Source organism: Tursiops truncatus, chromosome 1 (assembly GCF_011762595.2).
Source record: "Tursiops truncatus isolate mTurTru1 chromosome 1, mTurTru1.mat.Y, whole genome shotgun sequence".
In the NCBI taxonomy this organism is placed as follows: domain Eukaryota; kingdom Metazoa; phylum Chordata; class Mammalia; order Artiodactyla; family Delphinidae; genus Tursiops; species Tursiops truncatus.
In genome coordinates, this window is record NC_047034.1 from 70,932,398 (window position 1) to 71,038,106 (window position 105,709).

The 105,709-nt window shown below is 52.0% G+C and overlaps 7 protein-coding genes and 1 long non-coding RNA gene across 18 annotated transcripts in view; 6 read left to right on the forward strand and 2 right to left on the reverse strand.

The window, feature by feature from the left end:
- PRCC (proline rich mitotic checkpoint control factor) overlaps positions 1–21,462 on the reverse strand; it is a 23,675-nt gene extending 2,213 nt beyond the window's left edge. The window contains exons 1-6 of one of the 3 annotated variants that reach the window (XM_004311887.4): positions 20,730–21,456; positions 10,182–10,229; positions 6,985–7,551; positions 4,641–4,736; positions 2,591–2,734; positions 507–572 (exon numbers count right to left, since the gene is read on the reverse strand). In XM_004311887.4, the coding sequence (XP_004311935.1) occupies positions 507–572; positions 2,591–2,734; positions 4,641–4,736; positions 6,985–7,551; positions 10,182–10,229; positions 20,730–21,200 (1,392 nt within the window). In that variant the 5' untranslated portion in view covers positions 21,201–21,456. The other 2 variants (XR_002175974.3, XM_019933141.3) reach the window with 2 other exon arrangements.
- On the forward strand, positions 7,543–19,000 carry LOC141278965 (uncharacterized). The gene is made up of 3 exons (XR_012332486.1): positions 7,543–10,431; positions 16,895–17,202; positions 18,946–19,000. It is a non-coding gene; the product is annotated as an uncharacterized lncRNA (long non-coding RNA).
- A 10,744-nt stretch (positions 21,463–32,206) lies between the features above and the next one.
- Positions 32,207–42,106, forward strand: HDGF (heparin binding growth factor). 3 transcript variants are annotated; one of them, XM_073806062.1, is made up of 6 exons: positions 32,207–32,583; positions 38,840–38,916; positions 39,060–39,198; positions 39,876–40,055; positions 40,331–40,554; positions 41,582–42,106. In XM_073806062.1, the coding sequence occupies exons 1-6, from the start codon at positions 32,497–32,499 to the stop codon at positions 41,622–41,624; spliced, it is 750 nt and encodes a 249-aa protein (XP_073662163.1). In that variant the 5' UTR covers positions 32,207–32,496; the 3' UTR covers positions 41,625–42,106. The 3 variants fall into 3 exon arrangements, with proteins under 3 accessions (XP_073662163.1, XP_033712969.1, XP_073662168.1); XM_033857078.2 differs by having other exon boundaries at positions 32,211–32,583; positions 40,750–42,106; XM_073806067.1 differs by lacking the exon at positions 32,207–32,583 and adding an exon at positions 35,756–36,001.
- A 1,113-nt stretch (positions 42,107–43,219) lies between these two features.
- Positions 43,220–46,870, forward strand: MRPL24 (mitochondrial ribosomal protein L24). The gene is made up of 6 exons (XM_004311884.4): positions 43,220–43,344; positions 45,416–45,659; positions 45,740–45,835; positions 46,043–46,146; positions 46,408–46,538; positions 46,640–46,870. Exons 2-6 carry the CDS (start codon positions 45,477–45,479, stop codon positions 46,774–46,776), a joined length of 651 nt encoding a protein of 216 aa, XP_004311932.1. The 5' UTR covers positions 43,220–43,344; positions 45,416–45,476; the 3' UTR covers positions 46,777–46,870.
- A 333-nt stretch (positions 46,871–47,203) lies between these two features.
- Positions 47,204–53,446, reverse strand: METTL25B (methyltransferase like 25B). 4 transcript variants are annotated; one of them, XM_033857070.2, is made up of 8 exons: positions 53,308–53,445; positions 50,761–50,885; positions 50,415–50,522; positions 49,889–49,951; positions 49,511–49,654; positions 48,578–49,059; positions 47,975–48,159; positions 47,204–47,546 (listed from the first exon to the last, which is right to left on the reverse strand). In XM_033857070.2, exons 2-8 carry the CDS (start codon positions 50,863–50,865, stop codon positions 47,425–47,427), a joined length of 1,209 nt encoding a protein of 402 aa, XP_033712961.1. In that variant the 5' UTR covers positions 50,866–50,885; positions 53,308–53,445; the 3' UTR covers positions 47,204–47,424. The 4 variants fall into 4 exon arrangements, with proteins under 4 accessions (XP_033712961.1, XP_033712957.1, XP_073662138.1 ...); XM_033857066.2 differs by having other exon boundaries at positions 50,415–50,607; positions 53,308–53,439; XM_073806037.1 differs by having other exon boundaries at positions 50,415–52,804; positions 53,308–53,446.
- Positions 53,447–53,979: 533 nt separating this feature from the next.
- ISG20L2 (interferon stimulated exonuclease gene 20 like 2) lies at positions 53,980–61,059 on the forward strand. Of its 2 annotated transcripts, XM_004311882.4 has the most exons (4): positions 53,980–54,152; positions 54,774–55,619; positions 57,715–57,915; positions 58,627–61,059. In XM_004311882.4, exons 2-4 carry the CDS (start codon positions 54,888–54,890, stop codon positions 58,738–58,740), a joined length of 1,047 nt encoding a protein of 348 aa, XP_004311930.1. In that variant the 5' UTR covers positions 53,980–54,152; positions 54,774–54,887; the 3' UTR covers positions 58,741–61,059. The 2 variants fall into 2 exon arrangements, with proteins under 2 accessions (XP_004311930.1, XP_073662155.1); XM_073806054.1 differs by having other exon boundaries at positions 53,980–55,619.
- Positions 61,060–73,181: 12,122 nt separating this feature from the next.
- On the forward strand, positions 73,182–78,974 carry CRABP2 (cellular retinoic acid binding protein 2). 3 transcript variants are annotated; one of them, XM_033857108.2, is made up of 5 exons: positions 73,182–73,422; positions 73,869–74,026; positions 77,497–77,675; positions 77,919–78,035; positions 78,493–78,974. In XM_033857108.2, exons 2-5 carry the CDS (start codon positions 73,957–73,959, stop codon positions 78,541–78,543), a joined length of 417 nt encoding a protein of 138 aa, XP_033712999.1. In that variant the 5' UTR covers positions 73,182–73,422; positions 73,869–73,956; the 3' UTR covers positions 78,544–78,974. The 3 variants fall into 3 exon arrangements, with proteins under 3 accessions (XP_033712999.1, XP_073662175.1, XP_073662169.1); XM_073806074.1 differs by lacking the exon at positions 73,182–73,422 and having other exon boundaries at positions 73,769–74,026; XM_073806068.1 differs by lacking the exons at positions 73,182–73,422; positions 73,869–74,026 and adding an exon at positions 74,324–77,250.
- Positions 78,975–96,526: 17,552 nt separating this feature from the next.
- On the forward strand, positions 96,527–105,058 carry NES (nestin). The gene is made up of 4 exons (XM_033857119.2): positions 96,527–97,443; positions 98,535–98,659; positions 100,459–100,532; positions 100,781–105,058. Exons 1-4 carry the CDS (start codon positions 96,661–96,663, stop codon positions 104,518–104,520), a joined length of 4,722 nt encoding a protein of 1,573 aa, XP_033713010.1. The 5' UTR covers positions 96,527–96,660; the 3' UTR covers positions 104,521–105,058.
- Positions 105,059–105,709: the final 651 nt, after the last annotated feature.

The window sequence follows — 105,709 nt, forward strand, 5'->3', positions numbered from 1 at the left end:
GGCTTCGGTAGTTGTGGCATGTGGGCTCAGAAGTTGTGGCTCGCGGGCTCTAGAGTGCAGGCTCAGTAGTTGTGGCGCACGGGCTTAGTTGCTCCGCAGCATGTGGGATCTTCCCATACCAGGGCTCGAACCCGTGTCCCCTGCATTGGCAGGTGGATTCTTAACCACTGCACAACCAGGTAAGTCCCTAAAGTTTTTAAAATTATCAGATAAACTTGCTATTTGAAAGAACCCTGTGATAAACCATTTCACTCCCCTCTTACCTTTATGCTTTGAATATCTGAATTTTCACTTACAGAGTTTATTCCAAGCACCTGTACTTGAGTCTTATCTAAAGTGAGACTGATGCAGAGTAGGAGAATTCTGAAGGACACATCCCCACCTAGTGGCCATATGGAGAACTGGGGAGGGTGCCTGCTGGAAGCTTCTTAGCCTAGATCTCAGCCTTCAAATCCCCAGGTTTACAGGGATCCTGCCTAGCAGGCCAGGGCCCTCAGCCCTCTCACCTGATGAATCAGATACGTGATCTGGTGTTTCCGCCGCTGCTGGCCTGTTGGCTGCTCACCTTTCTTCTGCAAGGGAAGAAAACAATCATTAACCCACTGAAAGAAAAGTGGAACTTTCTCACGTGCCCCAATGAGGCAAGGTTGGGCATTAAGAAACCAACTATACACAGCCCAAATCCTAGGGGGAAAAAGTCAGCTTGGAGCTGTTTTTATGTCTGTATACTTACAGTTATTTTTATTAAAGCCATTATGCAAAACTCCCAAGCTCAGACTACTTGCCTAAAATAGCCAGCTAACATCCCCATTAGACTGGAAATCCTATGGGGTCAGGACTGTCTACTACACGTCTTTGGTAAGTAACCCCACCCCGCCCCCAGCACCAAGCATGGTGTTCTGCCCACAGTGGGCACTTGATACCAGCTTTACTGCCTGCAGTCAGTCTAAAACAGCTGAAGTGCCAGGGTCCAGGAGACCTTCCTCCCTCCTTTCCTCCTGCCCTCCAGACTCTCTCACCACCCACTCTGCCCATCTCCCCTTTAGGCCCTCTTCATCTCTGTTCACCTCTCCCCAGTCAGGCCAGATGTCTAGCCTATCTCCTACCTACTGCTTACCAAGCTCTCTCCCATCAATCACCTCTGGCTGAAACCCCAGTCCCTCATTCTAGTAACTGCCAACAAACAACTTCCCTGGAATTAGATTTTCGCCATCACCCCACCTCTCTCCAGTCTTCCAGCCTCCACCCGTAACTGCACTGAACCCCTAACCAAACTTTGATGCAAATGATTTACTGTCAAAGTCTATATTGGTCTGGGCTTTCATTCTGCGGTTTTTCTGTCCTCTGCCAGTCTTGTCTCAGACTAGAAGCTTCCTAATCAGCCCCACCCAACTCCCAAAACTCCTCTCTGGAGTCTCCTCAGCACTTATGTAATCAATTTGCACCATAATCATTTACACTCAAGTGTCCTTAAATCTCTTTTTCTCAACTACACTGTAAACCCCTCAAGGACAGGAACTGTATCTTTCCTTTTTTTTCAATCTGGCTCAATACAATGAGATGATGGAAAAAAACCTTAGACCTGGGAAAACAGCAAACTCCAATTCCTTGATGCTATTTAATATCATTTAATATGACAGTTAAAGATGACAAACATAAAACATCCAGCTCCATTCCTGGCCCACAGTGAGCACTGACAACAGTAGCTATTACTATGTGATGATGCTTCTCGACCCACAGTTAGTAGAGCATGCTCTCCTAAGTGGTTTTTCCAGTAAACAATGATGGATCTATGCTGATCTAACCACAATCCTTTGCTCTGTCCTGTATGGCCGCCAACATTCAGTTAAAACAAATGGCTGGGGCTCAGATGGCCATCTGTGGCCACAGAACAAAGCAAAGAAAATGGATAGAGAAGGGAGTAAAATGCCCGACCTTGGCCTTACTGGTGCTCGGCTAGAATCCAGGGTTCCCCACATTTTCCCCCCTGTGGCAGGCTCATAAATGTCCACATTTGCTGTACTCAGCTACTAGGTGAAGAGATGTTCATCATACTGACGGAAGAAAACTAGCAGAGAGAAGGTAGGAGTGTGGTGTGGGAAATGTGAGGAGTAAAGCATCTGAAAAGACTACAGCTGGCTACAATAAATAATGGAAAGAAAGGAGAGAGAAGGACATGTACACTCAGCACCTAGGACCCCAGGGCTTCTGAGGCTCTGCTGTGCCCACACCTCACAGATGTCTGTGCCGGGTCCCAACTTAACAGAATGGAGAGAGGGATATGACTGCAGAGAGAAGGAAGAGCAGCTATGGATCCCATCCAGCCAGGGAAGCAGCCACACATATCAGAGATCTTCCCAACTGCAGGTTAGGAAACTGTTTCAACCATCCAATCTCAGTAACCAGACTCCACCACCCAGATGGAGAGCAAAGTGCTGCAAATTCTGAAAGGCGGGAGCTCTATCTGGGAGGCTTGGTGTACACTCCAGTACCAAGGGGAACAGGTGTTTGCTAAAGGTGCTGGGACAGTAACAATGGGGTTTGGGGGTCAGATTTTGCTTTGGCCACCCACTAGACCTTTCCCACTTACTTTGCTGAATGACTTCATGGTTTTCTCTTCTGTCAATGACTTGGTCATCCACTGCTGGGCCCCACTGAGCTGGTCATCACCTTTGATCTCCACAAAGTTGATCTCCTCCCTCCCTCGGTTCCTTTTGCCCTGCAGCCGCTTAAACTGGAAAAGGGGGAAAAAATTCAGGAGTGGGGGGTCTGGGTAGGGGGTCAGGAGATGTCACCAAGGATCCAGAGTTTATGGAATGGTTTGGGGCCTCCCCAATTCCATTGCACCCTTAATTCTCTCTATGCAGTATGTCCTTTCACTGTGCCACCTACCAAGTGGCCTTGAAGCCAGGTGAAAGGCTACTTCTCAGAGGTTCTCCTGGCCTCAGGGAAAGGAAGGCCAAAATGTATTCCCAAACATAAGTGAGTGCAGAGAATCACTGATATGAATTTGTATTCAAATTATTTATAAATTGTATCTGCCTAAAAGGACTGCATACTATTTTCAAATTAAGGGTACAAAAAAAAAAATTTTAGGATTTCTCTTCTAAAAATTGGTTCTTTTAACATGTCTGTTCCTTCGCATTGGTTCAGTATCACCAAATCAGCAGACCGCACAACAGACCAGACATGAGAGAAGGAGAACGTAGAGATGGGGAGAGAGGAAGCCTCAAAAAAAGACCTGGCAAATTTTCTAGGAGACAGCTACTCTTTCCTCCTCAAAAAAAAAAAACAAAAAAACATCACACCACAAGTCACCAGGAGATATGCCTAGAAGGAGTGTGAGCAAAGGGGAATTAAATTCAATAACACTCGGAAACCTGCAATGAAACCCAGGTTGTGGTCTGAGCATTAGCAAGGCCTCCTGGGGTCACTCTACCCATAAGAAGCTGACTTTTGCCACTGGATGAGCTCTCTGCTGCCTCCTAGGCTTAAAACAAAAAGGGCCTAACTACTGAACTTGTCAAGGAGGATATACACAGGGAGGTGGATGAACACAGTATTAACCACAGGCAGAAGTTTGCAAAGGGATGCACATCTTTCTGTGAAAAGGTGAGAAGAAAATTATTTTTATAAGAACTTGCATGCAAAGAGGTAGAATCCCCAATTTCTCCAACCCACTCCTAATAGGCTGTGACCTCCCTACAGATGGAATACTTTATCTCCTGAACATGACCAGATGGCCGCAGGACATGGGGTTTTCATCTTCCCTTGTGCTGAGTTGGGGAAAAGCTCAGCAGCAGGGAACACAGTGATGTGAAACACAGGGTTATTTACTGTGGCTGCCGTTCCCTCCCCAAATCCACTCGCCTTGTCTCCGTTAGTATGAATGAACCCAACGCTTCGGCTAGGCACATTACCACCCAGCGAAAAGACTCCATTTCCTTGCAACTAGATATGGCCATGTGACCAGGTTCTAGGCAGTAAGACAGAAGGGGAAGTGTTCTTAGGAACTTTCAGGAAGTCTCCTAAAAGGGGAGGTGACTTTCTTTCTCCACTCTGCTGCCTGGTATGCAGTAATGATGGCAGTGGACTTAGCTACATTCTTAATTTTTTTTTTTGCGGTACGCGGGCCTCTCACTGCTGTGGCCTCTCCCGTTGTGGAGCACAGGCTCCGGACACACAGGCTCAGCGGCCATGGCTCACGGGCCTAGCCTCTCCGCGGCATGTGGGATCCTCCCGGACCGGGGCACGAACCCGTGTCCCCTGCATCGGCAGGCGGACTCCCAATCACGGCGCCACCCGGGAAGCCCCATTCTTATTCTTATCACTAACCCTAAGAATAAAGGCCACAACCTAGGGATGGGCAAAGTAATGATCAGAAGGGGACTGGACCCCTGACAGCTTTGTGGAGCTGCCATACCAGCCTTCGCCTGCCTACCTCTAGCCTTCTTTTATGAAGAAAAAAGTTAACTTCCCTTACATAAGCCAGTATTACTTGAAGTTTCTCAATTATATGTTGCCAAACCTAATCCTAAGTGAATGTAGTTTAAAAAAAAAAGAAAGAATTTCCTTTAGCTTCAGATTTGAAACCTGGTGACCAGGGGTTAAAGATGGTCACTTGTGCTTTGTTAACTTACTGCTTCGTCATCGATGAAGGAGGCATCTGGGGCAATTTCCTGTGGGGGGACCAGAGTTGGGTCCTGTGCGGGATAGTAGCCACCACTGTAATAATCCTGCAGTCAAGGAGGGAAAAAAACACACCAACTGAGGGCACAGTGGAGAGGGGACAAAGAAAACCCTCATCAAAGAGGCAGTGGTGACACCCACACCCACACTACAGACCCTCAAATGGACCAGTAAAAGCACAGATCCTAAGGACCTACCCTATAACTCAAGAACCAGACTTTCTTCTCATCGGCACCATCCAGACGGATATTTTTTAGGGAAGAGAGGTAAGAAATAAAGACGTTCTCTCTGGCTTCAATTTACCCCCTGCTCCCCTGGCCACTTCCCAAGAGTGGTTCCCACTCCTGACCTCTACTGCGCCTCAGCCCTGCTCCTGCTCGTGAGACCCCAGCAGAATCCAGTGTGAGCAGAGGTGAGAGGTGTGAGGCATGCCATTCATGCTCCTCGTCCTATCTAGCACCCTGGACACAGGAGATCACCTGTAACAGGCAGGGAGGTTGCAGATCTCGGATAAAAATCAACCCCTACAAGGGTGGTATGGAATTTACAAAGCTGGGAACAAACCAGGTTTGCATTACCAGATTTTTAGTTCAGGAATTGATGATTTCCCTTTAGAGGTGAGCTGTCCAGATGTTGTTATGGACCCTAGAGGAAGAGGGGTGAAGGCAAGGGCAAGGCCCCTACTGTGGCCGAGTCAGGCAGCCACAGGGCTGAGAAACTGTTTCCTCCCTGCCTGCACATTTTCCTAATTCTTCCACCTTTGCCCAGAACTCCAAGAAATGCTCCTCTAAAAACATTCACTTTATAGTGAGCTATAACGGTTTAATTCTGAATAAAAATAATACATAAAAACCCAGAGTAATTAATTTTCATTAAAAGTATTGATAATAACATACATTTAAATTGCAGGGCCCCCTAGTGTATTTAAAGTGCTTTAATTTGCACAGATTACCTCAATACTGTTCGTAACTGCATACAGAATTCCAACTGATACTCATTTGCTGGATGTAAACTAGTGGTTTCTTAAGATTTTTTTTTTCTTTTCTCCTGCTAAAGAGATCAAAACACTCATGTTCCTCCTTCCTTCTAACAACCTTGAGGGGAGATGCATTATCCCTGATCAGCCTACAGGATACAACAAGGTTTAACGGCAAATAGTTCTCAAGGTCTTTGATCAGAACAGAGTGCCTTCAAAGCCCACTGCCTAGACTGTAGATAAGATTAACACTGACCATTCAGAGAATCACAGTGGCTGAAGAAGACTGAAGTCTTGAAACCATCGCATGCTGGCAGGAAAACTTCCTACAGCTGCCCAGCCACAGGACCGGCCAGAGGCCTCTGTTCCACCTCCACCACTGCCGTGAGTCCCCGAACTCCTGGGAGCTCTCTCCATCTCAGGAAGCTCTGACCACTGGAAAAGTCTTTCTTAAACCTATTTACAACCTGGCCTCATATATTCTCACTCTCTGAGGCCACATAGAACAATTTAAACAGCTCTTCCAAATAACATTTGAATAAAAAGTTATCATAACCATTTACTGAGCATTTGCTATGTTCCAGGCAGCACGCTAAACCAATGTAATTCTACCTAACAACCCTGAAGTTGCTAGTATTCTTCCCATTTTAGAGCTGAGAAATCTGAGACTCAGAGAGGCAGTTAAGTAATAGACTCACATAGTTTGAGATTCAAACTCCAAACCACCCTCAAACCCCATTCTCTATCTCTGCCCAAACTATGGTCCTCCAGCATCTTCTTTCCAGGGACTTGCCTCAGTCCCTTCAACTTCCTGTGACTCAGTCGAGGCCTCTCACCATTCTCCTTATTCCCTTTTGCATTCGACTCTCCAGATTCCCTCCTGTCCTCCACAGTCCCTCCTCTCCCTTGCAGTCCTCAGCACTCCCCGCCTCCAGAACTCTTCTTGGACTCACTGCTGTCTAGGAGTCTATGCCACAGTTCACTTATCCTCCTCACCCACATCTGCAGAAGCTACCTGGGATCTCTAAGACTAGAGATTGCTCCTCTTCCACTTTCTCCCTATACCTTTCATCAGCTCCTACAATGACATTTTGTTTTCAGAATAAACGGGTCAATTATGTGTTTCGACCTATCAGACTACAAGACTTAGCATAAAGGTAGTATGTTTTGAGGCCTGACAGGTACAGGAAAACCAAGGCACCAGAAGATTCATTAATTCAGCCAAAGTGATGCCACAGAGGCCGTATCACTGGCTCAAAGCTCTCCCTGACGGCCGTACTCCAACATTCCCTGGCCTGCCCTCCATGCCTCTTACCCACCTGATAGTAAGCACCAGCGGCATTGGCATCGCCATACGTGGAAAACTGATTGTAGCTGTAGTCATCCCCAGGCTTAGGCATCCAAGGGGCCCCACTTGAGCCTGCTGCCATCTTGAACTCTAAGGGGGCATTGGCTGCATCGTCCTGGAAGGCCGGCTCTGGTTCCGTGCCTGGAGGCAACTCTTCAGGGACAGTGGGAATGGGGTAAGGGTATGGCTCAACTCCAGGCGGCTCGGCCTTCTCAGGGAGGGAGAAAAAGTTCTCAGGGGCTACTTCCTCATCACTATCGTCCTCTTCCTGCGTGATCTGCTTCGTCACCTGCAGGGCAGCACTCTTGGCAGCAGCCTTGATAGCAGAGGGCGATGGAGTGGTGGTTGTGGTGCCCACAAGAGGGGCGAGAGAAGAGGGCTTGGTCTTAGAAGCTTGTCTGGAGGGCTTAGTGTCAGAGGAGCCATCCGAGGGTTTCCGGGAGAAGGCATGGGGCAGGAGCAACCTGTTAGTCTCTTTCACAGTCAGGTTTTTAGGTTGGGGAAGCAAGGCGGACAAACCAGTCCCCTCACTGGATCCCTGGTAAGCCCAGGTTTGGGTAAGGAGGGAAGAAAGATGACAAGTGAGATGTTATGATACATACTACTGACATTAAGAACAAGCATTACAGATATGTGCTCTAGCCTAAAATCTTACCAGCCCTGTTTCTGTCTAACCTCGGACCACTAACGTCATCCAAACTGGACTTGACTCCTCCTACCTCAGGCCATTCTGCTGTCCGCTTCTCCCAAGGTAAGATGTCATCCCTGTTTTCCTCATCCATCTCAACCCAGCTTCACTTCCCTCTGCCACAAAGCCTTCCCTGACTCTGATTTTTTTGCAAATATGATAAATACATTTGGCAAATACATCATCCCTCTTCGCAAAAAGCCCAGGGCTCTCTCCAGCTGATCACTGAACCTCTATGTCCTAACGGTTCCTCTTAACATGGGACTACTCCCTGCTTCCTTTGGATTGCCACTCAAAGTCAAGAGCGAGCCTATGTCCAAAAAAGATATTCATACATACCGCCAGAAGTTCCCTCCCCGACCCAAGAAAAGCCCTACAGACGGGGTATATTCAGCTTGCTTACGCCAGAGTCATGCATTTAACTTATCAATTTGTAAGCTAATTGGCTCAGCCTATCCAGTGTTCCTCAGCCCAACCAGAGTTGCTATTATTCATAAGAATCTCTGGGATTCTGCTTTCCATGTGCTACAGGTCCAGCTTGGCCTAACTGCAGGGCTGAGGGAGGTGTCAGTCTGAAAAAGGAGAATGGAACAAGGTCATTGTGTCACCGTCCTGGAGTACCCATCTACCTCAGCTCTCTCAGCCAAGAAATGCCCAGAATGAGTAAAATAAGACTTCTGAGTCAAGCAGGCCAGGCAGAACTGTTCATCCAGAAAATGGGCTCTTCTCCCTGCTGTCTGTGTTCACAGATTTGGGTCATTTCAGCCTGGTAGACCCCAGAGGCTCAGGTTCATAAAAGGCAGACTGAGGTGGCAGGTGGAGCACATCCTCAGGCTACCTTCAAAGTATCTGACTTCTCAGATACATCTGGGATCATGGCTACATCCCTGGGCAGTGCTGGGTCCATACTCTGCCTTAATAGCTCAGAGTTTCTCTATGCACTCATCTCTTCCTACCATCTGGAAGACTGCTTTTTACTCCTGGGGTGCCTTCTGAGCCAGTGTCCTCTCATCTCTTCAGTTGCCAGTCCACGTCCTCCAGGAAGCCATTCTGATAACAGAGAACAACTGGCTTCATTCAGTCTCAGCAAGTCAGTATCTTCCATGATTCCTCCTCCATCACCCACTACAAATATGGACACAACATCACTCTCACTAGTTATCTTTCTAACTTTCACATGACTTTGTCCTTCTAACACCTCCCAGCCACGGAAGTGACACCTTAACAGAGTCAGGGGAAGGAGCAACTTCAGCATCATATACCTAAATCATGAGACAGCAACCTTATAAAGGCAGAACTGTTTTTGTTTTTTTAGCTGTTTTGGGTCTTCGTTGCTGCACGCCGGCTTTCTCTAGTTGCGACAAACAGGGGCTACTCTTCGTTGTGGTGCACAGGTTTCTCATTGCGGTGGCTTCTCTTGTTGCGGAGCACGGGCTCTAGGCGCGCAGGCCTCAGTAGTTGTGGCTCACAGGCCCCAGGAGTTGTGGCTCTCAGGCCCCAGGAGTTGTGGCTCACAGGCCCTAGAGTGCAGGCTCAGTAGTTGCGGTGCACGGGCTTAGCTGCTCCGCGGCATGTGGGATCTTCCGGGACCAGGGATCGAACCCGTGTCCCCTGCACTGGCAGGCAGATTCTTAACCACTACACCGCCCCCAGGGAAGTCTCAAGGCAGAACTGCTTTTGCTCTTCCTGAGGCATATAATCAACATGAGGTCAGAGAGTGTATAAATCACCGAGTGTGGAGCTGAACAGGAAGAAACTTCTGGGAGCCAGAATAAAGGCACCGGGACAAGGGGAAACAGGAAACAGCAGCAAGATCATCTCCCGACACTGTCTGGTTAAGGACTTCTGGTCTTGATGACAGAGCAGCAGCCAAATGCACTAGGTAAGAGCTTGGACTCTACAGTCAGACTGCCTCAGTCTGAACCCCAGCTCTGTCCCCACTAGTTGTCTGACCTCGGGCAAGTTCCTTAAGCTCTCGTTTTCCTTGTATGTAACACGGGGATGATAATAACGCTATGACTTAGGCACTATTAGGAGGATTAAATCAGTTAAACACTGGTACAGCACTTAGTGCCTGGTAAGTGCTATTTAAGTGTTTCTTTTCCAGGTTAAAAATGAGACAGGGAGAAGATGGATAATTTTAAAGTTCAGATGTTCCATAACAACATTTTGACCAATCCATTTACTCTACCGTTCCTAAATAATCCTTTTACCTGAAATGTAATGGATCAAATTGAGTTCCAATTCATCTCCCTACCACGCCTGTCCTCTAGGAGAGACGCCAGTGCGCTGAAGCCAGGGAACAGCCAGGAGAGGGTAGAGAAGCACGAGGTCTGATGTTATCAGGAAAACAAAACTACACCCAAACAGGCAGTCGTCCAATACTTGCATTTGCTCTACGCCTGACCTGGAAATTTCCCATCTTTCAGGAAGCAATATGGGAAGAGAAGAAATGGCTTCTATTACATCACAAAGCTTACCTGAAGGACAGTTTTCTTCTTTGTGGGTTCATCTTCCTCGGAATCTGACTAAGAGAAAAAGAAATGGAATAAGGCCTCACTGTTTAAGGACAGTGGAGAAGCACCCACATTAAATGAAGCACAAATAAAGGACTGGACAACAGGGGTCATCATCCCGTCTGAGCCCCTCCTCTGTAAGCGAGATGCACCCCCCAGAACCAGCCAAAAAGCAGAGCTTCCTTCCTGCTCTCAAACGGCTTCAGAAAACAAGGTATGCGTTGACCACCCCTGGTTACTCATTCCCATACCTCCAGACCTGTTGCACAGCCTTCTTAGCATCCATTTCTAGTCCTTTAAATTAAGACTACTTCCTCCCATTCAGTCTTTGGTGGAAAGAAAAAGCTACACCCATTCTTCTTCCTATAAATCTGTCCACTAGAAGATGAATGGGATTTGGCCCACAATCTCACCCAATCTCAGTTTCACTTCTAAAACCACTTATATAGACTACATAACCACAGGGCTGGGGAACTCCAGTGGGATTAAGTGGTATGTTAACTACTCTTCTATGAGGTATTAAAGGTCAAAGCCATTGGAGAAATCCATTCCCTCTCGAAGTATGATCTATTGTCTGCCAGACAGAGTTGTTTGTGTCCAGGAAGAAGGCGAGCAAATGATGACTGTGAGAATTTGGAGCAAGAAGGGAGCTCATCTGTGTTACTCCTCTGACTCATCAGGATTGTTTCTAATACAAGCTCTCACACTAAAAATGTCTAAACTTTTAGCTCAATACCAGTTCCTCAGCATCTCCAACTATCAGAAAGATGCAAGGCATATGAAGAGCAAGCTTTCACATTTTATTTTAAAAAATTAATATCCAAACTGAGAACCTTAAAAGTTTTCCATTTGTTCTTAGCACCTTGGTTTGGGGCATCTGTAAACAAAGGTGATTAGGCAAGAATCTAAGATCCTATTCATCTCCAAGATTCTAAAGAACTCAAATCCTCTGCCTGTCTTTCTCAACTGACCCTCATATCTCACAAGTTCCTTTTGGGGTTTTTTTGGGGGGGTTTTTTTGTTTTTTTATATTTTATTTTTATTTATTTATTTTTTTGGCCACACCGCATGGCATGCGGGATCTTAGTTTCCCCACCAGGGATCGAACCTACGCCCTCTGCAGTGGAAGCACAGAGTCTTAACCACTGGACCGCAGGGAAGTCCACAGGTTCCTTTTTGGATTTGTGTGCTACAAGGACTTTTTGATCATCATTACTCAGAACCTACTGTATGCAAGACACTGTGCCAGGCACCGTAGACAGAGTTTCCCAGTTGGTGTCCTATGGCTGGGTTATAGGTACTATGATGATACTGACCCACTCAGCCCACAGGGCATCAGGCAGGGCTTGGAGCAGGTAGAGTCCTGGCCCACTGGTTTCCAGAGGCACAGCCTGTACCACTTCCCCCACTGTGCTTCAAAGATTTTCTTGTGTGCCATGACATGAAAAAAGTCCCTGCCCTCAAGAAACTTACAGTCCAGTTAAGAAGAATGACAAGTACCCAAATAACTGTAATAAAGGCAGTAAAAAGATAAGGGCATCAAGTGTGGTTCCAACATCCCCTCAAAGAATTGGCTGATCCTCCATTTGTGCTTTCTTTCACGTAAGTCCCCCACCTTATTACTCCCTCTCCCCTACCTGAGTCACTGACACCTCTCACTCTCCTGTCAGTCTGCACTCTGTACTTCCTGACTCAAAACTCCTGAAGTCTTTCTGAAGAAGCTCACCTTGCTCTTTTTCACTCTGTGTCCCTAAGTTATTCATTTGTCTGGGGTGGCATCATGCTAACAATGATTCATTTGTGCTTGCTGTGTAAATGTTACATTTTTCACGTGCGTATTCTTCCCTTTACTCTGACAGCCAAGGCCCTATCTTACAGTTCGATATTACCTCACAGTAGTCAGTACACAATGATTTTAATTACTAACTGCTGCCAATTGTAGTATTAAAAAAACCTGTTAAGAGAAATCTGTCTTAGACTTCCCTGGTGGCACAATTGTTAAGAGTCTGCCTGCCAACGCAAGGGACATGGGTTCGAGCCCTGGTCCAGGAAGATCCCACATGCCGCAGAGCAACTAAACGCGTGCACCACAACTACTGAGCCTGCGCTCTACAGCCCGCAAGCCACAACTACTGAGCCCGTGTGCCACAACTACTGAAGCTCACGCACCTAGAGACCATGCTCCTCAACAAAGAGAAGCCACCGCAATGAGAAGCCCACGCACCGCAACGAAGAGTAGCTCCCACTCGCCGCAACTAGAGAAAGCCCGTGTGCAGCAATGAAGACCCAACACAGCCAAAGACAGATAAACAAAACAGGGCTTCCCTGGTGGCGCAGCGGTTGAGAGTCCGCCTGCCGATGCAGGGGACACAGGTTTGTGCCCTGGCCTGGGAAGATCCCACATGCCGCGGAGCGGCTGGGCCCGTGAGCCATGGCCACTGAGCCTGCACGTCCAGAGCCTGTGCTCCGCAACGGGAAAGGCCACAGCAGTGAGAGGCCCGCGTACCACACACACACACAAAAAAATTAATTAAATAATAATAATAAACAAAATAAATAAATATATATTTTTAAAAAAAGAGAAATCTGTCTTAGTACTTAAATATGGGGGTAAGAGAAAGGGCAGTAAAGGACAGGACAGTCATTTGCTGAGTAGCTACTATGTGGCAGGCAATTTATTCACAAGTTTTTATTCAATCCTGAATAAAATTTCAAGGTAGGCATTATTATCTCAACTTTACAGGTAAAGAAAATAAGGCTCAGAGAGGTTAAATAATTGCTAGTACACGGCAGAACCGGGATCTGAATCAGTTTAGGCTCCCATGCTTTTGCAGCAACATCTGTCACGTTTTTGCAGCTGAGCTGTGCGTGTCCAGACCTGAGATCCACACTGATCAGATCCCACATGAAACAGCCGAGAGCACAAGGCACAACATCAGAAATACAGGTTTATAGCTAGTGGGAAGCAGCCACATGGCACAGGGATATCGGCTCGGTGCTTTGTGACCGCCTGGAGGGGTGGGATAGGGAGGGTGGGAGGGAGGGAGACCAAGAGGCAAGAGATATGGGAACATATGTATATGTATAACTGATTCACTTTGTTATAAAGCACAAAGTAACACACCATTGTAAAGCAATTATAGCCCAATAAAGATGTTAAAAAAAAAAAAAGAAATACAGGTTTGAATCTCAGCTTTGCCACTCATTGGCTGGGAGGATCCCCAAAGAGCCATTTAACCCCCCAAGCCTCAGTTAGCAATAATACTTATCCATGTCACAACATTGTTCTAAAGACTGCATGAGCTACTATCCATGAAAATGTATATAAACTAAAATTCTTAACAGAGTTCAAGGATTACTATTCTCTCTGGTCTGCCAAGATGTCAAACACAACCGAAGAATAAGGCTTAAGCCCCAAACACCCAAGCATTTCTGACCTTTTCTCTCTGTTCCAAACTCCCACTGCCTCAGGGGCTACTGACCATTTCCCTTGTCTTCTGACCGTGAAGACTTTTCTCCTTTCCAGCAGACCACACAGAGCCACCTCACTATGGGGTATACAAGGTTTTCATGAAGTCCCCAGGCACATTTAAACTTTAACATCTAAGGCAATACGTCCAATGGAAACAATCTGAAAATAAAATTTTATCAAGTTTAAGATGATTACGTTTATAAAATTGTACAAGCATACTTTTATTTTTCAGATCCTGTGACAAACAGAAAGTGGCTACTTTGAAAGTGTAGGCAAACTGTCCCACGGCTAATAGAACTGAAGGCCAGATCAGCTGTGGGAAGAAAATTCAATTTTTCCTTAAATGTCAGATTGTTTCCATTACACTGTCAACCTAAGTTGTTTTATTTTTTCCAACCTAAGTTTAAAAGCACGTGTGCGCACACACGCACACGCACACACACACACACAAACTGTACAAAGACTTTAGGAACACCTTATTAATTCTGGATTTAGAGAACTGCTATGGCTACTCACAATCATCCTTCTTTGAACGTTTTGTACTAACCTAATAAACTCCATTATAAACCATCTCAAGACGGGCACAAAATATGACAGACTCCCTAAAACAGAACACTAAGACCCTCAAAAACATGTGCTGAGCCCCTAAACACTTCTTAAGTCATGACTATTCATCTTTGAGCGAGGGGTAGAAATAAATCTTTACCTCTTAAAGCTGGCAAACAGGACTCCGAGACATTCAGTAATCTACCCAGGGCCACAGAGGAAGTCCAGGGCCATTGGGAGGGTGAGGAAATAGAATGAGAACCACCTCTTGCCCCCTGAACTAACTTTAGCCAACTAAAGAGGTTGGAAACACAGGACTCACTGGTTCACTATGAAAAGAGGCCTAGATGCCACTCAAAATACTTCTGGGCATGTGGGGGCCTGAATGAAAACTAACAGGAAGCGAAAGGAAAGCTCAGCAAGGAATTATCCAAATACCTCAAACAAAAAAATAAACTTCAGTTCAGAGTACCGAAAAGGAGGAGATAAATAAGCCAAAAGCTAAGAGATGTGCCACATATCCTCCAGTCACAGGGTAGGGGTTGGAGTCGGGGGGATACAGCTGTCTTGGAGCAGTTAAAAGAAAAATTAATTCAGCTTCTATCAGGAACCAGCTAGAAGCAATGGGCTTAGCCTAAATACAGTATTTAACTAAGACACAAGAACTTCCTTGATGGTGAGAGGCACATGAGTATACTGGGTTTTTCCCCCTTATCATGGTAAAACATATATAACATAAAATTTATCATTTTAACCATTTGTAAATGTACAATTCAGTGGCAGTAAGTACATTCACAATATTGTATAACCATCACCACTATTTCCAGAGCTTTTTCATCACCCCAAATAGAAACTCTGTACCTACTGAACAATAATTCCCTATTGCCCAGCCCCCAGTAACCTCTACTCTACTTTCTATCTCTGGATTTGCCTACTCTAGGTACCTCATATAAATGGAATCATACAATAGGTGTCCTTCTGTGTCCAGCTTATTTTACTTAGCATGATGTCTGCAAAGTCCATCCATGTTGTAGCATGTACCAGATTGCATTCCTTTTTAAGGCTGAATAATATTCCATTGCATGTATATACCACACTTTTGTTTATCCACTCATCTGTTGATAAGTTGGGCTGTTGCGCTGTTGCCACCTTTTGGCTACTGGCTACTGTGAGTAGTGCTGCTGTGAACACTGGCATACAAGTATCTGTGTGAGTCCGTTTTCAATTCTTTTCACCTAGGAGTGAAAATGCTGGATCACATGCTAATTCTAATAAACTTTTTGAGGACCTGCCAAACTGTTTTCCACAGGAGTATATTAAATGGAGGCTGTGGAGTCAATTCCTAGAGAATGCTAAAGACCAGCAAATGGTGATCTGAGTGGGTCTGTTTCATTAGACCCAGAAAGAAGGGTGATGCTAGAGATACGGGAGCACCCAGGGCTGGAAGAAGTACGCTGGGCCAGAACAGGCATTCCCGGGTTTTAGAGACACAAACCGGTTGTGTCTCTTAAGAAGAAAGTATTGTATTTCTTCTTGGCCTCATTAGAGCCTGAGCCTCAATGGCCACCACTGTCCTCTCTGTTCCAGCTGCCAAGAGTGACAAGACACACACACCCAGAGACTGCTGAGCAAGAACGGAAACAGACATTTTCCATTAAGCCAGGCCCAGTGGGATCTGCTAATCTATCAGAGCCTCATTCCCCGTGGCAGCCTCCCTCTTATCTTTCCAGGCTCTGGTTCTGACAGACTCCCTCTCCAAAAAAGCAATCACTAGTTGCCAGGGCCAGGAGCCAAGAAGAAAATCAGGGCCCAAGCACAGCCTCTCCTACCCCCAGGCTCCAAACTCTAATCACTTCTACACTCCTCTCTGCTATTATCCCAATTAGCTAGATTCATCAACTTCTCTACCCTTTGGTCTCAAATATGTTCTTACATCTGCCCTTCAGTTAGGACGTCATTTTCTCTCCCACTTTTGCACTGCTCATCGTATCACTTTCATAGTTCCGGTTGCTCAAGGTGGTTCTATCTTTTTGGTAGGCACTATGATAGAAAGGAACAGAACACACCCTGGGTACGACTTCTGCTACTCCCCAACTGTGTGATTTTAGCTCTGCTCTCTAAATTCCTATCTCCTCACCTGTAAACTAGGGGTAACACTTAGCTCACAGAGTCGCTGAAGTGCCCAGCACCATGTCGGACACTATGCAAGTGCCCCACAGGTGTTAGGGCGCTCCTCCTTCCCTTTCTATCTAGGGCTAAATCTTAGCTAAATCCACCGCAGTCTACTCTTATATTACTTGGCTAACAGAAATGAGCAAAATTAGTGAACTTGCAATCTCACAGCTTCAAATCTTCCACTACCTGGGTAAACAATCTAAAAGGACGGGTAATACTGATCCAGATAACCCTAAAATTTCTATTTGTGTTGTAATGCACACTATATGACAGAAAACTCTTACAGCAAACTTATTCTTCTAATTTTGTTTTTTTTGGTATCCTAATTTTAGAAGTCTGCATCCCCTAAGCCCGCAAAATCAACAATAAACCACTGTTCAGAAAAAGAACAGTAAGAAGGGAAAAGGAAAGGATGGTTCTCCATTTTATGGGTCATTCCTAATTCCTCACAGAAGTCAAAAGCTGACTGATTTTGATTTTGCAGTGCACCTGGAGAGAGAAATTTGGTACCACCCTGTCCCCGGACTGCAGCTGACTGATGAGCTCACCCAAACCAATCATATCCTCTCCCCTGGAAAACCAGAACTGGGACTGAGATTGTAGGTCAATCTGAGCCAATCACTAAAAGGAAGAAACTAAAAACCAAGGAGGTATGGGTGGCCATCTTTCACCTGCAACAAAAGTTGAGAAGTGGAAACTGGTCTGCAGACAAGGAAGAATGAAGCAGATGTGCAGAGAAGCTGTGTGGGTCTCCGACAGATCTCCAATTCCTGATTCCAGGCCCTTTCCAAGGTACCTCAGTATACTTATGACGCATTTCCATTTAAGCCAGCTAGGAGCGGTTTCTGATACTTGTAACCAATTAAATCTAATCCCCAATCTGCTCAGCCTCTGTATTCCCTAAATGCACCACTACCCTCCCAGCTGCCTGAGCCAAAAGGCAAGGGATCAGCCGGGAATCCTCTCCTTCACCCATGACACCCAATCAATTCCCTAGTCTTAAAACGTCTACCTCAGAAAAAGACCTGGAGCCTCCAGCTCTCTCCAGCCCCCGCTACTCCCTTATCCAGGCCGCCATCATCTTTCACACTCTCTGCCAGTCTTGCTCCCTCCAGATCTTTCAGCACCCTGCGATCAGAGAATTCCTGCTCAGACTTCAAGGGCTCTTCACTACCCTAGAATTATGTACAAAGGCCTTGGCATGGTTTCCAAGACCCATTATCATCTAGCCTCAGCCTCTTTCTCTCTAGCTTCACCCCTCATCACTGCCCCGCCCACCCATGCGCTCCAGCCATGGTGCCTTACAAAAGGTTCCCCCAAAGCATTTTCATTCTCTCACCTCTGGGCTTTTGTACATTCTGTTCCCCTGCCTGATGTTCTCCTCTCCATCGCCCCTTTCTCTGGCTACCTTCTGCTCATCTGTCTTATCTCTGAAGTTTAGACATCGACTCCTCCTGGAAGCCTCCCCAACCTGTGAACTGGGTTAGTGCCCCAGAGGAGTGCTCCCATGGCACCAGCTCTATCATGGTTCTTCTCTGACTTGACCTAAAATCTATTTCCTTGTCTGTCTCCCCCACATTGACCATAAACTCCTTTTGTGACAGGATCTATCATGTTCACTACTGTACTCTTAGCTCCTGGCACAGAGAAGCAGCTCAATACTGAACGAACAAATGAATGAAAATTCAGAGTAATTATTTCTACTTCAGCACCAAACCCTAAAGGGAAATTATTTAAGGAAACCTAATTCATTCACTCAAATGTTTACTGAGAGCCCAATAAGCACAAGACACAGAGCTTGGAACCACAGGGCCTTAGAACCACAACTATTTCAAAGGCGAAAGTCACCCTCACCTAATCACCTTGGAACTCTCTTAGGCTACACTTCCCAGGAACTATATGTTCAGAAAACAAAAATACTAACTTGAACAGAACAAAAATGGGAAACTGAACCAGCTAAGGGCTAGGATTTGGCTTTATTTTAATTATCCACATCAGGATTCACCTCAGGAATTTAGTAAATTATACTCACAAAGGAGGGACAGTTAGAAGTCCTCAGAGTTTTCTGCCACTTCAGCCAGCCTAAATGGAAGATTCTACAGCCTCTACCAGCACCTTTTTTGTTGTTTTTTTTTTGTGGTACGCAAGCCTCTCACCGTTGTGGCCTGTGGTTGCGGAGCACAGGCTCCGGACGCGCAGGCTCAGCGGCCATGGCTCACGGGCCCGACCGCCCCACAGCATCTTCCCTGAATGGGGCACGAACCTGTGTCCCCTGCATCGGCAGGCGGACTCTCAACCACTGCGCCACCAGGGAAGCCCCCAGCAACTTTTCTTAATGCTACCTTTGCAGACCTAAAAATGAGCCTTTCCACCGTCACTGTGGAGGGTGGAGGGAGGCAGGTTTAAAGTGCCATCTTCCACCAGATGTAACAATTAGGCTGCGAGAAAAGTTGGTGGGAAAATTGTGAAAAGAAAACACCCCAAACAACAAACCTATTTTCCTCTGTTCTACTCAGGGACTTTCCTTTGTTCCAGGTTAAATCAAGACCAAACTAAGTTTCAGTGGAGCAATACAAGCCTTTCTGGGAACCTAAACTTAGAAATGACAAACTCAGGTGAGAAAGAAGGGGGAAACGATATGGAAAAAAGTTTGGAACAGGGCCTCTCTGGTGGCGCAGTGGTTGAGAGTCCACCTGCCGATGCAGGGGACATGGGTTCGTGCCCCGGTCCGGGAAGATCCCACATGCCGCGGAGCGGCTGGGCCCGTGAGCCATGGCCGCTGAGCCTGTGCGTCCGGAGCCGGTGCTCTGCAACGGGAGAGGCCACAACAGTGAGAGGCCCGCGTACAGAAAGAGAAAAAAAAAAAAAAAAAGTTTGTAACAAGGTAGTAAAGGAGATTCTGGAAACTCCTTCTATAAAGAATCCATATTCATTTGAGTTCATTCACTCAAAATATTTAGGTAGCATTTAGCTTGTGCCAGGCACTGTTTTAACCACCAGGGATATGGCAGCGAATAAAATAAACAATAAGCCTATCTTCATGGAGCTTGTATACAAGCAAAAGGAGAATGGCAAATAAAATATACAGTATGCTAGACGGTGGTATAGTATTTTAGATGTCAGTGCTACAGAGAAAAATAAAAGAAGTGGGGTGGGGAGGAGCATGTGACAGGAAGTTGCAATTTAAATAGGTCGGCTAGGAAGTCCTCACCGAGAACGTGTCTTTTAAGCCAAGATTTGAAAGAGGTGAGGAAAAGAACATTAATACATGGAGGGGGGGGGGGCGGTGGGGGGGGGGAGAAATAGCCTCCAGGCAGAGTCTGAAGAAAAGAAAGGGCAAGAATCAGCTTCTCTCAGAGGGTTACCAAAGGTGAGCCAGGGATTGACCTAATTAACCTTTTAGAAGAGAGAGAATGGAAAGAACTCCAAATAACTGTAAAGTATTACCTGCCCCTAGGCTGTCTCCTTTATCCCCCAAAGTGCTCACCCCAGAAAAAGCCTTCAATTTTTCTGATACAACATTCAGAAAACGACAAGAGCTTGGTTGCCTCTCTAGGACCCAAATGTCCTAATTCACCTAGGCTTGAGAAATACCTAAACCGTGAAACTGAGGCACAGGCCTGGAGTTCAGATAAACCCTTAATCTTCACTCTGCCCTTTGCCAGGTAAGATCATGCATACTGGACACCTGTTTCTCATCTGTAAAAATTAGAATGTTATCTCCCAGAGTTCTGTGACAATTGAAGGAAAGGGCCAGTGCCTGGTAAACGATCTATACTAACCAAATACTCAATTTCTTCCCTAACTCCCCTCAAACACAGAATCCAGGATTCCTATCCTTTTCGTTCCGAAGCCTGATGCTTTTAAGTTCAGAGGCAAAGGAAAAGGTTAGTCCTGAATGTTCAGCAAGGGCTCAGGAATCCTGTCTCCTGTTACCTAAGGTGCCAGATTTTATGCTGTTCTCAGTATAAGACAGAAAGAGGAAAAAAAACAAAAACAAAACTGGGCTGCGGTGAAGATGCAACAAGGCGGAGTGGAACCACGTGTCCCTAGGCCTGGGCCTGTCAGTGCCAGGTGATGGTATATGGCCCTTCTGCAGGCGAATCCAGCTTGAAGAAACCCGCATGGACAAATACCCTAACTCCCCGAAGCCGACAAACTTCAGCTCAATTCATCGCACTGTACCAGGAATCCAGCGGTCCGGAATCAACGGATGCATTTACAGGAGAGAGTCTCGCAATCTCCACAAGTCCCTCCTACAGCTGAGCCCATGCCCAAACCCAATGGGCAGTTTGGGGGTGCCCTCCTCAGATACTCACATCCCCCTTATGCAGCTCTGGCGCCGCAATCTTCACCGGCTCTGTCCTCTTCTTTGGCTTGGGAAGCCCCAGGGGGGGCCCGGCCCCGCCGATATTGGGGGGCAGACTGAGGCCAGGGCCTCTGGGCGAGGGCAGCCCCAATCCCAGCCCCTCCCCAATTCCCGCCGCTTCAGCCGGGCTCACGCCTGGAGGTGGAGGGAAGCCTCCCAAACCGAAGGGCAAGGAGGGAGGAGGCTGGAGCCGGGGGTCTCCGGTGGGTGTGGGCAGCAACAACGGCGGGGGAAAGGCTGGGGCCAGCATCTGGGGGGAAGGAGGCAGCAAGCCCGGACCCTTGGGCGCGGGAAGAGAAGCGAACAAGCCCCCTAAAGTGGGCCCAGGTGTAGGGGCTGCCGTCTCCTCCTCCTCCTCCGGCTCCGGCTCAGCCTCATCCGGCTCACTCTCATCGCTGCTGGCGTAAGCAACCAGCGACATGGCGCCTCCCGCCTTTGGGGCGCCCTTGCCGGCAGACGAGGCCTACTTGACACCGGGGATGTCCGGAGGCCTAGTGGGCCCCGCTAGTTAGCGGGGCGGTGAACCAAAAAGCCCGCCTTCTCCGTACTCTAGGGGTAGCCCCGGTAGAGGCCCATGCCCACAGTTGATTTCCACCGAATAAGCCTTCCCTCTCCACTTAGGCTCCTAGTCCCGGGCAACTACACACAGCTAATGGCCGCCGAGTCACTCCACCTCCTCCTCGTCTCACCAATATACGAACTACAACTCCCAGAAAACACTTTGGCCACAGCACCATTCTCCGCCGCAGGGAGCTCAGCGCAAGGCACGGCGGGAGTTGGAGTCCGAGGAAGGATTAAGGGGTGCGGAGAAAGACAGGAGGTAAACCCGCCTCTGACACGAGGACTCCTGGGATGAGTAGTTTTTTTGGTCTCCTGACAATTCCTAGGTAACTACAAGCCCCATCGGTCACCGCGGTAGTCACGGAGACGGATAGGAGAGCATTTCGGTACTTGAAGTTCCCTAAAACAGCTGCCTGGGCGCTAAGATTTATGGGAGACGTAGTGCTCTTAGAAACTGCAAGTGAGGCTGGGAATGAGAGGGAGTCTGGGAAGGTGACGGATTGAGGGAAAATAGCTTAAAGGGAAAGAGGTCTGTAAATGAACTGATGAAGCTTCCGAAGCCACTGAAACCCCTAGTTGGAATAAAACATCCCAAGAAGAGCCAGGGCCCGAGACACCTGTACGGAATTGGGCTGCGAGCCAGAAAGAAGCAAGACTTCAGGCCTAATTAAAAACATCTCAGAGCTGAAATAAATGTGACGTAAGAGGGAGTAAGTGATCTCCCTCGCCTTGACCAAGGTGCATATCCAGGAGCACACCTAGCCCTTCCAGCCTGGGTCCTAACCTCTCTCTGCCGTGAGACTGAAAGATGGGCAGGGCCCTGGAAGGCAGAACCTGGTACTTGAGGTTAATCCCTTCCCCTCAGCACAGTGGGTTAAGGGGGCCAGCTACATCTGATACCCCTTCACAGATCTGAGGCATCATCTGAGTCCATCTCTATCTGCATATGTCCTTTGTATGTGTGTCCGTGCTTGGTATTCGTGTGACTTTGTGTGTGACCTTGTTAATCGGTCTCTGTGAGTGCCTCTTATATCCATCCATGTTTGTGTGTCCTTTTCCAGCGCACACATGTCTGCCCGTGATTCTGCAGCTGTCCTTCCCTGTCCGCCTGTAATTTTGTGTCCTTTTCTTTATATTCATCTTTGCCCCTTCCTGTCTGCCTGTGAGTGGGTGCCCTCTACTTGTCAACTCTGTACATGTCCTATATATGCCAAACCACCTCTGTGTGGGCTCTATCTCCCTATTCCCAGAGCAGAAGGCTCTACTGAGCTCAGCCCATAAAGACTGTTGAGGTTTGGGGAGGAGGCTAAAAAGGAAGATGGAAAGGATGACAAGGGGGGCGATGATGATGGCAACAACAGAGAGGGACAGTGAAAGCCCAAGCATGAATTCTCTGTCAGACAGGCCTGCTATGGCCCCCTCCTCCCCACCTTCTCCATGTGTCTAAATCTCACCCTACCTTCACCAACAAACTCATATGCTGCCTTCTCCGTCTGTTTGCTTAAATCTGTTTGCTCCCTGCTCTGGATGCCCAGAGCATTTTTTCTGCCCACCAATTCTTAAACTTTATTGTGCCTAAGATCACTGGGAAAACTTCTTAAAAATGCAAACTTCTGAATTCCAGCCTAAGAGATTCCTCTTCAGTAAGTGTGGGGTGGGGCCCAGAAGTCTAAATTTTTATTTTTATTTATTTATTTTTTTCCAGTACGCGGGCCTCTCACTGTTGTGGCCTCTCCTGTTGCGGAGCACAGGCTCCGGACACACAGGCTCAGCCGCCATGGCTCACGGGCCCAGCCACTCCGCAGCATGTGGGATCTTCGCGGACCGGGGCACGAACCCGTGTCCTCTGCATCGGCAGGCGGACTCTCAACCACTGCGCCACCAGGGAAGTCCAGAAGTCTGACTTTTTAAGAAACTCCTCAGTTGATTGCAAAGCAGGTGCACTGAGGACCGCGTTGAGAAACTAGACCTTCCAGTCCTACCTCGCAGCTGGTATGCTTTGCACAGTACTGACTTCTAATACCACCTTTTCGAATCTAGGTTCCCCAACCTACTTTCTGGTGACTTTGGACAGTCACTTCTCTTCTCTGAGTCTCACTTTCCTCCTTTGAAAAATGGGTAGAGTATGAAGGAACCCTACCCTACTTCTGTGAGAGACATCTGATATTAACACACAGTGAAATGATTCAGAACCGTAAGAGAATGGGAAACTTTCAAAGGGAAATGACTATCCTTGTTCCTGGTCAACATATCTTGCTGCCCTGCAGTGAAGAGACACCCCAAAAGGGCAGAGATCTTTTTGACAAACATTTTCTAAGCAGGGTCCTCTTACTGTAAAGATTAATGATTTACCTTAATAGGTAGATACCCTGCCCTTGAAAGGTTGTTTTCGTGCAAGAAATTGATAATAGAAACTTGAGGACAGGGATGGGAAGGGGATTTATTTCTTACTGCTTACTCCTTTATACCTTTAGAAATTTGTAACTTGTGCATGTATTACCTATTCCAAAGTAGTAATAACAGTTATAAAGTCTTCCATTAAAGATAGTGAATAGCATAGACATATCTAATTTGGTTCCTTCCTGAAATTCTACTAAAACTTCAATTAAAGGAATTTTTTTTAAGGCATTAAAGATCATTTTGAAAAGATTTAAACCCACAAAGATGGGGACATGAGAAAAGGAGATCACAGTAAGAACATTTGGAAGGTGGAGAGCAAGATGCATCAATGGTACTGACTTGGCATACCCAAGCAAGCCGAGAAGCAAGCTGGCCTTGGGGAATGGTGAGAATGAATCTGAAGTATCTGTGGAAACCTCAAAGGGCTCAGGAGTGGTGGCATCAAGTACCTCCGGAAGTGAATGAGAAGGGAAGGGAGCAAAAGTGAGGGCTGGTTACAAGATGGTTAACAAACAGTTAGATCCCTGAATCCCCTCCCCCACTTCATGCTAGTGGAAGACTGCCTCTCCCCAATCCCAGAAAAAATAAAGGGTTTTTGTTTTTTTCCAGAGGGAACAAAACAAGAGGGTTTCTGCTATGGGGAAAACCAGGCACAGTCAAGGGCAGAGGTATTTTACAGAAATCAAATGAATTAAAGCAATACGCACATGGAATACTGAGACCCCAGACCTAATTCTCCAGAAGACTGGCCACGGCCTTTACCCTAAAGGCTAGATGCTGGGGAAAATCTCCACAGGAAAATGTGTTCAGCCCAAGAAGAAAGATCTATGGAATCCCACATCAGAGATTCCCCCTACAAATTTCCCAGCCAGATAACCCTCACATCAAGTTCTCAGTTGAGAAGCCCCAACCACATGCCCATAGGTACAAGATGTCTTTTTAGTCCTTCACTCTTTTTTTTAAGTCCCTCACTCTTAAACATGAGCAGGCACTCTGACATGAATGATAGAGACAAAACAAACAAGTAAAAAGAGAGAAAGTGCAGGGAGAAGAAAACTTCCAAAACCTAACAATTTTCTCAAATAAGTAAGAGAAAATACTATATACATGAAACAAGAACAGAATGCCATAAAAAAGTAACAAGCAGAAAATAAAATAGAGCTCTTGAGAAATCAAAATATAAGCACAGAAATAAAATTCTCACTAGAAGAGTTGGAAGAGAAAAGTTCAGAAAATCAGAGAACCAGCCCAGAAAGTCTAATATCTGAATAATAAGAGTCCCAAAAAAAAAGAGAGACAACAGAAAAAACACAGAGGGAAGGAAATCGTCAAAGGAATAATTACAGAAAACTTCCCAGAACTGAAGGACGAGCGTTTGTTTTCAGATTGAAAGGGCCTACCCACTGCTCAGCATAATGGGTAAAAATGGATCCACACCAATATGAAGTTTCAGAACACTGAAGACAAAGAGAAGATCCTGAAAGTTCCCAAAGAAAAGAAACAGATCTCTTAAAATGGATCAGGACAGGGACTTCCCTGGTGGTGCAGTGGTTAAGAATCTGCCTGCCAATGCAGGGCACACGGGTTCGAGCCCTGGTCCAGGAAGATCCCACATGCCACGGAGCAACTAAGCCTGTGCACTGCAACTACTGAGCCTGTGCTCTAGAGCCCATGAGCCACAACTACTGAGCCCACATGCCACAACTACTGAAGCCTGCGCACCTAGAGCCTGTGCTCCGCAACAAGAGAAGCCACTGCAATGAGAGGCCCGCGCACCACAACGGAGAGTAGTCCCTGTTCACCACAACTAGAGAAAGCCCGCGCACAGCAGTGAGGACCCAACACAGCCAAAAATAATAAATAAATAAATATGCTGCCAAAAAAAACTAAAACAACAACAACAAAAAAAAAAAATGGGTCAGGACAGAATGTGCAAGGCCTTCAAAAATGCAGAGGAAAAATATTTCCAACCTAGAATTCAACTCCAAGCCAAGCCATCAATCAAGTGGGAGGGTAGAATAAAGACATTTTCAGACATAGAAGTTCTCCAAACTGTTCCATTCTAAGCACCTTTACTCAGGGAGCTACCAGAGGATGTGCTCTATCCAAAAAAAGGGGGGGAGGGGAGATTAACCATGAAAAAGAAACACCTAGGATTAGAAAATACAGGAGAGGGATGAAGGGAATCCCCAGGAGGCTTGGGAAGGGAGATTCCAGGAGGAAAGCTGTAGACCAGACTACTCACTGCCAGCCACCTATTCACCTTCAGACCTACGCCTTGCCCCCAACACTCCCTCAGGGCCTGGCACAGCACCTACCAATGTGCTGTGAATATATGTGGGGGTGAATGAATGAAGCTTCAAGCCCGTGGCAATGTGGTGGCAGAAATGGTGGCCTTTCAGTACCTCCATTGCCATCTGTGCCCACAGAAGCCATAATCAGCTTCCTCCAGCAGAGCCAAAACTGCTGCTCTCTCTCCCTCGGTGGTGGGGAGGTGGGGAGAGGGGCAGAGAACCCACTAGGGCTCAATCTTATCATTCCAGAAAAGGGCCCTCGGCCCCTCCTCACCCAGGCACCTCCCAGGCTCCTCTCCTCCCTAGGCCTCTGTCCCTGGTGTCTCAGAGCAGTGCCCTTGGTGGGAGAGGGCTGAAAAGTGTGGTCAGACACGATCAGAGCCACAGCAATTCTGTCAGCCTGACTCTGGTCCCAGACCTCATTCCTTTAAGTCTCAGGGACCAAGGGGAAAGCAGACAGACCTGGGGTTTGTGGCTGTACACAATGGAGGCTTCTCATTCAACCTTAGATGCCCCTGTCTATAATTAGCAAGGTTACTTCCAGCACTACTTGTCAGCAAACTCCTGCAAATAATGTTGCTGTGAATGACCTTTTTCATCTTGCAAATGGGAGAGAAAAATGGTGAGGATCCTCACCCGTGAAAGAGATGAAATGGCACAGTTTTATTCACTACAGCATTATTGGTATTATCAAAAGAAAGGACAAAACCTGAACATCCATCTACAGGGGGCTGATTATATCATTTATGACACAGAAATGTTGTGAACTATTATGCAATCATTAAAATGAATGGGGCCAATCCTTGTGTACTGAAATGGAAGGAGTCCCAAGATATATTGTTAAGTAAAAGGTAGTAAAGTACAGAACGGTGAAAATGAGATGCTACAATTTGTGTAAAGGAAATAGATAGCTCTGCATTTGCTTGAAAATTATATAGAGAGAATATTACTAGAAAAATACATACAAATTGGTAAATTTTTGCCTCTAAGAAGAAAATTGGGGTGGCAAGGGATAGGGAGGGGTAACATGAGATGACTTTTCGCTAAATTATCTTCTTGACTTTCTCAATTTTGCATCATATACACATATTCATTACATAGACAAAAATTAAGCTGAATTTTTTTTTTTTTTTTTTTTGCGGTACGCAGTCCCCTCAGTGTTGTGGCCTCTCCCGTTGCGGAGCACAGGCTCCAGACGCGCAGGCTCAGCGGCCATGGCTCACGGGCCCAGCCGCTCCGCAGCATGTGGGATCTTCCCGGATCGGGGCACGAACCCATGTGCCCTGCATCGGCAGGCGGACTCTCAACCACTGCGCCACCAGGGAAGCCCTAAGCTGAAGTTTTTTAAATGGCATCTACAACTCATGGGGATCTTGAGATGCTCCTGACTCTTTCCTGGTCTACAAAGGCTGAAGTTCTCTCCCCTGAGGGCTGAGGAGCCAAGGAGCCGTTGCCACCATAATTCTTGGAAGAGCGGAGAAGAGAACCCAGGAATACAGCTCCCCGGGAGCGTTCATAGCCCCTTCCACATGTGAGGTCACACGTCCCTCAGCAGAGACCACCGCTGTACCCTCTCCATGACCTGGCAACTCCAAGCCACTCCACACCCGTGCTGCCTCCAAATGAATCTTCTAGAAGTTCACGTCTCCTCTTGCCTAAACACTTTAACAGCTTCCACTGTCAACCAATTAAATCTAAACTCTGGGGAGTCTGGCCCAGGCAGTAGTATTTTATAATTCTTCAAGTGACTCTAATGTACAGCTCAAATGGAAAGCCATGGCCTTGGAACACTGCTGTCCAATAGAACTTTCTGAGCTAATGGAAATGTTCTGTATCTGCTCTGTCCAATACAGTAGCCAATAGCCACATGAGACCACTGAATACTTAAAGAGTGGCTCATGTGACTGAAGAAGGGAATATTTAGTTTTAATTAACTTACATTTAAATAGATATGTTAAAAGAATAGCTTTAGAGAATGAATCCAATGATTCTCACTTTTTAAAAAACAGAATCCAGGAGTTCCCTGGTGGCCTAGTGGTTAGGATTCCGGGCTTTCACTGCTGTGGCCCAGGTTCAGTCCCTGGTTGGGGAACTGAGATCCTGCAAGCTGCATGGTGGCCAAAAAAATTAAATAATAAATAAAAACAGAATCCTCTTTAAAAAAATATATTTTTCTTATACAGGATATTATACATACAGAAGAGTTATAAAACATAAGCGTTTTTAAGAAAACTAGCTAAGGGAATTCCCTGGTGGTCCACTGGTTAGGACACCTCATTCTCACCGCCAAGGGCCTGGGTTCAATCCCTGGTCCAGGAACTAAGATCCCACAAGTCTGTTCTAAGCCTGTTCTCAACATCCCCCTTTACAGATGGAAAACTGAGGCACAGAAAGGTTGAGTAACTTGTGGCTGGTCACACAGTTGGTAAGTGGTGGAGTGGGACTCAAACGCAGGTAAATGGGTTCCCAAGCCCATGTGAACACCCACATTCATTGTAGTAGTGCCAGATTTACCAGCGCATAAGGCTAGTACCTAGAAGCTCACTGCAAAGTAACCCATTTTCTTGAACTATTACTCAATCAAATCTGATAAATACAGTGATCACTGATTTTATCAAGCATTTACCATGTTCCTGGCTCTATTCAAAGCACTTTAAAATACATTAAATTCATTCAATCCTCATCACAACCCTTTTTCCAGACATGGAAACTGAAACTCACCCATTTCACAGACATGCAAACTGAGACTGGGAGCAGTGAAGTAGGTTTCCTAAAGCAATACAGTGTGTCACAGTGGTGGAGCAGGTACTTAGACCCTGTTATCTCTGACTCCTTGTAAAATGCATAAAACCATGAATGCTTTTTTTTTTTTTTTTTTTTTGCGGTACACGGGCCTCCCACTGTTGTGGCCTCTCCCGTTGCGGAGCACAGGCTCTGGACGCACAGGCTCAGAGGCCATGGCTCATGGGCCCAGCCGCTCCGCGGTATGTGGGATCTTCCCAGACCGGGGCACGAACCCGTGTCCCCTGCATCAGCAGGCGGACTCTCAACCACTGGGCCACCAGGGAAGCCCATGAATGCTTTTTTATTTGGGGAGGCACCAGTGGGAGGGGCCAATGGAGGCGGTTTTGAAAACCACTGTTCTAAACTTCCCATCCTTCTCTCCTCCATTTTCCAGAAGGGGTAACCGGGCCCAAGAAGTAGTAATGGGAGCAGGTCACACAGCGTTGAGGGCTGGGACCGGAGCCAAACCCCTCGACTCTCTCTTAGGAGTTAAAGGGAAGGAACCTCCTTTGAAACTAATGAGCAGGTAAGTTTTTCACTCAGATGATCTCCTTTTCACTTTACAACCACACCATAAGGGTGGCTATTTGTATTAGTACTTTTGCAGTGGAAGAAAATTTTGTTTAGAAATTCTAGTTAAGTCATTTGCTAAAAGCAAGTTTCAAACAAACACAGATTGTTTCCACTAGACTACATTGCCCCTTCCTCTAGTACTCTAAATTCCACAACCCTACTGCTGTGCCAGTTCCTCCTTCCTGACATGGAAAGAAGAAGTCCGCCACCATCTTCCCTGACCTAGCTCCTCCAGACTCGCTTCAGAACCCTAGAGCCAGATCTGCACCCTCAAGCCTTCTCTGCTCTAGGGCCCCAAGTCCACTGTCTGTCTTGACCTCCCCCCCACACAAATGTAGACTCAGGCACCAGCATCAAAGGAATCATCTCACTGAGACATCTGTGAATTGGTTCCAAGCTGGACTAGCAGCCGGGGGCCTGTGGCCGAGTGTTTTAGACGTTACTAATCAACAGAGGTCCAAAGCAGCAGCACCTTGGGTGATGAAATAGAAATGTGGGCACCCCACACCTACTGAGTTAGAATCTGCTTTTTAAGAGGATCCCCAGGTGATTCATTTGCACATTAAAGTCTGCAAAGCGCTCAATTAGACCTGAATCCCAGGGGAAGCAGGTTTATGCCCGCCCCTGTAACTGACCCTCTGTGGCTCTTGGCTTGGTTGGTAGGGGCAGCTGTGAATTGGTTGATGATGTTATTGTAAGGAGAACTTGGATATTAAATTGCAACCAAGGCCTGGGAGATTATTGCAACAAAGGGAACCCTGGTTGTTTTATTGCAACCAGCATCTGCATGGCAGACTGAATGACAGGCCCAAGAGATTTGTTGCAAAAAGAATTGAAGAAGCCTTATTGCCATCTCCATACAACAAAGTGGAGAAATGGATAGGAGTCTTTGGTTTAAACTAAATTGGGGTGTGCTAAATTGGAAAATAGTTTAAAAAACATGTTTGTTGCACTGAAATGGCATATTTATAATACTGGCCTGAACACTAAATAAAAGGAAACCAATTGTGACACTGGATTTACTGAAACATTTCTAAGAACTTGTGACAAGATTCTCTCCTAACAACAATAAGAACAACAAAGAAGGGTATTAGCCTGACAGAATCTGGACTATCACACTGACTGCATTTCAAACTGGAATGCATGGTAGAGTAAACACCAACTGGATCTAGCTGCTCTGTTGCAACAAGTTTGGATTTGCTATTGAAACAAATCGACAGGTCTGTGGCTGAGGGCATGCATGAGGACCTTGCAGAGTGCCCCGCTGTGCCAGCAGCCTGGGGCCTGGAGTGCCTGTGGACAGGGCCAGCCACCTCCTATCACAAGGTGGGATTATGCTGAGAGGCCACATTTTACAAAGGCAACAATTGTGAAATGCATTGCCATGGACATAAGGACAACCAACTGATATGAAGGCCTGCAGGGAGCAAGGTCAGGCCTCAGCTAATGATAAGCAGCCCTTCCATGTCTGTGATGTTGGCAGGAAAGTAATGTGATCCCATCTCACAGTTGAAGAAACTGAGGCTCAGGGAGAAGTTCAGGGGGTAGCCCAAGTTCTCATGACTAGTGAACAGCAGGGTAGGATGTGGATCTGGGCCTTTTGGCTTCATCCTGCGCTTCTTTTTCAGGGAGACTTTGCACATGCTTTGAAGTAGGATCAGGAAACTTGTGGGAAGAAAAACACACATATTTTCTCTCTTCAAACCTAGAATATTTTGTTGCAAAATTTTAAGGATCTGGACATACTATAACATAAGATCCAAATAGCTTATTTCTAAGTTACCATAGGTGTCTGGAATTTCGGCAAATCCAAGATCAACAGAGTGACAGCAAATCAAAGATGTAATTACGGCAAAGTCTTGTTTGGCTTAATGGTAAGCGACGTGAATTCAAGTTTTGGCTCTATCAGTTCTTAACATATAACCTAGTCTAAAATGTTGTCTCTGGAATCCGGCAAGCTCACATTCGTCCTTTAAGGCCCAACTCAAAAGTCACCACTTTGTGAAGCCTTCCCAGATTTTTCCCCACTCTCACCGCCCCGAGAAAGCTAGTGACTTCACGTTTTATCGATGGTTTGGGATTTACTGGCATTCTACTGTCTCTTCCCACTAGAACAGAGCTCATCTTTGAGGGCTTAACTGGTGGTAAAGCCCAGATCTCTTTTGCCAGGAAGTAGCAGAGAACCGAGACCTGTCTAATGCACATGGAACGTGGCCACTTTGTGCCACAACCCCTCCGAAGCTTCCTCGATACCGAATTCCACAAAGGCCGTCGTAGGGCGCAATCCCCGACGTTTCAGGAGCCGCCCCACAGACTGTAAGCACGTCGAGGTCCAGGCCAAACCTCTGTGCGCTCAGGGGCGCGGTGCCCAGCTCTCGCCCCGGCGCCCGGCACGCTGCCATGCACTGGGTGCCCAGCAAACATTCGTGGATGGGGATGGAGCCGAGGGCAGGTAGACACTGCGCCTAGACGTCGACAGTTGGCAGCGCCGAAGCCGCAGTTGGGAGCGACCCGAGGGGCCGGGGGAGGGGCGCCAGGCCGCTCCGTCCTGCCGGGCGCCAGCTCCTCCCGGGCGGGCGGGCACCCACCGACAGCGGGCACACAAAGCCTACTCGGCTTGCTCGGCAATCGGCTCCTCACGCCTGTGTCGCCGCGCACCGCCAGGCGGCTCCAGGTTGGGCGTCGGGCAGTGGCAGGCACAGGGCGTCAAGAAGCCGCACTCATCAAACCGCCGCGGGAGGGAGCGCGGAGGAGGGAGGAGGAGGAGGAGTGAGAAAGGGAGGAGGGAGGAGGAGGAGTGGGGACCGGGAGGGGGGTGGAGGAAGAGGCCTCGCGCAGCGGAGGGAGCAATTGAATTTCAAACACAAACAACTGCACGAGCGCGCACCCATCGCGCCGGAGCGTTGCCCCCGATCCGCGCCCGCCCCGTCCGTGCGGCGCGCGGGCGGAGACGCCGTGGCCGCGCAGGAGCCTGGGCCGGGGGCCACCATCGAGGCGGGGGCCGCGCGAGGGCCGGAGCGGAGCGGCGCCGCCACCGCCGCACGCGCAAACTTGGGCTCGCGCTTTCCGGCCCGGCGCGGAGCCCGGGGCGCCCGGAGCCCCGCCATGTCGCGATCCAACCGGCAGAAGGAGTACAAATGCGGGGACCTGGTGTTCGCCAAGATGAAGGGCTACCCACACTGGCCGGCCCGGGTGAGCAGGGCGGCCCGCCGCCCCCTATCCACCTCCAGACTTGGGTTGCATAACACCCGAGAGGGCAAGAGCGCTCCGCGCGGAGGGGGTGGGGGTGGGGGGCGTCTGAGTCCCCGAATCTTTCCCGAGCGACTCAAGCCCACCCGCCGGTTATATAATGGTGGAGGCGGGGTGGTGGGGGTGGTGGTGGCGGCAGCGGCGAACACCTGGCCACACGGCGTCCGCGCGTGGTGGCGTGTGCGCGGCGTGGGGATCTGAGGGCGCCGGTCACTTCCCGGCCCCCGGCTCCGCGTGCTCAGTTCCGCCCCCAGCCCCCATACTCCCAGCGGTTTCGGGCGCGCTGCCTGGGTTTGGGCCAGCAGTGTAACTCCTCCCACCACCACCCCCAGGCGCCACCGCTACCCCCTTCAGGGACCCCCTTAGAGACCCCCAGTTTCTTCACTGATTGTTACCCCCGGTTCAAACTCTCTTCTTCCTACATTAGATGGTTAAGAAGGATCTCAGCCCTGAAAGGCTAGATGGAGGCGGAGTTCGCTTCTAGAAAACTTTGGTTTGGGGCATCCGTAAGAGGTCTGAAGTTGGGAGGGTCGAGGAATCGTTGGGGGGGCGGCAGAAGAGGGGATCCGTCTAGCTTGGAAATCACCGGCTAGTACCCTTCACTCCTCAGCTCCACAAAAATATTTCTCCGTATGCTGCCGACTCAGATTGGGGGCTGAAGGTGGCAGAGCCCTTGTTGGGATTGGGAAGTCCAGTCCAGACTGCCCTGCCTCTTAGTGGAGGTGGGGGGAACCCGAGTTGCTTCTCCTCCCCATTTCTGAGCCTCTCCCGCCAGAACGGCCCAGTCTGCCATGTGGTTGATTAAGCCCGCCAATGTGAGGCGCCCACCCTCCCCCCACCCCAGCACCTGGCCAGGTGGGAGGGTGGGGCCCAAATGCCCAGCCTGGCGCATTCATCATGTTTCCCCTAAAAACTGAGACAGGTGAAGTAAGGAGTAAGGGAGGTTGCCAGAGGGTGCTGGAGGAGGTTGGGGGTGTCACAGGGCACAGTGTCTCTGGCACCTTATTTCAACGTTGGTGTAGAGAGAGGCCTTTGGTATCGGCCCTAGAGTATAGGACTCCTGTAGAGTGTAATCCAAGGGCAGAGAGGAGTAGAGGGAGGGAGTCTTCTGGGCAAGGGGACCAAGTGCAGAACTGCCTTATGGCTGTGGGTTGCTCTTTTCCACATGAGTCTGTGTCTTCATCTGGGCCAGACCCTGCTCTGAGCTTGGGAAGTTGCCCCAGGCTCCCTTGGGTCCTGTTCAGTGTCCAGACCAACTTTGGGGCCACTCCGAGAAAATCCAGGAGACCCTTCCTCACTCACTACCCTCTCCTGAGGAATATACCTAATCCCATATGCCTTGAGCTCCTTGTTCCCTGCAACTTCTAGATGTCTGGCCTCCGGAATGGGAGTGAAGTACAGAGTGAAGCAGGGCTCTCCAAGCCTCCAGGGCCTTCTAGGGGACTTGGGTTTGGGGGGTGGGGGGCAGTGTGAGGAAGCAGCCACAGACAGCCTTGTGTGTGCATGTATGTGTGTGGTGTGTGAACACTCATGTACTTTACCCTGCACCTTTGATCCATCTGGCTTCTTGGTCCAGATGCCAAGGTCCTGGTGGGCAGGGCAAGAACTGAACACAGGTCTCTACTGCTTCTACCTCCTGGGGGTGGGACAAAGTCCAGAGACTGAGGAGGGGGCTCAGCTGGAATGGGGGTTGTAGGGAACCCCTTCAGGCTGCAGGGAAGAGAGAAAGGGGGGCCCATGCAGACCCACATTGGCCCCTGTGAAGAAAGCCTTCAGGTTTCTGGTAGCCTTTGGAGTGAGGGCAGCGCCTGGGACTGGGGATGCTGTCCATTTCCTCTGTTCACCCTAGGCCTCCAGGACAGAAGGGCAGGACAGGGAGGCAGTCTCTTGCTCTGTTGAGGCCTGGGCCCTTTAGATAAAGTTCGGGTTGGGGGAGGGAGATCAGACTGGATCCCAAAGAGATAGGACCCCACCCTTTGCCTGTGCTCCGGGTCTTGATTCTGAAAATTGGAGAGAGTGGTACACCCAAGGTTGTTATCTTCCGAATACCTCACCATCCTTGGGTGCTGTCTTAGTCTTGTGAGTGGCAGAGCCTGAAGGGGGGCCTGGCTCCTCCTGAGATGGAGGAGGAGTAGGGGGCCTCGCTGACTGCTCCATCTAATAGGCAACCAGAGTCCTCAGCCATGGTGAAGGCCACTGTGTGGGCTTTCCTTCCTCAGCCCCTGCTTCTGGGGAGGATGGCTGACTCTGGGTGAGACTGGAACAGCCCAGTGCTTGGAGAGTTCAGCCAGAGGGACCACGTGGTAGGCAAGACCTGCCTGGAAGGATGGTGTGACTCCATCTTAACCTTCTCCTTTCCTCTTCCTCCTGCCAGACTTCCTGGGGGATCTCCAAGCACTTAACAGTTAACCTCCAAGACTCAGGGATTTTCCCCCTGAGGTTCCTTCCTCCTTTCTCCACTTCCTGTTTCACAGTCCCAGGAAACCTGAGCAGCCAGAGGGCCTCGCCCATCTGTCTGCCCTCTGCCCTTCCCCCACATCCAGGCACCACCTTCTCTTTTCTGCCTCTTGGGCTTGCCACACTTTCCTGACCCCAACTGTCTCCTGCCCCACATTTTACGGTTCATGGGTCAGGTTGGGCCTGGGCCTTGGGTGTGGTGGTCAGAACCCTGGCTGGCAGTCAGGGTGGGCTTAGCCTTCTCTGCTGCCTTTCTATGTGCTGAGCTGGCGCCCCTGGGCCTGGATTTGGTATGAGGCTGGGGGAGAGGTGTTCAGTCCTCTCTCCCCACTCCTCACCTGGGTACTTCAGGCCTTAGAAGGTGCCCTGGGCTCTGGGAGGATGGGACTTGTGCTCAGGCCTGTGTGATGGAATGAGGCACGTGCAGAGGGCAGAGGGTGGGGGGTGGGGTGGGGGTGGGAGTGGATGAGCCCCAGCCGGGGTGGGGGTGGGGGAAAGTAACTTGCCAGGATTCCTGGAATGGCTGAGAAGTAGCAGAGCCCCCTCCCCTGTTGGCCAGTGGAGGAGGTGCAGTGGGGTACCCAGCACTCATCTGGCCCCACCCTGACCCACTTAGCTTTGACTCACTTGTTCTGAGTCACAACCTGGATATAAAGGCACCGCCTGGGAGACACATGTCTGTATTGGGAGTACAGGCCTCCCCTGAGACTTCATATCCTCTGTCTTCGACGGAGAACCTCCCTTCACTTCCAAATGCAGAAGGACATTTCCTTTGTGGCTTGAAGGATGAAGGGTCCACTAGAGAAGGAATGTCTCCCCTTTTTGGGGTGAGGGGTTGGGAATTCCATTAAGTTAAAGGAGCACGCCTCTCCTGGCCCTTCCCCCACGGTTGCCTACACTCGAGGTGAGGTGGGATTGGGGTGGTTTTATGCTTTGGGGGTAGATGCCCATCTGCCCAGGCCCCTGGCCTCCCTCTTTCCTCTTTCCTCTCGACCTACCCTTTATCTGGCTAGAAGTCAGCAGGGCGGGTATATCTGGTGTGTCCCGTTCTGTCTATTTTTAATTCCCATCCATTCTTTGGTTTCTCCCCCGCCCCTGAGGCTGGGCAGCTGGTGGCCTCCTGGATCCCCTGTCACAGCGTTCAGCTACCTCTCTTTGAGTTCGCTTCCCACGGGAAAGAGACTGACGGGCAGAGCGCTGCTTTGCCTGGTCTGAGCTCCTTGAGAGGACCTCATGTCTCCTGTTTCTGACCCCTTCACTCACCATCCCCCCTTTCCTGAGCCTCAGTTTCTCCCTTTTCATCACATGTTTCCTACAAGCCTGTTAACGTCCTGGCTCAAGTGTGGCACTGAAAATGCAGAGCCCAAAGTAGTTCCCAGCTGGGACCCTTAGATATTCCACACCCCCCCCCCCCCCCCCCCCCCCCCCGTCCTCTTTCCTGGTGCTCGATGATCCACCAACAAGAGGCCTAGGAAAGAGCTTTTGCTATTATTGTCCTCTGCCTGTCTCCTGGGATCTCTAAGCCCTGGAGGCCCTCATTTTATTTTTTGCTTCCCCCTCTGAGAGGAGGGTGGGGAGCTAGCAACAGGACCCAGGTATCCTAGCAGAGGACTGGCTCCTCCTTTGCCCACACCCCAGCTCTGCCTTCCTGAGAAGGGCCCGCAGCCCTCAGCCCTAGCTGTGGTTTCAGGCACAGCCAGGGACCCAGGTGCCAGACTCCAGGCTTGGGGGTGGGGTGTGTGTTAGTGTCCCCTCCTCCCCAATCTGGAGAGAGGGCCTGGGGGGGGAGGGGCAGTCACATTCCTGGTTGCTGAGTGGCCCCGGGGGCGGGGTTGGGTTGTCATGGCGATGGGGATTGAGCTGGGGTGGGGGACAGCGTGCCTTTCCACCCCCAGCTCTCACACCCCAGTGTCTTCCCGATTGTGGGGAGGGCCCAGTTTGTGCTGAGCCTTCCTGGGGGGGAGGGGCTGGACCTCTGTCCCCAGAGGCCACAGGGCAAGGGGGGAGGTGCTCAGGAGCTTGAAGACTCCATGTCTGGAGCAAGATGCCCCTCAGATTCTTGCTCAGGTTCCACCCCATCTCCTGGGTGTGTCTCAGCTTATTTCCATCCACCTAGCCTCCCTGTCTCCCCAGGCCCCCAGTCAGGCACTCTGTCCTAGTCTCTGTGTGTTTAATCACTGCCTTGGCCTGTCTCTTTCCTATCTGCACCCCGGGCCCCAGCCAACATGGCCACCTGGCCTCTGTCCGGTGGGAAGCCCGGCCGCTAGGGCTGCTGCAAGTGTTGCTGGGAGTTGTAGTCCTCTTCCCCCGTCCCCCACACCCCCTCCCCCCCCAGCTCAGCTTGGCCTGGGCTTCTAGGGCCTGATCTGGGAGAGGCTATCTGGGCAACTGTCTCTCACCATTTCCCTGACCTCAGACCTCTGCACCTTCTCCACCACAGCATCCCTTATGCCCCCAGGACATTTGAGTTAGAGGATCAAGTCAGGAGCTCTAGTTCTGAAATCTGGCCCTCACTAACTTGTCCTGTCATCTTGGGCAAATCACTTGTCTTTTCTGGGCCTCAGTTTCCTTGTCTGTAAAATAAGAGAGTCTGACTACATGACATGACTTTCGGAGAGTTTCCCAGAAGTCTTTTGGAGCTGCTACTGATGGGGGATATTGAATAGGCAGCCCTTGGCCTCACCTCTCCACTTCAGTCAGAGCAGGCTGCTTCTGTCTGTTTCATAGAGTCATTCAGCATATCTTCACTGTGCACTCACTGGGTGCTAGGCACTGTGTTGGACTTACAAACAGACCTCTCTGTTCTCGGGGCAGGTATAGTCCACGTAGACATTAAGCAAACGGTAACATGAAGAACTGTAAAACTAGAATTGTGAAAAGCACTGTGAAGGAGAGGTGCTGAGAGTTTTATCTGGGAAGCCAACCAGGTTGGGAGAGGTGGGGAAGCTTTCTGGAGGAAGTGATGATGGGGCTGAGGTTGGAAGGCTGATCAGGAGTGACTATAGGAGACTGAAAGGTCAGTGTGGCTGGAGCAGAGAGCAGAGGGGCAGCGTACTGGGGAGAGGATGATGGTAGCGAGCACATATGCGGGACGTACTACATTATGGTCTTTTAATCCTTACAACGCTATGGCTTAAGTACTGTGACCATCTCCATTTTACAGTTGAGAAAATTGAGGTTCTGTCAGTTGCCCAAGCTCATACAAATACTGTTGGCAGCATTGGAATTCAGACCTTGACATTAGGGACAATGGTGAACAGGTGGGCCCTAGAGTCCTGAAAAGCCACCGGAAGGTTTCTAGCAGGGGGACTGAATTGCTCAGACCCGCACTTGGAAAGGCCCCCTCTGGCTGCAGTGTGGAGAATGAGTTGTAGTGGGGCAAGAATGGAGACTGAGAGAAGAGAGGGAGGCTGTGGTTTCAGTCCAGTCAAGAGGGGACAGTGGTTGGACCAGGGTGATGGCAAAGGCGTGGAGCTTATGGGCAGGATCTGTTTATGGACGCTGTTTGGTTTGTGAAAAAGAGAGGCGGGGATTCTGCTGGGCTTTTATGCCTGACTTCTTTTGAACAAAGTCACACTGCTAAAAATGGTTCAGAAACCCCTTTGGTGAACTCCTGGGTCCCTCTCAGTCTGATTTTTCACAGATGTGCCTTAGAGATCAGCCCCTTAACCCCTACCCTCCGGCCCCAAATTCGTGACCTCAAGACTCCAGCTCACGCTCACTTTACTCATCTTGCTCTCAGATTGACGAGATGCCTGAGGCTGCCGTGAAATCCACAGCCAACAAATACCAAGTCTTTTTTTTCGGGACCCACGAGACGTGAGTGAGGGGGCAGAGGTGGGGAGGGCCCCGGGGGGACCACTTTGGGGAACGAGCAGTGGTGACGGCACGCCTTCCCTATGGGGCTGCGCAGCTCAGATGCGGTGAGGGACTCGAGAGCACAGTCTCCCATCTCTCACCAGGGCATTCCTGGGCCCCAAAGACCTCTTCCCTTACGAGGAGTCCAAGGAGAAGTTTGGCAAGCCCAACAAACGGAAAGGGTTCAGCGAGGGGCTGTGGGAGATCGAGAACAACCCTACCGTCAAGGCTTCTGGCTACCAGGTGAGCTGCCATCCGCCCCAGAGACCTCCTGGAAAGCGGGTGTGGCCATAGGTGCCGGGAGCCCCTGGGCCCACGTGTGCTGCTTCAGGAGCAGGGGGCTCAGACACCAACACCAGGGCTTTCAGAGTAGGAGCTCGTGGGGTGGGGGGTTGGGGGAGGCTTCTTGCAGAGGGGAAGGGGTTCCGGGTGTGTGATGTAGCTGTGGTCAGGGGCCACCTGTTAGACAGCGCCTGGGGGGGCAGGAACAGGATGGAGGCGGTAAGTGGGGACAGGCCTTTGGCAGGCCCAGTGTGAGTATAGGATGTGGCCTTAACTCTTTCCACAAAGGCTTCCAGGAGGAGGTGCTCGTGAGCCGGGCAGGATGAGGCGGGAGGGTGGGGGGCGGGGGTTGGCGGGGAAAGGGTCCCAGCTCCCTCTGGGAGAAGTTGACCCGAGGTTTTGCCTCCTGCTCCAGCCCTCCCCCCTCCTGCACAGAGCCCTGCCTGCCCGGCCAGTGGGTTTACCCCGGGGCTAATCCGACAGAGGTGGGTCTCAAATCACTTGTGAGACTGGGCACCTGGGTGGGGGCGGGGGAGAGGTGGGAGAAGGAAGGAGTGAGTGGCCGAGGGAGGGGTCTGGGGAGGGGGCCCAGCGTGGCAGTCGCTGGTGCCACTCAGCCTTTGCTGTCTCCGCCGCAGTCCTCCCAGAAAAAGAGCTGTGTGGAAGAGCCCGAGCCCGAAGCCACCGAGGGTGATGGCGATAAGAAGGGGAATGCCGAAGGCAGCAGTGATGAGGAAGGGAAGCTGGTCATTGATGAGCCGACCAAGGAGAAGAATGAGAAGGGGGCGCTGAAGAGGAGAGCGGGAGACCTGCTGGAGGTAACTGCCCCCTACCTGGGGCCCCGGAGCAAGGCTCCTAGTCTGAGGAGGGACGTTACGACTTTTTCAGGGAGTGCCCGTCTGAGAGACAGACTCAGCCCCTAGTTTTGGGGAGTCCCTTGCTGAGAAGATGGGACACAGGAGACCTCTCAGCTAGCAGAGGGTTGGAGGACTGTGGGTCTGCCTAGGAAGGAGAGCCTCTGGGGAAAGGAGGGGGAGGCTGGTGTCCTCCCTCTCTAGCCTCAACCCACCTCATCTCTGCTAACCCTGCCCAGGACTCCCCCAAACGTCCCAAGGAGACAGAAGACCCCGAAGGGGAGGAGAAGGAAGGGGCCACCTTGGAGGGTGAGAGGCCCGTTCCAGTGGAGGTGGAGAAGAACAGCACCCCCTCGGAGCCGGGCTCTGGCCGGGGGCCTCCTCAGGAGGAAGAAGAGGAGGAAGAAGAGGAAGAGGCTGCCAAGGAAGATGCTGAGGCCCTGGGCATCAGAGACCATGAGAGGTGAGTGAGCCCCCTGCCCCTAGGCAGCTGGGCTGGGAGGGCCCAGCCCCCTGCTGAGAGGAGGAGGAGGAGGGCCTGTAGCAGTCAGCCTCCAGGGAGGCAGGGTGGGCTCTCCCAGGAGGCCGGCACTGGCTGGGGCCCGGCCAGGCCAAGGCCACACCATTAACCCTTCTCCCCTCCAACCCTCCCCCGCAGCCTGTAGCCACCAATGTTTCAAGAGGAGCCCCCGCCCCGTTCCTGCTGCTGTCTGGGTGCTACTGGGGAAACTGGCCATGGCCTGCAAACTGGGAACCCCTTCCCCACCCCAACCCACTCTCCTCTTCCACTCACTCTCCCCCTTCTGAGCTCAGACCCTGGAGATTGACCCGGATGGGGCAGGCCACCTGGCCCTCACCTCCATGTCCCCACACCCCTGTGACCTGAGTCAGGTCCATGTCTTCTGCTCCGTGGGATGAGATGAGGCCACTGTGTCCCTCCCTGCCTGGAGCTGTTTCCCAGTGTATTTGTTAGGGCCTGGACTGGCTATTTACATCTTCTGACACCCCTCTCGCCCTTCCCCGGGCATTCTAGACCTCTGGGTTGGTTGGGATCAGGGCTATGAGTGGAAGGGATGGAGTGTAAGTAGCACGGTGGGCTTCTGGGGCCTGGGAGGGGCAATCTTCAAGTTGGGGTGGGGGAGTGGGCAAGAGGATGGCATCTTGTCCCTTCCTCCCGCACCTGTTCTCCCAGCTACCTGGATTCAGGGAAAGTGGGACAGCTTGTGGGAGAGGGGCTCCCTTCAATAAATCCTTGATGGTTGACAATGCCCATTCTCTTACGCCAACCCTAGGTGTTATGGGAGTTACAGTTTATCATCAAAAGATTTGGGGTCTTCCAAGTTCTTTGGGTCAAGGACCTGAGATCTGAAGGGTTAACTTCACCCAGCTCCTATGGGAGTGTTGAGGAGTATCCATCCACCTTTAGACCTCAGGCCAGAGATGGGATGCCCTGGGGAGACCCTTAGCTGCCCTTTTCCCTCTCCCCACAGTGCTCAAGGCCAGCCTACAGTCACATACGTCACCCAGACATAAAGGAAAAGACACATTTTTTAGGAAATGTTTTTAATAAAAGAAAATTACAAAAAAAAAAATTTTAAAGACCCCCCCATCCCTTTGTGTGCCCCCCCACTCTGCTCCTTTCTTCCCCACTGTTGCCCCCGTTTCTGAGGTGCACTTGGAGGCTCCCCTTCTGTTTGGGGCTTGATGACTTTTCTTGTTGTAGTTGGGGCTTTGGTGTTCCTTCTGGTGTCATTTCCCATCCACATACCCTCACCTGGTCCCCTCAGTGTTGTCACCAGATCCAATTTGTAACCCACTGAGAGGCCAGAGGGAAATAAGCACCCTCTCCCAGCCTCTTTCTAGTGGTCTATTTGGCTCTTCCGTCTCTCGTCTCTTTCACCCTTGCCCCCCTCCCTTGGGCTCTGATGAAAAATTGCTGACTGTAGCTTTGGAAGTTTAGCTCTGAGAACCGTAGATGATTTCAGTTCTAGGAAAATAAAACCCATTGATTACTACATTGGATTTTGACTGATTCTTTGGGGGTGTATTAGTTAACTGATGGTGCAGGGGAATGGGAAAGGGAATGCAAATGATTTCCAAATCCACTTTTCAGATTGAGGTAAGGTGTGCCAGCCTTCTCCATTCTCAGTCTGTTAGAGATATCAAATTCTACATGAGGGCAAAGTCACAGAATATGGTGCCCAGTATTCTACTTCTGCCCAGCCACTGTTTAACACAGTTTCCCTCATAAGCACCTGGGAAAGTTTTTCTAAAAGTTTGCACAAGAAGTAGGGTGTGGGACTTCCCTGGTGGTCCAATGGGAAAGACTCCCCGCTTCCAGTGCAGGGGACCTGGGTTCGATACCTGGTCAGGGAACTGGATCCCGCATGCATGCCACAACTAAGAACTCCACATGCCGCAACGAAGATCCCACGTGCTGCAACTGAGACACGGTGCAGCCAAAATAAATAAATATTTAAAAAAAGAAGAGGTAGGTTGTGAGAGGTGACAGTATCAGTCACAGCTCACGATGGCCAGGGAAGTTAGGGTGTTGGGGCTGGTTGTAGAAACAACTTTGACCCTCAAGGGCAAAGCCAGGGATGGCCGCTACTGATAACGTGATGAGGGTCGGGGAGGTTGATAGCATGGAATCCTCCCAATACTCCTGAATTAAGTGGAATGGCTGGATTAGATCCTCTCAGGTTTCTTTCAGTCTGACATTTTGTGACTGGATCATCGACTGGCATTGGAAGGGCCCACGTTTCATCCCTTAGTTTAGAAAGCCTACGACACTTTCTTCACTGCCTTGGCTCCTTCCAGCAGAGGGCGGGCGGGGAGAGTATTGACTGTAGCCTCACTAGAAAGCGAGGCCCTCTGCTTTGAAGAAGCCGCAATCACCTAGAAAATGGAGCCGTCGTCTCTAGTAACTACAATTCCCAGCGGCCTCCACGCAGAGCACGTGCAGGAATGTGCCAGGCGCGATAGCATATTCCGCTTTGCCTTCAATTCCCGACGTGCTTCACGGTGCTCTTAGGCTTCCTAGATTTCCTACAAGGCCAAATTTCCTGTTTCTCGCTTGCTTTGCAGCAGCGGACTACAACTCCCAGCATGCAGAGAGGCTAGATTATCGTTGCGCGTCCATTGTACCATTAGACTACTTTTCCCAGAAAGCCGGGGGACGCTGTGGGGCGGGGCTTAGGTCCCACGTGCAGAAGGGACTGGCGGAGGCTCCGGGGCTCAGCGGGAAGCGGAGGTGAGAACCGCGTGGCCCGGACGTTTTGGCAGCTTTGGGCTGGTCCGAGAGCGGGAGCGGGAAGAGCCTTCTTTTACCCTGGCATGGCTTAGTGGCTTCGTCCGAGGTCTCCCTGCTTCGGAAGCTCGGAGCGGGTGGTTGCTGAAGACTGCTGGGGGATGGACATCACCCGTACCTAAGATGGGGCCGGCGGGGCCTTTGGAGCCGGGGTCTGAGGGAGCAGACGCTCTACCTCACTACCTAGCACGGCGCCCCAGAGCGCGCCATGAAAGCCCCACTGCGGAAGGGCACCAGCCTCTCCAGGGTTTGGTGAAAAAAAAGGAAAACATCTAGGGGGCTGGCTTCTGGGATCTCCTCCCAGAACTTCAGATCTTGAATAGCTGAGGTTAAGGGACGTCTTGCAGCAATCACGCAGGAGTCTCGGGTCTTAAGATTGTCTTTTTTGGGGGCCGCACTGCGCGGCCTGCGGAATCTTAGTTCCCCCACCAGGGTTGGAACCCGTGCCCCCTACAGTCCTTCAGTGGAAGCGCAAAGTCTTAAGCACTGGACCGCCAGAGAATTCTGCTTCTATCAAGTCATGAACTAGGGCAAGTCTCCAGCTCTCAGGGCCTTGGTTTCCTCGTCCCCTGTCAACCTCCCGCGGAGAGCAGTGTGAAGATCAAATGCTGGGAATAGTGAAGTTCCTAGCATTAGACCTGTCACATAGTAGTGCTCCCTAAGCATTTTTTGATTCTGAATGGGAACACCAAGGCCCTAACATTCATCCAGCATTAATTAAAAATAATATTAGGTCTTTTCCGTATAGAGAAGAGAAATGACCTGATATCTCACTGTTCAGATAAACCAGCTGATGTATTATTTTAAAGGTACGTGGTTAGAAAATGCAAACGTTATGGAAAGGAACAAGATGGAAAGAAATAGCCCTCCCAAACTTCCTCATCTCCAAAACAAGTACTTTATTTGTTCCCTGTTGCCTTCTTGTAAATATTTATGTCTGTGATAGAATATATATTTTTTAATTTACCCAAAAAAGGATACTATCCACATGATTCTGTACATTGCTTTGTTAAAATGTTAAAAATAACTCGAATGACAGAAACAACCCTGTAAAGTTTTATGGATGATGAAACTGAAGCTCGGAAGTCAAGTTGCCTAGGGTCACAGAATAAGTTGGTGGTGGAGCGGGGACTAGAACCCAGGTCGTCTGATTCCCAATCCAGAGCTTTTAATGTCATTAGAGTGCACTTTAATTGTACTTTTAAGTTAGGCTTTATTCTTAGCTATGAAACAAGGTTAATGGTACCTCCTTCATCAGTTGTCCTTGGGCTTAAATGAGATGATACAGGAAAGCACTTCGCATGGCAACTGGAAGGTAGCAAGTGCTCAGCAAACTGAAGCACTTACTATTTTTGCCCTCAGTTGTCTCACCGCCCCATTGGTTTAGTCCATTATCCAAAATTGGGAGGCTTAGAGTACATACTTAGTTTGGAAATGTAGGACTCTATAATCCTAGAGTCTGGTTCTGGGTCCTTTTCCTTTAGAAAAGAAACTATCTTAGGGAGAAGTGGTTATTTCCTGATTGAGATTAGGAATTGGACATTTGGTAGGGACATTTTAATCCCAGTTTTTATCTCTGCCACCTGTTTGATTGTTTTACCTTATAACTGCCTGTTTTCTGGCTTTACGCCAGTGTTTTGTCCATTACTTGTTTTCTTTCCATCTTGCTGTTGGTGCATTTATTAAATAACTTTTTATTGAGTACCTACTACATGCCAGGCCCTGCTGGGATCTGCTGGATTCAAGGGTGATCTAGATAACATGGTCCCTGGCCTCAATGAAGTTTTGGACTTTGAAGTCAGATATATGTGGCTTTGAATGCTGATTCTCCCACATAGTAGCCTTATGACCATTGACAAGTCACTTAACTTCTCTGAGTCTCTATCGTCATCTGTAAAGCGAAGATAATATCTTGTGAGGATTCAGTAAGATCAAGTCCATTGAGCCATGAAGTAAGTGCTTAAGAAAATGTTGCTTCCCTTGTTTCTTTGCCCCTTTCTTTGTCCTACCCCAGAGCCAACTAGGAAGATTTCTGGGTCTTTCACCGGCCAGGGGATTTCTCACAGTCTCCAGCCATGCGGCTCTCTGCTCTGCTGGCCTTGGCATCCAAGGTCACTCTGCCTCCCAATTACCGCTATGGGATGAGCCGCCCAGGCTCCTTGTCAGACAAGAAGAAGAACCCTCCAGGAACTAGGCGGCGCCGGGTGGCTGTGGAACCTATCTCTGATGAAGACTGGCATCTGTTCTGTGGGGACAGGGTGAGAATCTCAGATGGGGTAGGGTGGCGGGGTGCTCCTGGGCAAGGATCTCCTTCCCTGACGGTCATCTCTTCCCACAGGTCGAGATCCTAGAAGGCAAGGACGCTGGGAAGCAAGGCAAAGTGGTTCAAGTTATCCGGCAGCGAAACTGGGTGGTCGTGGAGGGGCTGAATACAGTAAGTGAAGAGTGAGGATGGCGATGCTCAGGAAGCCTGTGCCATCCGTCCCTGTCCACTAAGAGCAGCACAGGGAGGCCAGAGACTGGCTGAGGGGATGGTGAGACAACTGAACCTTCTGCTTTTCAACTTGAATGCTCTGAGTTGTGGTAGACAAGCCCCCTTCTCACCTCCTGGGTTCTGATAGCCCCCTCCTCTTTTGGACAGCATTATCGCTATGTTGGCAAGACCGTGGATTACCGGGGAACCATGATCCCCAGCGAAGCACCCTTGCTCCACAACCAGGTCAAACTTGTGGATCCTGTGGACAGGCAAGCACATGGGGCTCTGGTCAGAGGGTTTCTTGCCCTCTGAGTCCACACAGCTGTTGACCATGTTTATCCAAAGGGAATGGTGGGTTGGATGTGCTGAAAATTGAGAGGGGCCATCCATGACCCCCCGTAGGAAACCCCAGTGCAGGGGTAGCAGAGAAACGAGATGGTGACCTTAGTGTTCTTAGTCATTGACTTTCGGGTTGGAACATAGGAGGGAGACCTAACTCCTTGGCTGGCCTCACTTCTTCTATCCCCTAGGAAACCCACTGAGGTGGAGTGGAGATTCACTGAGGCAGGAGAGCGGGTACGAGTCTCCAGAAGATCAGGAAGAATTATCCCTAAACCTGAATTTCCCAGAGCTGATGGCATCGTCCCTGAAACATGGATTGGTGAGGCTGGGTGAGGCGGCAAGAAGTGGGGGGGTGGGAGGAGTGGGAGTAAGGGATGTTAAGAAGCCCTCCCACCCATCTTCTTTTCTCTGGCTCAATAGGTGGCCCCAAAGACACATCAGTGGAAGATGCTCTAGAAAAAACCTATGTGCCCAGTCTAAAGACACTGGAGGAGGAGGTGATGGAGGCGATGGGGATCCAGGAGACTCGGAGACATAAGAAAGTCTATTGGTATTGAGTCTGGGGAGAGCTGCTTCTCCCCTCCTTGCCTTAACCTTGAAGATTGGGGCCACCTCTTCTTCAGACTCTAATAAAGAGCCTTGGGTCCTGTGTGTGCAGCTGCTGTCTTTTGGTAGACTGGCACCCCTAACGCCTGTTTCAAGGACTGAGGGAGGGAGCATCTGTCTTGATGTTATGACAAAACCTGGATAGAAGTTAGCCAGCCTTAAGGTGGTCCTCCCAAAGGGCAGGGCCTGCAGATTCTGGGATGGAGATCTAAGGGAGAGACAGCTTCCCTCCATGGAGACCTCTGAGTAACAAGGTGCTACCTGTTAGGGAAGACAGTGGGGACTGGGGATGTGAGACCTAATTTAGCACCTCTGCAGGATTCGGTAGGGAGGGTGCATGTCTGTCCTTTCCTATACTTAATACAAAAGACAGAGAAGTAAAGATTTCAATTTTTTAATAAATTAAAAATAACTTTTTGCATAATGTTACATAACACACAGAGGGAGAGAAAGGGTATGAAGCTGAAGGTTTGTAGGGAACCAGGATTCCACGGAGGATGCTGGTTCTCTGGCTGAGGAGGTGGGTGAAGACTCCGCCACCCAGTGTGGTACCTGGCAGTTTCAGATGGGGTCTGAGATATGCCCTTCCTCAGGCTGTGTCAGCTGTCTTCAGTCTCCAGAACAGAGAAGGTCTCACCCAGAGGCCTTTTGGTGGCCACCAGAACCAGGTTTCTCGGAGAGAGTTCAGGGCTGAAGATGGGCAGGAGCTCAGCATGGAAGCCTATGAGAAAGGCAGGGCTACTCAGAAGGGGAGAAATGGAACAGACTCTTAGCCACTTCCTGCTTAGCCTGTAGGCATAGCCCCTTTTCCCCATGAGGGAGGCTCCAGGGGGTCTAAGGAGACCCAGCTCTCCAGGAACATGAGTGCCCGAGACACTGACTCGGGAGGAGGCAGTCTGCAGCACATCGTAGGTTCTCAGTGCCTGGGATGCTGGCTTAAAATGCACCTCAGGGAGGTACCACCACAGGCAGATTCAGTAGGAATTTGCATTAACAAGTTCCCCTTCCCCCATCTGACTCTGAAGCAGCTGGTCTGAGAATCACCACAGCAAGGAACCTAGTCCTGGCAGGTGCAGGGGCCAGGACCTGAAGGAGAGCCCTAGAACTCCAGCCCCTCTGGCCCTGGGTCCCTGCTTTGGCCACCCTCACCCTGCTCCTGAAGGTAGAGCAGCCGGTCCAGTAGAATCAGTGTCTCCACCAGCGGGGCCAGCAGCAGGGCCAGGCTGAAGAAGGCCACCACACGGTTCTCCTGGGCCTGGTGGGCCCGAAGGGCAGCCAGATTCAGCGGCAGGTGGGGGTCAAGCCCCACCCGCTGGAGCCCCCGCTGCACGTATCTGTGGGGTCAGCCACAGACAGCACTCAGTTTGGTTTTAGAACCCTCCTCCCCCATTCAAACTGTCCATTCCTAATTCAATTCCAGCTGTAATAGATTTGCCACCCTAAGGCATTTTTAAATGTTTTTCTGGCTGTGAGCTGTCTGTCCAATAGCAAATCAATCCAAAAATTTATTTTCATCCTAATCTGTCCAATTATTTAGCCATATTTTTAGCATTTCAAAAACTTGATAAAAGAGTGACAACTGCCTTTTAAAGAAAGTTTGAAGCTGCTTCAGAACTCAAAATCACTCCCCTCCTCCCAGCACGTTTAGATTTTCTTCAGGACATGCTAAACAGTTGAGGGTGGGAGGGGAGTCATACCTCCAGTAGGTGATACCCCCCTCCTCACGCCCCCCCCCCAACTCCCCAGCCTCACTCTTCAATCTTGAGCTCGTGGACCCTGGGGATCCCCTGAACGCCTGGCCGACGGAGCTCGGGCCGGGCACGCCGGATGACTGTCTCCAGTGCTGCCCGGTAGCAGTGGGTTCGGAGGCCAGGGCCTGCTTTCTGCAGCCGCTCAGCGTATTCCTCCAGGGCGTGGCAGGCCCCCTCCCGTAGCCTGTAGGGCAGTTCACGGCCGGGCAGCCCAGCCACCCACTGACTCAGTGGGTAGCCACCGGGGTCACTCAGCTTCATGTAACAGCAGCCCACTGAGGCCAGGGCCGCCACCTCAGGGCGGCAGAAGTGCCTCAGCAAGGCAACACTCAGATCCCCACAGGCGTGGAGGCCTGTCAGCAGCAAGCGGGCCTCACTCTGAGGTGAGTTCTCCAGTGGAAGCAGGAGCTCCTCACACAGGGCCGTGGGGTCTACCCACCTAACCACATGGTGGGGGCGGTGGCGAGGGCCAGTGTGGACCACCTGTGGAGGCAGTACAGAACAGAGGCAGATGGGAAGCCGGCTTCCCGTCCCCGTGCCACCTCAAGCCACGGGAATGGATCTGTCCTCCGAGTTCCTTCCCAAGGAGGAAGGTGGGGGAGAAACTGGGGCAGAGGAGAAAGTGGAACTTTAAATCAGGAGATGGGATAGATTCTGGGTCTGTTATTAGTAACTGCAGGTCTTTTCGTCTGAGCTTCCTCATTTGATTGGCCACTTTTTACAGGTGGCTGTGAGAAGGACATATCGGTGTGGAAAGCACTTTTTAACTAGAAGGTGCCTTTAAGATATGAGGAGGCTTTGGGAAAGGGGTAGCAGAAATAGAGACACGCCATGTCAAGCTGAGAAACTTAAAAGAGGGAATTAGCCTTGGTGCCCAATTCCAGCCAAGCAGACCCTGCTCTCACGGTCCTGGCTGCAGGAAGGGCTGGTCTACCTGTGGGTTCCTCTTCTCCTCTTTCTGCAGAGCCTGCAGGAGCTCCTGGTCTAGGCGCTGGGCTCTCTCCACCAGTCTCTGATCCCCTTCAATGCTCTTCACCATCAGCCCCAGCCCCAGGGACATGAAGCGGGAGAGATGGCCCTGGAGTCCCGAGAGGGAGGGTGGAGACAGCCCCGTTCAGTGTCCTCTCCACTGTCCCCCTCCCTGTCTGTGGTTTGGACGCCTGGGTCCTAGGCCCCCAGAAGGCTTAAATTCTGCCCAGCTTGCTTCTACCACTCCTTAGCACCTGCCTCCCTGGGCCTGTGGCCCGATAACCTGTCTTCCAGCTGTTCTATCCCCACAACAAAAAACCAGAACATTAGGGGTCTGGCTCACCTGGCCTGAGCCTACATCCACAACTTGGGTGCAGCCTGTGAGGTCACTCAGCTTCTTCACCAACTGAAAGAGGAGGGAACAAAGGTCTCCTGCCATTGGTGTTGGCTCCCAGGGCAAACACCCATAATGAGGGTGGAGGAGCTGAAGATGGCAGAGGAAGATGGGTAGAGGGAAGAGACAAGAGACATGGAAACCAAAATGGGGTGTGCTGACCCCAGGCTCAGGCTACTGTCTTTGCTCCTCTCAGGCTAGTGATTCAGTCTCCTCCACAGAACAAGAGCCCTGCTGTGAAGCCGTGAGCAGATTGTGAAGGTTATCAGAACAAGATTAAGCCAGTGATTCAAATACAGCCACCAAACAACCCAGCAAAAGGATGAAGATATGATTATAGTGTATCTGACAAGGAAGGGACCTTCTGGGGCCTCTGGTCCTGCAGGTAATATAAGGTGCCCACACCTTTGTAACCCATAGGCTTAAGGAGTCCCCAGGCTCCCAGATACCACCTATACCCCAGCCATCTCCTCACCTCTCCCAGCCTCCGAATCTCATGCTGCTTCTTGGGCCTGACATGTTTCCGGAATGGAGCTGTCAGTCGGGAACTCTGGCTGGGGTTCTCCAGGAACTCTGAGGGGGTCTGAAACCCAGGCGTCCGGGTAAAAGCCAGGGCATAGGCTGTGGACTTCAGGGCCAGCAGGGTGAGTGGCCACACCGACCTGTACCTGAGATAGCCCACCCAGGCCCCCAGTGAATAGTCCCATTGCATCCTGAGTGTGCAAGTTTACAACCCAGGAAGCCCTTGTGAGACTCTGAGCAATGGCTCCCTGCAGGGCTCAGCACCAAGCCCCCCAACACAGGTGCCCTCTTGCCCATACCTGGCCACTTCCCCTTCCCCAGGCTTCCCCAGCAGCAGTGTGGCCAGCTGTGGCGGGTTCAGTCCATCCAGGGCTTCCTGCCATGAGCAAGGGAGTGTGCCCCATAGGTTGTCTGTGAAAAATTCCTGTAGGGGAAAGGGAGAAGCAATCAACAGGCTACTACTCTTCCCATCCTTCCCTGCCCCACTCAACACATGGCCACTGGCTGCAACTAACAGGCACCTCTACTCATTGGCTGTCATCTCTTCTCTGAAGCCTGCTCTAGCCTCCCCCTCCTTCCTCTGAGCCCAAACTGCATTTTGGACACATCTCTCCTTTTAGCAGTGTCCCCACTTATTTATGTGTCTGTTTCCTCCACTCAACTAAAGGGCAGGGATGGTGGCTTCACATCTGCATCCTCAACACCACAGTGACTGACGCCCAGTATTAGTGTTACCATCTAGTAACCTACCATTAGATGTGCCAGACATTATATATGTCAGAATGTTGGGTGTTTTTTTTTTTTTTTTTTGCCCGAACTGCGTGGTTTGTGGGATCTTAGTTCCCCAACCAGGGATTGAACCCAGGCCCTCCGCAGTGAAAGCGCCGAGTCCTAACCACTGGACCACCAGGGAATTCCCTGCCAGAATGTATTTTTATTCATTCATTTATTCAACACAAATTCTGGAGCTTTGGTTAGGCACCAAGTTCTATCCTAGGCTCAGGGGATACAAACAATGAAGCAGACAGACAAGATCCTTGCTCTTACAGAGCTTACATTTTAAAAAATTATTTCAGATAACATCAAATGCCACATAGACAATAAAACACTAATGAAACAGTAACAATGGAGAGTTTGAGACAGTACTATTTTAGAGCAATGAGGGAAGACTTGTCTGAGAAGGTGACACTTGAGCTGAGACTTGAATGATGAACAGGAAACAACACATGTAAAAAAATTCAGGCAGTGGTTGCCAGAGTCAGGGGGTGGGGGTGGGTAAAATGGGTGAGGAGGGTCAAAAGGTACAAACTTCCAGTTACAAAATAAATGTCATGGAGATGTAATGTACACCATAGTGACTATAGTAAATAATACTGTATTGTATACTTGAAAGTACTGTGCACTTGAAAGTTGCTGAGAGAAGATCTTAAAAGTTCTCATCACAAGAAAAAAATGTAGCTATGTACGGTGATGGATATTAACTAGACTTACTGTAATCATTTCATAATATATACAAATCACTATATTATACACCTGAAACTAAAATGTCAATTCTATCTCAATTTTTAAAAATTCAGGTAATAGCAAACACAGAATACTATAATATGCCAGGCACTGTCTGAAACATTTTACGTATATTAATGCATTTAATCCTCACAATTACCCTATGAGATAGTACTATTTTTATCCCCCATTTTACCGATAAGGAAACCAAAGTACAGCAATTAAGTATTCTGTCTAAGTCAAAAAGCTAGTAAGTGGCACAGCTGGGATTTGAAACCAATTTGACTCTAGAGTTCTTGCTCTTAACCACCCTACTCAATTGCCTTTCTGTGGAGGAAAAACATTCCAGGCAGATCAGTAGTGTACAGATCAGTGTAGTACAGTGAATGTGGGAGAGACTGAAATGTGATGGGGTTTAAAAGAGAGCAGGGGACAGATCATGTAGGGTTTTATAGGTAATGGTAAAGAATTACAATTTCATCAAAATACCTAAGAAGCAAGAAGTGTCCTGGTGAGATTTACATTTTTAAAAGATTAATCTGGCTGTTTTGTGAAGAACTGGGTATGGAGGAGAGGAAGCAAACAGAGAGATCAGTTAGGAAGTAGTCCAGGAGAGAGATGATGTTGGCTTGTCCTAGGGTGGTAGCAATGGCAATGGAGACAAATGGGTGAATTTGGATCTATTCTGGAAGTTGAGCCAATAGGACTTGTTGAAGGGCTGGATCGTAGATCAATGAAGAAAAGAGCTGAATCGAGCATAGCTTCTGGGTTTGGGAGCTGAACAATTCGGTGGATGTTGGTGCCATTTATACATCATCTCATTTATTCTTCACAATGATCCTTCAAAAAGAGATCCATTTTACCGCTCAGGAACTGAGGCTAGGAGGAATGTTTTTTTTTATGCCTAAGGTTAACACAGTAGGGGAGGCAGGATTCTAGTCCAAGTCTGTCAACTCCAAAGTTGGAATTGTCCATTACACTGCAAAGCCAGGAATTTATTCAAAGCTTGAATGAATGAACATGTGTGTTCTCGAAACACCTCACATGTTTCTGGGAGAGTTTAACGTAGCTGCAGCAGCATGGCTCAAATGTCCATGCGTTTTATTACTTTGGACTTGAGAGGGTTAGAAAAACAACCTAGATGCTAAAACTATTAATATTTAGGTCATCTGAAAGAAAAAGAAGGGGGGGGCTGCCCCAGCTTTAACCCTTTCTTGTACAGACAGAAGACTGAATAAACATTAGAAAAGAGATCAGAAGCTAACTCTACATTCTTCCCCTGCCGTGGCTAGGGAGCCACCCACATAACCAGGAGCACCCCACCCACAACCCTGTGGCCTCACAATGATGTAGGCGTCCAGGATGGAACGGTAGAGCGTCACGACCCGGGTGAGGTTCACAGCTAGCTGCCTCCTCGCTTCGTGAGAGAGGCCCCGGGCGGAGACCCCCGGCATTCCGGGTCCCAGCCGGTGGCGCGGGGAGGGAGAATGCAGTGAGGCGGTAACCTGGGTCAGGACTACGCGGGTCCGGGACCCGGGCTTGGCTCAGCTCTGCAGAACCGGAAGAAAGCGCTCAGAACCCGGTCCCAGACGCCGCCTTTCCGGGATTCGAGCTTGGGGTTGAAGACTTGAGGCGCCCTCCTGACGTCACAGGCCGCGACGTCCCATAGACCGAAGCTGTCAGCATTGGACGCAAACCGGGAGGCGGTGCCAGCGCAGTGACGCCACAGAGGCGTGCCGCGGCGCCCACCTCAAGGAGTGGGGCGGGTCAAGTTCCAGGTCCCGCCTCCAGATCCCGCCCCTTCCCATACACTTCCCTCTTCTAACGGAAGTGAGGCCCGGGGCCTCCGGCACGCTGCAGTGCCAGTTTGTAGCGGTCTCCTCACACCTTCGAATTGTACCTCCACTGGGCTAGAGGGGCCGGGGAGAGCATCCCGCCTCCGCCCCCACCCACGCCGCCCCGCCGCCGCCGCCGCCGCCGCCGCCGCCGCCGCCGCCGCTGCCGCTGCCGCATCTCACACACTAGGAATCCCTGGCCTCGCTCCCGGAGGCAGGTGCGCTGTGGGTACGCGGGCCCGGCCTCCGGCGCGTTCCAATCCGCTAGCCTGCCGGCTCGGGCCTCGCCTACGCGCGCCAATTTCCGCATCCGGCTCCTGGCGCTTCCGGTGTTAGCTGGGCCCATCTGGGAGGTAGGTGTGTGAGGGTGGGAAGCTGGCTCCGTGGCTTGGACGACCAGAGTGTGCTGTCCCCAGCCTCGGTTTTCCCCTCCGCTAATATGTGTTGTCAAAGGTCCTTTCTTGGGAGAAGGACTTGAGTGAGCTGCATGTGGAGATTTCCTTCACGTGGAGATGAGGGAAATGGGTGCCTGAATTTCTATCTCTGTCCTTGGGACCCGCGCTGGGGATGCCTGGGTAATTCAGAGGTCAACTATGTCAAACCTGTGACTGCCTTCGAGCATACTTAGACGTTCCTTCCCTGGGCAAATGATAGAGCTCACCTATTCTGGCGTTCCAGATCACAAGAGTTTCAGATGGTTGGCCCTGCAACCCCCTCAGTTTACAAATGAGACTGAGATCTAGAGAGGGGAAATGGCCTTCCTAATACCATACTGCTGGAGAATTGTGGGGCTTCCCCGGAACCCAGGCTTCCTGGTTCAGAAGGAAGTCCTCCTTCCATCATTTCACATTTCACGTTATCTGAGAGGTTACTCTGATGTCTTTCCTCTCTCCTTTAAGTCCTACGGAGATGGGTCTTATCTTACTGGTTCCCAGGCCTATGGACTCCGTTATCAGGATCATTTTCTTCCCCAGGGTATACTACAAACCTCCAGATGTTGGCCTATGGGATTCAGCAGAGGATGAGTTGTCCATCCTCTCATTGGTAAGCTGTTTTTCCCAACTGTTCTCCCACCATCCACCGTCATCATGTCTACCTTACTCCTCAATCTGGATTTTGGCGAACCTCCCCCCAGAAGGGCATTAGAAGGCAATGCCAAGCACCAAAAATTTGTCAAGAAGCGGCGGCTCTTGGAAAGGAAAGGCTTTCTGAATAAGAAGCAGCAGCCCCCTAGCAAGGTCCCTAAGTTGCGCTCAGAACCTTCAAAGAAAGGGGACACTCCCAAGGTGGATGGCACTTGGAAGGCCCCTCCCCTTCCAAAAAAGAAGACTGCTGCTTCCAGCAGTGGGTCAGAGCAGTCCCTGGACAAGAAAGCTGCAGTGCCTTGGCTGACCCCTGCTCCTTCACAGAAAGCTGGTTCTGTTGTGGCTAAAGTAGATTTGCTGGGGGAGTTCCAGAGTGCCCTACCAAAGATCAAGAGCCTCCCAATTCGCCCCCAGAAGAAGGGCTCCCAGAAGAACCCTCCTCAGAAGACTGCCCCACAGATCTCCACCCAAGCTCACTCAGAGAATAAATACCCTGGAGCATCCCAGAAGATGCCAACGAAGATGGTGGCAATTGACTGTGAGATGGTGGGCACAGGACCCAAGGGGCATGTCAGTTCCTTGGCTCGATGTAGCATTGTCAGCTACAGCGGAGATGTGCTTTATGATGAGTACATCCTTCCCCCCTGCCACATTGTGGACTACCGGACCAGATGGAGCGGTATCCGGAAGCAGCACATGGTGAATGCTACACCCTTCAAGATTGCTCGGAGCCAGGTGAGAGGCATGGGAGATGGTGGTAGCAGTGGGGTGGGTGGGGAGAGGTCCAAATCATTTTTCTGCAAAGAATATCACCCTGGGGAGGCGCCGAAGGATTGTGGAGGGAGGGATGGAGTGGGTGGAGTAGCAGATGAAGAAGGCTTTCTGTTGGGATAAGGAGTGGTGAGAGTCTGGAAAGTTACAATTAGCGGGTGTAACGAACTTTATTAAGATCTTTTAGGTCCCAAGTGGAATCCTCATCTGGAGAACCGGGAATCTGCTAGAGAAATATCAGCCAGTGATGGACAGAGCAACAGGCATGAGTGCCAGGGGGAAAGGGCTCAATTTGAGAATGCCTTGTAGAGGTGGGGTCTAGGGTTGAGAATAGAGAGGTGGAGAGGGCTTCCCAAGCAAGAAGTAGCCTGTGGCAATGTGGAAAGTTGGTGGTAGGAGAAGGCAGAATATTGACAGAAGGAGCTGGGGCATATTTGTATAACTGGAACAGGTAGCCTGCAGTGGAGGGGATAAGAGACACCGGGCTGGTATGTTGGGGTTCTCATCTCACTCACTGAGCAAACCTAGCCACTGTAAGTCCTATGCTGAATACTGGAGGCCCAACAAATGAACAGGAGAGGAGGGTGAGCCGGTAAATGTGAAGGGGAAGGGAGCCTGCTGGTCTTGGAAGGCCTCCAGAGGGCGCCTTTGGTCCACTTCTTTGTAATTTCAGCTCCACATTCTTTGCCTTCTCTAGACACACACTGTTCCAATAATTCCTCATATGCCAGAGCAGTCAGTTGGAGGAATTTCATCAGAGGTGGAACAGCTGGATTTTAGAAGGAACTTGAAGAGTTGAAGAACATCCTGTGCACCAGGGGCATAGCTGAGCAAAGGCTTGGGAGAGGCAGAAGATGGGGTGGGCCTGAAAGAGCAAATCCACTTAGCTTTAAGGCAGGCTATATGTTGAAATTAATGCGAAGTAAAGGTGTTAGTGGTCAGTAAACTGCAGGTGCAGTTAGGAGCAACTAAATACCAAGTTGATTGGACTATATCTGGCTTTCATCATAAAAACCAGTGCCCAAGCTGGGGTATGAGACTAAGGTACATTCAGATGAGTCTTTTCCCTTCCAAGGGGTCCCATTGGGAGGCCAGGCATTGATTCCAGGCCTGTTGCTCTTGTTCACAATCTGTTTGGAACCCCATTTTGGTAATGGCCTTCAGAGCTCATGACATATTCTTTAGTTATCCTCATTGGCAGTATGTTCTTATGCTTTAAGATTCTGAAATGGTGAGAAATTATTTGGTTCCAAGAATGGTGTGAATAAGGTTCCTGACCAGCTGGTAAATACCCTCTGGTTATGAGCAGGAGGAGCTATGAAGCGCCGGGACTGATTTGTTAAAGCAGCATAAGTGTGGGCACTTGATCACTTCCCTCTGCAGCCTTAGTCTATAAATGATTCTTAATCTTTTTCTTTTTTGAGGTGGGGCGCTGTACCTCACAGCTTGCAGGACCTTAGTTCCCTAACCAGGGATCGAACCCCGGCCCCAGGCAGTGAGAGTGCCGAGTCCTAACCACTAGACTGCCAAGGAACTCCCAATTCTTAACCTTTTATGGCTTGTAGGCTCTTTGAGAATCTGATGAAAGCCATGGATTCCCCCCCCCAAAAAAAGGCAAACATATGCATATCTATTTGCATATAATTTGGGGCTTCCAGTACCTTCCTGGAGCCCATCTTTAACAACATTTATCCCAGCCTATGTCAAAGGTCAACATAATGATCATGGTTAAAGAACTTCAGGTATCAAGCCAGGACTGAACTAGGTAGTTACATGAACATCACATTGGGGTAGAAATTAATGTGAAGATAAGGTGCCACTGGTGATGTAAATCCAAACAGGGTTACACCATAGAAAATACCTACTTTTACCTTGGGGAGAGGAGACAGATTTCAGGTGAAAGAAAACTTGTGGAAGAGGGCATTTCAAGGATGAGGCAGGTGGGCAATTGGTTAAAAGAACCTAGAAGGACTTAAGCAGCCATGTTGGGCTTTGAAGATGCAGGGGCTACATCTTTGAATGCTGTTCCTCACCACCTCTTCTCCCATGCCTGTTTCAGATCTTGAAGATTCTCACAGGGAAGATAGTGGTGGGGCATGCCATCCACAATGACTTCAAAGCCCTTCAGTATTTTCACCCTAAGTCCCTCACCCGAGACACCTCCCATATCCCCCTCCTCAACCGTAAGGCCGACTGCCCAGAGAATGCAACCGTGTCTCTGAAGCATCTCACCAAGAAGCTGCTGAGCCGGGACATCCAGGTAGCGTCTTCCCAAATGCTGCCAGACCTCTGGCCTGGACACTGAAGGCTCTCCTGCTGCCTTTCTCCAGGCTCTGACCCTCAAATTCCTCTGGTTGTAGAGAGATCTGGATGGGATGCTCTGATGGGAAGAGCTTTGGGCAAAGGGGTCCATCTCTACATAGGGATAACTATTCCTGTTCTCTACCTCCCAGAGTGTTCCAAAGGATACTTGGAAAAGGAAAAAAGCCTGAAAGTGGGGATAAAACCCTAACTAAGAAAAGTAGAAAGCAGGTAGTTGTGGTGGTCTAAAAGACCACGTAGTGGATGCAAGAGGCTCTTATGTATTTCATATGTTTGGCAGTCAAAGAGGGGATGGCCTGCCTGGCATGAGGCTGTAGACACATGTCATATACAGATCAGTTAAGGAACTGGGGAAGGTGGAAGACTCAGAAGGCCTGTCTATGGTCTGGTTTGTTGTGCCTCTACAGAAGAATGTAGAACAATATGGTATGTCCATGTTGCTACAGAAAGGATTGAGGCAGACAGTAGCATAGGAGTTGAACCCCTGAAATGAGGTAAGGAGTAGGCTCTCACCACAGGTCTACCTTTGTAGCCCGCTACCTGCAGAAGCAGCAGCATCAGTGGGTTGGAGGGAGCCAGTTGGGAAGGGAAGAAACAGTCTCTTGTAGCTTCATGTTCTTTTCTTCCTCCCTTTTCTTCCTTCTCTCAGGTTGGGAAAAGCGGACATTCCTCTGTGGAAGATGCTCAGGCCACCATGGAGCTGTACAAGTTGGTCGAAGTTGAGTGGGAACAGCACCTGGCCCAGAATCCCCCAAAAGACTAGTGCCAGTGGGGACACTGGTGGTGTGGGGAGGCAGAGGCAGCACGACACCCAGGAGAACAGGGCAGTGGGCCAGTGGGCAGCTCTACCAGCTCTACACCTTTGGAAACTAGAGTTGTTGGGGAGAGTGAGGCTCCACCCCAGACTTAAAATCCATTAAAATTTCACCTCAGGTGTTGTTAAGTGTTCCATGGAAGGAGGAAGGCTCCATGTCAGAACCCAGCCCTGAAGGCTGTTTACCTCTTAAATGGTGCTAACCATGGGTCCCAGGGTGCTTTGCTCCTGGGAAAGCCTTTTGACTTTCAAGGGGCAGGGCATACTGGGAAGTGTAGTTTCCCAAACTGCCTTATCACTAGGGTGACCATATGTCTCATTTTATGCCTTTTGTTCTCAAGTAATTAGCAGCACCGTGTTGAACTTTCCAAAAGTATCCTGCTGGATGATAACTTGTATGATCACAGTTTCTCTCAGACTTTTTTTGGCTCAGAGTCTGCATCCAGTCTGTGTTGGGATATCACCTGTTCTTTCCACCTTGACTTCCAGAGGAGCCATCCCTGGTGAGGTTTAGTTCTTAGGGTTACAAGGAAGTAGAGGTAAGAGAGTGTGACTTGGAAATCAATTTTTCGGATTTAGGAAAGCAGCCTCTTTCCTAAAGTGATAGAGGATTTATTTAATTTAGACCCCACTTGGAAGGTTAAAGAAGAATTCAAAGTGTTTTAATGGTTTTTAGTCTTTTACTTTGCTGAACCAAGCCTTTTAAAACTCAAATTATTCCCTTGATAAATTTTTATAAAGGAAAAACAATTGTGTGATGTTTTCTTTACAACTTCACGTTAAATAGCTTTGTCACAGGATCCTGTAGAGCTGTAATTCTGATAGGGGGTCCAGGGTCTGTGTGAATGACACTAACTGGGCCCTGGTTTGCTGGACGTCATCAAGAAGCGCTGACCAAGCCTTTGTGTGTAGCCCATGTGCTCTGCTGCCTTGTCCTCATCCCTACCACAAGTCAACGAGCACACCTAAAGTGACACCCCAAGCCATGCGAACACCCTCACACAGAGTGTATGTGACCAAGAGAGTGACTCAGAGAGTGGGCGTGCGGGAGGGATGGAGCCGGGGAAGAAGGGTGCTTCATGACGCCAGCCTGGTCGCTCCTGCCAGCTCTTCCTCGGTGGTATACACCCTCATGTTGGGAAGGTGAATCACAGGTCTGACTTTGTGTCTGGGATCGCTGCACTCTGTCTTGAGAGAACGCAGACTCCATGTATACACCAAGGCTTGTGCCCTCTTGAGTGGCTAGTTTGGCTCCAGGGGCCAGAGTCACAGTCATGGCTGCCCATAGAAGGGAATTTCCTGCAGCCAAACCGGACCCCACATGTGGTCTTGCTGTTGTGTCCTGCGCTACAGGATCTGCTTGCACAGGCAGCTGTTGAGCTCTGAGCAAGTTGGTTCCTGTTGAACCCAAAATATGTAGTGTCCATGACACTTCACAAAGAGGTGCTAGGCGTCCTTACACACCTCTAAGTGGGATTAATCAAGGAAGGCTACACCAAAAAGCGGGGATACAAGTCTTATTTGAAATGAAGGCAAGTCTTACTTACATTGTGATCAGTAAACTAGAATATATGTGGAAAATTCTCATTTGAGTTCAAGTTTTAGGGTACCTGGCTTTGTAATTTATTCCACTGAAGTATAGTTGATTTACAATGTTGTGTTAATTTCTGATGTACAGCAAAGTGATTCAGTTATACATGTATATATACATTCTTTTCCAATGTAATTTATCACAGGATATTGAATATAGTTCCCTGTGCTATACAGTAGGACCTTGTTGTTTATCCATACTATATATAACAGTTTGCATTTGCTAATCCAAACTCCCAATCCGTCCCTTCCCCACCCCACTTCCCCTTGGCAACCACAAGTCTGTTCTCTATTCTGAGTCTGTTTCTTTTTCATAGATAAGTTCATTTGTGTCATAGTTTAGATTCCACATGTAAGTGATAGCATATGGTATTCGTCTTTCTCTTTCTGGCTTACTTCACTTAGTGTGATAATCTCTAGGTCCATCCATGTGAGTAGCAACTGGCTTTTATGCTCCACTTCACCCCCCACTCAGGTGCCCTCAGTCCAGCATTGGGAACAGCTCAGTCTCACTTTAGCTCACCAGGAAGAACCTGGAGACCAGAGGACCTTGCAGACATTTTCTTACTCTTCTCTTATCACACTTCCTGGTCAGAGCCCAGCTCACCCTGCAAGGTGCCTGGGGATCCCTGTACTTTATTATTATATTTTTAATAAATTTATTTATTTATTTATTTATTTTTGGCTGCGTTGGTTCTTTGTTGCGAGCAGGGGCTACTCTTCATTGTGGTGCACGGGCTTCTCATTGGGGTGGCTTCTCGTTGCGGAGCACGGGCTCTAGGCGCGCAGGCTTCAGTGGTTGTGGCCCGTGGGCTCTAGAGCACAGACTTAGTTGCTCCGCGGCATGTGGGATCTTCCTGGACCAGGGCTCGAACCCATGTCCCCTGCATTCGCAGGTAGATTCTTAACCACTGCACTACCAGGGAAGCCCTGGGGATCCCTGTATTTTAATCCCCTCTTTCTCTGCCCCTCTGTTCCCAGGCTTCATCCAACTGATGACAGATAAGCCCCATTGCAGATTACTATGGAAATAGCAATCAGCAAGTCCTGTTTTGTCTTGGGTATTAAGGCTCTTCAGAGTGGAGCATACGTAAAACAAAACACATGCTCTTCCAATAGCATTCTTTTCATAGCATAATAATGTTTTCTAATGCCAAGACCCCCTTCTGCAGGTGAGAAGGATAAAGGGAAAAGAGTGTGAGAAGTGTTATCATGCCAAACACATTACTGATCTTAAAATTTCATGTAACAAAGTGATTCTCAGAAGGGTCAGGGGGGATGTATTTTGAAATTTCAGGTGATAGCACTGCCATTCTCTCTACCCTTAAGAACCACTGATTGAGGGAATTCCCTGGCCATCCCGTTAACCACTGGACTCTGCACTCTCACTGTCAAGGTCGTGGGTTCAATCCCTGGTTGGGGAACTAAGATCCCACAAGTCACACGGTGTGGCCAAAAGAAAAAAAAAACACTGATCGAGTTAAGGCTCTAAAGGAATCATTTGATTCCTAGTTTAACAGATGGTTACAGCTGACGATAGGAAGGATGAACAGCACTGTAATTATGAACTTACCCCAAGACACATTAGCACAAGTGCAAGTTTAGAGACGCAAATTCCCATGTATGCAATATGCCAAGTGCATTTATGAATATCCTACGTCTACAGTCTACGTATCATTGTTCACAATGCTCTTTCATTTACCCTGTAATTAAGGGCAAGTCCACAAAACAGCCCATAACAGCATTTTATTGTTGTATTGATACTAGGTTTTAAGTTTGATCTTGCCACTTACTAAATTCGTGATGGTCAGTCAGTTTGTTTCTTGGAGCCCCAGTGGTTCTAGCATTAAAATTCTGGGGTTCTTTTCTAACCTTGAAGTTTAACTGATGGTTGCTGTCATTAATAATAATAATGGCAACCATTTATAGAGTGCTTCTCTGTGTCAGGCACTGTGCTGAGTCCTCTAGGAGCATTGTCCCATTCTCTGTAAGGTAGGTGGAGGTATTCCCATTTAACAGTTGAGGAAACTGAGGCTGACAAAAAGGAAGAAATATTCCCCAGGCCAAATAGCTGGAGGTTGGTGGTGCTGGCATTCAGACTGCCAAGTCTGCCTGTCTGAAGCCTCTGCTCTTAACCGCTGCCCTGCTTGGCTGTTAACACATTCAGGCAGCACCTGATGAGGCTTGGAATCCTTCCACTCAAATGTTTATTAAGTACCTGCTATGTGCCAGGCATTGTGCTAGGCACAGAGAAATGGCCTGTGACCCCGAGTTGCTTACGGCAACCTGAAGAAGAGAAACCAGTAAACTAATTTCAATTTAAATTTAAATCCTGCAAGGATTTAAAGCAGGGGAGTGATGTGGTCAGATCTGGGTTTTAGGAAGACGACGCTGGCAGCCCAATGGAAGCAGGATTGGGAAAGGGCCAGGAGCTGAGTTCTTCTGTTTGACTAATTTGATGAGCAGTGATGGAGTCCTGAATTAATGAAGTGGGAAGATGTATATGATCATCACTGAGGAGGTAGAGTCAGTAAGACTTAGAGATCAGGGCAAGAGGATTAAAGGTTGCCTTGATATTTCTGAATTACAGTGAATAGACAGCAGTGGTACCATTCACCAAGACAGAGAATATGGTGGGCAGAAGAGCAGGTTTTTGAGGAGGATGACTTGGGTATTGACTGACTTGACTTTGAGCTGCCTGAAGATACCCAAATGGAGATGTCCAGCCAGCAGCTGGATGTACCAGACTGGAGTTTAGCAGAGTAAAAGAGATCTGGGGCTGGAAACTAAGGCTTAGAGACAAGAGTGTAGCAGTGGGATGGAAGCCTTGGATTGGAATGAAGCCTTTATACATAAAGGTATAAAGAGCAGCAGAAGGTCAAAGTCTCAGGAAGTACCCATCCTTATAAGCTGCTGGAAGAAGAGAGGTCTGAGAGAGGGCTATTGGGTAAGAGGACAGCTAAGGAGAATCCCCAGGAGGGAGGAGATAGCATTAACAGCACGGAGAGCCAGTAAGCTGAGAGCAAAGAAAAGGGTCTATTTTGTAGCGATTTGGTGCCCTTGATCTCAGCAATGTCTGTGGTGGTGGTGGGGAAGGCGGCAGAAGCTCAGCTGACGTGGGCTGGAGAATAAATTGGAGGTGAGGAAGGAGAGGAGTGGGTGTGGACTGCTCTTTCTTGGCTCTGAAGAAAAGCAGGTGAAGGTTGCTGTAGGAGTGAGAAGTCTTAGGATGCCAATGGACAAAGCCAGTAGAGCATAAGGTGGCTCACGAGGGGGCAGGTGAAGTAAGCTACAGGGGATCCTGAAAGAGTAGGGGGAAGGGATGCCAAGCTTAGCCTTGGGCAGCAATAGGGATCCCTTGTCTTCTGGGACAGAAAGGAAAAAGGAACGGGTAGGACAGAAAGGAAAAAGGAACGGGTAGGGCAGATGGAGATGGTTTGGGATGATGGTGGAATAAAGTGATTAGCACCTGGTGACCTCGATTGCTCATTAAATGGGAGGCAGAGTGCTCTGCTGAGTATGAGGGGGAAGTCAGGGGACAGGAGCTTGGGAAGAATAAAGACGGTTTGCAGCAGCCACTGAGAAGACGGGAGAGCGAGCCGACTGAGAACACAAGGAAAGGCATCTGAGCAACGGCAGAGTTCCGATTGAGGTCAGAACCTGAATTTGCAGGAGCACTGCAAGCTGCAAGCTGCAAGCTGCAAGCTGCTTGTCACAGTTTTTTTCTAGCATCACTCGGCAGCCCAAACAGAGAAGTGGAGAGTTTAAATGCTTGCGGCTGCATAGGCCGCAATGGGAGGACAGTGTGTGGTCCTGGAGGTGAGTGTCTGAACTGAGATGGAGATGAGATTGTTGGAGTCCATGGAGTCAAGGACCTGAGAGGCTGACCTGTTGAGTAAGCGCTGGAAGCCCCCAGGTGGCTGGCTGTAGGATTACATATCTATATATCTATATATCTGTACCTATATCTATAGATAGATAGATAGATTTCTTTTTGGTTGCACTGCACGGCACGTGGGATCTTAGTTCCCTAACTAGGGATCAAACCCGTGCCCCCTACGGTGGAAGCATGGAATCCTAACCACAGGACCTCCAGGGAACTCCCCGGCAGCAGGATTAGAAACAGGAGGATGGGGAGCCTGAGCTAGATCCTTAGGGACCTGAGATAGATAGATGCAGCGAACAAGGAGTTGAAGATGCAATAAACATGGCATGAGCCTCAAAGAGTTGGGTCAGGGATTTCTAAGAGGGCGGCTGAGGCATCGTGGAGAGTTCTGAGGCCTCCCAGGCAGCGGTCATGGCCTCCGCCAGGGCTATATCACTCTCGTTTTCAGACCTGATTTTTGTCAGAGTACCTCTTTCATGCATCTATCAAGGACAGTTAAATAAATGATTAAGCCAGGAACAAGAGTACTAATGAAAGACAGGTATTTCTTTCAGCCTTAGTAGTCATTGATTTTGGTTGATGTCATTCACTTTTCAGTCACTTGTTCAAGAAATATTTATTGAGTACAAACCATGTGCCAGGTACCGTTGTAGGCCAGCGAAGTCTGCACGAACTTCCCTTGTAGTGGGGTGATGAGTGACATGAGGAAAAGTAAGGGGATAAGGCAGATATGTGTACATAAGATTTTAGATGGGCTGTTTAGAGAAGACCTCGCTGAGGAAGTGACACTTGAGCAGACCCGAAAGAAGTGAAGAAGCAAGTCATGTAGATATCTAGGGGAAGAACATTCCAGAGAAAGAGGGAGGTGCAAAGGCAGGAGGAATGTTTGGTGTATTTAGGGAGCAGCAAGGAGGCTGGCATGGCTGGAACAGGGGAAGCCAAGGGGAAGGGGGTAGGATTTGGGGTTAGTGAGCAGGGCGAGATACAGGCAGATAATATAGAGCCTTGTAGCCCATCGTAAGGAGTTGGGCTTACTATCTGCACAAAATGGGGAACAAATGCAGGGTTTTGAGCAGACTGGTGTGAACTGGCTCAGGATTTAAAAGACTCCCCCTGACTGCTGTGAAGGGAGGAGAGTGGGAACAGAGAACCAAAGAGGAGGCTCTTGCTGTAATCTAGGCAAGAGATGATAGGAGTTGAGGCAGTGGATGTGGTAAGTGGCCTCATGTGAGACTGATTTTACATACACATGGATGATCTTTGGCGTGGTTGATGCTGAACAAATGTTTAAGCCAAGACCGACACCTTTGGCTTTTCAACTCCCACCCAAGCTCCTGTATACGCTAGCCCACCAAAGAGAGCTCAGGACGTACACGCACCCTCAGAAGTTGGGGACCCAAGGATGGTCAGGGGTGGAGATTCGCTGCAGACTCTGAGCAGACAGTCAGGGTTGCACTATCTCTTTCGCGCAGTGACTAAATGGGTAAGTAACATCTAGTGGCACTGCTAGGGGAGGGGTCCTGGTGAGTCCCTTCCACCCCAGCCCCTAGCCTGTGGGAACTGCTGCACAGGTCTTTGCTCCAATCTCCTCTCTGCCCTCCCACCGCTTAACTGTGCTGACTTGCTGGTTTAGTTTGTTTCTTTCTTCAATATGTAAGGCTTCTAGCCTTATTTAGGGATACCATCAACTCTGTGCTTTCTTTGAAAGAGTATATATAATGCATAGGATTTTGAGAGAGATGGGGGTGGAGGGAAGAGGCAGAGAGAGAAGGTATTTTTAAGAATTTGCCATGGAAAGACAAGTACATCTTAATCTTCCTCCAGGCTCAACTGAATTCCACTCTGAAGTGTTTTAGAGCAAAGCTTTGGAATCAAACAGACCCAAGACAGTACATGGAAAGCTGTTGCACAGTGGTGGGTTCAGAGTCAGAGCCACTCCTTTCCCAGACCAGGGCACTGAGGATCGGGCCCTGTGCCTGTGACCCTGACCCCCCTGTCCCAATGCAGCACCAGGAACCTAAATTGTCTGGCATCCCTAGACCAGAGGCAGCTTCCCCAAGGGGCAGGTTCTTCACTCCCTTCTACCTTGTGGAATCCTGCTCGGTTCCTTCTTGGAAAGATTCCATGAGACGGATCCAAACCATAACCAAAGGAGGAAGAAGGCAGACTGCCCCCACCCTGGGAGCTGGGGAGGGAGATGGTGCCCACACCCAGGACCAACAGGGAGGCAGAGGCAGATAATATAGCCCGATAGCCGGACACCTAAGGCTGGGGCTTGGACGCCGGGCTGAGCTGGCAGAGTGGGTAGGTCTGGGAAGCTTTCCTGAAGGGTGGGAGGGTGGATCTGGGGTCAGATCAAAGGGGCCCCCGGGCTGGGGAAAGGGCAGAGCGATCTGTTGCCTTTCTGCTAGGTTAGAACCCACCCCCATGCCCACTCTCCACTCCAAGGCAAGAACTGCCTCCTCCCAGCTTTGGAATCAATTCCCTGGGGCTCCTAGGAACCTAGCACCCGTGGGTCAGGGAGCTCATCAGAGGAGACTTGGCCCAATGAGACCACACTGCCCCCAAGCAGGGAGAAAGGCACACACTGTGTGTCCTTGACTCAGGATGGCTCCCTCTCTAGGCCAGCCACTGCAAGCTCAGTGGGAAGACTAACCAAAACTCCGGATCATCCGGAAACCTGGAAATGTGTGGCTAACAGTCCTAGAGCACTGGGATTTAGGAGGCGTGAGACCGTGGCGAGAGGTTGGCAGCTGTGAAATCCAGGAGCTGCTGGCTCCTTTGATCCCCCAGGGACGTGTCCCTGAGTATCCCAAGTGCCAAAGCTCCCACTTGGATGTCTTTCCCAGATTGGTGGAGAAGACGCAAGCGGGGCGGGGTGGGGTGGGGGGTTGTCACAACAGTGTGTCCTCAGCCTGGCGAGCTGAAATTCACAGACACTAGCCCAGTGCCCTTTAGGAATCCAGACAGGCTGGGGGGCCCTGGTGGATGGGATGGGGTAAGGGGTACTGGGTTGGGGGAGGCAGGGAGACTGTACAGTCTCTCTTTGACAGCTAACATTTTCCAGAGCTGGAGCCTACAGGGGAAAGGAAATCAGAGCTTCCCACTTCACACATCTTTTTCCCATTTTGTTCATGCTGCCCAGGGAAAGCCATTAGGGCTAGGTCAGTCTGGGGCCTCCCCCACACTCCCATGTCTCCAGCCCTGCTATAAGGAGGGGTGGGATGGCAGGGTCACTGGAAGGACAAGGCCCTAGCCTGGCAAAGGGGCCAGACTCTGAACTCTTGTATCCCTTCTTAATTCCCTGCCTGCTCAAGATGGGAGGATGGGGGCAGGGACCAGGAATCTGGGCTCCTGGGGCCCTCCCTTACTCTGCTCTAATCCCCCTGCACCTCTGATTCTGTCTCCAGGGAGTCTGGCCCCCTGGCCTGGGCCTGGTCTGCAGCAGGAAGGGCCCTGGTGTTGGGGAAGCTGGCCCTTATTACCCGACTCTTGGGGCTTCAGCCCCCTTCCTGGAGCCATTAGCACAGCTGGTTTCCATAGGCCCCTAGGAGCCAGGCTGGGGGCCAAGCTACTAGGTCTTTTTTTTTTTTTTTAATTTATTTTTGGCTGTGTTGGGTCTTCATTGCTGCACGCCGGCTTTCTCTAGGTGCGACGAGCGGGGGATACGCTTCGTCGCGATGCACGGGCTTCTCATTGCGGTGGCTTCTCTTGTTGCAGAGCACTGGCTCTAGGCGCGCGGGCTCAGTAGTTGTGGTGCACAGGCTTAGTTGCTCCGCAGCATGTGGGATCTTCCCGGACCAGGGCTCGAACCCGTGTCCCCTGCTCGAACCTGTGTCCCCAGATTCTTAACCACTGCGCCACCAGGGAAGTCCCAAGCTACTAGGTCTTACCTGGAGACAGTAGCTGCATTTGGGGGCTAGAGACAGGAGGGGAATGTGAGAGCTAAGGAGCTTTGAAGTGGTGTTCTCCCCAAGCTGGCCGACGTTCCTGAGTCTGACCCATCAGCCTCCTTACCCTGCCCACAGCCCCCCCCCCCCACCAGGGACAGTGAGTCCAACACCCTCTTTCTGTCTCCATCCAGAACCTCAAAGCTCAGACCTGCGGCCCCCTCAGTTTCTCCTCTGGGACCTCGCCCTTCTCGCCTCCCTCCTGCCTCTTTCCTCTTCAATCCCAGAGTCTGATTATCTGGCCCAGTGCCCACCTTCTGCAGTTCAGGCCAGAAGAGGGATAGCGCACCCATCCAATCTGCAGCCTTGCCGATTTCTTTGTTCCTCCAGAAACTCCAGACCATCTCAATGGAGAGAGGGGTTCTTTACACCCCTGGCTCTTCTTCCATTTGCCATCCTCAGAGAGTGGGAGAGGAGGCATCTGGGAGATGGTTCGGGCTCCCCAGAACCAGTTTTGGGCTAGACTGCAGGCTGTTCATCTTTTCCAGGGTTAGCCACTGTCCCCAGGTGCCATGCAAACCCAGGTGTCCAGCCTGCCAAACCTGTCATAGCTACAGCCTTCTCCCTCCTGCCTTGGGCTGCCAGGGTTAAGGGGCCAGTGCAGGGCAGGGAGTGGAAATGGCAGAGGGGTCTGGCCCTAGTCACTGCATCATAAAAGCTAAAAGGAGTTTAACTGCAGGTCTCGGTGCTGACTGACTTCTTCATCCAGCAGTGCTGCCCTGGGGGGATTCCTTCGGGGGGGGAGGGGCCACAGCTGGCCAGAGTCAGGTCCAGGCCCATCCAGCTTCAGATGCTGGCAACTGCCACCAACAGTCCCAGCCACACTGAATCCCCACCTCAGCCGGGAGGTTCTCTGAGAAGCGTGGAGGCTCCAGAGGAAGGGGAGTCGGATTTGGTGCCTTTCACTGCAGTAGGAGAGAAAACTGAGCAGGGGCCTACGTGGAGAAAGGGATGACCTCCCATGCCAGACTGGCAAGAAGCAAAGTCTAGGTGGTGGAGCCACGGTAGAGGGACAGAGAAACAAAGAGCCCAGGGTCAAGGAATAGAATCAGTGCAGTGGTGGCCAGGCCTTGTGCAGGGGGTCTCCAGGCTCTTCAGTGACTGCCCACACCTCTGCGCCTGCCCCCTGAAAAGGCGAGCAGAGCCAGGGGCCTCTCTCAGGCGAAAGAGATTCAATCCGAACACTGTCTTCAGCCAGTGCATCCCCACCTCCTCCTTCTCCCCTCCCTTGCTCAGCCCCCCCGCGGCTCAGTGTGCCCGGCCCAGCCTGAGGAAAGCGTTGGCGGAAGGAGCTGGGAACCAGGTAGCAGAGCCAAAAACAACAGAGGAGCCGCCTGGCTGCCTGGGTGCGGTGCAGATCCTCCCCTTGTCTAACTGTAATCCCTCCTATCACAGTCAGTCCCCTCCTCACACCCCGTGGCTCTGACCCTACTGGGCCATACTTACCTCCCTCTTTGCAGGGCCCTGGGGCTGGCCCCAGAGGCCACTTGTCATCCCCTACCTTTGAGTCCAGCTGCCCCTTCCCCCGGTCACTCGGATTCTCTGCTCACGTCTTCCTTAGTTCTCAGGGTCTCTCCCATGTGCCCAGATGTTCCTGGGAAATGAGTTGCCTCCTTTCTAGTTCTCTGCCTCCCAGCTTGCACTTTAGCTTGCTGGAAGCTCTTTTTTGGTCTAACTGCCATCCATCCTGTTGCAACGGCAATTTCATTTGCGGAGAATCAGAGCCGGCCTTACCAGATTTGAAAAGGGCTGGTCCCTAAACCCAGGGAGACACACGAATGGAACATCCCCTTCGGTACCGAGGATCAGAGCAGACTAGGAGGCAGGATGCTTAAGTCTACGCTCGGTGCTGAGTGGAATCCTGAGGGCTCAGGGAGGCCAGGAGACACAGCTGTCCTGCCCCAGGCACTCCCAACTCCCCTCTTCTACTTTCCGACTTCCCCACCCTCTATAGAAGTCCTGCTTTATTTGCTGCCCCTACCCTGAGTGGCAGAGACCCAGGTGTCCAGCCCCACCTGGGTTTAATTTCTACATGACTCCCAGCCAACAAACTCTGTGATCCAGCAGATGCAATAACACTGGTCAGGGTGAGGCCCTTCTACAAGTGCTGGCTTTGGCCAGAGAATCTCCTTGGTCCCAGTTGGGGGTGAGGGTGAGGGGTTCATGACACTCCCACTCTTCCCATCACTCCTCCCCCACTCAGCTTCAAGGGAATGATGGAGAGGAGTGGGGGAGCCTCCTCTTCCCAAGCCCCCAGACCCCTCAATCGTGCACGCATCTACATCTACTCACACCCACACTCTTGCAACCATTCAGAGCCTGCCCATCTCCATTCCTTGTGCAAAACCAGCCACTTTCCTCATAGCCACACTGCAACGGGAACAAATCCCCGGAGTGTTTCTTTCCTAACTCTCTCAAGCCGGTTGGTTTCCTCCCCACCCCACCCCCATCCTGCCTCTGCTCCCCCAGCTTTTCTCACCAATTAAGCACCTCCCCCACCTGAGTCTCCAAATTCCTAGGGGGAACCCCAAGAGGAGTATGACCAAGGCTCCTAGAAAGGGGAACGCGTTGCCCCAGGAGATCTGCAGCAGATTTGGTCATAATTAAAAGGCCAGCGACACTAGGAAATTCCTTCTCCTTATGGATCCCAGCGGGAAATTAAAGCCAGTTGTGACTGAATGACTGATGCTGGCTAAACTCCTCCCCATCGCCTTGTTCCAGGGCCCTAGTCCCCGCCCCTTGCCCCTAGGCTCCCCCAGCCTCCTCTGTTAGCCCCCTTTCCCGGTACCCCCAGCCCTCTCATCCCACTGCTCCCAACCCCAGTCCCCCAACCCCCTTCCCCTGAATCTCCCCTAAGCACCCCTTACACATGAGCCTCCATGCTTCTGTGGGGTAACAGGGCTGCTGGAGGCTGAGGCATCCAGCCTAGCTGCCCGGCACCATGCTCTGGACCCTCTGCCCACCTCCCTCAGCCAGGGTTGGGGTGCGGGGGCTGAAACTCAGGCCCAGAGCTGCCAAACCACAAGCACATCTGGAAAAAATTCCCCTCCCAGCCCGACTTTCCTTTGTCTTACTTCTGTCTTTTTGGAAATTCTGGCTGCCTGGCCAGTGGGGGGAGTGAGGAAGTGAAGGGAGGGGAGTGGGCCCAGGCCTCCTTCCTCCACCCCAGGGAGCCCCCACCTCCAGCCTCTCCAGTTTCCTCAGCCAGACCACATCCCTCCTCTGTGCTCCTGCAGGTCTAGGCTCCCTCGTTCTGGTTGACCATCTTTTGAGCGAGGTTTCTACATCCTTCTCACAAGGCTTGTGGGGGAGAGGGCCACCACTGGCCCTTCTCTTTTGCAGCAGGAGGGATGCATATTGAGGAGGAGACTGGACTATTCTGGCTGGGGTCTCAAGAGGGCTGGAGTGGAGATGGACATGGGACCTGGGTGGAAGAGGTAGGGGGCAGTGAGGGGGAAGGAGAGGCAGCAGGAGTCTGCTTTCCGCCATGTTCCCTCCCCCAGCCTCTCCTCAACCCTTTGTCTGGGAGCCTGATTTCACTGTCAGAACCTAATCCCCCTCCCTTTACCTACAGCGTTGCTGGAGCCGGGTGGATGGGGGAGGAGCACAGGCTGTGCCTTAACCCCAGGCCCTAAGCACCCCCCAGGGACCACCACCACCTCCGCTTTTGTCTGTCCATCCTCCGAGAGCCCTTCGACCTGCTGCCCCCTCACTTCCAGAAGACCAGGCCACCCGCACCCCCAAATAAACTCTCCCACACCAAACCCGGAACCCTAAAACCAGGCTGGAGCATCCAGCTCCCTTCTTCAGAACTGACATTTTATTGGTTATTGCAGGGTGGGACCCCGTCAAGAAGTCCTTTCTACAGTCTAATCTCCATCCCTCCTGCTCCAGAGTCACCCTAGTTGCCTTATTTTTTTTTCCTACACATCCGTAATTCAGAGATTTTCCTCTTTACAGCACAGAGACTCGACCTCCAGTGTGACTTTGGTAAATCCTCCAGCCCCTCTCCCTTGGCTCTCCTCCTCCGGGCTCCTCCCCAACTAAAGGCCCCTACCTCCTTAGACCGTTCCCGGGCTCTAAGGGAAAGGACTTAGAATCTCGGAGAGCCTGTCTTCTGCTCCACCCATGGCCACGCTGGCAGGGAGGGGCCAGGGCAGGAACCCAGGGCTGGGACCAGATGAGGGGATTTTCTTCACCGTCTCGGAAGAAACTGGGAGGACAGCTCCGGCAGGGTGGCGGGGGTGGGGTGCGGTACGGGCATCGGGGCCACGTGCACGGATTCGCCGAGGGCAGCTGGGCTGCAGTGTCCCTCAGCGCTAGACAGGCCCCCGGGTTCCGCCCGCTCAGGATACCGCATCCTCTGCGGTCGGCGGTCTTGAGTCTCCCGGCCTGTCTCCGAGGTTCCCTGCCTGACTTCCATTTGTTTCTCTGTCTCCTGGCCCTCTCCCCCGGGGTCTCGCTCACTCCCACTTGGGTCTCCGCGGGGAGCCGTTCCCTACCCCCTTCCTTTGATCTCCCACTTCAAAGCTGCTCGCGGAGGGGCGGCCTCTCCTTCCGCCAGTTTTACGGCTCAGAATGGTGACACCTGAGACCCCGCTCCGCCCCTTCCCCGGGGCACCCAGACTCCCCCCAACCTAGGTGGCAGCGCGGCGCGCCGAGGGCTCCGCGCCTCAGTCCCCGCCTCCCCTCCCTGCCGCCTGCTGCGATTCCCTCGGGGGTCTGGGGAGCCGAGTGACAGAGAAAGCGCCGTAATAATAAAGAGCTCGTGTCAAGTGATTGGCTATGACCTCTGCCCTCCCCAGCCTGGCGCTCCAGGCTCCTGTTTAACCCTTCGATGCCCGCCCAACGCTTTAAGAAGAATGAGTCTCTTTGCTTCAACTTCCAGCGTCCGCAGGCGCTACTTGAGCCCGATACCGGGTGGGGAGTCGAGGGTGGTGGGTAGGGGGTGAAGCCCCCTCCCAGCCTCTTCGAGTTGTTCCAGTAGGGGGAGCCGTTGCCTCACTTAGGTGCCTGGCCCCTAAACCCCAGGGCTCCCCAGCCGGTCTCGAGTTCGGAGCGGTCACACTGGATCCAACTCAAGCTTCAGTGGAGCCGGAGCTCGGCCGCGCATTCTCTTCCCCAGCTCTGGCTTGCAAGCAGGGGTTCACCCGCCAGTGGTGTCGCCGGGTGTCCGGCGCCAAGGAGTCGAGCGCACCGTGTCAGGTTGGGCAGGGATGGGGAACAAGCGAGGTGCGACCCTGTGCCTCGGACTGCAGGACGTGAGAGCCCAGCATCTGTGCCCCGGGCCTAGCGCCCTCTCCTCTCGGTTGAGAGCCCAGTCCGAGGGCTATAGCCCTCCGTCCGCCTCCTCATCCACCCACTGGCGCGGGAGCCAGCAATCTCGGGCCCCCTCAGCGAATTCTGGACCCGCCCACTGGGCTAGATCCAGAGGACGGGGTGGGGGTGGGGGTGGGGTGGTAATGCAGGGCCGGGGCTCAAGGCCCCCCAGGTGGGGTGGAGGGGGGGGCGGAGCGGGAGGCGGGACCACCTCATTCTTGGGCAAGGGCGGGTCCACAAAGGGTATAAAAGCTGCCCGCGCGAGAGCCCAGGCCGGCTTTAGGGTTATCCTCGGACGAGTCCTGGATCCTGAGTCTTACCATCCGGCGAAGGCGGCGGAGACATCTCTTTCGACTAAAGGACTCAGCGTCCAGTGCTCCAGCCGAAGGATCTAAGGGGACCGCCACTAGCACCGCCACCATGCCCAACTTCTCTGGCAACTGGAAGATCATCCGATCGGAGAACTTTGAGGATCTGCTCAAAGTTCTGGGTAAGGAGATTTTTGAGCGCCCGGGAGAGGAGAGGGGGTTCCGCCGAGGCCTCGGAGGTGGGTACGAGAAAGAAAGGGAAGTTGGAATCAGGGCGTGGGAAGCTGGGCGCCTGCGTTCCCAAGAATAGGGGTCAGACGCCTGGGTCCCGGGGCGCTGAGCCCGAACACCTAAATCCTTCTTCCTCTGGCGGGGCGCCCACAGACGCCAACTCCTGCGGCGACTCAGCCTCTGAATCAAGTAGAAACCAGAAGCATGAGGTCGGTATTCCCTGGGGTGAGGCAGTGGGGTTCTCCGCAGTTCGGAAGCTGCAAACCCTGCATCCAGGCTGGGAGCCTGGGTCCCTACCCAGCCGAGCCTCCCACCCCCACCCCAGGCATTCCTGCCTCCTTCCCCTTGCCCCCCGCAGGTAACCCAATCCCCGGGCAGATTCCAGATCTCTCTGTGCGGGGCTCCACCCACCAGGTGATCCGTCACCGCAGGGCCCCCAGATCCCCCTTTCAGAACTTTTCCACTCTGCTCCCCCCACCCTCCATCTGTGAGACAAATATTTTCCTACAGCGAGCAGCTCCAGAATCCTAAACTCGCTCTGGATAATTATCACTTTCTTAGATTTCAACAAATGGCTTCGTGTGAAACCCCAGCCATCCCCTCCCTTTGAGAAAATCCGAATTCTCTTCTCCCTGCCTCCCTGGAGACGGGCTGCAGCCCAGCTAGGTCTGTTGGTTAAAGGTGGAGGAAGTTGAATCTACCCAGACTGCCCTTCCCAACTCCTGTGTGCCCTCTGGTGTCTGGGGAGGAGGGGTGGGGAAAGCCTGGGCCGGCTGGGGAGAGGGCTCTGCAAAGAGATGGAGGTTAGTCAAGGACCCAGCCACTGGGAAGCCACCTGGAAACCCTGGAGCCATCCATTTCTGAACTGAACAGAGAGACCCCAGCTGGAATGAGCAGAGGGCACCCTGTGTGGGGCCGGGGGCTGTAGAAATGAGTCAGGAACTAGGAAGGGGCTGGAATGCAGTGAGGAAAGCAGGAATTTCCATCCTTCCTTACCATTAGTTCTGCTTGCAGTCTGACCACAGTATTTCTTGTAATCATGTCAGCCTTTCTTGCCCTACCCTTGTTGAAATGAAAGATCCAGGACTCCCCTGGTGGTCCAATGGGGACCCCGCACTCCCAGTGCAGGGGGCCTGGGTTTGATCCCTGGTCGGAGAACTAGATCCCGCATGCATGCCTCATGCTGCAGCCAGGATCCCGCGTGCCACCAAGATCCTGCCAAAGGATAACAATTTTCCCTTCAGAAAGCCTAGATGCCATTCCATCCCCCAACTTCTCTGGATTCTGGCCCCTCTCCCCAGTGGAGGAGGCAGTGGCCTGGCACACCCCCAGGCCCCAGCTGGAGGATAAGATCCCAAACCCAACCCTGTTGTCTGTCTGTCTTCAGTCTGTTTGTCCTCCCTGCGGGGTCTCTCAGAGCCACGTGCCCTCCTCAGGGCTTGCTGTGGGGCAGATTGAAAACAGACCCGTTAGACAAACACAGTCCTGAGTCAGCCAACGTTAGCTGAGCCTGGCCTCAGCACCACAGGTACCAGAAGCGGGCTGGAGGGGTGTCTCCTCTGGACCTAGCCTTGCTTCCGCAGGAATCTCAGTCCCTTCTCACCCCTCTTTGTCCTATGCAAGAGTCTCTCTCCCGGGGAGGGATGCTCAGGTATTTGGGGGATACCCGTCCCATCCAGTATGATGGTTACGACACACAGCTAGCAGCTCCTGTTCCTATAACGGGAAAGATGGATAACAGGATGGACTTCCCGGGTAGCACCAGAGAGTGAAGTAGTCTTTTTGTCCAAGGAGGTGGAGTGGGATATGTCTCTTTTACCAAGTCAATTAGTCCTGGGAACCTCAGTCATTTCTCCCTGGACCCAAGAGATTGGCAGCCAAGAAGTGGGCTCCTGGGGCTCCTGAGGGACAGGGCTTCCTCCCACTCCCTTCTGTCTGGAATAGAGTGGGTCTGCTCTGGTGCCGAGGGGAAAGGGGATTTGTTTCTTCTCTAGGGACCCAGGTCTGGAGGAGGGGCAGGTGGTCTGGACCACATTGGGAGGTAGGGAATCCCACTTGCCTGGCCCAGCCCAGCTTGGCCCCCATCCCACCCATTGCTTCCCTGAAGCGTTCTGCTCCAGTTCAGGGCAGGAGGCCAGGCCAGGTGAAGGGTGTAGAGCTTGGACCTGGGCCCTGACTAGAGGTGCCTCCCTGCCTGCTTGACTTCCTGCCAGAGGGCTGCTCTCTCTGGCTCCTCCACTCCTTTGAAATAACTAGGGAATAGAGAGAAGGGGTCCAATCTGGGAAAGGATAGGGGGACAGGCACAGCGACTCTGAATCCACAGAGGCTGAATGAGAAGACCTGACCCCTGAAGTTGGGTGGGTGTTCCTGGAGTCGGGCCCACATCAGGGGAGGGGAGGGGAGTGACCCTTTCTGTTCCAGGAGGGCAGGTGGGCAGGAGTCCGATGCAGGGAACTTTGTCTGAGCCCCAACTCTGGCTTTTTCTTTGCCTTCCTTTTATCAGTGAAAATAACAACAACAATAAGAGTAGCTATTGTTTCCTGAAAACATATAGCTGTGCCTGGCACTGCGTGTGCTATAGGGCCTAAACACACATCATCCCATGTGATAGGCTCTTGAAGAAGTTACTGTCTCCATTTTACAGTTGTGGAATCTAAGGCTCAGAGAGGTTAAGCCATTTGCCCAGGGTCACCCAGCCTGCAAGGGAGGGTGAGCCAGGTGGAAATCATGGCCTAATAGATCTTATTTCACAGCCGGTGGTGTCCCCAGGCTTCTGACCATTCTGTAGGGGGAAACAGCTGTCCCACCTCTTCCCCTGCTGAAAATCCCTGCTCCTTCTCATCCTGGGGAGGGACAGAGGCTCAGCAAATAAAGGCCACAAGACAGGGGAGGGGAGTGGGCAGAGAGGGAAGTGGCCCCTACTCCAGGACGTGAGTAGTGAGGCCTGGCTGGGGAAGGCCTGCCCTGCACGTGGGCGGGGGTGCAGACGCAGTGACTCTGATGAGCCCACCCCAGCAGATGGTCTCCAGCAGGATGGACAAAGGACCAAAAGTGAGGTGAATTGAGCCAAGGTGAGCTGTCGCAGGATGAGAGGAATAGGGGGAAGCTGCCCCCAAGAACCGAGTGAAGAGCTGAGACTTGGGGATCCCGATCCAGGGCTGCTGACTCATCCAGGTGGGGCCGTAGCTAGAAGCAGAACTCCCAAGGGCGGGGCACTGCCTCTCTGTCCCTCCTCCCTGAACCCACCAGCCATCAGGGCTGTACCACCTGCCCTCCCTTCAAGGTGCTTTCTTGGACACCCAGGCAGCTTGCCCCTCTTCCCAGCCGCTCACAGTTCAGCCTGCTCCTGCTGTCCCTGGGGAGAGTGTGAGCCAGGCGCCTGGAGCACCCATAAGAGTCGAGCCTCTCCTCTCCCTCCAGGGGTGAACGTGATGCTGAGGAAGATCGCCGTGGCTGCAGCATCCAAGCCAGCAGTGGAGATCAAACAGGAGGGAGACACTTTCTACATCAAAACCTCTACCACCGTGCGTACCACAGAGATCAACTTCAATATTGGAGAAGAGTTTGAGGAGCAGACTGTGGACGGGAGACCCTGTAAGGTGCGTGCCGGGACGGGGTCCCTCAGGGCATCTATTGCCCTGCCGGGATGGGGTCCCTCAGGGCATCTATTGCCCTGCCTCTCAACATGACATTTTCCAGTCTTTTCCTAGAGTCTTTCCTCCAGTTCCAATGGAGAAAGTCCCTAGATAGTGGTGGTGGGAAGAAAGGGGGTGCATCCCCTATACCTCTCACAGCATTGTCCCTGCTGTGGGCCCACCTCACCTGACCACCCTCTCATGCAGAGCCTGGTAAAATGGGAGAGTGAGAACAAAATGGTCTGCGAGCAGAGGCTTTTGAAGGGAGAGGGTCCCAAGACCTCCTGGACCAGAGAACTGACCAATGACGGAGAGCTGATCCTGGTAAGGCCTGCCTCCTCTCAGCTCACAGCAAGCCCAGTGCTACCTTCAGAGATTTTCCGGGACATTCCAGGGTGCAGGAGATTTAAGAACAACTGTGGCTGGTCTCCCTGTCTCCTATGAGGCTGCTGGGGCAGGACAAGGCTGTCTCTGTCCCATACAGTGTCCTTGTGCAAACGTAAAAGGATGTCCCTTCCATTTGGAACAAAGGACATGCGCTGAGAGGTCCCAACAGTTCTCCGCGGGGATCTTCCTGGCTTGGGGAGAAAGACTTAGGGTGGACCCCTGGGGCTGTACTGTCCTCCATCCCATGATGCCCAGGCATTTTGTGACCAGCTCTTACCTGTCAGTCCTGAGCCAAGAAGTAGGTTTGGACCTGGAGGTCAAGCAGAGTACCTCCGCCCAACCCTCCTGCAACCAAACACAGGACCCAGGCTAACAATGACTTCTCCCCTTTCAGACCATGACGGCGGACGACATCGTGTGCACCAGGGTCTACGTCCGAGAGTGAGTGGCTGTGGCCCAAGAGCCGCCAGAGCCTGCCACCAGCCCATGCTCCCTGCTTCACTGCCCCATGGGCTGCCCCTCCCCCATTCCTTCCTTCTAGGCTAGCTCTCCCCTCACCCCAGTCACTTCTGGGGGTGCTAGGATGCCTCCTGCAGGGGCTCTGCTTTTCTTGGCCCCTCCTCTCCTCCCACACACCAACGAAGTGGGATGGATGGCAGGACCCCAGATCACCCGTTCCAGAATCACTCCCCCCATCCCAAGTCAGCAATCCCAGCCCCAAGCCAGCCCAGAGCACCGTCTCTCTCTTTTTCTGCAAGGGGACCTGAGGGCCCGACTGGGAAGACCGGCCCTCTGTCTTCCACTCTTTGTCCCTGTAGCCCATACAGTGTAGAATATTTATTGGTTAATTTTATTAAAATGTTTTAGAAAATAAAACCTGTCTCTGGCTCATTGGGAAGGGGTTGGGTAAGTCACCTGAGTTCAACTTTGCCTCTAAATTGCAGTGTGAGAGAGTCGATGTTTCAGCAGCACCGGTGCGACTTACACACCTGGGAGGGAACCACCTTCCCTTCACCTTTCTCATCACCACCCCCTCATTTTCTGCTGAGTCCATGAGCATCACCTTCACTTCCCCTCCTCCAGCCTCCTTTGTCTCCTGCTCTGGCTTCCAAGGCCACCAGGGCCCCCCTGACTCTGAGCTGGCATGCTGGGCAACTGATTCCCACCTTCTCCCATGATGGTGACATAGCTTCCTCCTCCTCCAATTGTTCCTTCTCTCTCCTCCAACCCCAATCTGTGGGCGACCCTGGGCCTGGCCTTGGCTTCCCACCTGGTTCCAGACAAGCTCGTCACCGCCCACGGGCTGGCCTTGCTCTTACCCAGGTATCCTCTGTGTCTGAGACAAACCCATCTCTGCCTTGAGATCCCTCACTCTGCCCCATCTGCCCTGTCTCCTGGGTCTTCCAGGCCCCTTGGGTCCTCCTCCCACTCACCTCACTGAGCCTCCACACTCAGATCTGTCCCGTGTCTTCCCACATTCCATCATCATCTCTCAAATGCCTGCCCTCCTTCCCCAGGCCACTGCCCTAGACCATGCTTTCTCACTGCTCACCTCCTAACTGTTTTGCCTGTTTGCTCTTTACATTATCATGCTGTGATAGGGCGAAATGAGCACAAGTGTTAGAATAAGAGAGGCTCAAATCCTGGTTCTGCCACTTGCTAGTTGTGTGACCTCAGACAAGTTACTTAGTGTCTCTGAGCTTCAGTTGTCTGGAGTTTTTGTTTTTGTTTTTGTTTTGTTTTTGCGGTACGCGGGCCTCTCACTGTTGTGGCCTCTCCCGTTGCGGAGCACAGGCTCCGGACGCGCAGGCTCAGCAGCCATGGCTCACGCGCCCAGCCACTCTGCGGCATGTGGGATCTTCCTGGACCGGGGCACAAACCCGTGTCCCCTGCATCGGCAGGCGGACTCTCAACCACTGCGCCACAAGGGAAGCCCCTTGTTTTTGTTTTTAATTGAAGTATAGTTGGTTTACAATATTGTGTTAGTTTCAGGTGTACAGCAAAGTGATTCGGATATATATATATATATTTTTTTTTTCAATTCTTTTCCATTTTAGACTATTACAAAATACTGAATACAGTTCCCTGTGCTATACAGTAAATCCTTGTTGTTCACTTATTTTATATATGTTAGTGCATATCTGTTATTCCCATACTCCTAATTTATCCCTCCCCCATCCCCTTTCCCCTTTGGTAACCATAAATTTGTTTTCTATGTGAGTCTGTTTCTGTTTTGTAAACAAGTTCATTTGTATTATTATTTTTTTGGCCACACTGCCTGGCTTTTGGGATCTTAGTTCCCTGACCAGGGAGTGAACTCTGGCCCCCTGCAGTGGAAGTGTGGAGTCCTAACCACTGAACCACCAGGGAATTCCCTGTATTATTTTTTAGATTTCACGTATAAGTGATCTATAATATTTTTCTTTCTCTGTCTGACTTACTTCACTTAGTATAATAATCACTACGTCCATCCATGTTGCTGCAAATGACAATATTTTATTCTTTTTTATGGCTGAGTAATATTCCATAGTGTATATATATATATATATATATATATATATATATATATATACACACACACATGCCATGTCTTCTTAGGCCAATCGTCCGTTGATGGGCACTTGGATTATTTTCCATGTCTTGGCTATTGTAAATAGTGCTGCTCTGAACATGGTGGGGGAGTACATGTACAGTTTTGAACTAAACACAAAATAACGTAATTCAATAGCTTATGTCCTGGGAAGTTTCAGCTGGGTCTAGCTTCAGGTGTGGCTAAGTCCAGGGACCCAAACAAGTACATCAGCCTCTCCCTTTGCATCCATCCTGCTCACCTCTGTTTCTTTGTGCATTGGTCGCCTTCAATCCTATCACACAGAAATGTTCTCTAAGTCATAGGAAATTGGCTTCATATGCCCCAAGCTTACATGGTTACTGCTTGAGATCCAAAAACAAGTGGGACTCTCTCCCGGGGTCTATATCTTCAACATCCCAGAAGGACTCAGTCTGGTTCTGCTTATATCACATGACCATCCCTTGGACCCTCGGTCTAGTCGCTGTTGGCAAAGCAAGGGGCCCACTGATTGGCCAGACCTGGACCTCATGCCACACCCATGGCCAAGGAACAGGTCTGGTTCGGTGATTAACAATCGCATCAGAATCCCATGGGATGGGAAGCAGCACTTTTCCAATGAAGAGGGCTGTTATGAGTCTCAGGCTTCTAATCTAGAAAACAGCAATTATATATAACATCTACCTCACAAGCGTGTTGTAATAGTTAAATAAAATAAATCTCATTACGTACATAGCACTTAGCAATAGTAAGCTCTTAGCATCTCTGATCTATCCTCCACAGTGCTGCCAGAGGATCATTCAACACATACATTTTATTAAGTCAGAGCCCTGTTTAAAAAACCATAAAACAAGACACAAAATCCCTTTAGCTGCACCCCCTCTTTTTGTCCAAAATAAAGTCCAAACGGGTATTAGAAGCCCTTCAAGACATGGCCCCTGCCCTTTCCGGTGTGTGTTCCTCCAGGCAGGCCTCAGCTCCAACCTCCCCTGCATGGTATGCCGCCCTCTCACCCACTGGCATTCAGCTGCTTCTCCAAAGCTTAGCTCCTCACACGGCCTGAAGCGGCCTCTCCCACCATCGGCACAGTGCACAGTTGGTGGTCACACTTCAGAGCCTCTGTGTCGGCTGGGGAGCCTCCTCTCCCTGCAAGACCAGGATGCCCTGGGGCCAGAGCCTTCTGTTCCTGCCCCAAGAGAGGCCACATTCGGCAGCTGAGGGCAGAGGGTCAGGGCCAGGGAGCAGGCAGACAGTGTGCAGAGTCCTTGGGTAAGCAAGTCCCGTCTCTGAGTGTGGGGTGAGGGAGGTGAGGGACCCTTTCATTTATTCATCCAACTATTGTTTCCTGAGAGCCTCCTAGGAGCTGGGCACCCTGCTAGGTACTGGAAACACAGAAATGAATAAAATGGACAAGATCTCTGCCCTCATGGGGGCTGTGGGGGGGAGGGGAACAGACCTTTAGTAGGGAAAGATGGTTAAAAAGTAAATGCATCAATAACTATGCAAGGGACTTCCTTGGTGGTCCAGTGGTGAAGCACCCACTTACAATGCAGGGGACGCGTGTTGGATCCCTGGTCAGGAAACTAAGATCCCACATGTCACAGGGCAACTAAGCCCATGAACCACAGCTACTGAGCTCACGCGCCTCAACTAGAAAGCCCGTGTGCCGCAAACTACAGAGCCCACGAGCTCTGGAGCCTGGGTGCCACAACTAGAGAGAAGCCCATGCACCACCACGAAGACCCCGCACGCCTCAACGAAGGCCCCGTGTGCCACAACTAAGACCCGATGCAGCAAAAAAAAAAAATATATATATATATATATATATATGCAATTACCTGTGTGGTAGGTGCTATGAAGGAGAAGCGGAGTAGAGGGAGAGAGTGCCACAGAGAAGACCTCATTCAGATTGGGGGTGGGCAGAGCATCAGAAGAGCAGGTGTTTTGGAGGACAAAGCACTTAGGGGGTCCTGGAGGACTCAGTGGGGTAGAGCAGAGGGGAAGGCGCTCTAGGCAGAGAGAACCATGGGGTAGAGTCTCTAAGGACAGTTTGGGGCTGTTCAAGGTCCCATAACTGGAGTGCCTGGCAGCTGGGGGCCATCAGTGGCTGGATGGTGCAGAGCCTGAAGGACCTGAGGGCCACAGTAAGTATTTCTTTTCTTTTTCTTTCTTTCTTTTCTTCTGACTGCGCCTTGCGCAGCTTGTGGGATCTCAGTTCCTGACCAGGGATCAAACCCGGGCCCTCAGCCGGGAGAGCACGGACTCCTTACCACTGGATCACCAGGGAATTGCCACTATTTCTTATTTTATTCTAAGAGCAATGAGAAGCCATTGAAGGATTTTAAAAAAGGGGGTGGCATTTCACTTGTGTTCTAAGGATTTTCTTCTGGCAGCCAGGTGGAGATGGAACAGAGAAAAGGGGAAGTGAAGGAAAGCCATCAGAAGACTGGTGAGGTGCTTGGGCAGAAGGTGGAGAAAAATTTGGGGGAGGGTGCAGACTGTGATGCATTATAAGGGAGGCATCAAGAATGGCTGTCTGGGGACTTCCCCGGTGGCACAGTGGTTAAGAATCCGCCTGCCAATGCAAGGGACACGGGTTCGAGCCCTGGTCTGGGGAGATCCCACACGCTGCGGAGCAGCTAAGCTCGTGAGCCACATCTACTGAGCCTGCCCTCTAAAGCCCACGAGCCACAACTACGGAGCCCACGAGCCACATCTACTGAAGCCTGCGCGCTCTAGAGTCCGTGATCCGCAACAAGAGAAGCCACCGCAATGAGAAGCCCGCGCACCACAACCAAGAGCAGCCCCCACTCGCTGCAACTAGAGAAAGCCTGTGCGCAGCAACGAAGACCCAATGCAGCCAAAAATAAATAAATAAATAAATAAATAAAAATTTATGGAAAAAAAAAGAATGGCTGTCTGGCTTTTGTCGCTGCTGGTGCTGTTTTCAGAACTGGAAGAATGAATCAGGCTGAGCTTTCTGGATGCGTTTTGTGTTTGGTTTAACCCAGAAGAGTCTTAATTTGTCAGCCTGAGCCCTTTCTTTATCTTCGGCATCACCTCCTCCCTTCTCACCCCATCCTTGACTCCAGCTCTGTCTGGCCTGCATCCAGGCTGCTGGCTCCCCAACCTACCCTTCCCCCATCAACTTGACTCCCCACTCCCACCCTGGAGAGGCCTTTTTTCAAGCCTTTCCCAGGCCCTTGCGGCTGGAGCTCTGTCTGTCTGTTCGGGGCATCTGCTCTTGTTTCTCTGCCTAGCTTGTCTCTTTCTGAATAAAGTTGTTGAGAATGGCAGACAGAAGAGACATTTCTTTTTCCCAGGAGATCTCGGAGGGCAGGGACTGGGTCTCCCCCAGTGGACTGGGGGTTCTCTGAAGGCAGTAGCTGTGTGTCCACCCTGAGACCGAGGCGCCCCTTGGGCAGGCACCTCCTCCTGGCTCTGCTTCTCCAGTACTTCCCTGCCTGCCAGCCTGAGATGACGAGGAAGTTACAGTCCTGGACCCAGGAGATTGGACCAGGGAGCGGCCACCTCACCCATTTGGCCCAGCCCAGCCCAGCCTGTGAGAAAATCTCTCCAGCTTCCTCTCCCAACCCAAGGCCTCTTGGGTTCCTCTTCTGTTACCTGCCCTCATTACTCAGCAGTGCATTGGAGGGAAAATGCATAGGACCCCCCACCCCCTGCATGCATCCTGAAAATTCTGTGAGATATCTGTGGGCAGAGTCTTTTCTAGAGTCCAAGCTTCTCAGAGGAGAGGGAGAAGGTGAAACCTCTGGGGCAACAGAGGGGCCTGGGTCACAGAGCCCCAACAAGGGCCAGAGTGAGAAGAGCCAGAGAGGAAGGGAGGGCAAAGCCAAGGGAGGGGGTATGTGTGATTCTCTCCTGAGGTCAGGGCTGGCACACATGGCAGGGGCACTTACAGGCACTGGGACAGTCTACAGCGACATCTTAGGGAAACTGAAGTATACACACACACACACACACACGCCAAGAAACAGGAGCATGGAGCTGAGAGAAAGGTCTAGAAATGTCAAAACCAAGAGAGTCAGGGCACAGCTGAGACCAGAGAGGAGAAAGCCCTGGGGAAGCCAAGGCCCAGGGTACCTCTGAGGCCTCCAGAACCTGAGGGCAGCTCCGTGCCAGTGTGTGACAGGAGGAACCACGTTACAGGAATCCACATGGGAGGGATTGGCCGAGGTGGAGCCAGATACAGGAAGCCCTGAGAGAGGGGAGAGAGAGACAGAGAGAGAGAGAGACAGAGGGAGAGACAGAGAGATCTAGGCTGGAGAAGGCTGAGATACTCAGGAGGAGGGGAAGAGGGGGAAAGAAAGGGCCCCAGGGGTGGGGCTCAGAGGAGAGGGGGCATGCTGGTCAGGCCCTCTGACCCCAGGTCCCAACAAAGGGCTACTTAAGGACCGCCACAGGCACAAGATGGATGGGACTGGGGCCGCCAGGCCCTTTGTAGCGGAGGATGAAAGGGAGCAGGCTCTGAGGAGAGTCCCCCAGAGTCCCCCACCTCTTGCTGGCTCCTCTGCCTCTCTCCTCAGTGACTTTAGGACTCTTCAGGCGTCAGTGGAAAGGGAGAGACTGGGGTGGGGAGGTGGGGAGGAGTCCACCCAGGGATTTCTCCTGCCTGGGCCAGTCGTACCTGAGAAAGACGAGGGACAGGATAGCAGGACAGGGACAGCTGGGGGACCTGGGAGGGTCCTTCAGTCCGTCTAGAAAGTGAATCCGTCATATGCAAATAGGATGCAAAAGCGATGCCTACGGAGGTCCCCCGGTTGAGATTGCGGCTCTGGTGAGGGTCGGGGGTCCCCAGGTCAGGTCCTCCCACCTCTCCTTCAAGCCTGCCACTGCCCTCCTGACCTCTTGGCTTCTTCCTTCCCTTGTCCCCCTTGGTGCTGCCAGTCGAGAAACCAGTTCTGTCCCTGCCCTGGATAAGGATCTCTGGGCTGGGCTCTTCCCAGGCAGCGGCAGAAACCTGGCTGGCTGACAGCACCCTCACTCCCAGCCGGGGCTGCCAAGAGCTCCCCACTCCAGGCCCACCCGAGGGTGGCCTGGCCCCTTCCTCACCATCCCTCCTACAGTCCAGTCGCACCTTCCTTCCCAGCCCTATCCCCACTCAAAGAGAAGTTCTCCTCAGAGTAGCCTTGTAGGGGGCAGTGTCCCTCCCTCACCTTCTTCCTTGGGTGTCCCAGGAACCCCAGTCCCTCTCCTCCCATCTCTGTTCCCCTTTCCCTTTGGACTGGTGGGCTGGTGGGGTTTGCCTGAATTGCCCCTTCCTCCCCCGCTCCCCGCCCTCTCCCCACAGGGCTGTGACAATTGCTCCCAGACAGCAGGGTCAGCCCCTTGCCCAGTCACTGGCACCAAAGGGGGTGAGATGAGACAGGGTTGACCCCACTTAACCCCAGCCCCTGGTCTCCTCTTGAACCATCATTCTCTTCCCATGACATTCTCGTCCTTTTCTCATCCCTTGGAGCTGCATGCCCGACTCCTCCAACTGGAAGGGACTTTAAAAGGTCATCTCCTCCGTTCTTCTGCCTCCTCATCAAATGCCTGCCTGACCTCTGCCCCCGGCCAGCGCCCCAGAAACCTCATTCCTATCTCAGCCCTCCACAGGTTTGGCCAGCCTCTCCCAGCTTCCCCCAGGGGATCCAGCCACTTGCAGGGGAGTAGGAGATGAGAAAAGCAGAGAGGAAGGCAATTCTGGCGGCCATCAGAGGAGATCTGGGGGTGTCTGGAGGTAACTGGACTCAGGTCTCAGCTCCCACCCCCACTCATTGAGGTGAGCAGGTGTGTCAGGTCAGGTTGGGATTCAAGCTGGTGACTCAAGCTGGAGCAGCCTGACAGCTGCACGGTCCTCGGCAACGTGCCCTCCCTTCCGGCTGCCCCAAGGTGGAATCTTAGAAGCTGGGAATTGTAGAACCAGAGAACAGAGTCCCAGAAGGAAGGGCCTTTGGGGATCATGCCTCTCCTTTGTTCAAGAAGCAACTGAGGACCAGAAAGGGGTGTGGCCTGCTTGGGGGATCACTCAGGCAGCAGGGAAATCATTGGTCACATTAAGAGGGGTCTGCTTGGTCCCAACAGGTGTCAGCAGGACCCCTCCACATCCTCTTTCTCCCCAGCCGGGGAAGTGGGTGCCCCAGGGTGGAGAAGTGTTAGTTTTCCCCATAGGCTCTCTTCCATCTCTCACCCTGGAAGGGGCACAAGCCTCTGCTCCTTGCTGGGCCTCTCCTCTCCTTCTGGACTGAAGATTATGAGGCCAGGATAGCTGTGGGAGCCCTTCAGGCTCAGGTGGGGGATTATGGGCTAAAGTTTCAGCAGGAGCCTAAGGGCAGGGGATCCTGGGCTCAGCCCAGAGCTGCCTGGGGAGGGAGAGCCACCCTCACTTGGCCCAGCTTTGGGGCGGGACACTGGAGCTTCCTCAGAGGCCTGATGGTCCAGCCCCTAATTCATTTCAGCCCACCCAGGGTGTACCTAAGCGTAAGGAGACCCAAGGACCAGCCCATCCTCCTCTTGGTTCGACCACAGCACAGGTGTCATTACTGTTTTCAGGGATGCCTACAAAGGCAGGGCCCAGGCCTGGCATTGGCCAGATGGGCAGCATTTATTCCCTCAACAAACATTTACGGAGCATCAGCTAGTCACCAGACCCTGTGCTGAGCAGGACCAATGCAGTCCCTGACTTTCATCCGTCCTCTCATCCACTGAGGAAATACTCCCCGACCTCCTAGTATGTGCCAAGCACATCATTCCGGCTCCTCGCCCTCAGTTCCAGAGCTGAGCCGGGATGGGACACCCCACAGCAAGCTCTGTGGGACAAGGTGTCAGAAGGACCCTCTCGTGCCATCCTCAGCCTCTGCCATCAGGCTGCCCAGGTCTCAGCTCCAGCCCCTTTCCTCACAGCTGGGTATAGAGGCTAATCTTTCAGTGAGACTTTCCTGTAATTGTCCTTCTGTCATCACAGTCCCTGACTCAGAAATCAGCCAAGGAACTGCAGAAACAGAGGCAGAAAGGTGAGGTCATCCTTCCAGCAGCCTGTCTCAGGGCAAGAACGTGGGCCACAACCCGGCTGAGTCCCAGGACTTAACAGAGAAGGAGAGGTTGCGCACTCCCACAATCCTCTCTGGTTCACTCCTTCCCTTGCCCCCATTCCTCCAGGGAAGTCCTTCCTAAAGGCTAACTGAAGTTCCTCCTGCTGTAGCTTCAGCTCCTCAAGGGGCTGGAACTCAGAGGACAGGCTCCTTTCCTCAAGTAGCTTTAGAGACTCAGAAGAGGAGTAGTGTGGACGCACCCACGTGGGGACACTTTCTCCACCTCTCCCAGCTCTCTTTTCTTTTTCTCTTCTCCACCCCTCATCCTTTCCCCTTCCCTCCTCTCTCCTCAGTCCCCGACTCCAGCTCCTGGCTCAGTGCCAGCATTGTTCCTGCCTGGCTCCCTGCTCCCCTCCTCCTTCTCTCCCTGCCCCCTCCAGCCAGCCCTAGGGGCACCAGCCTGCCCAGTCCCTACCCTCAGTAGCCCCAGGCTGGGGGGGGGGCGGGGTGGGAGGAGACCTTTCTGATTCCATCCTCTGCTTCCTCTTTGCTCTGCCCTTCTAGTCCCCACTGATGGCCTCCACCCTGCCATAGAAACCTGGGAGCTTGGGTTACGCAGGGGCCCTGGTTATTTTTAATGCCACCAGCTCAGAAGATAAATATACCTCCCCCTCCCCCCAGCTGCCCTGCATAGACCAACACCTCCTCCAGATACCCTCATTCTCCCACCTTTTATCCAATCTCCTCAGTCTTGCTAAATGCCTTCCCATCACATTCCTCCCTAGTGGGTCCCCCCACCTTGGACTCTCAGCAGGAAGACAGCATGACCCCCAAACCCCCATAGATGAGGTGGGAGGTGTCCCGGTGTCCTGCCTCCACTTGGTGGCTTCCTGAGACAAGGGCTCCACGGGAGCTTCCCCCTCGGCTGGCATGGCTGGGGCAAGACTCAGAGAGCCCTGGGGAGGAGGCGCTGGACAGGAGTCACTCCTTGGCCCCAGCCTCAGCCCTGGGGTCCCTCTCCTATTTGGCCAGGGGAGGGGCCAGTGGTCAAGAGCCCACGGCCTCTTCCTCTCCCTTATCCCACTCCATTTCTGTTTGATCCCACAAGACAGGCAAGTTCTTCCTAGAATTAACTTCCAGGCCTCTTGTTTTGGCTCAAAGAACCAAACTCTGGCAGGGAGTTCCCTGGTGGCCTAGTGCTTAGGATTCTGGGCTTTCACTGCCATGGCCTGGGTTCGATTCCTGGTCAGGGAACTGAGATCCCGCGAGCCCCGGTGCAGCCAGAAAAAAGACAACCCTCTGGCAATATTTCAGGGCAGGAACTGCAGCTCTCCAGGGAGGACAGGAGCGGGGTCCTGGGGTCCAGACGGATTGTTGTTCATTCCTAGAGTGTTGGAATCCCCAGGGCTGAAGAAGCCACCAAGGTCCTCTAGGACAGATCACAAAATGGATCACCCTAGAGTGGCTAGCTGTCTTGTGTCCCAGTAACGGGGTTCACACTCCCTCTGGTGGCAACCTACTCCAGGACAGAAACAAGTCCTGTGCCCATCTCCTTTGTCTGGGCTGGCATCTGGGCCCGTAGCATCTACTCATCAGGACAGGTTCTGATCTCTGGACCCACTAAGAGGAGTCTGGGCCCTTTTACCCAAGAACCCCTCAGGCACTTCAAATGACCCCACCGTATGTATTTATTTTCAAATATTTCACATACCCTATCAGTAAAGAACTACATTACGCACAGTGGTGTACCTCTCCATCCCCCTTGCATCTCCTCCCTCCTCCCCAGAGGGAACTACTATCCTTTCCTTCATTTTTACCATTATTTTGCCTTTCAAAAACGTTTTTACGTACATATCTCCAGATAACACATTGTTTTGCAGGGTTTTGAACTTTGATAGAAAAGGCATCTGCCGTGTGGATTTTACTGCAGCTTTTCCTTCTCAACATGATGTTCGTGAGGCTCGTCCATGCTGATGCGTTTCCACAATTGTGCTGAATGAACACACTTCACGATTGTGAAAACTTAAAAAATCTGACAGTACCAAGACACTGTGGAGCAATGGGAACTCTTTGCACACTGTTAGTGGAGAGTAACCTGGTATGCCCGCTTTAAAAAACGATGTAGCAGGAAGTCGCTGGTGGTTCAGTAATTAAGACTCCAGGCTTTCACTGCCAAGGGCGTAGGTTCGATCCCTGGTTGGGGAACTAAGATCCCGCAAACTGTGTGGCCAAAAAAAAAAAAAAAAAGATGTGGCATTGTGGCATTGTCCAGTGGAGTTGAAGATGTGCCTTCCCTCCAACAAGCAATTCCCTTCCAGATGGCTCCGAAGAGAATGGGACACACACGGGCCCCAGAAGACCTGGCCAAGAATGTTTGCAGCAGCATGGGTAGTAACAACCTAACACACCCCACCTTATTCACTCATTTATTCATTTCACAAACATACACTGAACACCTGTTGAGGACCAGGCGCATGAACAGACTGAGAGGCGAGCTCTCTGTGCTCAGATTGGGTGGGTATTATTTCCCCCATTTTATAGATGAGGAAGCTGAGACTCAGAGAGGTTAAGTGTCTCTCCAGGACTCAGGTCTGCCACCAGAGCCTATCCTCTTAACATCCTCACCACACTTCGTCCAGGTGCCTGGTCCTTCAGTGGGCACGTTACGGTGTGTCTGTGCCCTCCTTCAGCAGGGTGCTCGGAGCCAAACTCAGCCCTGGAGTGTGGCCAGACCAGCGTGGGGTTGGACAGTCAGTCAGCGAACACCTGATGGGAGCTCAGTGTAGGCAGGGCATCAAGGTACCACCAAACACGGATGGCACCTTCAGCATCTTCCCTGGGATCCCAGCCCAAGCCACCCCTAGCTCCCTGATTCCAGCTCCAGTCCAGCCCCAGCTGGCCTTCTCTGTCCACTGCTCCTAAAAACTGGGTGGGTGGGTGGGTGTTGGTGGGGTGAAGACTGGATGATTTTAACCAGGGGAAAGTGTTTTGAGTCCAAAGTTAGTCATCTCCCGGTTGGTGCTGTGTGTGCTAAGGTGGCCCTGAGCGAGATGCTAGGAGAAGCATGAGGGATGGTAGAGATTAAAGACTTTCCCACAAGGTCCTCTCTGACTCATCCCCTGACCCCGCCCCCCATCATCACCTTCTTTCCCAGAGAGAGGGAGGTGCAGGCTGAGTCAGAACTCTGAGTTCAAGTTCTATTTGTGTGATCTTGGATAGGTTACTTAGCTTCTTTAGGTTGTTTCCTCTGTTAGAAAATCATGAATGATCATGATGATAATAGTACCTACCTCACTACCTAGATATTATAGCTTAAAATCATCATCATCATCATCACAGGATTTCCCCAGGGAATGTAGCTTTTCTTGTGGCAATAGTGGCGCCCGGTGGCCGTGCCCCACTGCAGCCCCTTTTACTTTGCGGGGGTGGAGACCTGAGCTGAGCCGGAGCAGGCGGGTGGCGGCTGCTTTGCAAGCTGCTCAGCAAACCACAGACCCAGAGCGTCACAGAGAGAAGGGAACAGGTCAGCATTCTGTACTTCTATCCTCTGTCCCTGAACAACCTAGTCCATGCTCACAGTCCCCCACCTTATCCACCCAACTCGGGCATCGTCCTTCTAAATGTGATCCCCAACCCTGTACATCTGGCAGCCACTGCACCTCTCCCCATGCCACCCTCCCTCCCCACCCTAGGGCCAAGCCACCAGTATGGGAATCTTCCCTGTCCCCTCCCGCCATCCCACATCTAACTCTTATTGGAACCGACACATCCTAAGTATTCTCACACTCATCCCTCCTCTCCGCCCCTAGGCTCTGGTCTCACCACCTCGAAGGTGGCAACTGCCTCCTGATTGGCCATCCTGCCTGTCTCCCCCCAGCCCGCCCCAGTCCTTCACAGTGATCTCACCAGGTTACCCGTGGTTGAGGTTAAAACCTTTTCAGGGCTCCTCGCTGCCTGGAGGGCAAAGGCCCCAAATTAACCACACGGCCACCTCCTTTGCCCCCTCCCCCCTCCTCCTCCAGTTCATCACGCCTCTCTACCCGGATCGCACTCTATGGTTCCCACGTCTGTCCTCCAACGTGCCCATCGGCTTCCTGAGGACAGGGCTCCACATTAGTCATTTTTGATTCCTTCACAATATTTATTTAGTGCCTATGGTGCACCTGGCACTCCATAAGTGCTTTCTAAATGTTATTTGAATAAATTACTGTGGAAACCACGACCCAAAGAGGTGAACTGACTAGTCCAAGGTTGCATAGAGAGACAAGGCTCTTTGTTCAACGCTTTTCCCATGCTACTTGCCTTCCCTTAACCCCTCCCTCAGGATGTAGAATGAGGAGTCCAGCTGGCCTGCTGTGGATGTGAGGGACAGGAGAAAGCTGCAAAACAAAGCCAGCCCCATCATCCCTCCAGCCGGGAGAGGAGAAAACGAAGAGAGAAGGAACATTTCTGCCTCCCAGACCCAGCTCCAGCTCCAAGCCTCCCTCACGGGGATGGGGAAAAGCAGCATGGAAAGGGAGGGTCCAGCCAGTACCCAAAGCTCTCAGGCCAAAGCCAGACTTCCCAGGAGGGGTCCCTGGGCCCGCTCTCTGCTCTGTTGATCGCTTCCTCGGCACCCGCTCTCTCCCTCTCTCTATGTCTCCAGATCTCTCGGTACAGAGCTTCCCAAAGTTGCCGTCTCTCTTACCATCTGGTCTCCAACCTACTCACTTCCTTCTTCCCGTCTCTTTTCTTGTTGTCAAAAGACTTGTGACTCCTTGCTGACGTTACTCCTTGCCACACATGTCCAGCAGGACCCATCTAGTCCTGGAAGTGGAGGGGAAGAGAGAAGCGGGACAGGGAGATTAAAAGGAGGGGTCAAGTTAGGGATAGGGCAAGAGTGATGTCCTGCCCCTGCCCTAGCCTCCGTATTATGAGGCAAAGAAGTGAGAGGTAGGGGAGGTAACAAAAAAGAACAGCTTTAGATCTCTCTGACCACTGCCTGCAATGACATTCTGTTGGGTCTCCCCCTCCTGTCCCTTAAGCACACTTTGGCAGACCCACCCCGAGGCTTCCTTCTCCTCTGCAGGACAGAGGAGGAGACAGGGGTGAGCGCCACTTACCCGGGGCTACAGTCAGCCTTCCTCAGATGCAGACCTCCCTTGGGGGTGGTGATGCCCAAAGCTTGCTCCCCATGGGGGGCTCCTTTCACAGAGTCCTCTTGGCACAGAGAACCTCGCCTGTCCCTCCCTGTGGCCCCCTCTATTTCCAGCCATCCTTCTCCAGTGTCTGTGTCTCAGTGAGGCCCAGATGAACAAACCCCGTGCCCTAAAAGACAGCTGCCCAGAGGTGGGACACCAATGTGCCCTTCATGCGGATGCCCGGCCTTGAGGAGTCATCCCCTTGGAAGTCCACACCCACTCGCCTCAGTAGGCATCACCCTTCCCCTCGGAGCAGAGGAGGGGAAGCCGCAGCCTGCCCTCCAGGGCTGGCCACCCTGCAATCCAATGCTGCGGTGTGCAAACTCTTTGCACTCCGCCTGCCTTCTCTCCTGGGGACTGGGGCAGGGGTGAAGCCTTGCGGGCGAGTCTGGCAACTTTCTTTAGGATACGTATGGTGCTCAGAGGCTATTATCTTTTAGTTTCGGAACTCAGCTGCAGTCCTGAGACATGAGTAGATTCAGAAATTCTTCATCAACCATGATTCCAAGTTGCCTTACCATCTGCTCATCTTCCTCTGGGATCAATTCCAACATGCCAAGGTCCCTCTTAAAATACTGTGTCCAGAACAATACTCCAAATGCAGAAGGGCAGAGGGAATGTCACCACCCCTGATCTGGACGCCCTGCATCTATGAATCACTTATATCCTTTTTACTCTTTTAGGTGGCCACATCACAGCGTTGGTTCATAACAAGCTTGTGGTCTGCTAAAACCCCCAGGTCTTCTTCACTAGATAGGCTTTATTCTTTTCTCTTCTTACGCTGTTGATTTTTTTTTTTTGAAACCGAAAGCAGAATTTTACATTTATCCCTATTAAATGTCATCTGGTTCATTTATTTTCCTATTCTGTCAAACCCTCTCATTTCTTGCATAACACGTAGATTTGATCAATATGGCTTCTATGATTTCATCCAAGTCTTTAATAAAAACTTGTGATCTTCAGACCAAGGACAGAACCCTGAGGGCCCACAGAACCCTCTTCAGCTTTCTCATGGACATCTCTGGGGATGGCTACTGAACTTTGTATCCACCCAGTGTAGTATCACACAGTCCATGTGTCCTGGCCAGTCACAGGGACATAAGAAGTGCAGGCAAAGGCCTCATAAAAATCCCAGTAACAGGGCTTCCCTGGTGGCGCAGTGGTTGAGAGTCCGCCTGCCAATGCAGGGGACACGGGTTCGTGCCCCAGTCCGGGAAGATCCCACATGCCGCGGAGCGGCTGGGCCCGTGAGCCATGGCCTCTGAGCCTGCGCGTCCAGAGCCTGTGCTCCGCAACGGGAGAGGCCACAACAGTGACAGGCCCGCGTACCGCAAAAAAAAAAAAGAAAAAAGAAAAAAAAGAAATCCCAGTAACAATGCAACCCCCCGAGGGAGGAGAGGACACCTGGCCCACCTTGTGCCCATTGAGTGTCCCCTGGTCGCATGGAAGGCCTCATTTTCCTCAGCTTCTCATTGCCTCAAATATCAGTTATCTGTTTAGAATTGTCTGGGCCTTGGTGTCGGCTCCACCAGCTGTGGTTGCTGGGACCCACCTTCTCCTGCCTTAAAAAAATCAACATCCCACTCTTCTCCAGCATTTCAGATCATCTCTGCCTTCCAAGATTCCCAAAACTCACCAAGAATGGTTCACAGGAAGGGTTTGCTCTAGCTTGATGGCTTTCATGGTGATGGTCCTCAAAAAGGCTTTGTACAAAGACGTCCCCATACCCTGTCTTCTTTGATGCTCAGAACAAACGCCTGGGGATGGGTAAGTATTAACCTCTTTTACCAAACAGGTAAACTGAGGCTCAGTTGGAGAAGCTATGTGATTTGCCTAAGGTCATTCAGGTAGAAAGTGTAAAAGTCAGACCCAGTACTCTTTGCATGAAACACAGTCCAAATGTCTCCCCTCTGGGTGAGAGTGAGAGGCCCAGGAGGGAAACTCCCCACACCAGTGCCACCCCACATTTCCAGGGGACCCCCCCCTTGCAGGAACCCAGGGATCTCAAGTATTCAGCTTCTCTCTCCCCACAGCCAGGAAGAGAAAGAGGAGGGAGAGATGCCAAGTGACCTCCCCTGGACACAACTTTTGCGATGCCCCAGCCCAAACCAAACCGCAGGATTTGTGAGGTAATGTGGGGATGGAGAAGCCTCAGCCTCCCGGTCTGCACTAAGTCTCAGTCAATCCCCCCACTCCACGCCCACCGGCCCCTCCCTTTCTGCTCCACATATGGTAGTGAATTCAAAGTCCAGTTGGCCTGGTGGGATGGCCTCCTGGTCATTGACTCTGCTGTACCCCCTTTCCAGAAAACCTCCATTATCTGTGCTCCCCCAGGTCTCTGTGGATGCCTCAGGTGCTAAGTATTATGATAATATTACCTCCACCACCATTGCTGTTGCCCTCACATTACCAAACTGTGTGCTCCTCCAGGGCTGGGACAGAGTGCTGACACATAGTAGGTCTCAATTAACACTTGTAGAGCTAAATTGGATTTACATGAGCAGAAATTCCTTCCCCAAAGACCCCCCTCAGTCTCATTATCTCTGGGCCTCTCCCTCGGACCCTGCTTCCCCTTTACACTACAAACCCCAAATTCCACCTCCCTCACCACCCAGTTCAAGGACCCCTCCTCCTCCAGAAGGCCTTCCCAGCTACTCCCGCCCTCAGTGAGCTCTTCGTTTCCTGAACTGTGGAACCCTCAAAGGGATGTTTTGAGGATTCAGTCAGATAACGTAAATAAAATGTTGGAACATGATTGGCATATTACAAAGGCTCGATAAATTTGGACTAGTTGTGACAAGAGACGCCTCTTCTTTCTGCTTCCTCTTCTTGGCCCGGTCTGCGAGCCACCAGGGGGCGCCCTCTGCCCAAAAATCGCTGACAACGAGGCCAGGATGGGGTGTCCTTCCCTGCGAACTGGCGGGGCGCGGGGGGGGCTTCCATTACCTAAAAAGTGGGTCTATGAACCTCAGCTTATATGAAAGATGAGTAGAAAGGATGGAGGTGAATAATGAGGAGAACATCCTTTTGCCTGCTCTCTCCGTTTCCTGGTGGAGACTGAGGAAATAGGGTGTGTGTGCATATGGGGTGTTTCCCAGTAGGACACATTTGTTCTTGTGTTCCAGGCAATGTCTCTTCTAACTTCTCTCTGCAATGCTGCCTTCTTCCAGTATTTCAGGAGGGTGAGCCTTCGCTATTTAGGAAAAACATGGCCACATCTATTCTTTCAACAGTCCCATGACAGTTCCATCATCACTCCCATTTTTTGGATGAAGAAACTGAGTCTTAGAGGAATTCAGTAAGTGATAGCTCTCTTGGATGAGCTGAGTAACTGAGACTCGCACCCCCTCGCAGGACTGAATCCCCTGGCACCCCCTCCACAGGCTCAGTTCTGTGTATAATCTGCTTTTATCTGCGGTTCTGACCTTGCCTCACGGCCTCTTACCCCTGAAAGCCACCATCGGATCGGATTCTCCGGGCATGGCTTCTCCTTTGGTTTCACTCTCCAGCATACCGGGGGCACAGGGACAAAGGCTGCCGTCGTTTCTCTTAACTCTAAGGGGTTAAGGCCTGGGTCCCGCCCCTTTTCCCGCCAGGCTGGCGGGAGTATGAATAGCCTCGCTCCCACTCCCGACTCTCAGTCGCTCCAGCTGCTCCTCGCCCCGCCCCGTCATTGTCCCCATCCGTCTTCTTTACCCTTACGTCCTAAAAGCTTTGAGAGCTGCTGGCTTCTCCCGGTGCTTCGCCTCTCTCCACCTTCGGTGGGTCAGACGGGCAGGATGGAGGGCTGCCTGGGGGAGGAATCTTTTCAGATGTGGGAGCTCAACCGGCGCCTGGAGGCCTACCTGGCCCGGGTCAAGGCGCTAGAGGAGCAGAATGAGCTGCTCAGCGCGGAGCTCGGGGGTCTCCGGGCACAGGCCGGGGACGCCTCCTGGAGGGCCCGTGCCGACGACGAGCTGGCGGCCCTGAGGGCCCTCGTCGACCAGCGCTGGCGGGAGAAGCGCGCGGCCGAGGTGGCGCGCGACAACCTGGAAGAAGAGGTGGAGGGCGTGGCGACCCGGTGCCAGCAGCTGCGGCTGGCCCGGGAGCGGACCGCGGAGGAGACGGCCCGCAGCCGGCGCGCGGTCGAGGCCGAAAAGTGCGCCCAGGCCTGGCTGAGCACCCAGGCGGCGGAGCTGGAGCGCGAGCTGGAGGCTCTGCGCGCGGCGCACGAGGAGGAACGCGCGGGCCTGAACGCTCAGGCTGCCTGCGCCCCCCGCGGCCCCGCTCCGCCCCGCGGGCCCCCCGTGCCGGCCCCCGAGGTTGAGGAGCTGGCGCTGCGGCTGGGCGAGGCGTGGCGCGGGGCCGTGCGCGGCTACCAGGAGCGCGTGGCGCACATGGAGACGTCGCTGGGCCAGGCCCGCGAGCGGCTGGGCCACGCGTTGCAGGGCGCCCGCGAGGGTCGGCTGAAGCTGCAGCAGCTCCAAGCGGAGCGCAGCGGCCTCCAGGAGCGCAGGGCCGCGCTGGAGCAGAGGTTGGAGGGCCGCTGGCAGGAGCGGCTGCGGGCTACTGAGCAGTTCCAGGTGAGGAAGCCTGGGGGCCTGGGCAAGACAAGGCTTCAGGAAGTCCCGTTGGGGATCAGAGACCTGGGAGAGGGAGTGGGAAGTGGGGGGTGTGGTGGCTGCAGGTTCAGGGGCCACTTCTTAGAAAACCATGCCTGATGCCACTGTCCTAGACTTTCACAACTCTGTGTAGTGTAGGGCTGGAATGATGGAGGTTCAGACCTCAAAGCACACCCCCTCGAAGGGCAGACAGGCACAAGACGCTGCAGCGGCCTCCTCACTGTCTAAATGGCACGTTCGTACCCTGATGGCCCCTGGACCCCTCCCTAGGCCCTGCCGTTGCTCAGAAGATGCTCAGAACTTTCCCTCTCAGTGATGATCTGACGGTCTGGCCACTCAAGAGTCTGCAAGTTCCCAGCTGCCCTCCTCCCCCCTGACAGGAGAGGGTGAGGGGCCCTGGATGGGGAGCCACCAGCCCTTCTCTCCCTTGTCTGGGCTTTTCGGCTCCTGAGCACATTCCAGAGGCCTGGGACAGCTGCTCCCCCTCACACTACGCAGATGCGACCAGCAGCTGAGAAAACAGCCTCCTGCCTGGGCCAGACAGAGGTCTCACCATGACCGCCCCCCCTTCAGAGGAGAAGGATTCCAGAACATGTGGGAAGTGGAGGGGGTGGGGGCCTAGCATGGGGAGCAGGAGACAGTGACTGGGACCCGGGCTGTTTGGCTTCCAATCCTGCAGGCTCCAGGCCTGGTGATTAATTGTTTTTCCTTCTGCTTCCACTTTTTTCCTTCTCCTCTCTGTAAGCCATCTCCTCTCCTCCCTCACCTCCCCCTTCCTGTGGGAGCTGAATTCTGAGCAGCATGTGCTACCATTTAATCAGCATCTTCAGAGGAGGAGCCAGGCCGTGGGAGAGGGCTGAGAGGGGCCACTGTGCTCTTCTCGGGGGCTTCAGGAGGGCTTCTCTGGGCGGGAAGTGGGGTAGGGGAGGCAGGAATCTGCTCTGCAGAGAAGTTAGGGAGCAGAAGATGCTGCTGCAGCAGCCCATGGGGATGCAGGTCAGTTAGCAGAAGGACCCCGTCCCTTCACTGACTGCCTCTGGCTTGCTCTGCAGCTGTCCGTGGAGGCCCTGGAGCAGGAGAAACAGGGCCTACAGAGCCAGATCGCCCAGGTCCTGGAAGGTCGGCAGCAGCTGGCACACCTCAAGATGTCCCTCAGCTTGGAGGTGGCCACATACAGGTACAGGTTGACCCTGACCCATGCAGGCACACAGATGCACACATCCATGCAGGGGCAGACTCCTGGGCTGAAGAGGCCCAGAGCCACGGGTGGTGGAGGCTCTGCCACCGCTCGGTCCTGTGACTCTAGGCCGATCCCTTCCACACCACGATGTGTGCCGCCTAAGCCCACCTGCTCTCTCGTGGGTTCAGGACCAGAGAAGCGTCCCGTGCCCAGGAGATCCCCCAAGGAGAGGTGACAGAGCTGAGTGGGACAGCCTCAAAGGAGAGGGCTGGACACGTGTGGGTCATCCAGATCCAGAACCTTACCCCAAGGGGCTGAAAAGCCCAGTCTCTGTGTGTGTGCTCACACAGAGAGGGTGATGTCCTTGAGCAGCCTCGGGAAGAAGGAATTGCAGGTGTGGGCCGGTGGCACTGACTTGCCGCCTGACCTGGGCCTCAGTCTCCTTGTCGGGAGGATGGGAGATGGGCTGGGTGACAGCCAAGGTCCCTTCCATCCTGAGTGTCCTGGGGCCTGGCTTCTCTCGAGCCTTGGCCCTGCCCAGCCCTTCTACTGACCGCATTCCCTGTTGGCTCAGGAAAGGTTGAGACCAAGGAAGTGCTGCTTCTCTGGCTCTGTGGCCTTGGGCAAACCCAGTTTCTGGGAAACTGGCCTGGTTAGCCAAGGACCCACCGATGAAGCCTGAGGAAGGGGCTTTGCTACTGTGAAGGGCTGCGTACCCCAAGCCTGCAGGGTGGAGCCAGGGCTAGACGGGCTATGAGGACAGTGCCCCCAGAATCCACAGGAAAAACAAAAGCAGGGGCCCTGGGACAGGTTAAGGAGGGGAGAGGAGGCCGGGCCCAGAGAGGGAAGGGCGGTGAGGATCTAGGGATGAAGAAGAGAGGGCCTCTACCTCCAGGGGGCACAGAGCTCAGGGGGCATGACGCTGCATCGATCGAGAAGGACAGAGGTGAGACCATAGAAAACACTAACCGGACTCAGAGATCATGAGGAAGAGCACAGAGGAGACAGATGTTCAGGATAACTCGTTGAACTGATTGGTCCTCCCTCCCCCGCAATCGGTCCCTCCTCCTCGGTCCCCATGGGGCACTAAGGCAGGGGCATGTACACGAAAACCTCCATTGCCCTGAAAGGCTTGGGATCCAGAGTACTTAGAGATCCCAAGATGAGGGCCTTGACCCCTAAATCAAACCACTGAGGGGAAAGGACTGCGCAGGCTTAACCTGGGTTTTGAGGCATGAAAAGGATTTGGAGAGAGGGAGCTGAATTCATTGGCTTTTGTCTGGAACCAGCTCTGGGGGCCCTGGGGGAGAAGGAGGAGGGAGCCTATCCCATGGGAACGGCCTGAGAATTCCCACTTCCCCTGGGAAGCCCCCTACTCAGACCCTCCAGATGGCAGTATGGACAAAGGCAGCAATTAGCATGAGAATCGGCCCCCCACACGGAGGATGAGGTCATAGGCCTGGGGTTGGGAGGGGACTAGTCTAAGCAATGTGTGGGTGTGTGTGTACACTGTGTCGACTGTGTGGGAATCTGCTTGTGTGTCTGTGAGTCCAGCTGTGTGTCCCAAATAAGTGTGTGACTCCGTGTGACCAAATGGGTGATATCTGTGGGATGTGACCATGTGATTTCATGTGCAGAGCCAAGTATGCGTGTGGCTTTTGTGTGATAGTGGTGAAAATGAAGAGATAGCCTGCCAGGCCAGGGACGCGCATGCTCAGCTGTGACTTTTCCCTGGCTGGCTTGCCGGCTGGCCTGTGGGCAGCGGGCTGACCCAGCTTTTCCTCCCTTCTCCCCAGAACCCTCCTAGAGGCAGAGAACTCCCGGCTGCAGACACCTGGCAGCGGTTCCAAGGCGTCCCTCAGCTTCCTGGGTAAGAGGAGGGGCCAAGGTCCCCCCAAAACTTTACCTTTCTTTCCTCTTCACACCCAGAGCGATGCTTTTCCTGAAAAGCAGCAGTCTTAAGTCTTGACACCGTGGTCCTCCACGGCAGCGAGCATACTCTTAGCCCAGCCCATAAAAGGCAGGAGCAGGACCCTCTTGCCAGAAGTGGTAGCTGCTCCCCTGCCCCACCCCCAACCTGTATGTGCTGACACCGTTTCTTCCCCTCTACCTTTCCAGACCCTAAGCTGGAGCTGCATTTCCCTGGGACCCCAGAGGGCCGGCGTCTGGGACCTTTGCTTTCTGTGCTGAGCCCTACTCCCCTCTCCTCACCTTTGCCTGATACCCTTGAAACACCTGTGCCAGGCTTCCTGAAGAGCCAGGAACTCCTTCAGGGCCATGCCCCCACCTCGGCCAGCACCCCAATTCCGCCCACACCTCAGGCTCCCCGCCCTGCCACAGATGCCAAGATCAGAGCCCAGGATGCCCCTCTCTCCCTGCCCCAGCCACAGGTTGGGATGCAACAGGTTCCAGAAGCGGTGTGGGCTGAAGCCAAGGTGGCCATCCCTGCCAGCGTCCTGCCAGGACCAGAGGAGCCTGGGGGCAAGGAACAAGAGCCCAGTCCAGGCCAGTCCTCTGAAGATCATGCCTCCCTGGCTCCAGCCCTCAGCCCTGACCATCCCAGTTTAGAGGCCAAAGATGGAGAACCCAGTGGGTCTAGAGGGTCCAGCAGATTCCAGGAGGAAGGGGAAGGACAAATCTGGGGGCTGGCAGAGAAAGAAACAGCTGTAGAGGTCAAAGTAATAAGCAGCCTGCAGCAGGAAACATGGCAAGAAGAGGGGGATCTGGACATGAAAGAAATCCAAGACTCCCCGGGTCCTTTGGAAAAAGAAACTCTGAAGTCTCTGGAAGAGGAGATTCAGGAGCCTCTGATTTTTCTGGAAAAACAGCGCCATGAGACGATGAGATCTCTAGAGAAGGAGAATCAGGAATCTCTGAGGTCTTTGGAAGAAGAGAACTTAGAAATACTAAAAACTCTAGAGAAGGAGAATCAAGAGTTATTGCAGTCTTTAGAAGGAAAGGAGATGGAGGTAATGAGACCTCTAGAAAAAGAGACTCTAGAACTACTTAAGCCTATAGGAAAAGAGGACCCACAGACATTGCAATCACTAGAAAAGGAGAGTCAAGAAATAATGAGGTCTCTTCAAGGAAATGTAGGAGCATTTTTATCTCCGGGAAAGGAAAATCAAGAATTAGTGAGGTCTCTAGAAGAGGAGAACTTTGAGTCATTGAGAGCTCTAGAAAAGGAAAGGCAGGAGCCACTGAGATGTCAGGAAGTAGAGAACCAGGAAACATTGAGACCCTTAGCAAAAGAGACTCTACAGCCACTGGGATCTCTAGAAGAAAAAGACCAGGAGGCATCAAGACCTCTAGGAAAAGAGAATCAGCCACTGAGGTCTCTAGAAAAAGAAGATCAGATGACATTGAGCCCTCTAGAACAGGTGAAACCAGAGGAACTAAAGTCTCTTGGAAAAGACCAGGAGATAGTTAGACTTCTTGAAAAAGAGAATCAAGACTTATTAAGGTCCCTAAATGAAGAGAGCGTAGAGGCAGTGAGATCTTTAGGAACAGAGACTCTAGAACCACTAAAGCCTACAGGAGAAGAAAACCTGGAAATGTTGAAACCTCTAGAAAAGGAAAGTCAAGAACCACTGGGGTCTGTGGAAGGGAACCAAGAGACACTGAGACCCCTAGAAGAGGAGACTCAGAAATCACTGAGCTCTCTGGGAGGGCAGAGTGTAGAGGATATGAGATCTCCAGAGGAGGTAGACAAGGGAAGTCAAAGGTATCTGGAAGAGGAAGAGAACGTGGAGAAGGGAGAGAATTCAGAGCCACCGAGGTCCCTGGAGGAGGAGGGACAGGAGCTGCCACTCTCTGCACATCTGCAGAAGTGGGAAGATACGGTGCAGGGGGGTCAAGAACTGGATCAGGAAACGCCCCCTGGGAGACCTGAAGTGGACAGTGCGGACGAGGCAGAGATGGAACCTAGGGAATGGGATAGCTTCGCTGGGAAGGGGGAGGCTGTAGACCGGGGGGAGCTGCAGCTGACGGCCACAGGCAAGGCCTGGAGCCCAGGTGAGGGGCAGCCAGGGAGCTCCGAGCCCAAAGAGCAGAGGGTCTCAGCTGAGGGAGCCAGTGGGGTGGGAGGCACTGAGGGCCTCCAGGACCCTGAAGAGCGGCCAGACCAGGTGGGGACCCCGGGCCTCCCAGCTCCCCAGGGAATGTCAGAGGTGCTAGAGCCAGTGTTGGAAGGTGAGGATGTGGCCCCCAGCGATGGCCGAGCCTCCCCAGAGGTCACCTTGGGCTTAGAGACTGCAGGAGCGGAACAGGGACCGGAGCAGGAGGCGGTAGGGCTGGAGGACCCAGGCGGCCTGGCCAGAGAGGAGGTGATGGGGCCACCCCTGGGGGAGGAAGGTTTGGAGGCAAAGAGGGTGCAGGGCTTGGAAGGGCCCAGAAAGGAGCTGGAGGAGGCAGCTGCTCTGGAGCCAGAGCTCTCCACACTGCCCAGGAAGAGCAGAGACCCGCTGGACGCTGCCAGGGGCTGGGAGGAGTCTGAGCCTGAAGGCCCTGAGGAAGCAGAGGAGACGTTCCCTGCCGAGACCTCGTGCTGCGATGGAAGTGATACCCCTCAACCCAGGCCCTTGAGCTCCGAGGGGGCAAAGGAGGATGCCAAAGCAGTGCTGGGGCCACCCAGCCCACGGCCCACTGAGTCCTGCTCACCCATCCCAATCCCTGAAGATGCCCCTGGGCCCCAGCCCCTGGCTGAGGGTAGCCAAGAGGCTAGCTGGGGGCTGGCAGGCAGGGCTGAGGTCCTGGGAAAGGTGGAGGGTGAGCAGGAGGAGATGGGCTCTGGGGGAATCCCTGAAGACCTCTCGGAGGAGGGGGAGGAGAGCAGAGAAGAGAGTGAGGCTGATGAGCTAGGGGAGACCCTTCCCGACTCCACTCCCCTGGGCCTCTACCTCGGGTCCCCTGCTTCCCCCAAGTGGGACCTGGCTGGAGAGCAGAGGCCGTCCCCTCAAGAGGAGACTGGAAAGGAAGGCTGGGGCCCTGCAGTCCTGGCCTCTGAGGGCCTTGGGGCCCATCCCTCAGAGGAGGAGGAGGGGGGAGATGAGGAGGAACGTGGCCATGACTCTGAGCTGTCGGAAGAATTTGAGGACTTGGGGACTGAGGCTTCTCTTCTTCCTGGGGTCCCTGGGGAGGTGGCAGAACCTCCGGGCCAGGTGCCCCCGTTGCTACTGGAGCCTGCAGTCTGGGACCCGGATGGGGAATCGGATGGATTTGCAGATGAGGAAGAGAGCGGGGAGGAGGGAGAGGAAGAAGATGAAGAAGGGGAGAGGGGGCGAGGGGCAGGGCGGTGGGGGGCAGGGCCCTCTGTGGGCAGCCTCCCGGCCCTGAGTGGCCCTCAGAGAGGGAACCTCCTGGGGTCTGAGACCATGGATGTCAGTGTCCCCTGGGATGATGGCTTGAGGGGTGCGGCGTCTGACGCCCCCATGACCGCCCTGGAGACTGAGTCCCAGGACAGCACGGAGGCCTCAGGATCAGAGGACGAGTCAGATGCTATTCCCCTGGAGAGGGAGGGCCAAGTCCCTGGCCCTCTGGGGACCCTCAGTGCGGTGGAGGACACGGGCTTGGAGGTAGGGGACACCCTCGGTGTCAATGGCCAGGGCCCCAGCCTGAAGGAAGAGTTGGAGCATGTGAATGGGGGTGTGGTGAACGGGCTGGAGCAGTCTGAGGGAGTAAGGCAGGGGAAACCGGGGCCCCCTGAGGGTGACCAAGGGAGCCCCTTGGAGGAGGAGGAGGAGGGGGGTGCCCTGAAGACCCCTTGGGCAGGGGCTCCGCTTCACCTGGGCCAAGGCCAGCTCCTGAAGTTCAGTCAGCGAGAGGGAGATAGAGATTCCTGGTCCTCAGGGGAGGACTAGAGGAAGAGCACCCCCTCCTGCACCGAGGTCTTGGGCGGGGGGGATCCCCCAGCCCCTCCCTGCTCGGAGGCAGCACCCTTAACTTATCTCTTGACCCGTGGTTTCTGTCCGAGAGGCCTGGCTAGCCGAGGTGAAATGGGTGTGGCAAAGGGACCCGTTCCAAGAATGCAGGCTCTGGGAATAGAAACCAGCCCCTTGGACCCTGCTAAGGGGGACATCCGGCCTGCACTGTCCCACGAGGCTGAAGCCAACTGAATCTCTGTAGGACTAGGCCCCCCCTTTTCCTTGCACTCCCTTTCCTCCCCATCCCATCAGCTGGAAAAGGCCAGGGGCCCAGTGGCTCCTCCATGGGGAGGGGGCCGTGGTGGTCCATGCGCCAGGGCTCACCAGCTCTGCCCTTCTTCACTGCACCCTCATGGGATGTCTGGCTGATGGCTAATGGGGGTGAGGGGGTGCTCCTATGTCCTGACCCCCCATATGCCTGCCATGTTGTAGCCCCATCTGGCTTTTCCCTGCCTGAATAAAGTAATGCCTCCGCCTATAAAGTCTGGACTCTTCCTTCCTCAATTCAGGGGGGCCTCAGGGCTGACACAGAAGCAGAGGAGACTGGGAGAGGAAGCAGGAGATGCTAGTGTGAGGGAGGGGCTGCCTCCTGAGGAGAGGAGGACCTGGAAGGCCTCATGGGGGAGACACGGCAGACAGATGAAGGCTGCAGGCAGCAGTGCTGGAGACCTGGGGAGGGAGGGGGGTGTTGTTTGACCAGGGAAGGAGGGCCAGCCCCTGTGGCCTTGGCGCCTGCAGAAGTCAGGCCTGTCATCATCTCTGCCCACAGCGCTGATTACAGGGATTAAGCCTTGGGGCCACACTCCCCCGCGCATGTCCTGGCTGCTGGCCCCTCAGTGCCGCCAGCATGATAAGCCCCCTTGCCCCCAAACCCAGACAATTGTATGGCCTTGGCGTCTGCGCAGACTGGCTGGGTCAGAGCTGGGTAAGGGAAGAGGGAGGCCTATTCTGTCTCAGTCTGGCTGTGCGGCCTCAGGTCAGCGTTTAATCTCTCTGAACCTCAGATTCAGCCGCACAGCGAGGGATGCTGGGCCAGGTGACTGCGGGGCCTCCCAGGGCAGGGAGATCAGGAGGAAGGCTGGGGAAAGCCGGAGGGCTACCGTGTAGATCTTCGGTAGGACTTGCC

Coding starts and splice junctions, on each gene's coding strand:
- METTL25B (XM_033857066.2), bottom strand. CDS start 53,418: ATGCCGGGGGTCTCCGCCCGGGGCCTCTCTCACGAAGCGAGGAGGCAG. Junction 49,952..50,414: donor AGATTCGGAGGCTGGGAGAG/GTGAGGAGATGG, acceptor CTCCTCTTTCAG/TTGGTGAAGAAGCTGAGTGA. Junction 48,160..48,577: donor CACGAGCTCAAGATTGAAGA/GTGAGGCTGGGG, acceptor CTGACCCCACAG/ATACGTGCAGCGGGGGCTCC.
- NES (XM_033857119.2), top strand. CDS start 96,661: ATGGAGGGCTGCCTGGGGGAGGAATCTTTTCAGATGTGGGAGCTCAAC. Junction 98,660..100,458: donor TTGGAGGTGGCCACATACAG/GTACAGGTTGAC, acceptor CCTTCTCCCCAG/AACCCTCCTAGAGGCAGAGA. Junction 100,533..100,780: donor GGCGTCCCTCAGCTTCCTGG/GTAAGAGGAGGG, acceptor CTACCTTTCCAG/ACCCTAAGCTGGAGCTGCAT.
- CRABP2 (XM_073806068.1), top strand. CDS start 77,163: ATGAGAGGAATAGGGGGAAGCTGCCCCCAAGAACCGAGTGAAGAGCTG. Junction 77,251..77,496: donor AGGGCTGCTGACTCATCCAG/GTGGGGCCGTAG, acceptor CTCTCCCTCCAG/GGGTGAACGTGATGCTGAGG. Junction 78,036..78,492: donor ATGACGGAGAGCTGATCCTG/GTAAGGCCTGCC, acceptor CTCCCCTTTCAG/ACCATGACGGCGGACGACAT.
- MRPL24 (XM_004311884.4), top strand. CDS start 45,477: ATGCGGCTCTCTGCTCTGCTGGCCTTGGCATCCAAGGTCACTCTGCCT. Junction 45,660..45,739: donor ATCTGTTCTGTGGGGACAGG/GTGAGAATCTCA, acceptor CTCTTCCCACAG/GTCGAGATCCTAGAAGGCAA. Junction 45,836..46,042: donor TCGTGGAGGGGCTGAATACA/GTAAGTGAAGAG, acceptor TCTTTTGGACAG/CATTATCGCTATGTTGGCAA.
- ISG20L2 (XM_073806054.1), top strand. CDS start 54,888: ATGTCTACCTTACTCCTCAATCTGGATTTTGGCGAACCTCCCCCCAGA. Junction 55,620..57,714: donor TCAAGATTGCTCGGAGCCAG/GTGAGAGGCATG, acceptor TGCCTGTTTCAG/ATCTTGAAGATTCTCACAGG. Junction 57,916..58,626: donor TGCTGAGCCGGGACATCCAG/GTAGCGTCTTCC, acceptor TCCTTCTCTCAG/GTTGGGAAAAGCGGACATTC.
- HDGF (XM_073806062.1), top strand. CDS start 32,497: ATGTCGCGATCCAACCGGCAGAAGGAGTACAAATGCGGGGACCTGGTG. Junction 32,584..38,839: donor ACCCACACTGGCCGGCCCGG/GTGAGCAGGGCG, acceptor TCTTGCTCTCAG/ATTGACGAGATGCCTGAGGC. Junction 38,917..39,059: donor TTTTTCGGGACCCACGAGAC/GTGAGTGAGGGG, acceptor ATCTCTCACCAG/GGCATTCCTGGGCCCCAAAG.